The sequence below is a fragment of the Apium graveolens genome, chromosome 9, assembly GCF_009905375.1.
Source record: "Apium graveolens cultivar Ventura chromosome 9, ASM990537v1, whole genome shotgun sequence".
Lineage (NCBI taxonomy): Eukaryota > Viridiplantae > Streptophyta > Magnoliopsida > Apiales > Apiaceae > Apium > Apium graveolens.
Genome location: NC_133655.1, coordinates 168312697 through 168456875, shown reverse-complemented (window position 1 = coordinate 168456875; position 144179 = coordinate 168312697).

Genomic DNA, 144179 nt, shown 5'->3' with positions numbered 1-144179 from the left:
GGTAAGAATTTTAGATCGGTGAGAGAAAGTGTTGAGAAATAAGTCTGTATATTTAGTGCGAGTGTTGTGGAGAAACCCAGTGGCTGAAGAATCAACCTGGGAGCTCGAAAGTGAAATGTTAGAGAAATACCCTCATTTGTTTTCGTAGAAGATTCTGAGGACAGAATCCTATTAAGGGGGGGAGAATGTAACGACCGGGAAATTTACGTTGTATTATATCATATTTATAATAAAATATGTATATTAATATGTCATTTATATGTGATTAAATATGTTGAGTCATTAAACCCTAATTGCTGTGTGTTACGTGATATCTGCTTTGATCCAAACGTGTTTTGGATATTTATTGAGTGTTTTATTATAAGTCAGATATCTTATATCAAAACCCGTACAGCTCAAAACCATGTTTTAAAAGCCCGTATTTTAAACAAAATCATTGGCCCTATTTTGCCAAAAATGCCCTATACCATATCGCTATTCTGAACCCCTAGACGTTTTACAAATTGACCTTTTTCGCGAAAAATGACTTTTCCGGGCCCCTTCGGGCACCAAAAACCCCACAAAAAATCACATTTTTATTTTTATATGATCATGAAATTATCATATATCATTTTTCTTTGCATTTTTGTAATATTCACAATTTTTGGGAATTTTTAGCATTAATTTTGTATTTATTGGATATTTAAAAATTCAATATTAATACCCAAAAATTATAAAAATTGGGGCCAAATATTTTTATTAGGGGTGTAATTAGACCCTTAATTTTATTTAGGGGTATTATTTTACATAGTATAAATAATTGATTTTTCAGTAATTAATTATTAATTAAATATAAAAAAATCAGAAATTAAGCTGAAAATTCAGAAAGGGGGATTAGGGTTCTTGGAGTTCTTGGAATCAAAGCTAATTTTGATCGTGATTCTGTTAACCAAATCGTTCATGTAAGTATTCGTTTTGAAGCCCAAGAATCGTAGTTTATGATTATATAACTGTTTTTGCTGTTTGATTAATCGATTTTAAAGTTGTTATTTCGGATTATCTTTTGATTTCGGGTTTGTAGTTCTAGTTGTTGTTTGATGTTCTGATGATTACGATTGAGTAGATCGTTGAATTTGGCATCGAACGGCATAGGTTTCGTGTTCTTTGGTTCCGGGTTTGTGTTCGCCGGAAAACCGCCGTCGATGGCGGCTGTTCTTCGTGGTTGCAGCGTCGGGGAAGGAAACCACGACGGGGACATTCCAGTAGGCTCGTAATTGAATTGTTGTTCGATTTTCATGTGTTTCGGCTGTAGAATCGGGTTCAGCGGTGTAGTAATCGGGCTCAACGATGCTGGCCGGAGTTCGTGGCTTCGCCGGAATCTGCAGAAAAATCCGGCTCTGTTCTTGACCCGTTTCGGCGACCCGTTTGACCCGTTTCACTGACCCATTGACCCGGGTTTGATCCCCCAAAACCCAAAACCAATTTCTGTTTCCTGTTTCTGAAATATTAATTATTTATTTATATTTTGTAAAATTAAAAATTGGTTTTGATTAATTCTATAAATGAATTAAAAATCTGTTTTGAATTCTGAAAAATAATATTATTAATTTCTGAATTATTTTATTAATTTATAAATTCGAATTTAATTATTTAATTATTTATTAGTTATCTAATTAATTAATAATTAGGTAATTAATTAGTAATTAGGTAATTAATTAAAGATTAAATAATACGATTAATGATCCGATAATTAGTAAATATTTTGAGTAACTCGTATCTATACATGTAGTGATTCGATAATGAGAATTATTATTCGAGCGTTAGTTATTCGAATAATATTGCAGTAATTGTTTGTATCATATAATTAAATATCGATAATTAATTGATTAACGAATCGTTTAAATTCCAATAATAATATATTAATTCGGTAGTATTCGAGAATAATGCGTAGCTCGTACTTATACGAGTGTTTAATCGTTGAGTTGGTTAATAATTTGAGTAATTCGTAGTTATTCGATAAATAGCATATCAGTTAATTAAATCGATTGATTATTTGTAAATAATCGATCTTATCAAATAAATAATGATGAGTCGTAAATATTTGCAATAAATTGTGATTAATCCTAATAATTAGGGATTAATTATTTTAAATTAGTAAATAATTATCTATTAATTATTTATTAGTTATTTTATTATTAAATATTTAAAAAGTGATTAATTATTTCGATAATTGGTCACATAATTTTCGATAAATCATAACTTCTTCATTTTAACGCCAAAAATTATAGAAAAATTATTTTTGACTTTGATTTTTCTTAAATAATTATTTAAAAATTATTTTGGGATTTAAAAATTAGCAATAATTATTTATATTGAATAATAAATTGAATTATCAGTGTTTAATTGATAATAATTCAACCGTTAGTCTGAATTGAGCGAAACGAAAGCCTGTTGACTCAGAAAAATGAATTCTTTTCACTAAATAACCCCAATAAATTCTTTTACTTCTATACGATGGATCAAGCTTTCGAAGATATTGGCAGCTAGAGAGGAAGTGGTACCAAGTATGGTGGTATTCCCATTCTAACGCGTTCGTGATACTAAGGTTGACGCGATTATTAAAAGGTTATAGAATGCTAACGAGCAAAGGTGTAACCAGTATAATATTAGGAACGGAAGATTGTAAGGACTACGAACTGGCAAAGAATGGGTATTGAGAAGCAAAAGTTATAATGCTAGAAGCTATGATGAGAGTCGGTTCAATAGACTTGAAAGAATTTGGAATGATCACTTAACGCGGATGAGTTTTCTCACGATAATAGATCGTATGTCAGGTATCGAGATGTCATCTTATGAGATCTTTGAGGGAAGATAATGTCGATCTCCCTTATGTTAGGATGAAGTTGTAGAGCACAAGATGCTCGGACCAGCAGTGGTCCAAAGGACCAAGAATATAATAGATCTAATCAGAGGACGACTGGGAGTAGCCCAAGATGGGCATAAGAAGTATGCTGTAATAACCCCAATTTTTGGAAATTTTTGAAACTCTTATGAATAGAGAAAACTTTTCATGCCCCACTATGTAGGGATTCTGTTATGGATATTCTGAGATTTTATTAGTACTCTATATGGTATATAAGTGTATGTAAAGATCGTCAGAATCCAATTCCGAATACTTTGATTTTTCCCAGGAATCCACTAGATACGGAAATAATTGAGTATAAGGTAACAGGATAAAAAGGATTTAAATAAAAGGATTATAAGAAAGGATCATAAAAGGATTATAATGTATTGAGAAAGGTTAAGGAAACCCAAGTAATAAGATCTCGGGTATGATCCCTCAAACGAGAAACGAGAACGAAAGTTAAGCGAACCGTATAACAGATCAGCGGTCATTAGGCAAACAATTAGAAGCTAATCAAAGAGATTAGAGGGGATGATGTCATCCAACCAATGAGAAGAGGGCAAGAAAGGGATGATGACATAGCAATGTGATGTAAGCATGGCATAGGAGGGAATGAAGTTTGGTTGAATGATAATCACACAAAGTCAAGGTTAATTAGGTAATTAACCTAAAACAAATCAAAATTCAACCAACCAAGCAAAACATTTCATTTTTCATCAAACAAAACACAAAACCCTCCATTTCTTCATGAAGCGCTCGGCTTCTTTCTTAGCAAAATGAAGATCCAAGCTCCACCACTTACTATTTAGCAAGGTATTTATCTAAGCTTCCCCATGGATAGTTACATACTTCCTATAAGTTTAAGCTTCTAATTCCAAGCCAATATTTTTTTATAAATCAAGGAAGAAGATGGTGAATAGTAACCTTCAAGAAATAACTTTGGTTTTCTTGATTTTTTATGAAAGTTCAAAGTAGCTTAAGCATAGATCAAGGCTTCCATGGGCATTCCAAAGATCTTTCATTGATTAAGAAGCTTCAAGGAAGGTATAACATCTCCAAACCCTAGCTTTACTTTGTATATTAGAATGATTTTGGTTGATATGGTATTAGAGTAGCTTAGTGATTGTGGTTTAGAGTTGGGTTGGAATGGTGGTGAATGGATTGTTGAAATCTTATGATTTGGTTAAAGAATGTAGTATAGTTTAAATTTAAGTTTTAAGATTTAGTAAATTGATTATAATGAGTTGATTTGGGGCTGTTGTAATGTAGTTTGGATGGAGTTTTTATTGGGTTGTGAATTGGGGTTGAATTGTGGTGGATTTTGAATGGTTTAAATTTGGGAAATCGCGTAAACATAGCCGTCGTAATATCCGATTTACTTTAGACTGCTTTTGTTCATAACATTAGGACCCGAGAACTCCCTGCTAGATTTTTACCATTGACATGTTTAGATAGTTATGTGTTACGAGCTTTGTTTTGATATGTAGTTCGTTTGATTCCGATGTACGGTTTAGGAGAAACGACCGTTTTAAGTAACGGCGTTTCGTGAACGAAACTTTTCCCCTCGCCTTACTTTGAAACATAGGTTAAAGACCAAAAAGGGTTAATTAGTGTATGAAACAATTATGGTAAGAGTGTTAGGCAGTTGGTAAGACACTCGTGAAGGAATCGCCTTAAAACTCGTAATGGTTAAATTATTAAAAATGGTGGTGCCGAGGGTACTCGAGTGACTTAAGAGAATCAGTAAGGGCAAAGCGAGCGTTAGAGTCTAAGTTGGTTAATGTATAGATTTACAAGTGACTTTGGCTTAATTCCAACTTACTTGTTGTTTATAGGTTACCAGACTCGTCCCGAGCCATTCGTAACCCCCAGTCGCTCAGGCAAGTTTACTACCCGTTATACTGTTGTTGTGATGTATATATGTATATGCGTTATCTTGTGATAGATGCATGTTGATTAATTAGCAAATGTTGCGATATATTGAAGCATGCTGATATGGTATATATATGCATGCCTGTTTCGTATTCTTGCCATATATATCTGTTATTTCAGTTGATAATACCTATGCTAGAGAATAGCAGTAATTTGCATATACCCTTAGTATAGGGACCCAAAGGTGAAAACATTTTCTAAAACCGGGAGTCGAGGATCCCGAGTAGATTTTATATATATATATATTTATATATATATATGGTTATAGATTTCAAAACTATTAATCGAATAAGGTTTATTCGATAACTTTATTTTATTATTGAATATTATTTCGAATATTCATCTGAGGACTTATGACTCCTTTATTTTATTATTGAATATTATTTCGAATATTCATCCGAGGACTTATGACTCCTTTATTTTATTATTGAATATTATTTCGAATATTCATACGAGAACTTATGACTCCTTTATTTTATTATTGAATATTATTTCGAATATTCATCCGAGGACTTATGACTCCTTTATTTTATTATTGAATATTATTTCGAATATTTATTCGATGGCTTATGACTCAGCTTATTTTATTTATTGAATATTATTTGAATATTCATTTGAGGATCTATGACTCCGATTATTTGCTGAGATATATTCTTTATTTTATTAAAGAATAAGGTGTCGATAATCAAACTCACTTTTGATTATTCAAATAAAGATAGTACTTTCGTATAGGTATATCTTTGGTTATTTAATATTCATTTCAAGTATAAGTTTTAAAACTTCTACTTCAATTATTTTTATAAAGATTATTCTTTATGGGAATATTATTTAAATAATAATATTCAGATATTTTCTAATATATTGGGACTGATTTACCTTGTTAAATCAGCATCACTCCAAACATTCTTAAAAATGTTTTGCGAGTCTTCAAAATGATTTTTAAAAGTTAGAGCGGATCCCAAAACTCATTTTTATATTTAAGATCCTCCTTTCGAAGGGGGTTTAAATACTCGCTCAAAACCTGAGGGATCTGGCTCTGTGGTGTGTTTTATATTCGCAACAAGGTTGCTGTTTTGATAAATGAATTGATTACTTACCCAACACTCGGGAAGTAAAATTCTTGGAACAAGTTAATCCATTAACAAGCATCGCCTGGGAAATATCGGTGAGTTTTCCTTTCCAACCAGATACGACTTCTTGGTGGAGCCGTATCAACAAGTTTCTACTTGGGGAAAGGGGGAACGAGCTTTACGTTTCAGAGTCATGGATTTCATCTGAACTAGGAGTGGCGTAAGTGGTCGAGTGGCGCCAGCCCAGCCTTATTATATTGGCCCAAATGGCCTGGAAGTTCCGCTAAGGCGGTCCATTCCTTAGGAGTTCAGTGTTCGGTTGACAAGTAAATTGGACAGGTTCTCCTCTACATGTAGAAAATGGTGGGGTTGCACTACTACGACTGATCATCGTAAGTGGTCTTCCTGGCGCGACAAACTCCCGTAATGAGTTCATCATCCAATTGGATATTTCTGCAACACTACCCAGAGCACTTCGATAGAAAGGCTACGGTTGGGCGATTGTTGAGTGTTGGCAGGGTCAAGTTTTCAAAATGATGTTTGCATCAAATGAAGTATCTCATAACTTCATTTTATTTTGATGATATTTTAAAGATTTAATCTATTCAAATCTGGTCTTGTAGTCTCATCTATGTGATGAACGTTGGAAAGTAATTATAACTTGAATGGTGGTAGTTCAAGTAGTATTTGGAAAAGATATAAGTATATTGGAGTATCTTGTAACTTCATCTTTTAAACTTATATCTAGTAAATGATTATCTTATGCATGATAAAGATTTTCAGAAAAACGTTGAGACAAGGTTAGATATATGAGATCACCTTGCAACGATATTTTTATACAGTTATACACTGGAACTCTGTGTGTATTATGCATGGAAGAGGACTTCCAATATTTTGAAAAGTATATATGTATATATATATACTGAATGTTTTGCGACTTCATCGCATTAAGATATCAACTTGGTTCATTTCTTTTGACCAAGACTTTCATGAGTACTATGAGAAGGCTCATATATTGTTAATCATTATACATATTATTTTGGTGGGCTTGCTGCTCACCCTTGCTTTCTTCTTTCATCACACAACATCAGATAGACAAGATGAACAGGACCAAGCTCCCAATTCGCGAGCGGATAGGAAACGTTCCGCAGTTTCCTATAGGCGTTGATGTCGCTGTAGCTGAGGTAGGAGCTACCAATAGGCTAGGCTTTCAACTTTTGATGTACCAGATTTATGTATATTTATGAATTGTAATAATGGCAAAGAAATGTAAATTTATTCAGAAAACCCTTTTTAGGTGTATTGGCATATTGGTGGAATAAAATGACTTGTGATTATTTTTGGATATTCATCTCTGAGACTATAACTTGTGGTGTGTGTGTTTATTGTGGGGTCACAGTACAGAGTAGTTGATTATTTATTAAGATTGGGTGTTATTAAGGGAAATGGAACTCGTGACAACCCGGATCCCCGACCTCGGATTTGGGGGTGTTACAGAAGTGGTATCAGAGCTAAGCGTTATAAACCTCAGAGATGATGTGACGTTAAGATAATAAGTTCATTAAGATAATAAGAACTCTTGCCAAGTTCATAGTCGGGCTACCTAATGTAGCACCGACAGTTAAAACCCTTATGAGAACCCTTATAAATGTAGCGATAGAAGCGTAGTTCGTTATCGTATATGGTAGCGGGACTCCGAACCTTGAGGTTGAGGAGCAACAACGCGATGATGTTTTATTACTTATTGGAGATCAGATTGTGGATGCGATAGAGCGTCCTAACGCAGGACCAGATGATGTTCATATTGAGGATGTAGCGGTTGAGGATGCTGTCCTAGAAGGGATTGTGGTTGAGGAGGATCCCGTGGTGGATCCTGACAAGAATGAATAAAGGACCACTGTGGAATTGATAACCATGGTTAGAGCGACTACCAGAGGTAGGATTGGTCGGTCACTACCGGAGGTTCGTTCAAGTTTGTAAAGATAGTAGCCCCTTTAACGCGGTTTACTCATAAGACTGAGAAGTTCGAATAGACAGAGAAATGCGAGAACAGCTGTTAAGAACTGAAGCAAAGGTTGGTGACGGCCCCTATGTTGGCGTTGCCGGATGGAAAAAGGAGATTTTGTGATTTGTAGTGACGCTTCGCATAAGGAATTTGGGTGCTTCTTATGCAGCACAACAAGATAATCGCGTCCGTATCAAGACAATTAAGGGAATATAAAATTTGATATCCCCGCCCATGAGCTTAGGCTCATGGCAATAGTTTTGCCCTAAAGATTGGAGGCACTACTTGTATGGAGAGAAGTGCGAGATTCACAAACCATAGGAGCTCTAGTACATTTTTACGTAGAAAGAGCTCAACATACGCCAGAGGAGGCGGTTAGAGCTAATCAAGAATTATGATTGGGAGATTCTTTATCATTCGGGGAGAGCCAATATGGTGGCTGATGCCCTTAGTAAAAAGGAGAGACTCAAGATGATAATGTCTTTTGGGGAGTTTATAAGAGATTTTGAGAAAATGGAAATAGAAGTGAAGGTAACCGGAGCCGGTACCGAAAAGCTGTTTGAGATTGCAATACAGCCCGAATTATTGGAAAAGAACATATTGTGCCAGTAAAAGTGATGAATGAAGGCAGAGAGCCAACAAATAGATATGAGATTAATACCGAGAGAGATGATAAGGGAATAATGAGGTATTCCTATAGAATTTGGGTTCCAAATGTTTAAGAGCTTAAAGATGAGATCTTAGATAAAAGTCATAGTTCAAGGAATAAGATTTAGGGCAAACCCTGAATGTGATAGTCAGGGAGGACGCCATCAAGATAGAAGGAACCCATAACATAATGAAGTGGAAAATGAGGATTTTAACGTATAAGATAACCCCAAGTACGGGGAGGAGGAGGAAACGTTCAGACTAAGGAAACAGAAGTCGAGTAAGGAAAGGAGAACCGAGACGGTACTCCTATACGGTAATTCATGGACCTGTCTCAAGAGAACTTAGACTATTATCCCTAACCACCACCCTGAGGAGACAGTGCGGTGGGAAATTCTTTCAGGACCTTTAAGTCGCTAAGCTCTCAGAGTTCCAAGGAACAAGCGAACACAGTAGAGGCGAGAGCCTGGTTAAAGGAAATATAGGAATCATTTGAGATTCTAAATGATGGACGAATCACAAAAGACTGTTTTTGTCACTTACCCTTCTAAGAGAGAGGCCACCCACTGGTGAAAGACCAAGAAAGGCATGGAGCCAGAGATTATAATAAACTGATTAAAGTTCAGTCAATTGTTTTCGGGAAAGTAATTCCCAAGGTTATGGAGATAGTGTAAAAGCTTTAGAGCCAGAACAAAGGCAGAAGAGTATGACGAATTATGAATCTAAGTTGTAAAAGTTGTCAAGATTCGTTCTGAGGACACGAATCCAGAATGAAGGGATGTTTGAAATCAATGCTTATGTTGTGTTGGTTCATGAAATAATGATAAGAGAAAGGAAAATAAAAAGAAATTGAAGTGGAAAGGAATATAACGGCAATAGAGTTTGAGGAATGATAAGGGAGTTGGGTATGAGGAAACCCTAAAGACTCGTAGCAATAGAAATAGAAAAGTATGTAATCGTCAGGATGAGGGTGATTCACCATGGGTTAAAATTGATGGTTGAGGGCATAAGAGATACATATATTTTATCCCCTGTAAGTTGGGAAGATTCGAGGAAACTTTGAGATAATTCGAAGGATAAATAATGAGACGCGGATAGACTGAGGAGACAAGAAAGTAAGAAATTAAGAAAATTGGATGAAGGAAGTGACCTTCAAGAAGGTGAAGTGTAAGACCGGTGGCATGATACCCAGAAAGGGAGATGCCAGATATGAAAGATATCCCAACATTGAGGTGACTGTTGAGATAAACAACAAAAGTAAATAAGGAATTATTAAGTAGAGGTTCACGTTGAACACGACCAATATCTTCCAGAACATCCTTGTTATCATTACCAAATTAGGCAAGAAAAGCGGATAACCGTTGTTATCTTTTGGAGGCCATATTGATTGACCTCATTTTGAATGCAGATATTATTGTGAAACTAGGCATATACTACCGAGGTGGGAATGATTGAATAAGACACCCTTATCAGGGATATATGACTTGATTTATCCATGGAAGGATGCATGTACCTTTTTAAAGATAGAATTAAGGATAGAACATCGGTAACTTAAAATGAATCCTAGGGGAATGCATAAAGGTTGGCATTTCACCCTTAATAGGGACAGTATGAGTTTTGACAGTATGATTTGGAAAGGGTTAAGGTAACAACAACCTTTAAGAATCAGTGGAGAAATTTTTCAGAAGTATATAGACAATGGTTCTAGTATTAGTAAATGGTATTTTGATATGCCCTGTATATAGGGAATACAGGAGGAACGATTGAAGGATAACCTTAGAGGTTTTACAAGGAGAAAGGAAATATTCGAAATTCTCAAGAATAAAAATGTTGATAAAGGAAATATGACATAATTATAATGATGCCAACTGGGGCACGTGTTAAACCACGAGAAAGTAGGGATCGAACCAGTAAAGGTCGAAATTGTTCAGGGCAATTAGGACCTAAGATAAAAGATGTTCTAAGTATGATTGAGAGTCAGTCGTGACAGTGATTAACCTCTAAAGACTGAGGCAATAACATATGGAAAAATGGTGATATTTTTTTTTACTCATCAGATATTAAAGAAAAGCATTTTCACATAAGCAGTAATTGAAATGAGGTAGAAAATTTATTTGGAGATGGTTAAAATGACATTGACTGTAAGGAAATTTTACTATCAGGAAAGGCCAAAGAGGTGGCCGACACTTTAAGTCTAAGAGGACAATTACAGGCGCTCATGCCAGAGGAATACAGTGATAATGGTTGAAGCCGTAAAGGTTGTATTATGGTTTGAAAGATTGACATTCCTTCTGATGACTGTGCAATACCCAACCGTAATAATAGTTGGTAAAGGTTTAATTCGTGTAATCGCCATGAGCGGGCTATCTATCTTAAAAGGTCCTATCCTGAGGATAATCCAGGACCATGTTTCAAAAAGTACTAAACAAACCTTCGAGTTAAGTCTTCTAATTAAAGCATATGATTAAGAATGGTATTAACCTTCTATTGTTGCTTTGATTGAAACTCTTCTGCAATTTTATCTGCTTCATGTCATGTATGTATGTCAGGATCAGGAGTGTTCTTCATGAATCAGGAATGGTGATTATGTTACCTCCTTAGAAGGATTTGATACGACATATATGGACTCCGTATGGTTAGATATTAAGATTTCATGGAAAATAAATGACGACAATAGGTCAGTAGTGGACCATAGTAATGCAGCAATGATTCTGCGAGTAATGAGCTGGTTACAACCGTGAGAGTTGTATTGGAATGGATGTTGAGATTGGGTACCACTAATCGGGTCGTGGTAGTGTATATGTTATCACTGATAGACTAATTAAGTAGAGTATCTACCTATTGAATATTTATTCCCTCTTATGAAAGAGAGTCATATTACTATATGAGGAAGGTTGCGGTACAAGCATAGAATTCTAGTAACGATGATGTCTAGAATGAGATCCCAGATTCGATTTTCGATATCGAGGGAGTTTCAAAGGTGATTGTGTATAAGCTCGAGGAAGTGCCTGGGTCCATAGAATGATGGACGGAATAGCGAAAATATTTAGGCATGTGAAATACGATGCTATAACACTTGATGTTGATATAAATATATATGTTTTGTTCTCCTATGACAGACCTCTATAGTTCAGAGGTAGATTCCAAGCCAGATATTTTATGGCAATAAAATTTTTACGAATACACAATTCTCTTCAGTTCGTTCTTTTCTCTTCTTTTCATTTCATGTAAGCTGAGAAGAACAACCCTTCCAGAAGGGGAGGTATTGCCGAATGACTATCTATCTGTGTGATAGAAGCATAGTAGGATACCATCTATTGTTTAATTGCTTTTCAAGTACTAAAGACTGGCCACCTTCTGTACTAACTATGCGATATAACAAGTGTTCATGATCATAGTGATCTCTCAACAAATTCATTTACTTCTATATGATTGATCAAACTTTGGGAAATAGAAACAACTGAAAAAGGAGTAATAAAGTTGTGGTAGTATTCGGAATGGAAACACATTCGTGATACTAAGGTTGACGTGGTTATTAAAAGGTTATAGAACGCTAACGAGCAAAAGTATAACCAGTATAATATTAGGAACGGAAGGTAGTAGCGATTACGAACTGGAAAAGAATGGGTATTGAGACGCCAAAGCTATAGTGCTAGAAGCTGTGATAAAAATTCCATGCAATAGACTTGAAAGAATTTGGAATGATCACTTAACGCGGATTGAGTTATCTTACGACAATAGATCATATGTCATTATCGAGATATCGCCTTATGAGATCCTTGAGGGAAGACAATATCGATCTCCCTTATGTTGATGAAGTTGTAGAGCGCAAGATACTCGGACCAGCAGTGGTCCAAAGGACCAAGGATTCAATAGATTTAATCAGAGGATGGCTGGTAGTAGCCCAAGATGGACATAAGAAGTATGTTGATTTGACACGAAAGGACAAGGAATGGGAAGTAGGGGACCCAGTGTTGTTATAGGTATTCCCTTGGAAGGGGTTAATGAGATTCGGAAAGAAAGGAAAGCTAAGTCCACCAATTGTTGGACCCTTGGATATATTAAGAAGTATTGGGAAGTTAGCATATGAGCTAGCCTTATCCCAGAACATGTAGCAAGTCATAACGTGTTCCACGTATTAATGTTAAGGAAGTGTAATTCGGATGCCAGACAAATAGGGGCATATGAGCGCATAGACATGCAACCCGACGTAACCTATATGGAGCAACCAGGAAGGGTTATAGAGTGAAAAGGAACAAGTGCTTAGGAGAAGGGTTATCAAACTATTCAGAGTTTGATGGAAGAACCACAATGTGGGAAAATTTACTCGAGAGTTAGAAAGTGCAATGCTAAGAGAGTATCCCTATTCATTTTCTATCTGATTCCGGGACGGAATCCTTTTAAGGAGGGGAGACTGTAATAACCCCAATTTTTGGAAATTTTTGAAACTCTTATGAATAGTGTTTTTGCTGAATGAGAAAACTTTTCATGCCCCACTATGTAGGGATTCTGTTATGGATATTCTGAGATTTTATTAGTACTCTATATGGTATATAAGTATATGTAAAGATCGTCAGAATCCAATTCCGAATACTTTGATTTTTCCCAGGAATCCACTAGATATGGAAAGAATTGAGTATAAGGTAACAGGATAAAAAGGATTTAAATAAAAGGATTATAAGAAAGGATCAGAAAAGGATTATAATGTATTGAGAAAGGTTAAGGAAACCCAAGTAATAAGATCCCGGGTATGATCCCTCAAACGAGAACGAAAGTTAAGCGAACCGTATAACAGATCAGCGGTCATTAGGCAAACAATTAGAAGCTAATCAAAGAGATTAGAGGGGATGATGTCATCCAACCAATGAGAAGAGGGCAAGAAAGGGATGATGACATAGCAATGTGATGTAAGCATGACATAGGAGGGAAGGAAGTGTGGTTGAATGATAACCACACAAAGTCAAGGTTAATTAGGTAATTAACCTAAAAAAATCAAAATTCAACCAACCAAGCAAAAAAATTCATTTTTCATCAAACAAAACACAAAACCCTCCATTTCTTCATGAAGCTCTCGGCTTCTTTCTTAGCAAAATGAAGATCCAAGCTCCACCACTTACTATTTAGCAAGGTATTTATCTAAGCTTCCCCATGGATAGTTACATACTTCCTATAAGTTTAAGCTTCTAATTCCAAGCCAATCTTTTTTTATAAATCAAGGAAGAAGATGGTGAATAGTAACCTTCAAGAAATAACTTTGGTTTTCTTGATTTTTTATGAAAGTTCAAAGTAGCTTAAGCATAGATCAAGGCTTCCATGGGCATTCCAAGGATCTTTCATTGATTAAGAAGCTTCAAGGAAGGTATAACATCTCCAAACCCTACCTTTACTTTGTATATTAGAATGATTTTGGTTGATATGGTATTAGAGTAGCTTAGTGATTGTGGTTTAGAGTTGGGTTGGAATGGTGGTGAATGGATTGTTGAAATCTTATGATTTGGTTAAAGAATGTAGTATAGTTTAAATTCAAGTTTTAAGATTTAGTAAATTGATTATAATGAGTTGATTTGGGGCTGTTGTAATGTAGTTTGGATGGAGTTTTGATTGGGTTGTGAATTGGGGTTGAATTGTGGTGGATTTGGAATGGTTTAAATTTGGGAAATCGCGTAAACATAGCCGTCGTAATGTCCGATTTACTTTAGACTGCTTTTGTTCATAACATTAGGACCCGAGAACTCCCTGCTAGATTTTTACCATTTCCATGTTTAGATAGTTCATGTTACGAGCTTCGTTTTGATATATAGTTCGTTTGATTCCGATGTACGGTTTAGGAGAAACGACCGTTTTAAGTAACGACATTTCGCGAACGAAACTTTTCCCCTCGCCTTACTTTGAAACATAGGTTAAAGACCAAAAAAGGTTAATTAGTGTATGAAACAATTATGGTAAGAGTGTTAGGCAGTTGGTAAGACACTCGCGAAGGAATCGCCTTAAAACTCGTAATGGTTAAATTATTAAAAATGGTGGAGCCGAGGGTACTCGAGTGACTTAAGAGAATCAGTAAGCGCAAAGCGAGCGTTAGAGTCTAAGTTGGTTAATGTATAGATTTACAAGTGACTTTGGCTTAATTCCAACTTACTTGTTGTTTATAGGTTACCAGACTCGTCCCGAGCCATTCGTAACCCCCAGTCGCTCAGGCAAGTTTTCTACCCGTTATACTGTTGTTGTGATGTATATATGTATATGCATTATCTTGTGATAGATGCATGTAGGTTAATTAGCAAATGTTGCGATATATTGAAGCATGCTGATATGGTATATATATGCATGCCTGTTTCGCATTCTTGCCATATATATCTGTTGGTTCAGTTGATAATACCTATGCTAGAGAATAGCAGTAATTTGCATATACCCTTAGTATAGGGACCCAAAGGTGAAAACATTTTCTAAAACCGGGAGTCGAGGATCCCGAGTAGATTTTATATATATATATTTATATATATATATGGTTATAGTTTTCAAAACTATTAATCGAATAAGGTTTATTCGATAACTTTATTTTATTATTGAATATTATTTCGAATATTCATCTGAGGACTTATGACTCCTTTATTTTATTATTGAATATTATTTCGAATATTCATCCGAGGACTTATGACTCCTTTAATTTATTATTGAATATTATTTCGAATATTCATCCGAGGACTTATGACTCCTTTATTTTATTATTGAATATTATTTCGAATATTCATCCTAGGACTTATGACTCCTTTATTTTATTATTGAATATTATTTCGAATATTCATTCGAGGGCTTATGACTCAGCTTATTTTATTTATTGAATATTATTTGAATATTCATTTGAGGATCTATGACTCCGATTATTTGCTGAGATATATTCTTTATTTTATTAAAGAATAAGGTGTCGATAATCAAACTCACTTTTGATTATTCAAATAAAGATAGTACTTTCGTATAGGTATATCTTTGGTTATTTAATATTCATTTCAAGTATAAGTTTTAAAACTTCTACTTCAATTATTTTTTTAAAGATTATTCTTTATGGGAATATTATTTAAATAATAATATTAAGATATTTTCTAATATATTGGGACTGATTTACCTTGTTAAATTAGCATCACTCCAAACATTCTTAAAAATTTTTTGCGAGTCTTCAAAATGATTTTTAAAAGTTAGAGCGGATCCCAAAACTCATTTTTATATTTAAGATTCTCCTTTCGAAGGGGATTTAAATACTCGCTCAAAACCTGAGGGATCCGGCTCTGTGGTGTGTTTTATATTCGCAACAAGGTTGCTGTTTTGATAAATGAATTGATTACTTACCCAACTCTCGGGAAGTAAAATTCTTGGAACAAGTTAATCCATTAACAGGCATCGCCTGGGAAATATCGGTGAGTTTTCCTTTCCAACTAGATACGACTTCTTGGTGGAGCCGTATCAACAAGTTTCTACTTGGGGAAAGGGGGAACGAGCTTTACGTTTCAGAGTCATGGATTTCATCTGAACTAGGAGTGGCGTAAGTGGTCGAGTGGCGCCGGCCCAGCCTTATTATATTGGCCCAAATGGCCTGAAAGTTCCGCTAAGGCGGTCCATTCCTTAGGAGTTCAGTGTTCGGTTGACAAGTAAATCCGACAGGTTCTCCTCTACATGTAGAAAATGGTGGGGTTGCACTACTACGACTGATCATCGTAAGTGGTCTTCCTGGCGCGGCAAACTCCCGTAATGAGTTCATCATCCAATTGGATATTTCTGCAACACTACCCAGAGCACTTCGATAGAAAGGCTACGGTTGGGCGATTGTTGAGTGTTGGCAGGGTCAAGTTTTCAAAATGATGTTTGCATCAAATGAAGTATCTCGTAACTTCATTTTATTTTGATGATATTTTAAAGATTTAATCTATTCAAATCTGGTCTTATAGTCTCATCTATGTGATGAACTTTGGAAAGTAATTATAACTTGAATGGTGGTAGTTCAAGTAGTATTTGGAAAAGATATAAGTATATTGGAGTATCTTGTAACTTCATCTTTTAAACTTATATCTAGTAAATGATTATCTTATGCATGACAAAGATTTTCAGAAAAACGTTGAGACAAGGTTAGATATATGAGATCACCTTGCAATGATATTTTTATACAGTTATACACTGGAACTCTGTGTGTATTATGCATGGAAGAGGACTTCCAATATTTTGAAAAGTATATATGTATATATATATACTGAATGTTTTGCGACTTCATCGCATTAAGATATCAACTTGGTTCATTTCTTTTGACCAAGACTTTCATGAGTACTATGAGAAGGCTCATATATTGTTAATCATTATACATATTATTTTGGTGGGCTTGCTGCTCACCCTTGCTTTCTTCTTTCATCACACAACATCAGATAGACAAGATGAACAGGACCAAGCTCCCAATTTGCGAGAGGATAGGAAACATTCCGCAGTTTCTTATAGGCGTTGATGTCGCTGTAGCTGAGGTAGGAGCTACCAATAGGCTAGGCTTTCAACTTTTGATGTACCAGATTTATGTATATTTATGAATTGTAATAATGGCAAAGAAATGTAAATTTATTCAGAAAACCCTTTTTAGGTGTATTGGCATATTGGTGGAATAAAATGACTTGTGATTATTTTTGGATATTCATCTCTGAGACTATAACTTGTGGTGTGTGTGTTTATTGTGGGGTCACAGTACAGAGTAGTTGATTATTTATTAAGATTGGGTGTTATTAAGGGAAATGTAACTCGTGACAACCCGGATCCCCGACCTCGGATTTGGGGGTGTTACTTATGCTGATTTGACAATGAAAGGACAAAGAGTATGAAGGAGGGAACCTTGTATTGTTAAAAGCATTCCCTTAAAAAGGAATTGATGAGGGTTGGAAAGAAAGGAAAGTTTAAGTCCATGAATTGTTGGACCCTTGGATATATTAAGACGTATTGGGAAGATAGCATATGAGCAAGCTCTACCCCCGATCATGTAGCAAGTCATAACGTGTTTCACGTGTCAATGTTAAGGAAGTGCAATTCGGATGCCAGATAAATAGGGGCATATGAGCGCATAGACATGCAACCAGACGTAACCTATATGGAGCAACCAGAAAGGGTTATAGACTGAAAAAGGGACAAGTGCTTAGGAGAAGGGTTATCAAACTATTTAGAGTTTGATGCAAGAACCACAATGTGGGAAAATTTACTTGAGAGTTAGAAAGTGCAATGCTAAGAAAGTATCCCTATTCATTTTCTATCTGATTCCGGGACAGAATCCTTTTAAGGAGGGGAGACTGTAATAACCCCAAATTTTGGAATTTTTGAAACCCTTATGAATAGTGCTTTTTGCTGATTATGCTGAATAAGAAAACTTTTCATGCCACACTATGTAGGGGTTCTTTTATTGTTATTCTGAGATCGTATTAGTACTCTATATGATAAATAAGTGTATGAAAAGATCGTCAGAATCCAAATCCGAACACTTTGATTTTTCCCGAAAATCCACCAGATACCGAAAGAATTGAGTATAAGGTAACAGGATAAAAAGGATTTAAATTCAAGGATTTTAAGAGAGGATCATAAAAGGAATATAATGTATTGAGAAGGGTTAAGGAAACCCAAGTAATAAGATCCCGGGTATGATCCCTCAAACGATAAACGAAAACGAAAGTTAAGCGAACCGTATAACAGATCAGCGGTCATTAGCCAAGTAATTAGAAGCTAATCAAAGAGGTTAGTGAGGATGATGTCATCAAAACAATAAGAGGAGGACAAGTGGGGGAGGATGACATAACAAGGTGACATAAGCATGACAAAGAAAGGTGTGTTGTTGGTTGATTAAGAACCACACAAAAGTTACCATGGTAAAAAGTAATAAATCAAAACAAAAACACCAAAAACAACCAACCAACCATTCATTTCACCAAAAACACAACTTGACTTCTTTTTCTCCATTGAAGCTCTCGGCCTCTTTCTTAAGAAAAGGGAAGTCCAAGCTCCTCCACTTGCTAATTTACAAGGTAATTATCTTAGCTTCTCCTAGTTAAGTTACATACTTCCTAGGAATCTTAGCTTCAAAATCCTTTCCAAGCATTTCCTATTAATCATTCAAGAAGATGGTGAATAGTACTTTCTTGAAATTAATTTTTGTGTTCTTGATTTCTTTGAAAGATCAAGCTTGTAGGAGGTTAGATTAAGGCTTCCATGGGCATTCCAAGGATCTTTCATGGATTACAAGCTTCAAGGAAGGTATAACTCTTCATGATCTTAGTCTTAAGTTTTGTTGTTTAGATTTCCTAATGTTTAGATGATGGGTTAGTGTAATGGGTGTGTAATCATGTTTAGAGCTTGTTATGAGTAGTTTAGTTGATGAGAGGCATGATTATTGTGTGTTTAGAGATTGGTTGGTTTTGTGATGTTTTTGGAGTTGGAAATCTTGGTTATTAGTTAATAAACTTAAGTAAACTCTTAGTTCATGATTGAGAAATAAGTATGAATTGGTAATATTGAGTTGTTGGGGCTGTTGTAAGTATGGAGTTTGGTTGTATGGTTGAATTGTGGTTGATTGGTGGTTGATTTGGAGTAGAATAAAAATTGGTAATCGCGTAAATATAGTCGTCGTAATGTCCGATTTACTTTAGACTGTTTTTGTTCATAACATCAGGACCCGAGAACTCACTATTAGGTTTTGACCATTGCCATGGCTAGATATTTCATGTTACGAGCTTCGTTTTGATATGTGGTTCGTTTGAATCCGATGTACGGTTTAGGAGAAATGACCGTTTTAAGTAACGGCGTTTCGTGACCGAACCATTACCCCTCGCCTTACTTTGAAACCTTGGTTAAGGACTTTAAATGACTAATTGGGGTATGAAACAATTATGTTAAGTGGATTAGGCAGTTGGTAAGGTACTCGCGAAAGAATCTCCTTAAAACTCTTAATGGTTAATTTATTAAAAATGGTGGAGCGAAGGGTACTCGAACGACTTAGGTGATTCGTTAAGCGTAGGAGTGACCATAAGCAAACGTTAGTGTTCAATTGGTTAAAGTCTAGTTTCTTAATTGACTGGGGTGTAATTCCAACTTATGTTGTTTTTCATAGGTTATCGGACCCACTCTAAACTTAAGTCTATCCGGGAGCACTCAGGCAAGTTTTCTACCCGTTATACTATTGTTGTGATGTATGCATATGTATATGCATTATCTTGTGATAGATGCATGATGGTTAATTAGCAAATTCTTGCGCTATATTGTAGCATGTGATATGGTATATATGCATGCCTGTTTCGTAATCTTGATACATATATCTGTTGATTCAGTTGATAATACATATGCTAGAGATAAGCAGTATTTACATATACCCTTAGTACAGGGGACCCAAAGGTGAACATTTTTCTAAAACCGGGAGTCGATGCTCTCGAGTATATTATATATTTATGTATATATATATATAGATATAGTTTTCAAAACGATGAATCGAATAAGGTTTATTCGATAACTTTATTTTATTAATAAATATTATTTTGAATATTCATTCGAGGACATATGACTCTGTTTATTTTATTAATGAATATTATTTTAAATATTCATTCGAGGACTTATGACTCCGCTTAATTTATTAATGAATATTATTATTTGTATATTCATTCGAGGACTTATGACTCCGATTATTTACTAATTATTATTCTTAATTTTATTAAAGAATAATGTGTCGATAATCAAACTCACTTTTGATTATTCAAATAAAGATAGTACTTTCGTATAAATATATCTTTGGTTATTTAATATACATTGCAAGTATAAGTTTTAAAACTTCTACTTCAATTATTTTTACAAAGTTTATTCTTTATGAGAATATTATTTAAATAATAATATTCGGATATTTTCTAATAAATTGGGACTGATTTATTTCATTAAATCAGCATTACTCCAAACATTCTTAAGAATGTTTGCGAGTCTTCAAAATGATTTTAAAAGTTAGAGCGGACCCCAAAGCTCATTTTTTTTATCTATTTAAGATCTTCCTTTCAAAGGGGATTTAAATATTCGCTCAAAACCTGAGGGATCCGGCTCTGTGGTGTATTTTATATTCGCAACAAGGTTGCTATTTTGATAAAAGAGTTTTTGATTACTTACCCAATACTCGGGAAGTAAAATTCTTGGAACAAGTTAATCCATTAACAGGCATCGCCTGGGAAATATCGGTGAGTTTTCCTTTCCAACTAGATACGACTTCTTGGTGGAGCCGTATCAACAAGTTTCTACTTGGGGAAAGTGGGGACGAGCTTTACGTTTCAGAGTCATGGATTTCATCTGAACTAGGAGTGGCGTAAGTGGTCGAGTGGCGCCAGCCCAACCTTATCATATTGGCCTAAATGGCCTGGAAGTTCCTCTAAGTCGGTCCATTCCTTAGGAGTCTAGTGTTCGGTTGACAAGTAAATCCGACAGGTTCTCCTCTACATGTAGAAAATGGTGGGGTTGCACTACTACGATTGATCATCGTAAGTGGTCTTCCTGGCGTGACAAACTCCGTAATGAGTTCATCATCCAATTGGATATTTCTGCAACACTACCCAGAGAACTTCGATAGAAAGGCTACGGTTGGGCGATTGTTGAATGTTGGCAGGGTCAAGTTTTGAAAATGATGTTTGCATCTAATGAAGTATCTCGTAACTTCATTTTATTTTGATGATATTTTAAAGATTGATTCTATACAAGTTTTGTCTTGTAGATTAATCTATGGGATGAACTATTTATACATTGAACGGTGGTAGTTCAAGTAGTATTTGGAAAAGATATAAGTATATTGGAGTATCTTGTAACTTCATCTTTTAAACTTATATCTAGTTCATGAATGTCTTATGAATGACAAAGGTTTCAGAAAAACGTTGAGACAAGGTTAGATATATTAGATCACCTTGCAACGATATTTTTATACAGTTATAAACTAGAACTCTGTGTATATTATACATGTCAGATGATTTCTAAGATTGTGAAAAGTATATATGTATATATATACTGAATATTTTACGACTTGGTCGCGTTAAGATATCAGCTTGGTTCATTTCTTCTTGACCAAGACTTTCATGAGTACTATGAGAATGCTCATATATTGTTAATTATTATACATATTATTTCGGTGGGCTTGTTGCTCACCCTTGCTTTCTTGTTTCATCACACAACATCAGATATACAAGATGAACAGGACCAAGCTCCCAATTCGCGAGCGGATAGGAAATGTTCCGCAGTTTCCTATAGGCGTTGATGTCGCTATAGCTGAGGTAGGAACTACCAATAGGCTAGGCTTTCAACTTTTGATGTACCAGACTTATGTATCTTTATCAATTGTAATAATGGCAAAGAAATGTAAATTTATTCAGAAACCCTTTTAAGGTGTATTGGAATGTAATTTTGGAATAAAATGACTCGTGTTATTCTTGGATATTTATCTCTGAGACTATAACTTGTGGTGTGTGTGTTTATTGTGGGGTCGCAGTACATAGTAGTTGATTGTTTATTAAAATTGGGTGTTATTAAGGGAAATGGAACTCGTGACAACCCGGATCCCCGACCCCGGATTTGGGGGTGTTACAGAAATGGTATCAGAGCGAAGCGTTATAGACCTCAGAGATGATGTGACGTTAAGATAATTAGTTCACTAAGATAATAAGAACTCTTGCCAAGTTCATAGGGACTACCTAACGTATACTGACAGTTAAAACCCATATGGGGACCCTTATAAATATCTTGATAGAAGTATAGTTCGTTATCGTATATGGTAGCGGGACTCCGAACCTTGAGGTTGAGGAGCAACAACGCGATGATGTTTTATTAGTTATTGGAGATCAGATTGTGGATCCGATAGATCGTCCTAACACGGGACCGGATGATGTTCATATTGAGGATGTAGCGGTTGAGGATGTTGTCCTAGAAGGGATTATCACTGAGAAAGATCCTGTGAAGGATCCTGACAAGAATGAATAAAGGACCACTGAGTAATTGATAACCATGGTTAGGGAAACTGCCAGAGATAGGATTGGCCGGTCACTACCAGAGGTTTGTTCAAGTTTGTAAAGATAGTAGCCCCTTTAACGCGGCTTACTCATAAGACTGAGAAGTTCGAATGGACAGAGAAATGCGAGAACATCTTTCAAGAACTAAAGGAAAGGTTGGTGACGACTCCTATGTTGGCGTTGCCGGATGGAAAAGGAGATTTTGTGATTTGTAGTGACGCTTCGCATAAGGAATTAGGGTGCTTCTTATACAGCACAACAAGGTAATCGCGTACGCGTCAAGACAATTAAGGGAATATAAAATTCGATATCCCCACCCATGAGCTTGGGCTCGTGGCAATAGTTCTGCCCTAAAGATTGGAGGCATTACTTGTATGGAGAGAAGTGCGAGATTTACACAAGCCATAAGTGCTTTAGTGCATTTTCACGCAGAAAGAGCTCAACATGCGCAAGAGGAGGTGGGTAGAGCTAATCAAGGATTACGATTATGAGATTCTTTATCATCCAGGGAAAGCCAAAATGGTGGCTAATGCCCTTAGTATAAAGGAGAGACTCAAGATGAAAATGTCTTTGGGAGAGTTGATAAGAGATTTTGAGAAAATGGAAATAGAAGTGAAGGTAACCGGAGCCGGTACCGAAAAGCTGTTTGAGATTGCAATACAGCCCGAATTATCGAAAAAGAACATATTACGCCGGAAAAAGTGATGAATGAAGGCAGAGAGCCAACAAATAGATAAGAGATTAATACTGAGAAAGATGATAAGGGAATAATGAGGTATTCCTACATAATTTGGGTTCCAAATATTCAAGAGCTTAAAGATGAAATCTTAGATAAAAGCTAGTTTGAGGAATAAGATTTAGAGCAAACCCTGCACGTGATAGTCAGGGAGGTCGCCATCAAGATAGAAGGAACCCATAACATAATGGAGTGGAAAATGAGGATTTTATCGTATGAGATAACCCCAAGTATGGGAGAAGGATGAAACATTTCATACTAAGGAAACAGAAAGTCGAGTAAGGAAAGGAGACCCGAGACGGTACTCATATACCGCAATTCATGGACCTGTCTAAAAAGAACTTAGACTATTATCCCCAACCACGACCTTGAGGAAACAATGCGGTAGGAAATTCTTTCATGACCTTTAAGTTGCTAAGCTCTCAGAGTTCCAAGGAACAGGTTGACCCAGTCGAGGCAAGAGCCTGGCTAAAGGAAATATAGGAATCATTTGAGATTCTAAATGATTGACAAATCACAAAAGACTGTTTTTATCACTTACCCTCCTAAGAGAGAGGCCACCCGCTGGTGAAAGGCCAAGGAAGGCACGGAGCAAGAGATTATAATAAACTGATTAAAGTTCAGTCAATTGTTTTCGGGAAAGTAATTCCCAAGGTTAGAGAGATAGTGTAAAAGCTTTAGATCCAGAACAAAGGCGGGCGAGTATGATGAATTATGAATCTAAGTTGTAAAAGTTGTCAAGATTCGTTCTGAGGACACGAATCCCAGAATGACGTGATGTTTGAAGTAAATGATTAGTGGGTTCATGAAATAATGATAAGAGAAAGGAAAATAAAAAGAAACTGAAGTGGAAAGGAATATAAAGGCAATAGAGTTTGAGGAATGATAAGGGAGTTGGGTATGAGGAAACCCTAAAGAATCATAGTAATAGAAATAGAAAAGTATGTGATCGTCAGGATGAGGATGATTCACTATGAGCTAAAGTTGATGGTTAAAGGCATAAGAGATGTACATATTTTATCCCCTGTAAGTTGGGAGAATTCAAGGAAACCTTGAGATAGTTCGAAGGATAAATAATGAGTCGTGGATAGACTGAGGAGGCAAGGAAGTAAGAAATTAGGAAAATTGGATGAAGGAAGTGTAAGACCGGTGGCTTGATACCCAGAAAGGGAGACGCCAGGTATGAAAGATATCCCAACATTGAGGTGACTGTTGAGATAAACAACAAAAGTAAATAAGGAATTATTAAGAAGAAGTTCACATTGAACATGACCAATATCTTTCAGAACATCCCTGTTGTCATTACCAAATTAGGCAAGCAAAGCAGAAAAAAACCGTTGTTATCTTTTGGAGGCCATATGGATTGACCTCAGTTTGAATAAGGATGCTATCGTGAAATTAAGGATAAAACATCGGTAACTTAAAATGAATCCTAGGGGAATGCATAAAGGTGGGCATTTCACCCTTAATAGGGATAGTATGAGTTTTGACAATATGAATAAGAAAGGATTAAGGTAATAACAACCTTTAAGAATCAGTGGAGAAATTTTTCAGAAGTATATAGACAATGATTCTGGTATTAATAAATGGTATCTTGATATGCCCTGTATCTAGGGAATACAGGAGGAACGATTCAAGGATAACCCTAGAGGTTTTACAAGGAGAAAGGTAATATTCAAAATTCTCAAGAATAGAAATGTTGTAAAGGAAATATGACGTAATTATAATGATGCCAAGCGGGGCACGTGTTAAACCACGAGAAAGTATGGATCGAACCAGTAAAGGTCGAAATTGTTCAGGGCAATTAGGACCTAAGATAAAAGATGTCCTAAGTATGATCGAGAGTCAGTCGTGAAAATGATTAACCTCTAAAGACTGAGGCAATAACTTATGGAAAAATGGTGATAATTTTTTTTACTCATCAGATTTTAAGGAAAACATCTTCACTCAAGCAGTGATTGGAAATGAGGTAGAAAATTTAGTTGGAGATCGTTCAAACGACATTGATTGTAAGGAAATTTTACTATCAGGAAAGGCCAAAGAGGTGGTCGACACTTTAAGTGTAAGAGAGCAATTATAGGCGCTCGTGCAAGAGGAATATAGTGATAATGGTTGAAGCCGTAAAGGTTGTATTATGGGTTGGAAGATTGACATTCCTTCTGATGACTGTGCAATACCCAACTGTAATAGTAGTTTGGTAAAGGTTTAATTCGTATAATCGCCATGAGCGGGCTATCTATCTTAGAAGGTACTATCTTGAGAATAATCCAGGACCATGTTTCAAAAAGGACTAAACGAACCTTTGAGTTAAGTCTTCTATTGAAGGAAAATGATTAAGAATGGTATTAAGCTACTATTGTTGCTTTAATTGAAACTCTTCTGCAATTTTATCTGCTTCATGTCATGAAAGTACGTCAGAATTTGGAGTGTTCTTCATGAATTATGAATGGTGATTATGTTAACTCCTTAGAAGAATTCTATACGACATGTATGGACTCCGTATGGTTAGATATTAAGATTTCATGGAAAGTGAATGACGACAGTAGGTCAGTGGTGGACCATAGTAATGCAGCATTGATTCTGCGATTAATGAGCTGATTACAACCGTGAGAGTTGTATTGGAATGGATGTTGAGGTTGAGTACCACTAATCGGGTCGTGTTGACGTATAAGTTATCTTTGATAGAAAAACTAGGTCGATTATTTACCTATTGAATATTTATTCCTTCTTATCAATAGAGAGTCATATTACTATACGAGGAAGGTTGCAGTGCAAACATAGAATTCTAGTAACGATGATGTCTAAAATGGGATCCCAGATTTGATTTTTGATATCGAGGGAGTTTCAAAGGTGATTGTGTATAAGCTCGAGGAAGAGCATGGGTCCATAGAATGATGGACGGAATAGAGAAAATATTTAGGCATGTGAAATACGATGCTTTAATACTTGATGTTGATATAAATACCTATATGTTTTATTCTCCTATGACAAACCTCTATAATTCAGAGGTAGATTCCAAGCCAGATATTTTATGGCAATAAAATTTTTTTACGTATATGCAATTCCCTTCAGTTCGTTCTTTTCTCTTCTTTTCATTTCATATAAGCTGAGAAGAACAACCCTTCCAGAAGGGGAGGTATTGCCGAATGACTATCTATCTGTGTGATAGAAGCCTAGTAGGATACCACATGTTGTTTAATTGCTTGTCAAGTACTAAAGGCTGGCCACCTTCTGTACCAACTATGCAGTAGAACAAGTGTTCATGATCATAGTGATCTCTCAATAAATTCTTTTACTTCTATACGATGGATCAAGCTTTCGAAGATGGAGGCAGCTAGAGAGGAAGTGGTACCAAGTATGGTGGTATTCCGATTCTAACGCGTTCGTGATACTAAGGTTGACGCGATTATTAAAAGGTTATAGAATGCTAACGAGCAAAGGTGTAACCAGTATAATATTAGGAACGGAAGATAGTAAGGACTACGAACTGGCAAAGAATGGGTATTGAGAAGCAAAAGCTATAATGCTAGAAGCTATGATGAGAGTCGGTTCAATAGACTTGAAAGAATTTGGAATGATCACTTAACGCGGATGAGTTTTCTCACGATAATAGATCGTATGTCAGGTATCGAGATGTCGTCTTATGAGATCTTTGAGGGAAGACAATGTCGATCTCCCTTATGTTAGGATGAAGTTGTAGAGCGCAAGATGCTCGGACCAGCAGTGGTCCAAAGGACCAAGAATATAATAGATCTAATCAGAGGACGGCTGGGAGTAGCCCAAGATGGGCATAAGAAGTATGCTGATTTGACAATGAAAGGACAAAGAGTATGAAGGAGGGAACCTTGTATTGTTAAAAGTATTCCCTTAAAAAGGAATTGATGAGGGTTGGAAAGAAAGGAAAGTTTAAGTCCATGAATTGTTGGACCCTTGGATATATTAAGACGTATTGGGAAGATAGCATATGAGCTAGCCCTACCCCCGAGCATGTAGCAAGTCATAACGTGTTTCACGTGTCAATGTTAAGGAAGTGTAATTCGGATGCCAGATAAATAGGGGCATATGAGCGCATAGACATGCAACCAGACGTAACCTATATGGAGCAACCAGAAAGGGTTATAGACTGAAAAAAGGACAAGTGCTTAGGAGAAGGGTTATCAAACTATTCAGAGTTTAATGGAAGAACCACAATGTGGGAAAATTTACTTGAGAGTTAGAAAGTGCAATGCTAAGAGAGTATCCCTATTCATTTTCTATCTGATTCCGGGACGGAATCCTTTTAAGGAGGGGAGACTGTAATAACCCCAAATTTTGGAATTTTTGAAACCCTTATGAATAGTGCTTTTTGCTGATTATGTTGAATAAGAAAACTTTTCATGCCACACTATGTAGGGGTTCTTTTATTGTTATTCTGAGATCGTATTAGTACTCTATATGATAAATAAGTGTATGAAAAGATCGTCAGAATCCAAATCCGAACACTTTGATTTTTCCCGAAAATCCACCAGATACCGAAAGAATTGAGTATAAGGTATGAAAAGATCCCGAGTATGATCCCTCAAACGATAAACGAAAACGAAAGTTAAGCGAACCGTTTAACAGATCAGCGGTCATTAGCCAAGTAATTAGAAGCTAATCAAAGAGGTTAGTGAGGATGATGTCATCAAACCAATAAGAGGAGGACAAGTGGGGGAGGATGACATAACAAGGTGACATGAGCATGACAAAGAAAGGTGTGTTGTTGGTTGATTAAGAACCACACAAAAGTTACCATGGTAAAAAGTAATAAATCAAAACAAAAACACCAAAAACAACCAACCAACCATTCATTTCACCAAAAACACAACTTGACTTCTTTTTCTCCATTGAAGCTCTCGGCCTCTTTCTTAAGAAAAGGGAAGTCCAAGCTCCTCCACTTGCTAATTTACAAGGTAATTATCCTAGCTTCTCCTAGTTAAGTTACATACTTCCTAGGAATCTTAGCTTCAAAATCCTTTCCTAGCATTTCCTATAAATCATTCAAGAAGATGGTGAATAGTACTTTCTTGAAATTAATTTTTGTGTTCTTGATTTCTTTGAAAGATCAAGCTTGTAGGAGGTTAGATTAAGGCTTCCATGGGCATTCCAAGGATCTTTCATGGATTACAAGCTTCAAGGAAGGTATAACTCTTCATGATCTTAGTCTTAAGTTTTGTTATTTAGATTTCCTAATGTTTAGATGATGGGTTAGTGTAATGGGTGTGTAATCATGTTTAGAGCTTGTTATGAGTAGTTTAGTTGATGAGAGGCATGATTATTGCGTGTTTAGAGATTGGTTGGTTTTGTGATGTTTTTGGAGTTGGAAATCTTGGTTATTAGTTAATGAACTTAAGTAAACTCTTAGTTCATGATTGAGAAATAAGTATGAATTGGTAATATTGAGTTGTTGGGGCTGTTGTAAGTATGGAGTTTGGTTGTATGGTTGAATTGTGGTTGATTGGTGGTTGATTTGGAGTAGAATAAAAATTGGTAATCGCGTAAACATAGCCGTCGTAATGTCCGATTTACTTTAGACTGTTTTTGTTCATAACATCAGGACCCGAGAACTCACTGTTAGGTTTTGACCATTGCCATGATTAGATAGTTCATGTTATGAACTTCATTTTGATATGTGGTTCATTTGAATCCGATGTACGGTTTAGGAGAAATGACCGTTTTAAGCAACGGCGTTTCGCGACCGAACCATTACCCCTCGCCTTACTTTGAAACCTTGGTTAAGGACTTTAAATGACTAATTGGGGTATGAAACAATTATTTTAAGTGGATTAGGAAGTTGGTAAGGTACTCGCGAAAGAATCGCCTTAAAACTCTTTATGGTTAATTTATTAAAAATTGTAGAGCCGAGGGTACTCGAACGACTTAGGTGATTCGTTAAGCGTAGGAGTGACCATAAGCAAACGTTAGGGTTCAATTGGTTAAAGTCTAGTTTCTTAAGCGACTGGGGTGTAATTCCAACTTATGTTGTTTTTCATAGGTTATCGGACCCACTCTAAGCTTAAGTCTATCCGGGAGCACTCAAGCAAGTTTTCTACCCGTTGTACTGTTGTTGTGATGTATGCATATGTATATGCATTATCTTGTGATAGATGCATGATGGTTAATTAGCAAATTCTTGCGATATATTGTAGAATGTGATATGGTATATATGCATACCTGTTTCGTAATCTTGATACATATATTTGTTGATTCAGTCGATAATATCTATGCTAGAGATAAGTAGTAATTACATATACCCTTAGTACAGGGGACCCAAAGGTGAACATTTTTCTAAAACCGGGAGTCGATGCTCCCGAGTATATTATATATTTATGTATATATATATAGATATTGTTTTCAAAACGATGAATCGAATAAGTTTTATTCGATAACTTTATTTTATTAATGAATATTATTTTGAATATTTATTCGAGGACATATGACTCCGTTTATTTTATTAATGAATATTATTTTAAATATTCATTCGAGGACTTATGACTCCGCTTAATTTATTAATGAATATTATTATTTGAATATTCATTCGAGGACTTATGACTCCGATTATTTACTAATTATTATTCTTAATTTTATTAAAGAATAATGTGTCGATAATCAAACTCACTTTTGATTATTCAAATAAAGATAGTACTTTCATATAAGTATATCTTTGGTTATTTAATATACATTGCAAGTATAAGTTTTAAAACTTCTACTTCAATTATTTTTATAAAGATTATTCTTTATGAGAATATTATTTAAATAATAATATTCGGATATTTTCTAATAAATTGGGACTGATTTATTTCATTAAATCAGCATTACTCCAAACATTCTTAAAAATGTTTGCGAGTCTTCAAAATGATTTTGAAAGTTAGAGCGGACCCCAAAACTCATTTTTTAATATATTTAAGATCTTTCTTTCAAAGGGGATTTAAATATTCGCTCAAAACCTGAGGGATCCGGCTCTGTGGTGTGTTTTATATTCGCAACAAGGTTGCTATTTTGATAAAAGAGTTTTTTATTACTTACCCAATACTCGGGAAGTAAAATTCTTGGAACAAGTTAATCCATTAACAGGCATCGCCTGGGAAATATCGGTGAGTTTTCCTTTCCAACTAGATACGACTTCTTGGTGGAGCTGTATCAACAAGTTTCTACTTGGGGAAAGTGGGGACGAGCTTTACATTTCAGAGTCATGGATTTCATCTGAACTAGGAGTGGCGTAAGTGGTCGAGTGGCGCCTAACCAGCCTTATCATATTGGCCCAAATGGCCTGGAAGTTCCGCTAAGTCGGTCCATTCCTTAGGAGTCCAGTGTTCGGTTGACAAGTAAATCCGACAGGTTCTCCTCTACATGTAGAAAATGGTGGGGTTGCACTACTACGACTGATCATCGTAAGTGGTCTTTCTGGCGCGGAAAACTCCTGTAATGAGTTCATCATCCAATTGGATATTTCTGCAACACTACCCAGAGCACTTTGATAGAAAGGCTACGGTTGGGCGATTGTTGAGTGTTGGCAGGGTCAAGTTTTCAAAATGATGTTTGCATCAAATGAAGTATCTCGTAACTTCATTTTATTTTGATGATATTTTAAAGATTGATTCTATACAAGTTTTGTCTTGTAGCTTAATCTATGGGATAAACTATTTATACATTGAACGGTGGTAGTTCAAGTAGTATTTGGAAAAGATATAAGTATATTGGAGTATCTTGTAACTTCATCTTTTAAACTTATATCTAGTTCATGACTGTCTTATGAATGACAAAGGTTTCAGAAAAACGTTGAGACAAGGTTAGATATATTAGATCACCTTGCAACGATATTTTTATATAGTTATAAACTGGAACTCTGTGTATATTATACATGTCAGAGGATTTCAAAGATTGTGAAAAGTATATATGTATATATATACTGAATATTTTGCGACTTGGTTGCGTTAAGATATCAGCTTGGTTCGTTTTTTATTGACCAAGACTTTCATGAGTACTATGAGAATGCTCATATATTGTTAATTATTATACATATTATTTCGGTGGGCTTGTTGCTCACCCTTGCTTTCTTCTTTCGTCACACAACATCAGATAGACAAGATGAACAGGACCAAGCTCCCAATTCACGAGCGGATAGGAAACGTTCCGCAGTTTCCTATAGGCGTTGATGTCGCTGTAGCTGAGGTAGGAACTACCAATAGGCTAGGCTTTCAACTTTTGATGTACCAGACTTATGTATCTTTATCAATTGTAATAATGGCAAAGAAATGTAAATTTATTCAGAATCCCTTTTAAGGTGTAATGACATATAATTTTGGAATAAAATGACTCGTGTTATTCTTGGATATTCATCTCTGAGACTATAACTTGTGGTGTGTGTGTTTATTGTGGGGTCACAGTACAGAGTAGTTGATTGTTTATTAAGATTGGGTGTTATTAAGGGAAATGGAACTCGTGACAACCCGGATCCCCGACCCCGGATTTGGGGGTGTTACAAGCATTATACTTCTTTAGAAGAAATACATGAAATACATTGTGAAGATGTTGCATTTGCAGAGGTAGCGCTAATTCATAAGCCACCTTTCCAACTTGTCACAGTACTTCGAATGGTCCAATATACCTAGGACTCAACTTCCCTTTCTTTCAAAATCTGGTTAAACCTTTCCAAGGAGATATCTTTAACAATATATTGTCTCCAGGTTCGAATTGCACATCTTTTCGTTCTCGATTCGCATACTTCGTTTGTCGATCTTGAGCATCAATTAATCTTTTTCAAATCATCTTCACCTTTTCTTTCATTTGTTGAACTAACTCTGGGCCAATTAACCTGCGCTCACCAATGTCATCCCAAAATGTAGGGGATCTACACTTTCTTCCATACAACGCTTCATAAGGCGGTATGCCAATACTTGCGTGATAACTGTTATTGTAGGAAAACTCAATCAATGGCAAACGATCGTCCCAATTTCCTTTGAAATCTATTACACAGGTTCGCAACATACCCTCGATCGTTTGAATTATCCTTTCACTTTGTCCATCAGTTTGCGGATGATATGCCGTACTCATTTTCAGCTTAGTTCCCAAATGATCATGAAATTGTCGCCAAAATCTCGAGTTAAACCTTGGGTCTCTATCAGATACGATAGATACTGGAACTCCGTGATGCATCACAATCTCATCCAAATACAATTTGACCAATTATTCTAATGAAAACCTTTCGTTTATCGGCAAGAAATGCGCTGATTTCATCAATCGATCGATTACTACCCAAATTGCATCATGATTAAACTTGGTCTTGGGTAATCCTACCACGAAATCCATTGCGATATGTTCCCATTTTTATTCTGGTATATCCAGTGGTTGCAACAACCCACTTGGTCTCTGATGTTCTGCTTTTACTCTTTAACACTTATAACACTTACTTATCCATTCTGCAATTTCCTTTTTCATGTTTGGCCACCAATAACTTTCTTTTAAATCTTTGTACATTTTCATACTTCTAGGGTGAATTAAAAATCTCGAGTTATGCACCTCTTGCAAAATTTCATGCTTTAGCTCCACAACATTAGGTATCCAAATACGTGAGTTAACACGATATATTCCTCTTTCATCCTTTTGAGCTTTGATTTCTTCTCCTGACAACTTATCCTTTTCGCGATTCATCACTTGCTCTTGACAACATCTAATCTTTTCCAAAATTTCAGGTTGAAATGACATAACATATATTGCTTCACCTCCGAATTATGGAGTTTGCACATCTATTTCCATCTTTTGAAAATCCTTGATCAATTCCTCCGACAAAGTTAACATATTCAATCTTTCCTTGCGACTTAAAGCGTCTGCTACTACATTCGCCTTTCCAGGGTGATAATTTATTGTACAGTCGTAATCTTTGATCAACTCTAACCATCTTCTTTGTCTTATATTCAACTCCTTCTGAGTGAAAATATATTTTAAACTCTTATGATCTATGTAGATCTCACACTTTTCCCCGTACAAATAACGCCTCCAAATCTTAAGGGCAAACACAATTGCTGTCAATTCTAAATCATGCGTGGGATACTTCTATTTATGCGGCTTTAGTTGCCTTGACGTATATGCTATTACCTTCCCCTGTTGCATTAACACACATTTGAGCCCTTTATACGAAGCATTGCTGAAAATCACGAATTCTCCTTCCTCATCTGGTAATACCAACATTGGGGCGGTTACCAATCTCTTCTTTAATTCTTGAAAGCTTTCTTCTCACTTATCCGTCCACACATATTTCTCGTTCTTCCTTGTCAACTTAGTCAATGGAACAACAATCTTAGAGAAATCTTGCACAAACCTTCTATAGTATCCGGCTAGTCTTAGAAAACTTCTGACCTCCGTAGGAGTCTTGGGTCTCTCTCAATTCATCACAGCTTCTATCTTAGCTGGGTCTACTTTGATTCCTTCTTTATTAACTATATGACCAAGAAATTGCACTTCCTTTAGCCAAAACTCACAGTTCGAAAACTTGGCGTATAGCTTTTCTTTTCTCAAAATTTCCAAGGAAATCCTCAAATGCTCCTTGTGATCTTCTTCCATCTTGGAATATATCAATATATCATCAATTAGCACTATAACGAACTTATCCAAATATTGCTTGAACACTCTGTTCATAAGATCCATAAATACGGCTGGCGCGTTCGTCAAACCAAACGCCCAAAAACTCGTAGTGTCCATATCTCGTTTAAAATGCCGTTTTGGGTATATCTTCCACTTTAATCTTTAGCTGATGATACCCAGATCTCAAATCAATCATGGAGAAACAAGTAGCTCCTTTTACTTATCAAACAAGTCGTCGATCGTGGTAAAGGGTACTTATTCTTAATCGTCAATTTATTCAATTCACGATAGTCAATACACAACCTCATACTTCCATACTTCTTCTTTACAAACAACACCGGTGCACCCCACGGGGATACACTCAGGCGAATCACTCTTTTATCCAATAATTCTTGCAAATACGCTGCCAATTCCTTTATCTCGACTGGAGCCATACAATAGGGAGCTTTCGATACCGGTTCCGTTCCAGGAGCCAAATCAATCGTAAACTCGATCTCTCTATCTGGAGGTAGTCCAGGTAATTCATCTGGAAACACATCAGGAAAATCTCTTACTACCGGAATATCTTCAATCCTCATGGATTCTTTCTCCACGTCCTTAACATGAGCCAAATAAACTTCGCATCCTTGACGTAATAATCTCCTCATCTCGATAGCCGTTATAAATTTCTTCTCTTGTCTTCTCCCTTTGAATATCACTTCATCACCATCCTTGGTCCTTAACTTCACCTTCTTACTTTTACACTCTATTTGTGCCTCGTGGTTTGACAGCCAATCCATTCCTAATATAACATCGAATTCTCCTAACTTAAAAGGAATTAAGTCAGCAGAAAAGTGACGACCTTCTATAACCACAACACAATTGGGACAAACTTTATTAACAATGACTTTATCTTGATTTGCTACCTCTATTATCAAGTTTGGTTCCAGAGGGTACGCAACGTATTTAAGTCTATCAAGAATACTTTCAGAAATAAAAGATCTAGTTGCTCCAGAATCCATCAATACTTTTACTTCTACTGAGTTTATAACAAGCATACCTGCCACCACATCCGCATCTTGCACAACATCTTTCATTGTCATATTAAAGGTCCTAGCTCTAGATTGAGCTATTGGTGCTGGGAGGGGCGGTGGTCCAGCAAATCTAAGAACATTGGCCTTTTGAACAGGCTCCTTGCAGCTTCTGGCCATATGGCCCACCTTTCCATATTTGAAACAGGCTAATTCAGGCTTCTTTTCTCCACTCGGGCACTCCGACGAATAATGCCCTTTCTGGTTACACTTGAAACAGGTCACATCCAACTTATTACACCTTCCTAGGTGTCTCTTCCCACAAATTTTGCAATCTTGAACTTGAGGTCTATTATCCTTCCTTGGTTGTCCTGCTTTCTGGAAATGGTTCTTCTGGGCTCCATTGCCGGGTCTAAACTTTTGAAACTTTTGGTTCTGACCTCCACCATTCTTTCCAAACTTCCCTCTAAACTTTGAACTTCCTTGTTCTTGCTCCGAGCTCTCAAACTTCCTTTTCCTACCTTCATTTTTTCCTTTTGTAGCTTCACGCTCTCCTTCCACTATCTTTGCTTTCTGCACTAAAGCGGCATAAGTCTTGATATCCAACAACGCCACTTGACCTCTAATCCACGGCCTAAGTCCCTGTTGGAACCTTTTGGCCTTCTTCGCCTCCGTATTCACATACTCAGGTACGAATCTAGACAATTCCGAAAATTTTACCTCATATTCTGCTAACGACATATCTTCTTGCCTAAGGTCCAAAAATTTCATCTCCAACTGATCTTGCATATAACTTGGCAAATACTTCTCCTGAAACATCTCAGTAAACTTCTCCATGATAAGTCCTTTCCTTCCAGCAACGCCTTTGAAGATTCCCACCAAAAACTCGCTTCATCTTTAAGGTAATAACTCGCATACTGAGCTTTCTTTTCATCCTTAACTTCTGCTCACACAAACGCTTTCTCCATTTCTCTTAACCACGACTGAGCTCTTATCGGGTCTGGCAAACCTAAAAACTCTGGGGGATGGACGGATTGAAAATGTTTGAAGTTTCCAACTTTAGGGGCTACAGATTGTTGCAAAAGCTGAGTAAGTCTGCTCATGGTGGTTTCTGGATTCACTTCTGGGTCTTGGGTTTGGATTTCTTCTTCTTGGTGATGTGGTGAGTTGACCATTTCTTACAAACCTGATTGAGCAATTATTTAGCAATACGATAACATGGCATATATATATAACAACATTTATTACGAAATCTCTTTTGCGAGTTTTAAGCTTTACCCAATTTTGCACATGCAATCCTTTTACTATATAATTCTCATCTCAGTGTTATTTTCTCATGGCACAGGGTATAATTTTTTTTTTACGAAATTTTAAACACGGTTGTATGAAACATGATACACAAAACAGTTTATAAAGGTTTCCAGGGTGCACAATAAGAAAACAAGATATATATTTGATTCATTAATCCAAGGGTACATAAACAAAGTCTGATTATCACAAGTTCTGGAAATAGGTACGATAATATAACAGGGTTTAACAGAGGAAAAACTGGAAAACATCCCCCTATCTACCCCTAACTTCTAACAACTACTACCACAAGGTTCCGAGATACAATACAACAAATGAAAACGGGATCCCGACATCTGACCAAGTATCCCAAAGCCTACCAGCACTGAAAAAACAACAACTACGGGCTCCACCAAAAGTCCTACCTGACCAACACTGACATCTAATCATCCAAAATCTCTCTCAACACAACCAACATCCAGCGAATGATCTTATGCAGCCTCTGGGCCTCAGCATCAGAATCACTAGTGGATGGTCCCTCATCCAATTTCCTCTGGGAAACCTGCTCCACCATCTTAACCAGAACTCTCCACTCATCATCCATAACTTAAGAACTCTTCCTAGACTCTCGAGCTAGCCTATCCACCAAAGCTCCCAACTTAGGAATACGGGAGTAAACAAAATCTCGATCCTGGGCTAACTTGCCACCAACACTGACAGGCACAATCTTAGGCATCTCAGACTCTGGCTCAGGGGCAGAGGTCTCTGACTCTGGCCTCAAGGGTGATATCTGTATAGGGATCTCATTACTCTCAGATGGTTCTTCCTCTGGATCTGAACTAACATACACAGGCTCCTCTGAAGAGAGTGGAATGGGGTCCACTGGGGTACCGGTCAAACTAACCTCTGAATCGGAATCACTACCACTACTGGGATCCTGAGAGAAAAGACAAAGCAGCAACCACGAAACATCGTTAGGGTTAAATAAAGCTTCCATCTAACTCACACCCTAACTCTAGTCACCACTTTAGCTCATATACACTTTCCTTAGACTATACCTAATAGTCTAACTCAACTCTATATGAGTCGAACTCTCTCGCGATATAGATATATACCCAAAATACCCTTTTTATTCCTAACTTGTCTCAGGGACTAGATCCTGTAGCTATGATACCAACTTGTGACGCCCTCATTCTCGGGGTTAGGAAATGAGGACCCACACACCTCTAAACTATGAATTAGATAAGCATAAACCCCGATTATCTACTAACATGATCAAACAGGATAAAGTATGAGACAAGATTACAACTACCAACCATATAATACAATTTACAACCCAAAATAAAATCAAATATACATAGTCGATATAACTTGGAACCGACAGATAACCCATTGTATCTTAATAACTTTTTGGCTAAGCGCTTGCTCACTCAAAACCTGTACTACCTGCTCTGGAAATCGGAAGCCCTCCACACGGTAGGGACCACCAGGTATGCTCTTACGAGCAGTTCACCTAAGCCTGGCCATCCTCTTGCTTAACTTCCATGGTGAGATTAAAATAAAACATATGAGTATAAAACTCAGCAAGTAACTAAAAAAGAACAGTTCTACGATACAAAATCCACATTATACCATTACTGATCTCAAGGCATTCTACTTTATCATTTCTAGGTGGCATATTTCTATCTTTTGGGCTATGAAAGGGTTATGAAGAAAACTTTGGGCTTTCAAGGAATAAGGCTCAAGATATGGTGAAAGCCGACATTCATCACAAAACATTAATAGGATCATAAATGATCTTTCAAATGGAAAGCGATAATCTTTTTATCATTGAGAATCAACTTAGATGATTGATAATATCAACAGAATCAAAATCAGGGTTCACAAGCTTTAAGCTTCACAATATCACAATCAATTCTTTCAAAATAATAAAAACCTTTTCATTTTCAAGGAATCAATTGTTGAATAGGAAATTCAATTCCTCTCTTCTTTTTAAATAGTTATGGAACCTTTGATTGGACTACTTTATCTTTCATTTCATAATAATACGGGTGATCAACCCGTATCGACCTCCATCTGGTCTTTAAAGTACCAATGTCAATGACATAATTTCAGCCTTAAACTGGACTAGCCCCGCTTGCCTCTTAACATGACCGGACTAGTCCCACTTAGAGCTGTTCACGAACCGAGCCGAGCCGAGTTTTCATCGAACTGAGCCGAGCTTTAATTTTTTTTCTGACGAGCCGAGCCGAGCTTTTTTAACGAACAAAAACCTGTGTTCGAGCTCGAGCTCGTTAACGAACGAGCTGAACACGAGCTTTTATTGAACAAAATCGAGTCGAGTCGAACCGAGCTGAACACGAGCCGAACACAAGCTTTCTCCATCAAAACGAGCCGAGTCGAGCCGAGCCGAGCCGAGCCGAGCCGAGCTGAATTAAAAAATTCTGGTCAAAACACCAGTTGATTGTTAAAATAACAAACCAAATACTTTTATTTTTTTTCTAAAAATTTTGTCATATCACTAAAATATATTGATCTTAACATCCGCACGGTTGGATCATTCATAAATATTTTAAAAAAAATCGAAACATTAATACGATACTAAACACTAATTACAAGTACAAGTCAAAACACCGGTTGACTATTAAAATAACAAATCAAATACATTTATTTTTTTCTAATTTTTTTGTCATATCACTAAAATATATAGATCTTAACATCCGTATGGTTGGATCATTTATAAATATTTTTAAAAAAATCAAAACATTAATACGAGACTAAACACTAGTTACAAGTACTGTTCAAACAAGTGGTTGATTGTCAAAATAACAAACAAAATAAATTTATTTTTTTCTAAACTTTTTATCATGTTACTAAAATATATAGATATTAACATCCGTACGGTTGGATCATCTATAAATATTTTTTAAAAAATCAAAACATTAATACGAGACTAAACACTAGTTACAAGTAAAGGTCAAAACACCGGCTAACTGTTAAAATAACAAACCAAATACATTTATTTTTTTTAAAACTTTTGTCATGTCATTAAAATATATAGATCTTAACATCCATACGGTTGGATCATTCATAAATATTTTTAAAAAAAATGAAACATTAATATGAGACTAAACACTAGTTGTAAATATTGTTCAAACAAGTGGTTGATTGTCAAAATAACAAACAAAATAAATTTATTTTTTTCTAAAATTTTTATCATGTCACTAAAATATATAGATATTAACATCCATACGGTTGGATAATCTATAAATATTTTTAAAAAAATCAAAACATTAATACGAGACTAAACACTAGTTACACGTAAAGGTCAAAACACCGGTTGACTATTGAAATAACAAACCAAATACATTTATTTTTTTCTAAAATTTTTGTCATGTCACTGAAATATATAGATCTTAATATCCGTACGGTTGGATCATTCATAAATATTTTTAAAAAAATTGAAACATTAATATGAGACTAAACACTAGTTCTAAGTACTGTTCAAACAATTGGTTGATTGTCAAAATAATAAACAAAATAAATTTATTTTTTATAAAAATTTTATCATGTCATCAAAATATATAGATATTAATATCCGTACAGTAAAATCATTCATAAATATTTTTTAAAAATTGAAACATTAATACGAGACTAAACACTAGTTACAAGTAAAGTTCAAAACATCTGTTGACTGTTAAAATAACAAATCAAATACATTTATTTTTTTCCAAAATTTTTGTCATATTACTATAATATATAGATATTAACATCTGTACGGTTAGATCATTATTAAATATTTTTTAAAAAATCGAAACATTAATATGGGAGAAGTACTAATCAAACTACTAGTTAACTATTAAAATAGCAAACCAAATATATTTATTTTTTCTAAATTTTTTATTATAACACTTAAATATATAGATCTTGACATCCGTACGGTTGGATCATTTATAAATAATTTCAAAAAATTGAAACACCGATCAGGAAATAAATACTAGTTACAAGTAGTAGTCAAATTACTTGTTAATTATTAAAATATCAAATTAAAAAATTAATTTTTAATATCTGAATTTTTTCAAATTACTAAAATATATATTTCGACATTCGTATAGTTCAATAATTTAAAAATATTTATAAAAAATCTGAATAAAATTCATAATAATTAAATATATAAAAAATATTTTTTTTAAATATTTTTTCGAGCCGAACCGAGCCGAGACGAGCTCGAGCCGAACATGCCAAAAGCTCGGCTCGAGCTCATTTTCTTAACGAACACATTTTTGTGTTCGAGCTCGAGCTCGAGCCATTAACGAACCGAGCCGAACCGAGCCCTTAACGAGCCGAGCTCGAGCTTGTTCGCGAACGGCTCAGTTCACGAACAGCTCTAGTCCCACTAGTCTCTTACGTCTCAATCCAATCCATCAGGAATTTGTTTGTAAAACCGTGTGTTGGAAACCGAGGGGTTTTACTAAATTCATTTTATCATTACCAATAATATGAAATCATTCAGACTCTTTCAAGTCGAAACTCATTCTTAAGTTCAATTTCAAGAAATCAAAGTTAAGGAAACGAATCAAGGATAAGCAAGGTTCAATTCTAGGGATCTTGATCAAATGATAACAAGGTACTCAATTTAGGGAAATCAAAATTGTTTCAAGGATCAATGGGGTATAAGGTAAACAAAGGAATGAAGGATCATTACACAAGGGGTTCATAAAGGTACTTATAGGGTTTACAACTGTTGGATTTTAAACGCAGCGGGGGCATGGCAAAACACTTTTACACATACAAAATCCAAATAAAAGCATACAGATCATGAATAAAAATTTCGAGGGATCAAATCTAACCTTTAAAATTAATTCGGAGACAACGATCAGAGATCCTTAGCAGTTGCTCCTCAAGTGTGAAGCACTCCACCGGTATCCACCAAGAAAACGATGTTAAGGAGGAGGAAGGAGGTGGAGAGAATTGGGTTTTCCAAACTTTTTGGGTTTTGGGGTTCGATGTGGGTTGGAATAAATTGGGTCTATAATAGTGTATTTATAGGCAAAATTTTCAGCTGAAATTTTCCCATAAATAATATTATTATTATCCCATTTATTATTCTCATTAATAATTAAAACACCTTTTAATTATTAATCCTTTTTCTAAACACTTTAGAAATAATTCTCTCTCTTGATTTAATTTCCAAAAATTAAATCCTTAGTTAATAATATTAAGAACTTTTCTTAATTAATTTATAATCAATTAAATCTCATTTAATCAATTATTAAATTTGCCAATTAATTATTTATTTCACAAATAAATAATTATTTAGCCATTATTAATTAATTCCTCCACCATTAAATCATTCTCTTTTTATGGTGTGACCCTGTAGGTTCAATATTAAGCCGGTAGTAGAAATAAATAATAATAAAACTATTTTATCATTATTTATATAAATTCTCTAATTTATTAAATATGATTAATTAATTAATCACATTTATTCTACATCGTGAGGGATACTTCTCGGCATATCGCGACTATCCGGATAATATGAATTCACTGCTTAGAATACCAAGAACCTATTCAGTGAATAGTTACCATACAATAAACTCCTTCTACCCTACAATGTCCCGATTAAATACAAGGCATGGATCTCGTGTCAAGTCTATCTAATTCAATCACTTGCTTACCATTTACTATGCGTAGTTCTATGCAAATTAGAAACTCCTTTCTAATTTTATTCACTCTGGCCAGAGATTCCTGAACTAGCATAAGTGGATCAGCCTTGAACATTCGCTTCCTTCACTGGAAGGGGAAGATCCTTTATTGATCATACACTATCTTCGTGTACAAATTCCTATACCCAGAAGAGCCCTAATAATTGTCCCTGGAGACTAAGAACTAAACCAAAGCATAGTTCAGTGTACACAAGATGACTATGATGACCTCAAGTCTAAGGATACTTGTACAACTATCACTATGTGAACAACTGCTGACACGTGAGTGAACTCCATCAGTTGTTCAGCTGTGCGAGTCATGTTCAGTGAACGTATTCTATAATAAGCACCTACATACTAGCTATAGTGTCACCACACAAATGTCTATGAGAACAGACATCCTTCATAATGAAGCAAGCATAGTATGTACCGATCTTTGCGGATTATTAATTACCAGTTAGTAATCCTATGACCATGAACTATTTAAGTTTAGAGTTATCATCTTTTTAGGTCTCACTATTATGATCTCATCATAATCCATAAAAAGCTTTACTCTAAACTATGGTATATCTTATTTAAACACTTAAATAGATAGAGCCCGTAATAAAAACAAAACAAGTCTTTTATTAATATCAATGAAATCAAAACAGATTACATAAAAGTTATTCCTAAATCCTCATACATGATTGGACTTAGGACATATTCCTTTCAATCTCCCACTTGTACTAAAGCCAATCACTCTGATATCTAATACCCATCTTGTCTTTATGACGATCAAAGTGACTTTCAGAAAGTAGCTTTGTGAGTGGGTCTGCTATGTTGTTATGTGTGTCAACTCTAATTCAATACAATACAAGAAATGTTACCGCGCTCCCACTAACCCTTTTATAAACGCATGGTTCATCTACGTTTTTGATAAAACCAAACTCTTTGATTGTCTCATCAAAACGAATGTTCCATCTTTCGAGAAGCTTGCTTTAAACCACATATGGTTCGCAGCAGCTTACACACTAGGTTTTCATTTCTCTCAGAAAGAAAACCATCTGGCTAATTTCCAGATCTCATAGTCGTAGTAAGCAGCAATCGCAAGCAAAATCCGAACTGATTTTAACAGGGCTACAGGTAAAAAGTTTCATCAAAGTCAATCCATTGCCTTTGTTTGAATCCTTTTGCCATAAGCCTGGCCTTATAGGTCTCCACCTAGCCATCTGCTATAATCTATCTTTTATATACCGTATACATAGATTCCATTCTGGATTTCATGGCACTATGCCATTTCTCTGAGTCAACACTACTCATAGCCTCCTTTTAGGTTACAGGGTCGTCATCATCAATGATCGACAACTCATTGTCATTCTCAATGACAAGGCCATAATACCTCTCAGGTTAGCGAGACACTCTCCCTGATCTATGAATGGGCTGTTCCACAAAAGGTTGTTCAGTCAGAACAGGTGTTTCCACTCAATCCGTAGTAGTTTGTGCTTCTTGAACTTCATCAAGTTCAATTTTGCTCCCACTGTTTCCTTCAAGGATAAACTCCTTTTCCAAGAAGGTAGCATGTCTGGAGACAAACACCCGATGATCGGAGTAAAAGTAATACCCTAAAGTCTCTTTAGGATATCCCACAAAACCACATTTTACGGATCGATATTACAGCTTATCTGGGTCAACTTTCTTGACATAAGCTGGATATCCCCAAATCTTAACGTGTTTAAGACTCAGTTTCCTTTCTTTCCATATCTCATACGAAGTTTGAGGAACAGATTTTGGAAGGCACCATATTCAGTAAATATGATGAGGTTTCCAATGCATAACCCCATAGGAATACTGGAAGATTTGCATAGCTCATCATGGACCGAACTATGTCTAACAAAGTTCGATTTCTCCTTTCAGATACCAATCTGGAGGAGTCCACTGGGAGACTATACCATTTACTTTGAGATAATCTAGAAACACTCCATTAAAGTATTCACCACCTCGATCTGATCGAAGAGCTATAATACTATGTTTGGTTGTTTCTCCACTTCATACTTATATTCTTTGAACTTTTCAAAGGCCTCAGACTTGTGTTTCATCAAACACATATCCGAATCTAGATCTATAATCTATGAAAGTAATGAAGTATGAAAATCCACCCATAGCTTGCTTAGACATTGGTCCACATACATCTGTGTGTACCATTCCTAGCAAATTTGCAGTCCTCTCTCCATTTCTACTAAATGGAGACTGTAGTGCCACTATAAAGTGAGATTTTCATCATCCCTTTTCTTTTATTAGTTTGTTCAATCTGAAGTAAATTATGTCACATATAAACAGACCATTATTTAAAGTACCAAGTCCATAAAGAATATTATCTCTAAGAATAGAACATTCATTATTCTCAATAATAAATGAAAATTCAGCCAAGTCTAACATGGGAATAATATTCCTCACAATCGAGGGAACAAAATAACAATTAATTCAAACAATAGTCTTGCCCGTAGGCCTATGTAAATGAAATGATTCTACATCTTCAGCAGCAACTCTTGCTCCATTTCCATCAGTAGAATCACCTCATCTTCCTCAAGAGTCCTACTTCTCCTTGGTCCCTGTAACAAATTGCAGATATGAGAACCACAGGCGGTATCTAATACCCAAGTAGAAATTTGATTTAATGACATATTCACTTCTATCATGAACATACCTGAATCAGAAGTGGTAGTCTCACTACCCTTCTTCTTCTTCAATTCTGCAAGGTAAACCTTGCAGTTACTCTTCCAGTGCCCCACCTTGTTACAGTGAAAGCAAACAACTTTGCTCTTGGGGTCTTCAGCTTTTGGTGGAACCGGCTTTTCTTCACCTACTTTCTTCTTCTTGGAAGAGTTCCTCTTCCTTTTCTTAGGATTGGAACCTTCACCAATTAGAAGAACAGAACTCTTCTTAGGGGGAAAATTTGATTCCGCAGTCTTCAACATGTTGTGGAGTTCAGGCAGGCTGACATCCAACTTATTCATGTGAAAGTTCATAACAAACTGCGAGAACGAACTCGGAAGCGATTGCAAGACCAAGTCTTGGCTCAGCTCCCCATCCATGGCAAAACCAAGTTGTCCAAGACGTTCAATCAAATTGATCATCTTAAGTACATGATCATTCACAGATGATCCCTCAGACATCCTACAACCGAACAGCTCCTTCGATATCTCATATCGAGCTGTCCTCCCTGCCACATCATACAACTCTTGTAGATTGTTAGGTCCCAATTTGTTTGTAGAAGGGGGGGTTGAATGCAAACAATACCGTTTAATCGAATAAAATGCGGAATAAAATTGTGAAACAAAATTCAAGTTAAATAAAACTTTTATTAAACTTGAAAGGTGTTACAACTACGGTATCGGTTACAAGGGATTAATCTCAAATCAATTATTACAAATTTAGAATAAATTCGACATGAACTTTTTCTATTTTTGTAATTAAAAGATCAAATGCTAAATGCGATTTGAGATTAAGTTCTAGGGATTTTAATCCGCTAGATTGATACACAAGAACAAGATAAGTATTTCTAGTTGATTGGATTTAACTTTACAATCTAGAAATTGATCTTGAAGTTGCAGATGAGATGTAATATTTTTCTGCTCCTTTTTCTTTTTGTTCTTGAGTATGTATTCTGTTTGATTGCCTACTACTTTTTTATGAACTGGTCTTCTGCTTCTTTTAAACAACACAGCCGAGTAGATTGAATTGGAATGACAATCCTTTAAGCTTGTGAGACTTTCGGTAGGACAATGTTTACAACTAGCAAGACAATTAAAAATGAGCTAGCAAGACTTTCGGTATGACTATAGATTGTCATACCGATTGTCATATTAGTTCAAATAAATTGTCTTGCTGAATTAATAACTGATTTTAATCTAAACAGAAATTCTAATAAGACAATTAAATGTATTGGCATGACTTTCGGTATGACTATCAATTGTCATACCGATTGTCATACTAGTTCAAATGAATTGTCTTGCTGAATTTAAGCAGATTTTAAACCAATTAAAATCTTGTAAATCCTTAATATTAATTCTAAATTAATTAATCAATAAATTAATCTTTGCAGATATAATTTATTTTCTTAATTAAATTATATGACTTAATTAATTAATAGAGAATTAATACTAACCCTAAGCAGCATCCATTCTTCTGACAATCTTCTGAAAGTTACTGAGACTTATGAATCAATTCCGCCACTTCAATGCTGACACTCGATGTACTGTCTGGTTCATGAGTGACTAACTTTCATGACGTTTCTTCATGTCTTGACTTTTATATTCTGATTGAATCCTTGTAATAAATGATACCTTGACGAGATCTCTGTCACTTGATTAAATCCACGATCTTGATTTATATCACTGAGGCATGATCAAATTCTTGAACTTCTTCCAGTGAATCTTCAAGTCTGCAGATGAACAATGTTTCTTTATTCTTTGACAGATGTTACATTGTGAGATCTCTCTGATGATTAATCCACTATTTACTTATTAAATTCTTATTTGAGTTGAGTTAAATACTCGAATAAACGAGTAGGCTATGACATATGCCTTTCAATCTCCCCCTATTTGCTTGTTAGACAATAACAACAAATACCTAGAGGATAACTCAACTAACAAATAAGAAAAAGATATAAACAGTAATGTAAAGTAAATAGCAGAAAAGTTCTGGATTATATTTAACATTTTCCAGATTCCAAATGAAATTTACAAGTGAATACAAGATAGATGTTCCTCTAGCCTGAACATATAACTACATTAGACTATCTTGATTCATAAAGCTCTAATCATATTACATTGAGTTTTGAGCTAATTGACTTCAGTTGTCTTCTCTTCTGACTTCACCTTCTTCTAAATCTTGAAGCAATTCCTTGTCAAAGACACGATCCTTTTCTGAAGTGAAGCTTGCTGGTCTGACTGGTTGAACTCCAACTGACTTCAGCTTATTCTTGAGTTGATTGTACCTTTTAACATTCTTTTCACAATAAGCTTGAATCAAGTCAGCAGCTTGAGTCTTCAACATGGATGAATATCCAGCAGTTCTCAAATGATGTTCCATCCAGACCAGATGCTTAGCTGAGTAGTCTTTAAGAGATTGTACATCTAGCTGACAGATTTGAAGACAATCAGACTTAAAGAATCTCACCTGATGAGGATTGTTGACCACTTGAGGACTAGCCCTGCTGGCAAACTCTTTAAGCCTTTCTCGAAGAACTTCATTCAATTCTGAGCTTCTTTTGACTTTGTTTAAAAGAACCCAAATCTCTGACAAAGAACGATTCTCAAATAGATGAAGTGACACCTTGAATGATCCTTCACTCTGACAATATACAAAAATGCTCATCTCATTTAGGGATCTATCAAAAGCAGCTGTGATCCTTGAGACTTCAGTCTTGATAGCATTCATGTACATGTCATTGTTAGGATTTGAGATTTCCAGCTTGTCAAGAAGATGTAAAAACTGCCTATCATTGTTAGTGCTCAGCTGAGGCATATCAAGTACTCTCCTAGCTTCATCCCATTTTTCACCAATCTTTAGTCTGACATCTCTTCTCCTTTCTTGAGCCTTAATGTCATGAAGACGTTGCTTTTGAAGAGTTTCTGTTCTTTGAATGTCTTTTCTCATGTCAATGATCTGAGAGACCTTCTTGAGTTCAGCTTCTTTTCTTTTCATCTCTGATTGCTCCTTCTGAAATTCTTTCTCAAACATAGGATCCACTGTATCTTCTTCTTCCCAATCTTCAAAATCACTTTCCTCTTCAGCTTCAAATAACCCATCTTTATCTTCCTGAACTGGTTCAGTGGGAATGTCAAAAATATCAAAGTCATCCTGTTCTCCACTGTAGTAGACATCATCAGCCTTTCCTTTGTTTCCAGCAGACGTATCTTTTTCTTTCCCTTTGGCACTACTTCCTTTCTTCTCCCCCTTAGTTGAGGGATCCTCTTCTGATCTTCCTTTGGAACCTCCATCACCTCCAGAGCCTGATCCTCCACCAGACGGTCCTTCAAAATAAGTTCTTTGTTCTTCATTAGGGCAATGAGAATTCTTGATCATGTAATATAGGTGCTTCATCCCTTCATTGAGATGTTCCATGCCCGTCTCTATCTTTAGAAATCTTGAGGAGTCCAGTGAATGATTCATCTCAACGAGGTCTTCAAGAGAAGTCATTCTTGTGTGTAGAGAGCAGAAGTTGGATATGTCATCAGCTGATAAAGTTGGAGTGTCCTGAATAGAATTGAGCTTTGGTATTACAGTAGTCTTTAGATCTGAGATGTCATTCCTTATGATCGCAAGCTGATTGTTGACAGAGGTGGAAGAAGAAGACCGTTCAACCACTTGTGCTTTGAATGCTTGAGCTTCAGCTTGGCTTTTAGCAAGTTCTTCTTTTAGGGCAGCAATCTGAGCTAACAGATTTACAGTATCAGTGTCTGTGTGTGCTCTCACCTGAATTTCACTCGTGTTTGGTTCACTCACCTCACGTGCATGTGTTTCTCTCAATATAATTGCTCGTGAGGAGTCTTCCTGTTGCTGTTCTTCTGTACCTGCATTAAAAATCACCCTAGCCTCTTCAAGAGAGGTCAGTGGTGGTGCAATGGGAATTCGCGAGTCCCAATCCTCAGTCAATACTATCAAATCTTTTGGAATAGATGTCTGAATTGCTTCAGGGATAGATTGACCGAGTTGCCCTCCACTTTCTCCAGATAAATCTGCGAGTGGAGAATCCCATAAGGGAGCCAGAGGTGTTTGATCTGGGAGGGGAGAAAATGACTCTATTAAGGATGGCGGAGAGTCAGATTTTCCCTCTGAAGCATGTAACTGCTCTTCTGCCGTAACTATGGCAGGCACTGTAACCGACTCTACGTGCACTCCTCGCTGTGTGTCCTGAGTATGATCTGGGGAAGTGTATGGTTCCATTGTGAGTAATGGAATTGTGCCTGACTCAGTACAAGATGCCATGGCCCTATGGCGAATTTTAATAGATGCATCCTGTTGAGAGAATGCCTCTAGTAACTGTTCATTGGCCATTTCAAAGTCCATGTCCTGTTGGGAGGACAAGGATGGGCTTTCAGATGCCTCAGAATATGTTCTTCTTTTCTTAGGAGGAGGTAGAGCTGAGGGTTCACTCATATTTAACAATGTACTACTTCCTAGTAATCTTCTGGGTAACATTTTAGACAGTGGGGGAGAGGTTGAGATAGAATGTGACTCTGTGTTTGGCTCTATGACCTGGGATTGAAGCTGTGGTTCTACAACTTCATGGTCAGCCCTATCAACCACTGGGGGTCTTTCAACAGAAGTAGGAAGGGAGTGAGAGTGAGGAATTACTACCTGTAATGGAAGAGCATCTGATGTTGGAGGAGCCTGGGTGGCTTGAACCACTGGAGGTTGATGTTGCTGTTCATGGCCGGGAAGATTGAAAATAGGTAAGGGAATATAATTGGCCATGAAAGCAGATACAAGTACTGGAACTTGCATGAATTTGAAGGTTGTGTCTTGGCGAGTGTAAATCTTTTTGCTAACTGGAGGGGGTTCGGTTACTGCAGAGTTAGCAAAAAGGGCTTTGTGTTCAGGTGTGAGAAGATGATCTGCTATAAGCATGAGAAAACGAGCATAGTAACATGATACCCTACGATTTGTAGAATGATCACGTAAAGCAGAAGTTAGACGTCTCAAGAGAATGGGAAAAAGTAGTTTGCCAAAATTGATCCTTTGATTGAAAACAACCGCAAGACCAATATACTGCAGAGTGGAAGTGATGTTATGAAAATTGGATTTTGTGCAGTTAGCAAACACTTTGGAAAGTGTATCGAAGAAAATATCCCATTCAGACACCAAATTTGATTTAGAAAGTTTGGTTAAATTGATCACCCCCTGATAGTGAATAGCATTGAAAAAATTTGTGATATCATTTTCAGAGGGTAAATTACAGAAATTGTCTAGTGGAAAATTTAACGCAAGATTGACGACTGTTTCATCAACTACATACTGTGTGTTTGCGACGGTGAATGAAAAAGATTTTGAATCATCGGCCACAGTAGAGGTTGTGCAAATCAGTCTAAGTAGATCGACATTTAAAATCACATTTGATTTAATAGCAGAGCTAACAATCGAATGGTCATTTAAAAATCTAATCCATGGCTTAAATTTTTCAACATCACATTTTTCCGGATTAAAATAACCAACCTGATTATGCGCGACAATTTGGAAATTGAGAGCCATTTAAAATAATAATAAGACACACGCTTTCAGAATTTTAAGAATAATATTAAGAAAATTCGAATTAATTAAATTTATTTAATAATTCGAATTAAATTAATTATAATCGAAAAATTTAGACAGAAATGTATCTCGTTAAAATTCCTAACTCACAAACACAGTTTTGAAAGACCAAACGACACAAATCAGAAATTAAAATAAGAAATAAAAATGCTCAAAATCAACAAACACAAATCGAAATAAAATATAGATTTAACAAAAATTCAACAGCACCTTTGTATGTATATACTTGTATGTATATACCACAAAGTGATGAATTAGTAAGCTGAGTAAAAACTCGAGCAAAGGAGAATCAAAACAGATTTGAAGATGTTTCTGATCGAAGAGAGAGAAGAGAGAGAATGAGGAAACTGTTCGAATTTTTGAAAGAAAAGAAAACTGTTGTGATGGTTAAAAAAAACAACAAACGCCTTTATATAACAGCTGGTATGACAATCCTAGATTGTCATACCGATTGTCATACCAGGCAAAAGAAAGAAAATAACCGAAAAGAATAAGAATAAAACAAGTGATAATATATAACTGGTATGACAATCTGATAGTCATACCGATTGTCATACCAGTATAAAATAAAATAAAATATATATATATATAATGTTTATAACTGGCAAGACAATCAATAGTCATACCGATTGTCTTGCCAGTATAAAACTATACTGAAAAACACTGAAATGACAATTATATTCGCAAATGACTTTCAGCAAGACAATTTCAATTGTCTTGCCGATTGTCATTCTGGAAATAAAAGGATTTCACACAGAATTAATATGAAAATAAGTATATATATATATAAGTACTGAAATGATTTTCAGCAAGACAATTTCAATTGTCTTGCCGATTGTCATTTCAGTAGAAAGACACTCAAATATGTACAGAAATTATATAACAAAATAGCAAAACTGAAATACAGACCTATAATATTTACAGAACCAAAGACAATATATCAGAATTTATTATTTTTATTCCAAAAATAGATTTCTGTTGAATTTTAGCAAATAAAATTCATAGAAAAATATTTTTTGAGAGAATAAAATATTCTGAGATATTTTAAATTAACAAGAAGGGAAAATAAAAATAGATAAGATAATATATATTACATAGAAATAAGCAAGAAATATGATAAAATGATAACATAAATTTGCAAATGAATTTTTCATTTATGAAAAATTCATTTGTAAATTCATTCAAGAACAGATCTCAGATATTAACTAAATTAATCACTAAAACTATTCAACATGCCCAATTTACCAACTAATCTGGTAAATGTGGATTCGTCAAGTGGTTTAGTGAAAATATCTGCTATTTGTTCTTCTGTTGGAACAAAAAATAGTTCAACAGTACCATTCATGACGTGCTCTCTAATAAAATGATACCTGATGTCAATGTGCTTTGTCCTCGAGTGCTGCACAGGGTTGTTGGTGATGGCTATTGCACTTGTGTTGTCACATAAAATAGGAATCTTGTTCAATACAGAGCCATAGTCTCGTAGTTGGTTCCTAATCCACAAGATCTGAGCACAGCAGCTTCCAGCAGCAATATATTCAGCCTCGGCCGTTGAGTTGGAAACTGTTTGCTGTTTCTTGCTGTACCAAGAGACTAGCCTGCTTCCTAGGAATTGACAACTTCCTGAGGTGCTTTTCCTATCAACAACACTTCCTGCATAATCTGAATCTGTATATCCGACAAGGTTAAAACCAGATTCTTTAGGGTACCAAATACCTAGATTTGGGGTTCCCTTAAGATATCTTAAGATTCGTTTAACAGCAACGAGATGAATATCTCTAGGATCCGCTTGGAACCTTGCACATAAACATGTAGCATACATAATATCTGGTCTACTTGCAGTAAGATAGAGTAACGAGCCAATCATACCTCTGTAGCTTGTGACATCTACCTTAATGGAGTTTTCACATGGTCCAAGCTTGACAGCTGTAGTTGATGGAGTCCTTGCTGATGCAGAATCCTCTAGATTGTACTTTTTGAGGAGTTCCTTGAGATACTTGGATTGATAAATAAATGTTCTATCTAATCTTTGATTTACTTGTAATCCAAGAAAGAACTTCAGCTCTCCCATCATGCTCATTTCAAACTTGCTGTGCATTAACTTAGCAAATCTCTTACAGAGATTATCATTAGTAGACCCAAATATTATATCATCCACATAGACTTGGACTAATATAGTATCCTTCTTATGTGTTTTAGAAAAGAGAGTTTTGTCTATGACACCTCTAATAAAGCTATTTTCAATAAGAAATTCAGAGAGAGTGTCATACCATTTTCTTGGAGACTGTTTTAGCCCATAGATAGCTGTTAGGTCCCAATGTGTTTGTAGAAGGGGGGTTGAATACAAACGTTACCAAATAATCGAATAAAATGCGGAATAAAAAATGTGAAACAAAATTCAAGTTAAATAAAAATATTATTAAACTTGAAATGTGTTACAACAACTGTATCGATTACAAGGTATTAATCTCAAATCAATTATCACAAATCTAGAATAAATTCGACATGAACTTTTTCTATTTTTGCAATAATTAGAATCAAATGCTAAACGCGATTTGAGATTAAGTTCTAGGGATTTTGATCCGCTAGATTGTTACACAAGAACAAGATAAATAATTCTAGTGATTTGGATTTAACATTAACAAACTAGAAATTGATCTTGAATTTCTGCAGAGAAGAATGTTATATTTCAAAGGCGGCTGCTTTCTTTTGTTCTTGACTTGTGTGTATTTTTAATTGAGTTAAAAATGATATGCTGCTTCTCTGCTTCTATTTAATCAATCAGCTGATTCAATTGAATTGGAATGACAATCCTTTAAGCTTGCAAGACTTTCGGTAGGACAATTGAATGAACTAGCAAGACAATCTGAATGAACTAGCATGACAATCAGAATGAACTAGCAAGACAATCATCCTCCTGATGTAACTTTCGGTGTAACAATTGAATATGGCCTAGCATGACAATCGGTATGACAATCCTGATTGTCATGCTAGTTCATTTTCAATTGTCTTGCTGATTTAATGCTTGAATTTAATCCAATTAAACTTCTGAAAATTCCTAAAATTCCTAGAATTAATTCAGAATTAATTAATCAATTAATTCAATTAATAAATAAATTATTCTTCACAGATATAATTTATTTTCTTAATTAAATTAGATGACTTAATTAATTAATAGAGAATTAATTCTAGTCTTGAGCAGCAACCATTCTTCTGCAAATCTTCTGAAAATCACTGAAAATTATGAATCAATTCCATCACTTCAACGTTGACACTTGATGTACTGTCTGGTTCATGAGTGACTAACTTCCGTGACGTTTCTTCATGTCTTGACTTTGACGCTTTGATTTTCTTCAGATTAAATCCTTGTAATTTATTGATACCCTGACGAGATCTCTGTCACTTGATTAAATCCACGATCTTGATTTATATCACTGAGGCATGATCAACTTCTTGAACTTCTTCCAGTGAATTAACTCCTCAAGTCTGTAGATGAACATTGTCTCTGAATCCTTTGACAGATATTACTTTGCGAGATCTCTCTGACGGTCGATCCACTATTTACTTATTATATTCTTATTTGAGTTGAGTTGAATCCTCGAATATACAAATAGGCTATGACATATGACTTACAATCTCCCCCTATTTGTTTGTTAGACAATAACACACAAATACCTAGAGGATAACTCAACTAACAAATAAGAAAAAGATATAAACATACATGCAAAGTAAATAGCAGAAAAGTTCTGGACGAGATTTAACATTTTCCAGATTCCAAGTAGATGTTCCTCTAGACTGAACATATCTTCAAGTAGTTTCATCTTCATTTGTACAACCACATTTCCTGTTGAGAAGCACATATCTCTCTTGCTTCTCCCCCTATGAGAATCAACTGATTAAAGAAGATCACCTTCGTTTTACCACCTCTCCCGTACAATAGGATCCGCAGATAAAAACCAATGGTACTCCCCTAACAGCTTCTTCCCTTACTAGGAAATCACCTTGTGTTTACCACCTCTCCCGTACAATAGGATCCGTAGTTACAAACAACAATGGTGTGGTGTAGTGTACATGTAGGATCTTTTTCTTCCTCCCTGCTATTTCTCCCCCTTAGTTGAGGAATCCTCCAAACTATTACTTAAGCTTTTATCTCCCCCTTAAAGAAGGAATGTATGCCGTCGTCTGAAGGAGTTCTCATATTTCACTTGGTTGGAAAAGAAATAACAAGTAGTTTCTCTTTCTTCCTCACTGTGAGTGTGTGATCCTGTTTTAGTGTACCTCACATGTGTTTCACTCTTCTCTCCACTCGTGTTTACACTCATTCTCACAAGTGTATCACTCCTCTCATAGCTCCAAAAATCAGCTGTACCTGCAAGGAAAATCACCTTAGCCATCCTTAAGGGAGGTCACAGGTGGTGCAATGGGAGTTCACAAATCCCCATCCCTGTTAAACTCGTCAGATGAATCTGAGTCATAATTTACAAGTTGCTAGTTTCCCTTTTAGGGTTCCAGATTTGAATTCTGGGAAGGTAAACAATGATCCAAAGAATTTAGCATAAAGATCACAGTTCCCTTCTAATGCCTGTGAAGACATTTCCTTGTGACTCATCAGGTAATATCTGAATCATTGTCAACAAGTTGCCGATCTGCGCCTATGTCAGATCCACTATCCGCAGATGCATCCAGGGGATTTAAGCCTGGGGAGGTAGACACTGACCACTGACATATGGCTTTTGGATCAGTATCCTCTCCTAACACCTGTAAAGGCAATTGGTCCACTAACGAACCTTGAACAATCGAATCTGACCTTAAAATGGTCGAAACTCTTGTTTCCGTCAACTCATCCTTTGTGTGTGTAACCTCTCCTTGTGCATCAAGAATTGATCACGTTGAAGTGGTGACACTACATCGGATACCTTGGCCGACAGGCAAAATTCAATAGACTCACCCTGTTGAGAGAATGAATCTAGTAACTGTTTTTATGCCTTTTCAGCCATTACATCTTTTTGAGAAGATGTATGGGGGCTAGCAGTTGTCTCGGTTTAAATACTACTCATCTATGTATGAGACAGAGCCACTGGGTTGACTACAGAACCTTCCTTATGTGGTGCACTAAGGCACTATCTCCCTCACGCTCATTCATACTACTTTTAGTGGTAAAAGAGTGTTGGTTGGTTCTGTTTTTGTGTTTGTCTTTACAGTCTGGGATAGACGTTGTGGGTTTTCAACCTCATGACTGTCAATGAAAGAAAGTCATTGGAGACTGAACCTGTATCATAGAACATATGGTAATAGAGAGAAAATGATTTACAATAGTGATTTCAAAAGATTTTACATGAAATAAGAAATCACTAATGTAGAAAGAAGTTTGATTTTGTTTTTCAATATGAATGAGTTTTTTTTTGATAAAACATTGATCACTTAGGGTAAAGTCTAAGTAATTCTCATTCATGTCAAAAGCTTACAAATATCTGCAACATAATGTTAACAACATATCATTGACCGATACTTGTCAAGTACTTTAGATACTAATTGTTATGTTGCATAATCAATATACCACTGCACATATAAAACAATATGATTGTGCTTAGTGATAAGAGAGTTATAAATATGACGACTCTACTTATTCATATAAAATTGTAACTGCAGTTAGAGTGCCATACCATGTCCTTGACGATTGCTTGAGCAGTATACTAGTTCATACCAACCTGAAGTGAGATTGTGAAGAAGAGATTGCATAGTCCAATAGATCTGCAGCTGCAAAGTCCATGAACTGTGGTGCACTGACTTCCTCTTTTAACTCACCAACCAGGAGTACACTTGTACACATCTTACTAGAGTACAATTCCAAGTGTAATGTGCAGCAAGTGCCTGATATGTCGTAATATTCTCAAGTCTCGTCACTGGTGCTATTTGTTAGATACTGCTTCCTGATAATAACCTAGCACAATATACAAAATTACAATGATAACATTCCCAGCTTGCAAACAGCCATATCCCTCAGATAAACCTTTGCTGTTATCTCCAAAGGTAACCATGGGGCCAGCTTTCTCAATCCACATTTGATAGCAGGGCTCTATCTCCGGTCATATGTCTTGATGATCCACTGTCAAGAATCCACACTACCGGTTACACCTGTTTAATGCCCTGCACTACAAATGGATTAGACCTTCTTCGGAACCCAAACTTGGTTGGGCCCGGCATACTTGTAGAACTGTCCTTTGTCAGGCAAAACAACATTTTTAATTTTAATTGCCTCAACTTTCTCAATGACTGAACATTTGACCTTGTAAACAGCGTTAACAAATTTCTGTTTAAGCTTAGGCACAAATGTCTCCTTTCTAGCCTTAGAAGGACTAGCAGTCTTAGACCTATCATGCTTCTTGTTATTCACATGCTGACGAGGAGTAGTCTTATCATTAGACACATGCTTACCATTAAAATAAGCATACATCATATTAAAAGCACAAGACATACAATTAGCAACACCACATGCTTTATGAGAGTGATTAATAGCAGGCAATTTATGCAAGGTAGACATGGCATTATTGTTATCCAACTCATGTGTGTCTGAGTTAGTCTCAGTTGCTTTCACAACTTTGACTGGAACTTTCGACTCACTTGACTTGGAAACAATCTTCTCATTAGCATGATCCTCAGCACGTATTTCTTCTTGAATAACAGAAGAGGTCGCATCAAATGGTTCAGTAATTGATGCTTTATAGAGGGGTTCATCAACACCCTTAAGCACATGTGGTACTTCCCTCCCTTTAGCACAGACATGAGGAGGGGAGTTTATGCCTAATTCTCCAATAGCAGCATTGTAATCATAACCTATTCCAGATGTTTGATTAACAGCTTGCTTACTGTAGAACTCTTTAGCCTTCGAACAAGAATTGAAGTAGGCTCTAACCTTAGTCTCAAGACCGGTGATCTTGTCTTTGAGAATAATTTCGAGTTTTCTATAACAGTCAACTCTATTCTCTAGAAAAGATACCTGTTCTTTTAATTTGTCTTGATTAATGTGCACAAGTCTTAATTCATTGACCTCTTTCTCAAGGTCTGTGATCTGTAAACTTAACAGTTCATTATCACGACGTGCACAATCTAAGTTACCTCTTAGATGATAAACCATTTCAGCATCAGAAAGTTTTACCTCTATTCTTGACGATGAAGCTTTTCCATCAATAGCCATAAGAGCAAGATTTCCTTCATCTTCATCTTCACTGTCAGTATCATCCCAGCTTCTTCCCTTTGCCAGATAAGCCCTTTCAGAGTTCTTTCTTACTTGCTTTGGCTTCCTACATTCTGTGGCAAAGTGTCCCAACTCATTGCAGTTATAGCATCTAATGGTGCTTCGATCAACCATCCCTGTTTTGTACCCACCACTGCTGGTGTTAGAGGATGAAGATCCACCTTTCTGGAATTTGTTGTAGTTGGACTTGTACTTAAGCTTGGGATTCCTCCTGAATCTGACATGGGAGAATCTCTTGACAATTTGGGCCATTGATTCATCTTCCAATTGCTCCAGCTCTTCCAAGGAATAAAAATCATCACTTGATTGATTTGTAGTAGGAGGATCATATTCTGCTACTAACTCATTTTCCTCACCCTTGGAAAACTGTACCATTCTTTCTAACTGTTGAGATTGTTGTTGTTGTTGACCTTCAGCTACAAGTGCAGTAGATGTGCTGACCATTCTATCCTTCCCGTAGACTTCCTTCTGTTGAATCTGCTCCAACTCATAGGTTTTTAACACTCCATAGAGCCTGTCCAAAGAAATCTCACTCAGATCTCTAGCTTGTCTAATGGCAGTGATTCTATGTTCAAGATGAGCTGGCAGTGTTAAAAGGAACTTTTTGTTGACCTCCCTGATTGAATAATACTTTCCATTGATGTTCAGGTTGTTGATCAACGCATTGTACCTCTCAAACACTTCAGTAATTCCTTCTCCTGGATTTGATTTGAAATGTTCATATTCAGAGGTTAGGATTTCCAACTTGTTCTCCCTAACTTCCTCTGTGCCTTCATTAATCACCTCAATAGTTTCCCACATGTGTTTGGAATTTTTACAGTTCATCACATGTTTGTTCATCAAGGGATCAAGGGAATCAATTAATATTAATTGAAGGCTGGCATCCAAGGAGGCTTCTTCCTTCTCAGCAGGAGTAAAATCTTCAGGCTCTTTTGGATAGGTTCTAGCTTCAGTAGTCACCACACCATCTATTATTACCTCCGGTTCAATAACCATCGGAGTTTTTATACCCTTCTTTAACAAGTTTGAATATTTGGGATTTGCAACTTGTAAAAATAATAGCATCTTCTTCTTCCACATGATATAATTCTCTTTATCAAATTGTGGAATTTTAACGGTTCCAACTTTATGTGAAGTCATTATGAATTTTTGAATAAATAAAAATTCAAGGAGTTGAAAAATCACAAAAGTCTAGGATCTTGATTTGTTCGTTAATCAGAAGGCTCTGATACCAATTGTTAGGTCCCAATGTGTTTGTAGAAGGGGGGTTGAATACAAACGTTACCAAATAATCGAATAAAATGCGGAATAAAAAATGTGAAACAAAATTCAAGTTAAATAAAAATATTATTAAACTTGAAATGTGTTACAACAACTGTATCGATTACAAGGTATTAATCTCAAATCAATTATCACAAATCTAGAATAAATTCGACATGAACTTTTTCTATTTTTGCAATAATTAGAATCAAATGCTAAACGCGATTTGAGATTAAGTTCTAGGGATTTTGATCCGCTAGATTGTTACACAAGAACAAGATAAATAATTCTAGTGGTTTGGATTTAACATTAACAAACTAGAAATTGATCTTGAATTTCTGCAGAGAAGAATGTTATATTTCAAAGGCGGCTGCTTTCTTTTGTTCTTGACTTGTGTGTATTTTTAATTGAGTTAAAAATGATATGCTGCTTCTCTGCTTCTATTTAATCAATCAGCTGATTCAATTGAATTGGAATGACAATCCTTTAAGCTTGCAAGACTTTCGGTAGGACAATTGAATGAACTAGCAAGACAATCTGAATGAACTAGCATGACAATCAGAATGAACTAGCAAGACAATCATCCTCCTGATGTAACTTTCGGTGTAACAATTGAATATGGCCTAGCATGACAATCGGTATGACAATCCTGATTGTCATGCTAGTTCATTTTCAATTGTCTTGCTGATTTAATGCTTGAATTTAATCCAATTAAACTTCTGAAAATTCCTAAAATTCCTAGAATTAATTCAGAATTAATTAATCAATTAATTCAATTAATAAATAAATTATTCTTCACAGATATAATTTATTTTCTTAATTAAATTAGATGACTTAATTAATTAATAGAGAATTAATTCTAGTCTTGAGCAGCAACCATTCTTCTGCAAATCTTCTGAAAATCACTGAAAATTATGAATCAATTCCATCACTTCAACGTTGACACTCGATGTACTGTCTGGTTCATGAGTGACTAACTTCCGTGACGTTTCTTCATGTCTTGACTTTGACGCTTTGATTTTCTTCAGATTAAATCCTTGTAATTTATTGATACCCTGACGAGATCTCTGTCACTTGATTAAATCCACGATCTTGATTTATATCACTGAGGCATGATCAACTTCTTGAACTTCTTCCAGTGAATTAACTCCTCAAGTCTGTAGATGAACATTGTCTCTGAATCCTTTGACAGATATTACTTTGCGAGATCTCTCTAACGGTCGATCCACTATTTACTTATTATATTCTTATTTGAGTTGAGTTGAATCCTCGAATATACAAATAGGCTATGACATATGACTTACAATAGCCTTGAAAAGAAAGAAGACAAAATCCAAATGATCTGGATCTTCAAAACCAGGAGGTTGCTCTACATATACCTCTTCATCCAGCTTTCCATTCAGAAAGGCGCTCTTGACATCCATTTGATAAACTTTAAAGTTTGAAAATGCTGCGAATGCTAGAAATATCCTGATGGCCTCAAGTCTAGCCACTGGAGCATAGGTTTCATCATAATCAATGCCTTCAGCTTGAGAATACCCTTTAGCTACCAGTCTTGCCTTGTTTCTTGTAACCACACCATCTTTATCTAGTTTATTCCTGAATACCCACCTAGTACCAACAGCTTTCTTGTGTACAGGCCTAGGTACCAGTTTCCAGACTTGTTGACTTTCAAACTGATTGAGTTCATCTTGCATAGCAATCACCCAATCTGGATCAGTCAGTGCTTCTTCAATTTTCTTAGGTTCCATTTCAGAAAGAAATCCTGAGAACAGACACTCATTTTGAGTAGCACGTCTAGTTCTGACTCCAACATCTGGATCACCAATAATCAACTCAAAAAGGTGAGCTTTATTCCATACAGTCTGTCTTGGAAGATTTGATCTTGATGATTCGCCTTGAAATTCATTGTGATGTTGTGTCCTACTAGATGATCCTTCAGCATCTCCCCCTGAGTTGTTGCCATGTTGACTTGAAGATTCTCCGTCAGTAGCAGTGGTATCTCCATTGTTGCCAAAGTTTCCATCACTATTACCTTGAGTATCATCAGGATTAACAGGTTCTTCACCAGCAACAACCTCAGGTTCTTGACCATGTTCTGATTCTGAATCTGACGTATCATCAAACTTCAGTTTCTCAGAAGGATCTTCAGTTTGGATACTAGGGAGTTTAGTGTCATCAAATGTAACATTGACACTTTCAGTTACTTTGTGTTGATCAATGATATACACTCTATATGATCTTCTTCCATATCCAACAAAAATACCCTCATATGCCTTTGCCTCGAACTTACCACGACGATCATCTCCATCCTTGAGCACGAAGCATCTGGCCCCAAATACATGAAAGTATTTGATAGAAGGTTTCTGTTCATTCAAAATCTCATACGGAGTTTTCATGAAGTCTTTATTGATTAGAGTTCGATTCTGAGTATAACATGCAGTATTGACAGCTTCAGCCCAAAAGTACATTGGAAGACCTGATTCACTTAACATCGTTCTTGCAGCTTCAATCAATGTATGATTCTTCCTTTCTACCACTCCATTTTGGTGAGGGGTTCTAGGAGCTGAAAATTGTCTGGTAATCCCTTTGTCTGTACAGAATCCATTGAGAAGTGCATTCTTGAATTCTGTCCCATTATCTGACCTTATTGCTCTAACAGGGACGTTAGAATCTAACTCAATCATCTTGATATGATCAATCACAACTTGTGGTGTTTCATCCTTAGAGTGAAGAAATAAAACCCACGTATACTTGGAATAGTCATCAACTATCACAAGACAGTAACACTTCTTTGACATAGAAAGGATATTAACTGGACCAAATAAATCCATGTGCAATAATTGCAGAACACCAGCTATGGAAGATGTGTCAGTGCCTTTGTGACTTGCTTTCTTTGACTTTCCTTTCTGGCAAGCCTTACATAGTCCTTCTGGAGAGAATTCCAGCTGAAGCAGACCTCTTACCAATTCTCTTTTGACAAGAGAATTCATTGTTTTGAAATTGAGATGGGAAAGTCTCTTGTGCCATAGCCAACTCTCATCTGACGATGCCTTTGCATAGAAACAATTGACTTCAAGATTGCTTCCAGAGTTCATGTCAGCTACGAACAGATTTCCTTTCCGGATTCCCATTAAGGAGGGTTTTTCACTTTTCTTGTGCAGAATCTGACACTTCAGCTTGTCGAATAAAACATTGTAGCCGTTGTCACAGAACTGACTAATGCTAAGCAGATTGTGTTCAAGTCCTTGCACAACATATACATTTTCAATGATAACATTTCCAGCTAGCAAACAGCCATATCCCTCCGTTAAACCTTTGCTGTTATCTCCAAAGGTAACCACTGGGCCAGCTTTCTCAACCACATTTGATAGCAGGGCTCTATCTCTGGTCATATGTCTTGACGATCCGCTGTCAAGAATCCACACTACCGGTTGTACCTGTTTAATGCCCTGCAATACAAATGGATTAGAACTTCTTCGGAACCCATGCTTGGCTGGGTCCGGCATACTTGTAAAATTGGCCTTTATCAGGCAAAACAATATTCTTAATTTCACTATTCTCAACGTTCTCAATGACTGAACATTTGACCTTTAAAACAGCCTTATCAAATTTCTGTTTAGGCTTAGGCACAAATATCTCCTTTCTAGCTTTAGGAGGACTAGCAGTCTTAGACCTATCATGCTTTCTATTATTCACATGCTGACGAGGAGTAGTCTTATCATTAGAAACATGCTTACCATTAAAATAAGCAAACAACAGATTAAAAGCACAAGACATACAATCAGGAACACCACATGCTTTATGAGAAGGATTAACAATAGGCAACTTATGCATGGTAGACATGGCATTTGTGTTATCCAACTCATGTGTGTCTGAGTTAGTCTCAGTTGCTTTCACAACCTTGACTAGAACTTTTGACACACTTGACTTGGAGACAGCTTTCCCATTAGCATTATCTTCAGCACGGATTTCTTCTTGAATAATAAAAGAGGTCTCATCAAATGGTTCAGCAATTGATTCTTTATAGAGGGGTTCATCAACACCCTTAAGCACATGTGGTACTTCCCTGCCTTTAGCACATACATGAGGAGGGGAGTTTATGCCTAATTTTCCAATAGCAGCATTGTAATCATAACCTATTCCATGTGTTTGATTAACAGCCTGCTTATTGTAAAACTCTTTGGACTTCGAACAAGAATTAAAGTAAGCTTTAACCTTAGCCTCAAGACCGGTGATCTTGTCTTTGAGAATAGTTTCGAGTTGTCTATAACAGTCAACTCTATTCTCTAGAAAAGATACTTGTTCTTTTAGTTTATCTTGATTAATGTGCACAAGTCTTAATTCATTGACCTCTTTCTCAAGGTCTTTGATTTGTTGATTTAACAATTCATTATCACGACGAGCACAATCTAAGGAACCTCCTAGATGATAAACTAATTCAGCATCAGTAAATTTTACCTCTTTTCTTGACGATGAGGTGCTTGCATTACTAGCCATGAGAGCCAGATTCCCAACTTCTTCATCTTCACTGTCAGTATCATCCCAGCTTCTTCCCTTTGCCAGGTACGCCCTTTCAGATTTACTCTTTTGATTAGAATCGTAAGAGTTCTTCCTAGCTTGTTTTGGCTTCCTGCATTCTGTGGCAAAGTGTCCCAACTCATTACAGTTGAAGCATCGAATGGTGCTTCGATCAACCATCCCTGTTTTATACCCACCACTGCTGGTGTTAGAGGATGAAGATCCACCTTTCTGGAATCTGTTGTAGTTGGACTTGTACTTGAACTTGGGATTCCTTTTGAATCTGACATTTGAGAATCTCTTGACAATCAGGGCCATTGACTCATCCTCCAATTGCTCCAGTTCTTCCAAGGAATAATAATCATCTCCTGATTGATTTGTAGTAGGAGAATCAAATTCTGCTACTATCACATTATCTTCAACCTTGGAAGACTGTACCATTCTTTCTGACTGTTGAGATTGATGTTGATATTGTGGTTGTTGTTGTTGTTCATCAGCTACTAGAGCAGTAGACGTGCTGACCACTCTTCCTTTCCCGTAAACTTCCTTCTGCTGAATCTGCTCCAACTCATAAGTCTTTAACACACCATAGAGCCTTTCCAAAGAAATCTCACTCAGATCTCTTGCTTCTCTTATGGCAGTGATTCTATGTTCGAGATGAGTTGGCAGTGTTAAAAGGAACTTTTTGTTGACCTCCCTGATGGAATAGTATTTACCATTAATGTTCAGGTTGTTGATCAATGCATTGTACCTCTCAAACACTTCAGTGATTCCTTCTCCTGGATTAGATTTAAAGTATTCATACTCAGAGGTTAGGATTTCTAGTTTGTTCTCCCTAACTTCCTCTGTGCCTTCATTAATAATCTCAATAGTTTCCCAGATATGTTTGGAATCTTTACAATTCATCACATGTCTATTCATCAGGGGATTAAGGGAATCTACTAAGATTAATTGAAGGCTAGCATCCAGGGAAGCTTTTTCTATTTCAGCAGGAGAGAAGTCCTCAGGATCCTTCACATAAGTTCTCGCTTTGGTGATCACCACATCATTTTCTATTACCTCTGGTTCCATAACCATAGGAATTTTTGGACCCTTCTTCAACACTTGCAAATATTTGGGATTAGCGACCTGTAAAAACAGTATCATCTTCTTCTTCCACATAACATAATTTTCTTTATCAAAAAGTGGAATTTTAACGGTTCCAACTTTTTGTGTAGTCATTATGAATTTTTTGAGTGAATAAAAAATTCAAGAAGTGAAAGAAACACAAAAGTCTAGGATCTAGATTTGTACGTTAATCAGAAGGCTCTGATACCAATTGTTAGGTCCCAATTTGTTTGTAGAAGGGGGGGTTGAATGCAAACAATACCGTTTAATCGAATAAAATACGGAATAAAATTGTGAAACAAAATTCAAGTTAAATAAAACTTTTATTAAACTTGAAAGGTGTTACAACTACGGTATCGGTTACAAGGGATTAATCTCAAATCAATTATTACAAATTTAGAATAAATTCGACATGAACTTTTTCTATTTTTGTAATTAAAAGATCAAATGCTAAATGCGATTTGAGATTAAGTTCTAGGGATTTTAATCCGCTAGATTGATACACAAGAACAAGATAAGTATTTCTAGTTGATTGGATTTAACTTTACAATCTAGAAATTGATCTTGAAGTTGCAGATAAGATGTAATATTTTTCTGCTCCTTTTTCTTTTTGTTCTTGAGTATGTATTATGTTTGATTGCCTACTACTTTTTTATGAACTGGTCTTCTGCTTCTTTTAAACAACACAGCCGAGTAGATTGAATTGGAATGACAATCCTTTAAGCTTGTGAGACTTTCGGTAGGACAATGTTTACAACTAGCAAGACAATTAAAAATGAGCTAGCAAGACTTTCGGTATGACTATAGATTGTCATACCGATTGTCATATTAGTTCAAATAAATTGTCTTGCTGAATTAATAACTGATTTTAATCTAAACAGAAATTCTAATAAGACAATTAAATGTATTGGCATGACTTTCGGTATGACTATCAATTGTCATACCGATTGTCATACTAGTTCAAATGAATTGTCTTGCTGAATTTAAGCAGATTTTAAACCAATTAAAATCTTGTAAATCCTTAATATTAATTCTAAATTAATTAATCAATTTAATTCAATTAATCAATAAATTAATCTTTGCAGATATAATTTATTTTCTTAATTAAATTATATGACTTAATTAATTAATAGAGAATTAATACTAACCCTAAGCAGCATCCATTCTTCTGACAATCTTCTGAAAGTCACTGAGACTTATGAATCAATTCCGCCACTTCAATGCTGACACTCGATGTACTGTCTGGTTCATGAGTGACTAACTTTCGTGACGTTTCTTCATGTCTTGACTTTTATATTCTGATTGAATCCTTGTAATAAATGATACCTTGACGAGATCTCTGTCACTTGATTAAATCCACGATCTTGATTTATATCAATGAGGCATGATCAAATTCTTGAACTTCTTCCAGTGAATCTTCAAGTCTGCAGATGAACAATGTTTCTTTATTCTTTGACAGATGTTACATTGTGAGATCTCTCTGATGATTAATCCACTATTTACTTATTAAATTCTTATTTGAGTTGAGTTAAATACTCGAATAAACGAGTAGGCTATGACATATGCCTTTCATAGATGCATGAGGATAGTGTGAGCATCCATATGCTCATGTTGCTTCTGTAGCTCAATATTCATGGAAGCTAGCATGATGCATTGAGCAACATTTGCATCATCTATCCACTTATGATACACAACATGTTCATCATTATGTGCATCACTAGTAGGTTCAGTAGGCTTAGGTGAGTCAATCACGTATTCCAGCTTCTCAATCCTGAGAACAATTCTCAAGTTTCGAAGCCAGTCAGCATTATTAGGACCAGTCAATTTGTGAGCATCTAGTATGCTCCTGAGTGATAGTGCAGAAGACATAACGTACAAAGTAAATCTGTAAATGATAAACACATAACAACACTTAGCAAATATTCGATTTCATTTCAAAACACTATATGAATCGGGTCTTTATTCATAAGTGGCTCCCACTAGTTTTCCTAATTTATTCAACCCCCTACGTGAAAAATTAAGCATTCATAATGCTAGTGGGAATAGGGATCCTACATTCCATTACACAACCCCGGCTATAGCACGAACCGCCATGCAATGTTCAATAGGCAGACAACTCTTATCAATTACATCTCATGTTATTCCCTAATCAAACTTTAGCCTCTTGAATAATTGAGTCTCGGCTGTAGCACGACAAACTCAATATTCTAAGTCAAGTCTAACCCAACATTCCGTACAGTTGAATCAGTCCCCAAAGGCCCACGGCTGTAGCACGTACCGACCTTTAGATTCTTATTCAATGTACACATCTCTATGTAATAGACAAGTATTTCTTATTTTGAAATCAAAGCCCTCGGCTGTAGCACGAACCGACAATGATTCAAAAATAAGAACTACTTTTCTATCATGTTGGAAGGCTATGACCGACACAAGCCCGTTGTATCATTGGCCAATTACTACTTGATATTATTTAATTTTAGAGGGATTGTATTACGTTACAATCATAATCATATTATAAAGAGATTCTTCCTTTTAAATTAAATATTTCAAATCAATAATCAATAATCAGATGATTCCCAGATCGGGTGGAGCATTGTCAAGAGGCGTCACTTAATAACCCTTTCTTACAGATAGAAATCTGTTGTTGACAGAATCATCCTTTCTCTCATATCGAAAATTCATATTCAATTACATGTTTCACAAACACAAGAATCTCATGATTGTATTCATAATATTGTTATTAAGGTTATGAAACAATTTCACTATACTAGGTTATCTAACAAACGCCTTATGTTCATTTAAGTTCACCTAAATCTATCATCGCATGATAAACTAAGCATATATCACATATATAAACATGAATAAACATCAAGGTAGGCATGTTACACCATCTAGCACATTAGTCTAAGCATTATACATCTTTATGTATCACATGAAGCAATTAAAAGCAATTAAAACAGTCAAAAACATCTTTAAAACACTTCATGGAAATATAAACAGTTCAAAACTTTTATATAAACTAAAACTGATCACTCCATTAGATCCGTCTCGGAAAAACGAATCCAACGGTATATTGCACGCCCAAAACGGAGTTACGAAACTCCCGGAAAATCAATTTTAAAATCAACAGACGGGCTGTAACGCATTACAGGAACGCGTTACAAGCCCTGTAACGCATTCCGGTGATGCGTTACACCCCTTTTAAGCCATTAAAGGGTGTAACGCATTCCGTGAATGCGCCACAGGTGTGTAACGCATTCCCGGAATGCGTTACACCCCTATTTTTTTTTTTCAGCAGCCGCCGCCTTTTCTCGGTTGTTGTGCCTGTCAGTCTCTGTACCTTTTTCCGTGCATCACAGTTTCAACAGCAGACAAACACACAGATGTAGTACAGCAGCAGAAGTATAATATATACAATTCATATATATATATATAAGATTTATTTAATTACGAATTTTAATTGCAACAACTTCAAAAATTCATAATAAAAAATCTATACATCCTAAAATTATGAAAAAAATACCCAGACGATCTACAACACTTGTAGAACCCAGATCAATATTCAAAATTATTATGAGAAATGATTTCTCATCAGACAAAATTAATCCATGATATAACTTGTAAAATTCATAATTAATTCATACAAGCACATAAAAATCTGAAATTTTTATCACAGATCTATATGCATACAACCTATGCTCTAATACCATTGTTGGATTTTAAACACAGCGGGAGCTTGACAAAACACTTTTACACATACAAAATCCAAATAAAAGCATACAGATCATGAATAAAAATTTCGAGGGATCGAATCTAACCTTTAAAATTAATTCGGAGACAACGATCAGAGATCCTTAGCAGTTGCTCCTCAAGTGTGAAGTACTCCACCGGTATCCACCAAGAAAACGATGTTAAGGAGGAGGAAGGAGGTGGAGAGAATTGGATTTTCCAAACTTTTTGGGTTTTGGGGTTCGATGTTGGTTGGAATAAAATAGGGTCTATAATAGTGTATTTATAGGCAAAATTTTCAGCTGAAATTTTCCCATAAATAATATTATTATTATCCCATTTATTATTCTCATTAATAATTAAAACACCTTTTAATTATTAATCCTTTTTCTAAACACTTTGGAAATAATTCTCTCTCTTGATTTAATTTCCAAAAATTAAATCCTTAATTAATAATATTAAGAACTTTTCTTAATTAATTTATAATCAATTAAATCTCATTTAATCAATTATTAAATTTGCCAATTAATTATTTATTTCACAAATAAATAATTATTTAGCCATTATTAATTAATTCCTCCACCATTAAATCATTCTCTTTTTATGGTGTGACCCTGTAGATTCAATATTAAGTCGGTAGTAGAAATAAATAATAATAAAACTATTTTATCATTATTTATATAAATTCTCTAATTTATTAAATATGATTAATTAATTAATCACATTTATTCTACATCGTGAGGGATACTTCTCAGCATATCGCGACTATCCGGATAATATGAATTCACTGCTTAGAATACCAAGAACCTATTCAGTGAATAGTTACCGTATAATAAACTCCTTCTACCCTACAATGTCTCGATTAAATACAAGGCATGGATCTCGTGTCAAGCCTATCTAATTCAATCACTTGCTTACCATTTACTATGCGTAGTTCTATACAAATTAGAAACTCCTTTCTAATTTTATTCACTCTGGCCAGAGATTCCTGAACTAGCATAAATGGATCAGCCTTGAACATTCGCTTTCTTCACTGGAAGGGGTAGATCCTTTATTGATCATACACTATCTTCGTGTACAAATTCCTATACCCAGAAGAGCCCTAATAATTGTCCCTAGAGACTAAGAACTAAACCAAAGCATAGTTCAGTGTACATAAGATGACTATGATGACCTCAAGTCTAAGGATACTTGTACAACTATCACTATATGAACAACTGCTGACATGTGAGTGAACTCCATCAGTTGTTCAGCTGTGCGAGTCATGTTCAGTGAACTTATTCTATAATAAGCACCTACATACTAACTATAGTGTCACCACACAAATGTCTATGAGAACAGACATCCTTCATAATGAAGCAAGCATAGTATGTACCGATCTTTGCAGATTATTAATTACCAGTAAGTAATCCTATGACCAGGAACTATTTAAGTTTAGAGTTATCATCTTTTTAGGTCTCACTATTATGATCTCATCATAATCCATAAAAAGCTTTACTCTAAACTATGGTATATCTTATTTAAACACTTAAATAGATAGAGCCCGTAATAAAAACAAAACAAGTCTTTTATTAATATCAATGAAATCAAAACAGATTACATAAAAGTTATTCCTAAATCCTCATACATGATTGGACTTAGGACATATTCCTTTCAACAACAGTTCATGGTATAACAAGTGATAAGAATAAGAAAAGTTTACAAAAGGGCTGGATCAATAAACTATCAATGACAAGTTCACAAGATCAATGACAAGGTATCTCAAGAATCAATAATAGGGGTACTTTACTATAAAAGTTCAATACTCTACATGGCATGAACAATATCCTCTTTATAACCATTTACACAAGTATATAGAGTTACTTGCCTGAATTCGCTTTCCGGTTTCACAAGGGTTGAACTACTTCCACCTAGTATACCGTTCCCTTTCCTAGCCTGAATGCCATCACGCTACGAATCTACAATCAAAACCAAAACTTTAATTAGATTCCCACTTGACGTTCCCAGAACGCTTAATATTTTCCTTAATCGTAGTACCCTAAGGGTATATATACTCAAATATATTCACACAACATGTCTATACCATAACTCGAATACTTTAACCATATAGACTTCGAATCACGCATTACGATGCGAATACGACATATATAATTTAATCCTTGCACTTTCACTCTTTACTTAAGTTATTATATCACTTATATAGCCTTATATCATGACTATTCAATTCTTCCCTTTTCATCATCCAATTCGAACCAAAACTCGAACATAAATCACATAATTTCTAAAAATCACACATGCATTCACTTAGCATCAAATCAATCCCTTTTTATGCCTATTTTTCATTCGGCTATAACCACAAATCACAATCCAAGAATCACACATTGACATGCATATATCAAAATTGCATAAAAACTTAAGATCAATCCAACTCTTATTCTCTTTAACTCATTTTTAACTTGAACGCTTACATGCAAAGCTATATCTTAACATGCACCCAAATTCTCATGTCGATCCTCGAAAGTAACTAATGCAATTAGCATATAGACTCACAAAAATCAACTTAACCTTCTTTTAACCATAAGATCCATTCAGATTTTTCAAAAGAAACACACATGCATAGAGAAATTTTAGGCAATCACCACATGCAAATACCAAAATTAAGTTTTGTAACTATTGGAGCTCAGTAATAACATCATCACTCACCACCGGTTCACCGGAGTTCATCACCGGTGGCGGTGGCTTCACGGTGGTGCCCTCATTCGAGGGTGTCCAACCATAAAACCCCCGATTTTCCATCAATTTCTCAAAATAACTAACATGCACTTCTTAGATATCATTTATTTTCTAGAAATCATGCTTAAACAAGGTAACAACAACAAGAACAACAAGAACCGAGAGGTTCTCGGTGAATATACACACATCGAACACACACAATACATATACACCTACATGCAAGTGTATTCTTGCATCTTTAGAGTATAAGAAGCTTAAATCTTGATTCAAGATTGAATTTTAATGGAGGTTATGGAAGGAACAAGAAGAGAGAGAGATTATACCAAGAGAGAGAGAGAGAAAAGAGAAAGCCGAGAGAGAGATGAGAGAAAAAGAGAGTGAACCGGGTGAGGAAAAAGAAAGAGGGGAGGGGAGTGAGGTTATATAGTGAGTAGCCAAGGGTATAAATGTCTTTTACCCATTAGCTTTTTGGATTTTCCCTTTATTCCTTAATTCCAATTTCAAAAAAATAATTTTGATAAATGAACAACCCTCTCAGAAAAGATGGGAATGCAAAGAATAAAATTTTAAAAAGTAGATCTCGAAATTAGCTTTCCAGCCATATCTTCAGAATAATTTTTGAGCGAACGGTCGATTAGTTACGGATTTTATAAAATTACGCTGGAAATAGCATTTTAACTCCATAAAATCATTTTAAAATACAACGATCACGAAATAAATATGCCAATCATTTTTAGAAAGTCTCTAGGACTATTTTGAAGATGACAAAACAAATTTCATTCCTTGACCATTCTCGAATAATTTTATAAAAATTTATAAAGGTTCAATAAACCTTATTTTAAATCGAATAATTCTCTTAGATCCATTTGAAAAATTAACAGATCACGTAATCGTGCTTACAGACAAGCAAGCACATATATTTGCACATCACAACTCATGTCTGATCATAAATTTCCCTATTTATCATTATTTCTCTTTTCGCGTACCGGGTCACGTTCTGCTTGACGGCCCGACGCTCAGCATTTTAATTACGCTTCACAATTACCTTTACCAACCGACACATCACTAGAATGCAATACTTACTTAAACATTCCATTTCACATAAACACACACATTTAACATTTAAACATTTTAATCCCTTTTTAAGACGGGTTCCGTTCTACCTGACGGCCCGTAACACAGCTTAACCCCTAAGCTGACTCTTTAAATTGGAACGCATCTATCTACGCTCTCAGATACTAATATACAATAAAGACAATTAACCATCACTTAATCACATAATTTATCATTATACCATAAAATCATACTTTATTCACTTAATTACGTCACGAAATTCCCATTCGTTACATTTAGGTTAACTTTAATCAATGTATCCATACAACAATGGTATGGTTATTATCCAATACTAAGATGAATCACAAAGTGAGGTTGTTAATAACTAATATTAATAAGAGGTTATACTAAAGAAAATTAACTAGGAGAGTAAAGAGAGTTGAATACTATATGACATAGACATGGGATTCTAACTTAATTAAATACTTCATTCAACAGCCTTTTTGTTCTAAACCTTAGTAAGTAATGGTGATGACACTAATCAGATAACACGAAACTGATAAACGCCAACTTTCGTTGTACGAATACCATACTACCAGACATCCACAAAAGAGATAGAAGCTGAATAGACACTAATTATATTGAGACCCTATATGTCTATAGAATTTGATAACATAACGGTGTAATGCACAAGTTATCTATCATGATTACATAAGGCAAGTAAGATGGTTAAAATTACCTATAAATCATGCATAACAAATACATGAACCTATGTTATCTTGGCAAGTTCTAAACCCTTAATTTCACTTTTGCTTCATTAAAGATTAACATGCTATCTTATAAGTTCGCGACCCTCATAAGACGAATAAGCACAACCAATACTAGGTTATCATAAAATCACCACACACTAAGGCATCGAAATAAATTAACTAAATAAATCCATAAATAAATCCGTTAGAACCCCACGATAATGATTATCCCATAATCGGACTCATCATCAATGTGGGTTCCGATGAAAGTATGGTATAATAAACGTACTCTTTATAAAAATATATAATAAAACAAGTACGAAACAAGAGTACAGGTTCACGAATAAGAAAACTAGCATCCAAAGATACAACGTAAAACAAAGAATCACAAGTATAAACTAGTTCTTCTTCGCCTTGGTTGAATTATGCTCTACGGTCTTCTTAAGCCTTCTCCTTAAGCTCTGGTACGTCTTTTTTTTAAAAATGAGCATAAGTTATGTTTATATAGCAGCCCATGCAAATTAGAAGTCTTCTGGATCAAAATCAGAGTTGAAACAAAATTCTTTTATCTCGGCCTGGCGCGGGCGCACACTTGACCAGCGCGGGCGCGCTGAGTTTCTGTTATTTGGGCGCGGGCGCACTCTATCACAGCGCGGGCGCGCTGACTCCCTGGAGAATTTTCTGAATTCTTCTTTTCTTTCTGATTTGAGTTGGTCTTTTCACGAGCTTTTAATCCAGACACCTTCCTAACATCAAATTAGCATAAAAACAATGCCAATTCACCTGGATTCCTGATAAATGCCTGAAATGCAAAAACACTATAAAAACACGTTAAAAACACTAACAACTTGAGTACAAACACCAATTCAAAGGTTTATGGAGTGTTATAAAGTGTCATAAATGCCACTCAACAAAGCAGAAGTGGAAAATCGTATAATCCTAGATGGTCTAAAGAAGAGGATCAGGAAATCAAAGAATAATTGGGTGGATGAAATACTCCCCATACATTGGGCTTATCGGACTACTTGTAGAGTCACAACCGGAGCAACACCATTTATATTGGCGTATGGAGCAGAGGTGGTTTTTCCTATGGAGATATCACACGGAGATATCACACTCGTCTCCAAGGATTCAAGCATACAATGCTAAAGAAAATGAAGAAGGAAATAGGTTAGCCCTGGATCTAATTGATGAAGTACGGGGTGAGGCACATGCCAGGATAGTGGAATATCAGAAGAAGTCTTCTTACTACTATAACTTAAGGGTGACAGAAAGGTTCTTCAAGCAAGGAGACTTGGTTCTGAGGAAGGTGGAAGCTTCTAGTGTAGGGCAGAAGGGAAAAGTCACCCCAAATTGGGAAGGGCCATAAAAGGTGAAAAGTGTTCAAGGATGAGGACCCTAAAAGCTAGAGACTATGGATGGTTTTGAAGTCCCAAGAATCCGGCACGCACGGAACCTGAAAATTTACTATGTGTAATATGGATGAGCATGTTTCTCACTTGTCAAAATGACAAGTAGGTTGAAAAGCACCTTGAAGCTTTGCTTGTTTAGGATTTCATGTTTTAGTTTTATAAGACTACTTTGTCAAGTTTGAGGTTTATTAAGACTTGTGTAAGGGATGAATCCCAAAAATTTATGAAATTTATGAAGTTTCCAGAATATGATATTAAGTCCCTATGGGATGACAAATGAACTAAATGCGTGAATTCCAATAAGAGCATAAAGTTTGATAAATAAACCAAGTTCGAATAAGAGATACAAAGTTCAATAAACAAGATAATCTCAAGGATAAAATAAGATAAATAATCCACACAGGGCTAGTAAAACTCTAAGGAGCAGAGGTGCCCTCAGCATCCATGTCATCATCCACTCCGCTCTCGCTAGATGTCACAGCAATCCCGGTCTCGGAGGAAAAAGAGCTGTGATCAGCTGTTGTAGGCCTAGAAGATGACTCGGGAGGAGGGAGAAGTGGATCCTGAGGGATGTCATCTGATACAACTACACAAATACGAAACCTCTGCAGTAGAGTCTCAACATCGAGACATATGTAGTCCGCCGGGTTAATGTTGAGACAAGCCTCGTTCACGGTCCCAAGGGCCGTGTCCCAGCCAGTCCTAAAAATCCAGGGAACACCGTGTCATCCCTGATCCTCATAGACTGAGTAAACTCCTCCGAGTCCAAGTAAGAATCAATCGCTCTATCTTTCTCGGCCCTCAGAGTAACCAGCTCAGCGTTTGCTTCTCCTAGCTCTTCCTCTGTGTACATCATCTTTCTCTATAACGAAGCGTACTTCCTCTACTGCCTCTTGAGGGCGTTGTCCACATTATCCGAGGCCTTCTTCCATGACTCGGCTTGCCTTACAGCCACTTGGAAATAAGCGTTGGACTGAAACAAAATGATAAACAAAGAGCATAAGGCAATAGAAAGCTACGAGTATATAAAGGAAAAAGGAGTTTAAAGGAGATACCATACCGAGGCCAAGGAATGAGCGCCCATAAGCTTTATTTTCTCCAAATCCGCACCCGCTATGATATTGGTGAAGTCCTTAGGGGTCACTGAGTAGTAGGACCAATCCCATGCGTGTTTCGTGGATCTAACCATGGTATCCCCTCTATGGAACCATCAGAATGGCTGGAAAGCACCGGTAGCAGAAATAGCAGGAACAACAGCAGAAGTAGGAGCAGTTAGGGTTTCAGTCCCCCCTGAAGAAGCCTCCACCATAGGCTCCTTATACTTCCCCAAAAAGCTAGGCTCCAAAGCCTTTCCCCAGGTATCCAACCCTGCGAGCCAGGCCTTTTTCATCCTCGCTGTTTCCTCAACGACAGGCAGGTTATCTTCATTGATTTCCTTAGTAGCCGCAAAAATGAAGGAAAACAAGAATATGTGGTGTCAATAATGCATGAAAGGAAATGAAAATAAGAAGGGAAGAAAAATACCCTGCACAGAAACTGAGGGAAGCCTCACATGGATCAGGGAAAACTCCTCTAATAAAGTCCAGCTGGGAGTTACGCCATTATCCTTGGTGAGCTTATCATAAATGATAGTCTCTTCGGGAGTAAGGTAAATGGATTTGAGGCTACTTTAATATCCGGGATATTGCGTGTAATTATTTTTATCAATAAATGATTTTTATGTGATTATTATATGATTTTTGGTAAATTATCTAATGATTGGTGTGGATATGTGGATGCTTATATGTGGTAAAGTATAAGTATGTTAATTTTATTATGACCAGAATAAAATATAGATAATTACGGTATTTTTCTAGTAATTTCTGGACTGTTATATAATTTTATTTTGATTTATAAAATTATTAATTATTACAAAATTATGTTATAAAGCCGAGAATCGTCCAACTTCAACAATTTTTACGTTTTTACAACCCGAAGCTCTCCCGAAAACTCATTCCTAACCTAATCTGGTAATTCCGGACATTTTCCGTGTTTTGACTTTTTCAATCCGGATTACGGTTTGACCTGTGTGCTGCCCGTCGCAAGATTTTCGATACGATAATCATTTCGGTGAATCAACAAAACCCGTATTCTCGAAAGATGGGATATTATTACATTATTTTCATATAAAGTGTTTTATAAAAAGCCTGGTTTGGATAATTATTCAATACAGGTACCAAATCATATCGTTTTTGCAGTTACTTAGCGGCTAAGCAACTAGTTTATCGATCCAAAACGATCCAACACGATCCAATATTCCATAAATATATATAGCCCTTTTATTATTTCATTTTATTCGTATAATCATAATCAGTCAGTAAAATCCCGTAAAATACAGAGAAAACATCGAATTAATACTGCGTTCTTGAAAATCAATCGCACAAACGGAGACGTTATCGAATTCCGATTCGGGCGTGCAATATATCAAAACAAAACTCTCGAAAACCTCTTTCTGAATCCACCATCTATTTTGATGCAGAAATCAAGGTATTTTACTTACTGAATTGTTTTATTTCAAATTTATTAAAGATTAAATTATGAAAAATTATTCTTGATGTTGTTGATATGATTTGATGATTCCATTGTGTAGATAATATTTTTCTGGTCAATTTGGTATATTATATGTTAAAAAATGATTTTAATAACATATAGAAATTTGGTATATTATATAGAAATTTTGTAGCTGGTGAGTTATGTGGATCAAGTAAGTCAGAAATACGCATATGGCATCTGGGTGTTTGAGAAGTACGTATTCTTCACTTGGGTATTCTTCATGATACCCCATGTCTATTTGCGTATTAGGTGAATTTTTTTTAAACAATACCCTAATTATAAATGAATAACAAACTATACGCCGGACACAAATGTGTATTATGTAGTACCCCAATGATGAATGTGTCTTCCATCCAGTATTTACAACCATGTCATTCAGAAATCGTTATTTTTCTACAATCCTTTCGAAAAGTCGGTACTTTTAACCATCACCCTCATGTATTTACCGGGTAGGATTGATTAATTGATTTACCTGCGGTTAATATTTTATTGATACCATTAAAATATCTATTTTATGAGTATTGAGATCGTAGTGTGTTAAAAACCGGACACTTCCCTTGTGTATTCTAGGAATCTGGGTTCACCCAGTTTCACATACTTCTCCAATGATTTTCTTTAGTAAACAGGCGAGGACATCCGATCTTAGCTAATTAATTCTCCTATTTTCCGCGTTGTTGATTTTTTTATGATTAAATTTGTTGAATTATTAATTATTTGACCATCTGTTACTCATATAATTTGGAAATTAGGAGTTTCTTTGTTAGGGGTTATTAGATGAAATAGATTGCATGATTGTGTAGATCGTGGAAAAACCAATCAAATGATGTATAGCTAGCTAACAGACGGTTCCTGAGTTGTCCTAATTGAGTCTCGCCGGAAAATACAGAACGGCGGCATCGGGAACTTTGACTGAATTTTCTGGATAATTTAACAACGTTTTGATCGAATAATCTGCATGAATGAGTTGCTGGGAACGAGGGTAACAAAACCCTGTTGATTTAATGTAAAACTGGGCAGAAAACCAGGTCGCCGGAAAAACTTCAGGCCGACGACCATGGCGTCTCCGGCAACCGGGGAAGATAACTGTAGAAATTACAGTTTAGTACCCAGGTTTTGCAAGCCTTGTATTTTTAATACTTCTGTTTTAAAAACTTTTAAAAATTTGATTTCAGTTTTAAAAATTTTAAAAATCGGATTTCTGTTTTATTATTTTCGGAAAATGTATTTTTTTAAAATTATTTTCAGAAATTTTTTTTAGTTATTTAAATTCAAAAAAAATGTATTATTTAATTTCTGAAAATTATTTTTAATTTACAAATAAATCTTAATTATTTAATTATTTAATTAATTAATTTTAGTTGATAATTAATTATTTAATTAGTCAATTAATTTAAAAATTAATTGATTAATTAATTTAATTAGTTATGAATTAATTTTAATTGATTCAATAATTTTATTTAATTATTTAAAATTGATTTAAAAAAATCCTGAAAAATAGTTTGAAATTTAAAATATTATTTTAAATTATTTTCAAGGCTCGATAATTATTATAAAATTATTTTAAAGTCAGATTCGGGTGTTCGAACCCTATTATTTAATTATAAAATTATTCGGAGTCCCGTTTAAATTCCGAAAAATATTCAAAAATTCATATTAAATACCTGGAAAATCATTTTGACCCCGAATCTTCTTTGAAAAATTATTTTGATCGAATATCTTGCGTGCTATGTGCTATCTGATTAATGTGTTATATGCCTATGTGGTTATTATTGACTGTTTTAGTCATAACATTTAATCCGTATATCGGATTTGGGTGAAACGAAGGGTAGATAAAAGCTTATGATGTCTATGTGACGATTTGAATAATATGAGATTGAGTATTGATAGATACTTATGATGTCTAACAGAGTAAGCGAGGCATAGAAAAGAAAGACAGTGATCAGTAAATAGAACTGAAGTGTAGAAAAAGATAAGAAAATGATCGATGAAAAGAAGCAAGGCATAGAAAAAGAAGGAAAGTGATGGAAAAGTAAAACTGTTAGATGGGTACAAGTAAAGTTGGAAATCATCGGTGATAAGGCAAGTACTTCTGAACCTTTCTTCAAGATATATTGCAAATATTTTTGAACTTTCTCATAACATGTTGCTATTATTCAAAATAACTCTTGTTTTATATTGCAAGCGCTTTAAACTATTCAACCTTGAACCCTGATTCTTATTGATCTTGAGTCGTAAGCCTTATTCTTCATAAACCATTGATTATTGAATTCTCAGATATGAGCCAAACACATACGATACTACTCCACAAATACATATCTACCACATACTGATTTTTAATATTGAATTGCTTGACATACCAACTCTTATTCCTTGTTTAACAGAAGACCAATTCTTGTAACCCTTGAACCTTTGGTCTTCTACTTTCTGATTCTTTCCTTAATTGAAAGCCAATCTTTTTGAATTCCTTGTTATACCTTCATGGCATTATGAATTACCCCATGCTTTAAGATAAATGTTGTTTATTATTCAGCTTATTGAATTACATTGGTTATCATATTGAATTGTTTTAGAATTAGATGATTTTATAAATGTGGACCAGATTCGTGGTCGGAATAATAGGCCAATGAGTGCCTTGGATCCAGTATATAGAGCAAAGCTGGGAGCCTTGCTCGGGGTTAGTGTGTGACTGATCAGCAGCCTAACCTTGGTTTTTAAAATGAAAAGTGAATATCCAATTCTAATCATTGCGTATTTAGAAACTTGATTCTTCTGAACCATTTCAATTGATTATTGTTTAACCTCTTTAATGGCTATTATGACTTGCTGAGCTAGTTAGCTCACTCTTGCAAACCTTTTTATGTTTCAACAGTTGAAAAGGAAAATTTTTGGTAACGAGAATTCCCAGTCCAGTGTGCGAGCTAGGATTCCAGGGTAAGTTGGATCGCTAACAGGAGCCTTATATGGTAGATGAGTTATGCAAGATTGTAAGTACGATATCATTAGCCATTGTAAATTGAATTAGTTGGGATTTGGTATGATGTAATAAAAGTTAAGATTGTGGCTTGTTTTTATACTTTAACTTGTTGCGATCCGTGTTTGTGTAAAGAAGGGTCAATGCATATAATATTTTATATACAAGTTTATATATTGTGGTGTGTGTGTTGTGAGCCCCAAACTTCTGACCCGGGTTTAGAGGGCGTCATAGCTACCATCGATGACCTTCCTGAACGAAGATCTAAAGAGGGTGCCCCAGTCTCCATTCTCCCACTTAAGCCCGACAAAGCTATCCCTCCAATGTTGGTTATTATCAAGGATCGATGCACTGTTAAAAATCTTTTTGCATTTGGGCCTCTATCTAATATAGACCAAGCCACAGGAATTTTGTGAACTATTGTAACACTGGAAAATTTTCCTAAAAACAGCTACTGACAAAGGGAAATCGCTTCTAAGACACAAGACCATGAAACATAAAATGTTTCTCCAAGCATTAGGAGGAAGCTGACAAGGATTAATTTGTAAGTATACTAATAAAATAGGAATGAACTCATTAAATGAAAACCTAACCCCAGCATTAAGGGCATCTGCATAGATGAAAATAGTTTTGGGCTTTCAGTGGCATGTACGATCACCACCTTCAGCAGAAACTATCCTACGTGCGGGACGAACATTGTATATTGTGTTAAGCTTGTTAATGGCATCTACGTTGTAGCACTTATTATAGTAATCAAATGAATCTAAATGGGCATTAGACGGGTATTCATCCCCTAGTGTTACTCATGTCTAGCAATGATATATAAGAAGAGCGGATTTCGATTTCATTACCTCATTTGGAAGCATAAGCGATCTTATTTGCCCTCTCAAAACTTTTATTCGCCATTAGTGAAGGAAGAAGAAGAACTTGAGGCTGAGGAAGAAGAGAGAGGAAACCGGGAAAGGGCTGTTTTCTTACCGGAAAATTCTTGGAGGCTGGAAGAGAAGGGAGAGAGGGGGAGAGCTTTGGAGAAGTGAATTGAGAAATGAGAAATGAATTATGGAATGAGAAGTGTGAAAGAAATCACACTCCCCTCCTACATATATATACAACTCCCATCCGGTCATTGGGCCGGTAGAAGGGGGAGTTTAACCGGCTATAGCCGGTCAAAAGCCCATTTGGGCCTAAACCTGGACATCTCTAGAAGGATCTAGAGAATTCTGAAATAAAATATTGATAAATAATTTAAAGGATGCTGCGAGATTCCAGAACATTCTGGATATTGGGCTAGAAAGCCCAGAAAAAATTGGGCCCATAAAAATGAAAGCCCAGAAAAAATTGGGTCCATCAAAATGAAAGCCCAGAAAAAATCGGAGCCATAAAAATAAAAACTCGGAAAAATAATGGGCCAAAAGAATTGTTTATCAAAATTCCTGACCTAAAATAGGTCAGGATTTCTAATCGAATAGTCCTAATCGAAATCACCTTCGATCAAAAATTATTGGTCGTTATTCGTTCAAAACTGAGGTCAACAGGACAATTCCTGATCGAATTTAGGTCAGGAATTTTGGTCGAATACTCCTGATCGAAGCACAACACGAGCAGAAATTAAGGGACCTTTATTCGGTTAGAAAAATCATAATCAACGTCAAAAATCCTGACCGAATTTCAGTTAGGAATCCTGATCGAATAGCCCTAGTCGAAATAGGCCACGACCAGGAAAAACAGGATGATAATTCGGTCAGAACTAAAATACCATGTCATACCCCCAACTTAACAATACATAATATATAACTATTACAATAATTAAAAGAAAGTAAATACAACTGAATCCAAGATCTTACAGTTTAGGGTTTGGAACAACCCAACACTAGTAACTATTACAACTGGTTTTAATATCGAGTCCTCACACAAAACTATCTCTTATTCTACCTCAGCTCGGACATACGCATCGGCATCACAAGTCTTATATGTTGTCTGCTTAAATCTAACCATAACTGCTAGCTGTAATATCAGGGTTAAAGCAAGTAGTGAGCCAAATGCTCAACAAGTGCTAAACAATACGATACAAAACATAAATCGAGATATATATTAAAGAATGACAATGTGAAGATATAATTAAAAATAACAAGAGATGAACTTTTGGGTGATGGCATCATTTGCTTGAATCAAAAACTTTTTCAAAATCATATCTTAATCAAAAACCATTTTATGACGCTACAGATTACAGCCGGTCGCGAAGTAATCCCGAACCTCGCTGGGTTCTAAAACATTAATGGGATCCCTAGGCAACTTTTAAGCCTACAATATCAGTGTGGAAAGGACTTGCGTCTCAGTCCAGATCCACTATTTAAAGAAAACATTTATCCCCCTTTGGGAATGAAAATCCAAATTTTAATCATTTCAAAAACTGATGCCGATTGATAATAAAATTTCTTAAACAGTAAACATTTTTATCAAGGGATTGTATATTGACTTGAAATACTGGAATTATGTTCACTAAATCTTAGGGCCATGATCCACTAGACTTTACTCTATCAGGGTAATTGAAAGGTTTCCAATTACAAGAATTTTGACAAGGAGATTTAGTAGGGTTATTGGATAATATGAAAGAGTAATGCCAACCTAGGCTTAAAACAATGGTTTTAGACAAAGTATAGGTATTAGAACATCAAAAAGATAAGCATTACTGGTTACAAGTATGATAGAGGTCTTAAGATATAAAGAAAGTGACCATTAGCTCAAGGTATATAAGGATGTCAAACTTTAGGGTAAGGATAGGGTTATCAAACAATCGTGAACGACTTTAAAGAATATCTGGCTTTTAGGTATCAAGATAAAGTTTCTATCGGGGTTCTTACAAGAGTTAAATCAAGCATCAGGGTGTAAAATCAAGATTTCTCAGTAATCAATAGCATGTTAATCAAAAGGATCAATCAGGTATTATAATAATTCTCTATTATATCATGGCATCCCGATTACTTTGGTATACTAGCATGGTATGATTTTTGATCTAATTGCAATAAGTACTTGAGGGTTCACGACATTTCTATATAATACGAAGATAGATTTGAGAATCACTTGGTCCGGGTACAACAAGGTAAATCAGGATACTCGCATCATATATATAAGAACTAGTTATCACACATTCGCAGTGTAAACTAAAAAGTAGGTTGAATCACTTGCGTTGAGAAGGCTGGACCGGACTGGACTGGAAAGTAGGAGCAACTGGAAGCTTTACTCGACCTTTATGGCAAGTTTACCCTCGTCTCAAGATCCTACAAAATTAATAATAACCTCATTATAATATATTCTCACCAACGCAACCTACTTACAACCCGAAATTAAACACAAATGGAACTTAGGCCTATATGCATGCAATTTATAATCACCTTATAAACATAATAGTACACATAGCCACATATACTGTCACACCCCCAACTTAAATAGCAAAATAATTATAGCTATTACATCATTTTATTGAGTACTACACAACCAAAATCCAAGATCTTACAGTTTAGGGTTTGGAACAGCCCAACACTACCAACTATTACATCTGATTACAAATACCGAGTCCTCACACAACTATTATTACTTATTCTACCTGGGCTCGAACATAAGCATCCGCATCACAGGTCTTACGGGCAGTCTGCTTGAATCTAACCATGGCTGTTAGCTGTAATATCAGGGTAAAGCAAGAAGTGAGCCAAAAGCTCAACAAGTGCTAACAATACAATGCAAAGCATAAATCGAGATATACCTTTAGGAATGACAATGGAATGACATAATCAATGATAATCGAGAGATAAAACTTATGTGAGTTGGCATCATTTTGCTTGCATCAAAACAAATTTTAAAACCATTCTTAATCAAAATCATTTTATGACGCTACGGATTACAGCCGGTGATCAGCCGCGAAGTAACCCCGAACCTCGCTGGGTTCTAAAACATTATTGGGAATCCCTAGGCAACTTTTAAGCCTAATATAAGTGTGGAAAGGACTCGCGTCTCAGTCCAGATCCACCATTCAAGAAAACATTTGTCCCCCTTTGGGACTGAAAAATCCACGTTTTAATCATTTTAAAAACTGATGCCGATTTATGACAAAATCTCTTTCGACTGTAATTATTTTTATCAAGGGATTATAGATCAATTTGAAACACTGGAAATATGACACTAAATCTCAGGGCCATGATCTACTAGACTTTACTATATTAGGGTAATTGAGAGGTTTCCATAAACAAGAACTTAGACAAGGAAATTAAGCCAGGCTATTGGATAAGATGAAAGAGTAATGCCAAACTAGGCTTAAAGCAACGGTTGTAGACAAGATATAGGTATTAGAACATCAAAAGATAGGCATCACTGGTTCCAATAGGATAAAGGTGTTAAAATATAAAGAAAGCGATCATCAGCTCAGTATATAACAGGGTATCAAGCTTTAGGGTAAGGATAGGGTTATCAAACAATCATGAATGTATTTAAGAAATGATTGGCTTTTAGGTATCAAGATAAAGTTTCTATCGAGGTTATTTCAAGAGTTGAATCAAAGCATCAGGGTGCAACATCAAGATTTCTCAGGGATCAATAGCATGATAAACAAAAGGATCAATAAGATATTATAACGCATCTCTAATTTATCATGGCATTAAACTATCATGAAAGACTTTTGAACTACTTGCAATATGTACTCGAGGGTTCATGGCATCTCTATGTAACTCAAAGATAAACAAAAGGTACGCTTGATTTAAATACACCAAAATGACTCAGGATAATTGCATCGATATATATATATGAACTGTTTACAGCAAATACGAAGGTCAAGTTGAATCACTTGCCTTGAGATAGACTGGTCTGGTCTGACTGGTAGGAGCAACAACTGGAGCTTCACTCGACTTTTAAGGCAAGTTTTCCCTCGTCTCGAGATCCTACATAAATAATAATAATCCTCATTATAATATATTCTTTCCATCTTAACCTATTTACAACCCGAAATTAAACATGGATGGCACTTAGGCCTATACACACTTAATTCATATCCAACATTTATATTTTTAAATATACACACGTAGCCACATAATCACATATCGTATATTAATACCAAATAACATCACATACACCATAACGCCACACTAGGCTTGGATGATCTCGACTCACCACTTAAATTACTTGGTCGCTAACTAAGCGAAGTCTTCGAATTTGGGCTTCCTAACTCAATGTGCCTTTCCTAAATTATCCAAAACCTATTGACCCTCACTTGTGCCTTTTGTTCTACTGACCTTATACGATCTTACAACTACGGTGGTCGACCTAATACTTACTTCTAAGTGTCCTAAAACTATGTGATAAGTGAAAGTGCTCACTGGTGTAAATTTCAGAATGGTAACTAAGGTTTCTTGAGTGCATTAGACACTCTTAAACTACAAGTTTTTCTTCAAAATTTTTACACAAGATTCTCCTGACCTAAGGGCATCTCATAAGCTTGATGTGGCTCAAAGGCCTGGCTTGGGCCTTCTTGGGCCTAAGCTAAAAGTCCAAGGTTCCCCTGTTTTTCTGGGCAGAAAATGCCCTGACTTGAATTAACTTGTGGCACATGGTTCTAGCTCATATCCTATGAACTATGGTTGGAAAAACTTCTCTGACATACCCTCTAACTAAGGCCCAATTGGGCCTAATGAGGGCCTACCCATGACATGGCCAAATCTCCCTATTTCTAAGTTGCAACAAAACTGTCCCCTGCTGGACAGATTTTGTTATTCTACTTGTGCACCTAACCAAATGACATGCAAACCTCCAACCAACTCCTAAAACCTATTATATACTCCCCATACTAACTTCTGGTGGCTTGGGCCTCAAAGTGCACATCAATGACATGGTCAAAACTCACTCTAAACCTCAGGGTACTAAACTGATTTTTCTGCAGAAACTATAACTTCTCATTTTCCAAGATTTTAACTTGACAAACCCAACTAACAACAACTAAATACTTAAACCAAGACCTATACTTGGTATTCTACTGAACTAACTCCCTTTTTCTTAAAATACCCTTGGTGAGATCATCCTTACCTAAGGTGCAACTATGGCAAAACAAAAGAGACTACTCTTAACAAATCGCAAATCTTCATGCCTTTGAAACAACAAGATATATATTTTTATAAAAGATAACCACAAATTATTACCATGCAACAAGAAGCATAAATCAATATTATCACATTATTCCTACTGAAATTAAGGCTCACTAACAAAATCTTTCCAAATAATCAAAATTTCACAACAAACTAAGAGAATTCCACATGCATGCATGCCTTCGGGTTTTTCAAACCAAAACAACATGATTTCCAAATAAATTTTTATCATAATTCAACATGCAAGCCTAACATGGATTACAACTAAATGATCAACTAGCATGCAAAAGGATTTTATCAAGACTTTACTACAAAATTCATGTTATCATCACAAAATACACAAAAATGTTAACAAGGCAACAAAACACCATCCATTCGGCTCCTATCAAGTCATGGCCGAATGGATTAGGGTAAAAACAGCATTCGCATAGGTGTAACACTCTTATGTCTAGCCATTCTTGACCCTATGATACTATAACTCATGGTGAAAGCCTTAGATTCACAAGAATCAAGGAGGTTCACTTTGAGTTTAACAAAAACATCACCATGCAAGGTCAAAACATAGGTTTTTCACTCTTATACTTTTGAAATATATAAGAATAACATATAGGGAGTAAAATTACTTGAATATAAGATGATTGTTTGGGTGAAAGAATGAAGAAATGAAGGGGATGGAGGGCCTCGGCTATGGGATGGCCGAGAGTGAGGGTTGAGCCGAGAGGGAGGGAGGAGAAAAGGGGAGGGTGGAGTGAAAAATGGAGTGATCATCACTTTAGTTTTGTTTTTATGTCTTTGACTAGACTAAATGTGAGTGGATTTAGGAAATGACAAGAGTAACCCTCTAGCTAAAGTTAGGCAAGTTTGCATGCAAGGTCAAGGAGGTAATTTGGCTAGCAAAATGTGAGTTAGTGGGGTGGAGAATGTCTTCTTTGCCCTTTGGTTAAATAGAAGAGAGTTTGCATGCAAGGTTATTCATGTAATTTGATAATTATTAAGCAACTAATTTCCAAAGATTTATTTTTATATAATAAAGTACAAGTTCAAAAATTATAAAATTTATACCATAAAATAACTTGGATTTTTAGAGACTTTATAAAAATCATTTTCAAAATTTGTGTACAAAATGTCTTTTAAAAGAAAATTTTTCCAAAGCTTAGAATATTCCTTATAAATCAAAAATAAAGAAATTAAATAAATTCTTGCTTTGAAAAATCATATACTACCCAAAGCAAATTTATAATGCAGAAATTTTCACTCACACAAACGTACAAGCATTGAATATATTTTTATTTAACTTAATATTATTCACAAATAATATTACATAAAATGCCGGTCGTAACATCCTCTCCCCCTTAAGGGATTCTGTCCCCAGAATCTAAGAGAACAGATGAGGATACCGGGAACGCATATCAGACTCTAACTCCCAAGTCGACTCTTCGACCTTAGGGTTCCTCCAAAGTACTTTCACTAACTTTACTGATTTATTTCTAAGACTCTTTACTTGCCAGTCGAGTACTTTAACCGGTTGCTCCACAAATGACAGGTCTGCCTGAATTTCTACAGGTTCATATTCTATCACATGGCTAGCGTCAGGATTGTACTTCTTAAGCAACGACACATGGAACACATTATGCACATGCTGATACTGAGGTGGTAAGGCCAACTCGTAGGCCACCTTTCCTACTTGACTCAAAATCTCAAAAGGACCTACGTATCTAGGTGCTAACTTTCCTTTCTTGCCAAATCTTATCAACCCTTTCCTAGGTGACACTTTTAGCAACACAGCTTCGCCAATTTGGAATTGAACATCCTTACGCGCTGGATCCGCATACTTCCTCTGTCTATCTTGAGCAGCAAGCAACCTTTTCTGAATTAACTTGACTGAGTCATGCAACTGTTGTACCAATTCTGAGCCGAGAATTCTTCCTTCTCCTACTTCATCCCAACTTGTTGGTGATCTACATTTTCGCCCGTACAAAGCTTCATATGGTGGCATGCCGATACTGGAATGATAGCTGTTGTTATATGAAAATTCAATTAATGGCAGGTGGTCGTCCCAACTTCCAGCAAAATCGATTGCACAACTGCGCAACATGTCTTCAATTGTTTGAATTGTTCTTTCACTCTGGCCATCAGTCTGCGGGTGATACGCCGTGCTCATATTCAACTTCGTGCCAAGACATTCCTGGAATTGCTTCCAGAATCTTGAGTTAAATCGGGGATCTCTGTCTGAAACTATTGATACAGGTACTCCATGCCTTAATACGATTTCGTGCACATACAGATGAACCAACTTGTCCAGTGACGACTTCTCATTTATTGGAAGGAAATGCGCCGACTTCGTAAGACGATCAATTATAACCCATATTGCGTCATGTCCGGACTTTGTTCGTGGTAGTCCTACTATAAAGTCCATAGCGATGTTTTCCCATTTCCATTCTGGAATCTTCAGGGGCTGAATTAATCCGCTTGGTCGTTGATGTTCTGCCTTTACTTTCTGACAGGTATAGCACTTCGCAACCCATTCTGCCACGTCTCTTTTCATATTTGGCCACCAAAAGTTCTTCTTTAAGTCTTGATACATCTTGGTGCTTCCCGGGTGGATTGAAAATTTCGAATGGTGGGCTTCATGGAGGATCTCATTCTTTAATTCAGATACATGGGGAATCCATATTCTGGATGAAAACCTTAGTATTCCTTGCTCATCCCTTTTAGTATTAATCTCTTCTCCAGATAACTGATTTTTCTCTTTTTCCATTACTTCCTCTTGATACTTCTTTATCTTTTCCAGTAGTGTTGGCTGAAAGGTCATTGCATGACAAACTTCTTTGACTTTCCCATAAGCACAAAGTTCCAATTCAAATTTTCCGATTTCTTCAGATAACTCTTTTGATGTTATCATTGCATTCAATCTTTCCTTCCGACTCAGCGCATCGGCCACTACGTTCGCCTTTCCAGGATGGTAATTTATCGAACAGTCATAGTCCTTAATCAATTCCAGCCATCTCCTCTGCCTCATATTGAGCTCTTTCTGAGTAAAAATGTACTTTAAGCTCTTGTGATCCGTGTAGATTTCACACTTTTCTCCATAGAGATAGTGTCTCCAAATCTTGAGTGCGAACACTATGGCGGCTAGTTCCAAGTCATGCGTCGGATACTTTAGCTCGTGCGGCTTCAACTGTCTTGACGCATATGCTATTACCTTACTGTGTTGCATCAACACACAACCCAAACCCTTATGTGAAGCGTCGCTGAATATTACAAAATTCCCTTGATCATCTGGAAGTACTAACACCGGAGCTGTTACCAACTTCTGTTTTAACTCTTGAAAGCTATTTTCACATTCTGCACTCCATTCAAACTTTTGATTCTTTCTGGTTAACTTGGTCAATGGTGTGGCGATCTTCGAGAAATCCTTGACGAATCTTCTATAGTATCCGGCCAATCCTAGAAAACTTCGCACTTCCGTAGGAGTCCTTGGCCTCTCCCAACTCATAACTGCATCAATCTTCGCCGGATCCACTTTAATTCCATCATTTCCAATAACATGCCCCAAAAATTGAACTTCCTTTAACCAAAACTCACATTTGGTAAACTTGGCATACAACTTCTCTTGTCGGAGTATCTCCAATGCTATCCAGAGATGCTGCATATGTTCTTCTTCCGATTTAGAATAAATAAGGATGTCATCAATAAATACCACGACAAATTTATCCAAATATTTCTTAAATACTCGATTCATCAGATCCATGAATGCGGCCGGAGCGTTGGTCAATCCAAACGGCATTACTAGGAATTCATAATGCCCATATCTGGTCCTAAATGCGGTCTTGGGAATATCTTCTTCCTTGATCTTTAATTGATGGTATCCCGATCTCAAGTCAATCTTCGAAAAACATTTTGCTCCCTTTAACTGATCAAAAAGGTCATCTATCCTTGGTAGCGGGTAGCGGTTCTTGATCGTTACTTTATTCAACTCCCGGTAATCTATGCATAGACGCATACTCCCATCTTTCTTCTTCACAAAGAGAACAGGTGCTCCCCATGGCGACGTACTTGGTCGTATCACTCCCTTATCCAATAATTCTTGTAGCTGGCTCGCCAACTCTTTCATTTCTGCTGGTGCCATCCTATACGGAGCCTTTGAAACTGGTTCCGTGCCTGGAGCAAGGTTGATCTCGAACTCAATTTGTCGATCTGGTGGTAAGCCTGGTAGTTCGTCGGGAAACACATCGGGGAACTCATTAACTACAGGAATATCTTCCATGCTGGGGCTGCCTCTCTCTGAATCCACTACATATGCTAGGAACGACTCACAACCTTTTCTAAGTAACTTCTTAGCCTGAATAATTGTAAGAAATAGTCGCTCTTGCCTCTGTCCCTTAAATACTACCTTCTCTCCACTCTTCGTCTTTAAATTCACTCTCTTGGTCTTACAATTTATCTGCGCGCTATTCTCTCCTAACCAATCCATTCCTAAGATTATATCAAACTCTCCCAGCTTGAAGAGTATCAAGTCGGCCGAGAACTTATATCCCGAAATATCAATCTCACATTTTGGACAAAATTGATTCACAGGAATCTTCTCTTGGTTCGCAATTACCACATTTACTACCTCACTCATAACCGTTTTATCACATTGGATCTTATCAACAAAAGATTCTGATATGAAAGATCTTGTGGCTCCCGAATCAATCAATACTTTGGCTTTGACATTATTGAGTAAAAGTGTACCTGCTATCACCTCAGAATTCTGAACAGCATCTTTCATCTTTAGATCAAATGTCCTTGCTGTTGCTTGCGGGGTTGGTGCGGGTGGTGGAGGTAATGCCAATACCTCAGCTGGCACGCTTGCACTGGTACTTGCCACGTTCATCAGAGCTCTGACTGGTCCTGTTGCCTTACACTCCCTAGCCATGTGTCCAGTCTTCCCACATTTGTAGCACGTAACTCCTGGCCTCGGCATCTTGCACTCATTTGCCAAATGTCCCTTCTGATTGCACCTATAACAGGTCATACTCAGCTTATTGCATACTCCGGGGTGCCTTCTTCCACAGTGCTTGCATTCTGGCCTCTGGAACCTGTTTTCTCCAACTTGCCCTTGGCTTGCCTGATTGTTCCCTTTTGATTCTTGCCTTTTGCCCAAATTTCCTTTCCTTTGAAAATTTCCGCCCTTCTGGAAACCAATCCTCTTTACATTCCGATCTTGCGAATTTCCAGCTTCAGACTTTTCTCCATAAAATGGAACCTTCCTCTTCTTGTTATCCCTCTCTTTCCTTGACTGCATCCCATTATTCTCAATCAGAGCAGCTTTCTGTACTACTCCCGCATAAGTCTCAAGTTCAAACATAGCCACCCTATCTCTGATCCAAGGCTCCAATCCTTGCTGAAATTTCTTTGCTTTTTCTTCCTCAGTGCTGGTATATTTTGTCACAAACCTTGACAACTCAGTGAACTTCTTCTCATATTCCAGTACAGTCATGTTCCCTTGCTTTAACTCAAGAAATTTTAGCTCCATCTGATTCTGCATGTACTTAGGGTAATACTTGTCCAGAAATAACTTCTTAAATCTCTCCCAAGAAATCTGCTGAGTGACTTCCATAGCTTTTACTGATTCCCACCAATAAATGACTTCTCCCTTCAAGAAGTAAGTGGCATACAGCGTCTTCTGATCGTCCCCTAACTGTACCAACTCAAAAGCCCTTTCTATCTCCTTGATCCATGTGTTTGCTATCACTGGATCAGTGGTATCATGAAATACAGGTGGATTCACACTCTGAAAAACCTTGAAAGTGACAATTTGTCTTGGTGGTACTGGTGGTTCAGGTGGTTGATATGGCTCACGGTTATCTTGGTTTTCAATTCGTTGTTGAAGAGTTAGTTGTTGTTGAGCTATAGCATTGGTTTGCTGTTGCAAGGTTTCCAGTAGTTGAAGAATGTTTGGGTCTGTGGTGGAGGTGGTTGTTGGGTTCTTCTTTTTGGGAGGCATGATCCTGAAATAAGAGTTGTGTTATAACAAATATAATTGATAAAATGATTCGAGGGTATCGCATGGCATTCTTGTTTACATATGGGGTCACGTTTCCAAATTAAGCAGATAGGATGATAAAAACATAAAATAACAGTTGAGAGCAAATGGAACAATAGCACATAATTATTGAAATTTTAAAGGTCACAGTACATAGGATTGGGATATAGTCTGATTCTAGAAATAACAGGCTTATTTAAAGGAAAGACGGAAACAACTGGGGATTCCATAGAGTCTAATAGTACAACAACATGAAAGGTAAATGGAAAGAACTAAGGCTCCACTCCATCTGAACGGGGCTTGGTAGACTTTTCCTCTCGAAGTGTCTTCACAATGCTCTGGAGCTCATCCGCCACCATCTGAATGACATACTGGCTGGTACGGTCCCGGTGTGCTGGCATCTCCTCAAGCTTAGTGTTAACGTACCGAACCAAGGTCTCAAGTCTCGCAATCATCTGCTCCTTGGGCTTCCCTTCGTAGTTTCGGCTGTCCGGATACACGTTCTTCAGTCGGTCTATCAGTCGGTCGTACTTGCCCTGAAGCATGTCGAACTCGCGCCTCAACTCAGCATACACGGAGAAAGCAATAGTGTCGTCCGACCCAGAGGATGACGAGGAATGCGCCCTTTGCTGACAACCAATAAGAGGAGTATTAATAATAATTTACTTTACCTACTCTCTCGCATAATATCTATAACCTACTCACAAGTCCTATAACCTATTTGGGCTGCTCAGGGACTCTAAACCGTAGCTCTGATACCAAAACCTGTCACACCCCCAACTTAAATAGCAAAATAATTATAGCTATTACATCATTTTATTGAGTACTACACAACCAAAATCCAAGATCTTACAGTTTAGGGTTTGGAACAGCCCAACACTACCAACTATTACATCTGATTACAAATACCGAGTCCTCACACAACTATTATTACTTATTCTACCTGGGCTCGAACATAAGCATCCGCATCACAGGTCTTACGGGCAGTCTGCTTGAATCTAACCATGGCTGTTAGCTGTAATATCAGGGTAAAGCAAGAAGTGAGCCAAAAGCTCAACAAGTGCTAACAATACAACGCAAAGCATAAATCGAGATATACCTTTAGGAATGACAATGGAATGACATAATCAATGATAATCGAGAGATAAAACTTATGTGAGTTGGCATCATTTTGCTTGCATCAAAACAAATTTTAAAACCATTCTTAATCAAAATCATTTTATGACGCTACGGATTACAGCCGGTGATCAGCCGCGAAGTAACCCCGAACCTCGCTGGGTTCTAAAACATTATTGGGAATCCCTAGGCAACTTTTAAGCCTAATATAAGTGTGGAAAGGACTCGCGTCTCAGTCCAGATCCACCATTCAAGAAAACATTTGTCCCCCTTTGGGACTGAAAAATCCACATTTTAATCATTTTAAAAACTGATGCCGATTTATGACAAAATCTCTTTCGACTGTAATTATTTTTATCAAGGGATTATAGATCAACTTGAAACACTGGAAATATGACACTAAATCTCAGGGCCATGATCTACTAGACTTTACTATATTAGGGTAATTGAGAGGTTTCCATAAACAAGAACTTAGACAAGGAAATTAAGCCAGGCTATTGGATAAGATGAAAGAGTAATGCCAAACTAGGCTTAAAGCAACGGTTGTAGACAAGATATAGGTATTAGAACATCAAAAGATAGGCATCACTGGTTCCAATAGGATAAAGGTGTTAAAATATAAAGAAAGCGATCATCAGCTCAGTATATAACAGGGTATCAAGCTTTAGGGTAAGGATAGGGTTATCAAACAATCATGAATGTATTTAAGAAATGATTGGCTTTTAGGTATCAAGATAAAGTTTCTATCGAGGTTATTTCAAGAGTTGAATCAAAGCATCAGGGTGCAACATCAAGATTTCTCAGGGATCAATAGCATGATAAACAAAAGGATCAATAAGATATTATAACGCATCTCTAATTTATCATGGCATTAAACTATCATGAAAGACTTTTGAACTACTTGCAATATGTACTCGAGGGTTCATGGCATCTCTATGTAACTCAAAGATAAACAAAAGGTACGCTTGATTTAAATACACCAAAATGACTCAGGATAATTGCATCGATATATATATATGAACTGTTTACAGCAAATACGAAGGTCAAGTTGAATCACTTGCCTTGAGATAGACTGGTCTGGTCTGACTGGTAGGAGCAACAACTGGAGCTTCACTCGACTTTTAAGGCAAGTTTTCCCTCGTCTCGAGATCCTACATAAATAATAATAATCCTCATTATAATATATTCTTTCCATCTTAACCTATTTACAACCCGAAATTAAACATGGATGGCACTTAGGCCTATACACACTTAATTCATATCCAACATTTATATTTTTAAATATACACACGTAGCCACATAATCACATATCGTATATTAATACCAAATAACATCACATACACCATAACGCCACACTAGGCTTGGATGATCTCGACTCACCACTTAAATTACTTGGTCGCTAACTAAGCGAAGTCTTCGAATTTGGGCTTCCTAACTCAATGTGCCTTTCCTAAATTATCCAAAACCTATTGACCCTCACTTGTGCCTTTTGTTCTACTGACCTTATACGATCTTACAACTACGGTGGTCGACCTAATACTTACTTCTAAGTGTCCTAAAACTATGTGATAAGTGAAAGTGCTCACTGGTGTAAATTTCAGAATGGTAACTAAGGTTTCTTGAGTGCATTAGACACTCTTAAACTACAAGTTTTTCTTCAAAATTTTTACACAAGATTCTCCTGACCTAAGGGCATCTCATAAGCTTGATGTGGCTCAAAGGCCTGGCTTGGGCCTTCTTGGGCCTAAGCTAAAAGTCCAAGGTTCCCCTGTTTTTCTGGGCAGAAAATGCTCTGACTTGAATTAACTTGTGGCACATGGTTCTAGCTCATATCCTATGAACTATGGTTGGAAAAACTTCTCTGACATACCCTCTAACTAAGGCCCAATTGGGCCTAATGAGGGCCTACCCATGACATGGCCAAATCTCCCTATTTCTAAGTTGCAACAAAACTGTCCCCTGCTGGACAGATTTTGTTATTCTACTTGTGCACCTAACCAAATGACATGCAAACCTCCAACCAACTCCTAAAACCTATTATATACTCCCCATACTAACTTCTGGTGGCTTGGGCCTCAAAGTGCACATCAATGACATGGTCAAAACTCACTCTAAACCTCAGGGTACTAAACTGATTTTTCTGCAGAAACTATAACTTCTCATTTTCCAAGATTTTAACTTGACAAACCCAACTAACAACAACTAAATACTTAAACCAAGACCTATACTTGGTATTCTACTGAACTAACTCCCTTTTTCTTAAAATACCCTTGGTGAGATCATCCTTACCTAAGGTGCAACTATGGCAAAACAAAAGAGACTACTCTTAACAAATCGCAAATCTTCATGCCTTTGAAACAACAAGATATATATTTTTATAAAAGATAACCACAAATTATTACCATGCAACAAGAAGCATAAATCAATATTATCACATTATTCCTACTGAAATTAAGGCTCACTAACAAAATCTTTCCAAATAATCAAAATTTCACAACAAACTAAGAGAATTCCACATGCATGCATGCCTTCGGGTTTTTCAAACCAAAACAACATGATTTCCAAATAAATTTTTATCATAATTCAACATGCAAGCCTAACATGGATTACAACTAAATGATCAACTAGCATGCAAAAGGATTTTATCAAGACTTTACTACAAAATTCATGTTATCATCACAAAATACACAAAAATGTTAACAAGGCAACAAAACACCATCCATTCGGCTCCTATCAAGTCATGGCCGAATGGATTAGGGTAAAAACAGCATTCGCATAGGTGTAACACTCTTATGTCTAGCCATTCTTGACCCTATGATACTATAACTCATGGTGAAAGCCTTAGATTCACAAGAATCAAGGAGGTTCACTTTGAGTTTAACAAAAACATCACCATGCAAGGTCAAAACATAGGTTTTTCACTCTTATACTTTTGAAATATATAAGAATAACATATAGGGAGTAAAATTACTTGAATATAAGATGATTGTTTGGGTGAAAGAATGAAGAAATGAAGGGGATGGAGGGCCTCGGCTATGGGATGGCCGAGAGTGAGGGTTGAGCCGAGAGGGAGGGAGGAGAAAAGGGGAGGGTGGAGTGAAAAATGGAGTGATCATCACTTTAGTTTTGTTTTTATGTCTTTGACTAGACTAAATGTGAGTGGATTTAGGAAATGACAAGAGTAACCCTCTAGCTAAAGTTAGGCAAGTTTGCATGCAAGGTCAAGGAGGTAATTTGGCTAGCAAAATGTGAGTTAGTGGGGTGGAGAATGTCTTCTTTGCCCTTTGGTTAAATAGAAGAGAGTTTGCATGCAAGGTTATTCATGTAATTTGATAATTATTAAGCAACTAATTTCCAAAGATTTATTTTTATATAATAAAGTACAAGTTCAAAAATTATAAAATTTATACCATAAAATAACTTGGATTTTTAGAGACTTTATAAAAATCATTTTCAAAATTTGTGTACAAAATGTCTTTTAAAAGAAAATTTTTCCAAAGCTTAGAATATTCCTTATAAATCAAAAATAAAGAAATTAAATAAATTCTTGCTTTGAAAAATCATATACTACCCAAAGCAAATTTATAATGCAGAAATTTTCACTCACACAAACGTACAAGCATTGAATATATTTTTATTTAACTTAATATTATTCACAAATAATATTACATAAAATGCCGGTCGTAACATATACTCACATACTATATTTTAAATACCAAACAATATCACAAATACACCATATTGCAACACTAGGCTTGGATGATCTCGTTCCACAACTTAAGTCACTTGATCGCTAAACTAGACAAAGTCTCCAAATTTTGGCCTCTTAACTCGATGTGCCTTTACTAAACTATCCAAAACCTATTGACCCTCACTTGGGCCTTTCACTCTACTGGTTTTATTCTATCTTGCAACTATAGTTGTCAACCTAGGCCTCACTCATAAATGCTCTAAAACTATGTGGTAAATGAAGGTGCTTACTAAGGTAAATTTCAGAATGACATCTACGGTTTCTTGAGTGCATTAGACACTCTTACACTACATTTTTACCTCCAAAACTTCTACACTAGACTCTTCTAATCATTAGGCAACTCCCAAACTTGATGTGTATCAAGGGCCTTGCTTGGGCCTCCCTAGGCCTAAGCTTAAATTCCATGGTTCCCCTGTTTTTCTGGGCAGAAAAGGTCCTGACTTGAACTAACTTGTAACACATTATTCTAACTCAAATCCTATGAAATATGGCTGAAAAAACTCCTCTGACACTCCCTCTAACTAAGGCCCAACAGGGCCTAATGAGGGCCTACCTATGACATGGTCAAAACTTCCTATTTCTAAGTTACAACAAAATTGTTCCCTGCTGGACAGATTTTGTGATTCCACTCGTGCACCTAACCAAACGTCTTACAAACCTCCAAAAAACACCTAAAACCTGTTATATACTCCTAGTGATAGATTCTGGTGGCTTGGGCCTCAGAGTGCACAACAAATGCTCATTCAAAACTTCCCCAAAAACTAGTGCATCAAATCTAGAAAAATGCAAACACTAACTAATCCCTTTCCACCTTGACTCCCTTTTATTAACCAAACATCCACCCTTTACCAAAGCAAACCTAGTGCATCAACATCCTAAAATAGTTCCTCAATAGGAGTGGAGATCATCCATGCCCTAGAACACCAACATGCAAATAAAAATATAACATGCAACTCATGGAAAACACTTAACAAGATTTCGGCTAAAACATAGAGTTTAAATTCTTGTAAATTCGACTTGTACCTATTACTCAACCTTAATAATCATGAAATATATCTTCTCTTAACTATTAATAAGAAATATATCATGGAAACAATCTATTTCAAGCACAAATAATTTGAATTTATAGATTTTTAAACATTAAAACATGATTTCGAGAAGAGTAGCATACACAACATGGTTGATCATCATATTAACATCTTAAAACTAGCATGCATGGATAAACATGATTATATAGTAAAATTTCAGTATCATGCAAAGGTTTTTAAATCATGATTTTTAAGGGTTTTTAGCACATAAACGCAACGAAAACGTAAATTTAAATCTTAAAATAACCGAAACCCTCCGCAGGATCCATGCGAAAAATAATATTTAATTCGTAGTTCAGTATGTTTATCTTAAGAAGCTTTACATTAATGGAAAGATGAAGGTCTTTAATAGCGATCCAAGAATGATGAACGGAAATCCCTAGCAGCTGCTCCTCAAGTGTGAAGCACTCCACCGGTATCCACCAAGAGTACAATGTGATGGAGGAGGAAGAGGTTGAGAGAATTAGTTGCCTCCCTCTTGTTCTACTTTAGGATTAGGGGTAATTATTTGGGTTGAGACAAATATGGTTTATAATAGTATATTTATAGGCAAAATTTTCAGCTGAAAAGTTTTCATAAAATATTATAATTATTAACCCTTTAATTGATTATTCTTATTAACCAATTAACTAATAATTAAAACACCTTTTAATCATTAATTCCTATTCTAAACACTTTAGAAAAATAATTCTCTCACTTGATTTAATTTCCAAATTAAATTCTTAATTAATAATATTAAGAATTAATTAAATCTCATTTAATTAATTATTAAATCTGCTAATTAATTATTTATTTCATAAATAAATAATTACCAGCCATTATTAATTAATTCCTCCACCATTAAATCATTCTCTTTTATGGTGTGACCCTGTAGGTTCAATATTAAGCCGGTAGTAGAAATAAATAATAATAAAACTATTTTATCATTATTTATATAAATTCTCTAATTCATTAAATATGATTAATTAATAAATTAATCATATTTATTCTACATCGTGAGGGATACTTCTCAGCATATCGCGACTATCCGGATAATATGAATTCATTGCTTAGAATACCAAGAACCTATTCAGTGAGTAGATACAGTATTAATTAGCATAAGTGGATCAACATTGAACATTCTCTTCCTTCGTATACACTATCTTCGTGTACAAATTCGTATACCCAGTAGAGCCCTTATAATTGTCCCTGGAGACCAAGAACTAAACCAAAACATAGTTCAGTGTACACAAGATGACTATGATGACCTCAAGTCTAAGGATACTTGTACAACTATCACTATGTGAACAATTGCTGACACGTGAGTGAACTCCATCAGTTGTTCAGCTGTGTGAGTCATGTTCAGTGAACTTATTCTATAATAAGCACCTACATACTAGCTATAGTGTCACCACATAAATGTTTATGAGAACATACATCCTTCATAATGAAGCAAACATAGTATGTACCGATCTTTTTGGATTACTAATTACCAGTTAGTAATCCCACGACCAGGAAATATTTAAGTTTATAGTTATCATCTTTTAGGTCTCATTATTATTATCTCATCATAATCCATAAAAAGCTTTACTCTAAACTATGGTATATCTTATTTAAAGACTTAAATAGATAAAGCCGGCAATAAAACCAAAATAAATCTTTTATTAATATCAATGAAATCAGAACATATTACATAAAAGTTATTCCTAAATCATCACACATGATTGGACTTAGGACACATCTCTTTCAATCTCCCACTTGTACTAAAGCCAATCACTCTGGTATCTAATACCCATTTTGTCTTTATGACGATCAAAGTGACTTTGAGAAAGTGGCTTTGTGAGTGGGTCTGCTACGTTGTTATGTGTGTCAACTCTCTTGACGTCTCCTCTTTCATTACAATACAAGAAATGTTACCGCGCTCCCACTAACCTTTTTGTAGACACATGGTTCATCTATGTTTTTGATAAAACCAAACTCTTTGATTGTCTCATCAAAACGGATGTTCCATCTACAAGAAGCTTGCTTTAAACCATATATGGTTCGCAGCAGCTTACACACTAGGTGTTCATTTCCCTTGGAAAGAAAACCCTCTGGCTGTGTCATATACACTTCCTCTTCAAGTTTCCCATTGAGGAAGACCGTTTTCACGTCCATTTGCCAGATCTCATAGTCGTAGTAAGCAGCAATCGCAAGCAAAATCCGAATTGATTTTAACAGGGCTACAGGCAAAAAAGTTTCATCAAAGTCAATCCCTTGCCTTTGTCTGAATCCTTTTGCCACGAGCCTGGCCTTATAGGTCTCCACCTGCCCATCTGCTCCAATCTTTCTTTTATATACCCAGTTGCACCCAATAGGCTTAACACCTTCAGGCGCCTCAACCAGAGTCCATACTTGGTTGGTATACATAGATTCCATTTCAGATTTCATGGCACTATGCCATTTCTCTGAGTCAACACTACTCATAGCCTCATTATAGGTCACAGGGTCGTCATCATCAATGATTGACAACTCATTGTCATTCTCAATGACAAGGCCATAATACCTCTCAGGTTGGCAAGACACTCTTTCTGACCTACAAATGGGCTGTTCCACAGAAGGTTGTTCAGTCTGAACAGGTGTTTCCACTTGATCCGTAGTAGTTTGTGCTTCTTGAACTTCATCAAGTTCAATTTTGCTCCCACTATTTCCTTCAAGGATAAATTGCTTTTCTAAGAAGGTAGCATGTCTGGAGATAAACACCCGATGATCAGTGTAAAAGTAATACCCTAAAGTCTCTTTAGGATATCCCACAAAATTACATTTTACAAATCGAGATTCCAGCTTATCTGGGTCAACTTTCTTGACATAAGCTGGACATCCCCAAATCTTAACGTGTTTAAGACTCAGTTTCCTTTCTTTCCATATCTCATATGGAGTTTGGAGAACAGATTTGGAAGGAACCTTATTCAATAAATATGCTGAGGTTTCCAATGCATAACCCCACAAGAATACTGGAAGATTCGCATAGCTCATCATGGACCGAACCATGTCTAACAAAGTTCGATTTCTCCTTTCAGATACCCCATTCAACTGTGGAGTATATGGAAGAGTCCACTGGGAGACTGTACCATTTTCTTTGAGATAAGCTAGAAACTCTCCATTCAAGTATTCACCACCTCGATCTTATCGAAGAGTTATAATACTATGTTTGGTTTGTTTCTCCACTTCATACTTATATTCTTTGAACTTTTCAAAGGCTTCAGACTTGTGTTTCATCAAATACACATATCTGAATCTAGATCGATCTTCTATGAAAGCAATGAAGTATGAAAATCCACCCATGGCTTGTGTAGACATTGGTCCACATACATCTGTGTGTACCAATCCTAGCAAATCTGCAGCCCTCTCTCCATGTCCACTAAATGGAGATTTGGTCATTTTACCCAATAGACAAGACTCACATGTAGGATATGATTCAAAATCAAAGGGGTCAAGTAACCCTTCCTTATGCAATGTCCGCAGTCTATTTTCACTAATATGACCAAGTCCGCAGTGCCACAAGAAAGTGAGATTTTCATCATCCCTTTTTTTTATTAGTATGTTCAATTTATAGTAAATTATGCTCTACGTCACATACATACAGACCATTGTTTAAAATACCACTTCCATAAAGAACGTTATCTCTAAGAATTGAACATTTATTATTCTGAATAACAAATGAAAATCCTGCCAAGTCTAACATGGAATAGAAATAATATTCCTCACAATCGAGGAACAAAATAACAATTATTTAGAACAATAGTCTTGCCCGTAGGCATATGTAAATGAAATGATCATACAGCTTCAGCAGCAACTCTTGCTCTATTTCCCATCCGTAGAATCACCTCTTCTTCTTCAAGAGTCCTATTTCTCCTTAGTCCCTGCAACGAATTGCAAATATGAGAACCACAGGCGGTATCTAATACCCAAGTAGAAATTTGACTTAGTGACATATTAACTTCGATCATGAACATACCTGAATCAGAAGCGGTAGTCTCACTACCCTTCTTCTTCTTCAATTCTACAAGGTAAACCTTGCACTTCCTCTTCCAGTGCCCCACCTTGTTACAGTGAAAGCAAACAACTTTGCTCTTTGGGTCTTCAGCTTTTGGTGGAACTGGCTTTTTCTCACCTACTTTCTTCTTCTTGGAAGGGTTCTTCTTCCTTTTCTTAGGATTGAAACCTTCACCAATTAGAAGAACAGAATTCTTCTTAGGGGGAAAATTCGATTCCGCAGTCTTCAACATGTTGTGGAGCTCAGGCAGGCTGACATCCAGCTTATTCATGTGAAAGTTCACAACAAACTGCGAGAATGAACTCAGAAGTGATTGCAAGACCAAGTCTTGGCTCAGCTCCCTATCCATGGCAAAACCAAGTTGTCTAAGACGTTCAATTAAATTGATCATCTTAAGTACATGGTCATTCACAGATGATCCCTCAGACATCCTACAACCGAACAGTTCCTTCGATATCTCATATCGAGCTGTCCTCCCTGCCACATTATACAACTCTTGTAGATGCATAAGGATAGTGTGAGCATCCATATGCTCATGTTGCTTCCGTAGCTCAATGTTCATGGAAGCTAGCATGATGCACTGAGCAACATTTGCATCATCTATCCACTTACGATACATAACATGTTCATCATTATGTGCATCGCTAGCAGGTTCAGTAGGCTTAGGTGAGTCAAGCACATATTCCAGCTTCTCAACCCTGAGAACAATTCTCAAGTTTCGAAGCCAGTCAGCAAAATTAGGACCAGTCAACTTGTGAGCATCTAGTATACTCCAGAGTGATAGTACAGAAGACATAACGAATATAGTAAATCTGTAAATGATGAACACCTAACAACACTTAGCAAATATTCAATTTCATTTCAAGACACTATATGAATCGGGTCTTTATTTATAAGTGGCTCCCACTAGTTTATCTAATTTATACAACCCCTAAGTAAAAATTAAGCATTCATAATGCTAGTGGGAATAGGGATCCTACATTCCATCACACAACCTCGGCTGTAGCACGAAACGTCATGTGATGTTCAATAGGCAGACAACTCTTGTCAATTACATCTTATGTTATTCCCTAATAAAACTTTAGCTTCTTGAATAATTGAGTCACGGCTGTAGCACGACAAACTCAATATTCTAAGTCAAGTCTAACCCAACATTTCGTACAATTGAATCAGTCTCCAACGGCCCACGGTTGTAGCACATAACGACCTTTAGATTCTAATTCAATGTACACATCTCTATGTAATAGACAAGTATTTCTTATTTCGAAATCAAAGCCCTCGGCTATAGCATGAAACGACAATGATTTAAAAATAAGAACCACTTTCTACCATGTTGGAAGGCTATGACCGACACAAGCCCGTTGTGTCATTGGCCAATTACTACTTGATATTATTTAATTTTAGAGGGATTATATTATGTTACAATCATAATCATATTATAAAGAGATTCTTCCTTTTAAATTAAATATTTCAAATCAATAATCGATAATCAGATGATTCCCATATCGGGGGGAGCATTGTCAAGAGGCGTCACTTAATACCCCTTTCTTACAGATAGAAATCTGCTTTTGACAGAATCATCCTTTCTCTCAATACTGAAAATTCATATTTAATTACGTATTTCATAAACACAAGAATCTTATGATTGGATTCATAATATTATTGTTAAGGCAAGAAATGATTCCTATTCTAGATTTTCTAGAGCACGCCTTATATTGATTTAAGTTCACCTAAATCTATCATCGGATGGTAAACATAGGCATATATCTCATATATAAAATTAAATAAACGAGTAAATGTAAAGTGCAATAAAGTAAATGTGTTTGGTTATGGCCCCATCCTATGTGATCTTTATCAAGCTCGTGATAAAGATCAATGTCAATCTAATATGGTGATGGAAATAAATACAACTACTTATTACATGAGTCTTCTTCTTTGTTTAGAGTTCTTGTATGCCTCATCTTCTTCTTTGTATCACCTCCATTGGATAGCCTTCTTGAGTCTTCAATTACATTACATGATTGAAATTAAAACTAATCTAATAAACTTACAAGAATAACTCGAGTTACATTCGAGATTTATGATTACAAAGATTGACGACATGCAAGTCGTATTTAAAACCAAAACCATTACAGTAAGGTCGAAAGGACATAACCATCCACCATGATCATACAACAAATAAAAGCATGTTAAAACACATAATCTGATCTTAACATATCATATTATCCATGATCTAATCATAAAAAAATATGACAAAAATCAGAAAAATCAAAATCAAATCAGAAAAAGAAGAATCACTGTTTATGGGCAGTAAACGACGTCAAACGCCTTACAGACGAGTCGTTGATAGCTATAGCTATCAGTTTTGTTAAGACGCTCGTTTACCTATGGAATAGGGTATTCGTTTGTGTAAATCAGACACCAGATCCAGATTTCAGCAAATCTGCAGCAGCAAATTCAGAATCCGTATCTAATGTGATTCTCATAATTAGAACAAACATAAATCATGTATATATCAGTATATATACAGATTACATAATCATCTTATGATTATACAACTCACATGAATATCATATATTCAAAACCATACATATATAAGCATATTATATCAACATCAAATCATGGTGAATCACGTACATGCTCATATATCGAAAATAGTTGAACACATAAACGAATTAAAAACTTTTCGCAAGTAGTTCTGATGCCATTGAAGGGTTTTTAGCACATAAACGCAACGAAAACGTAAATTTAAATCTTAAAATAACCGAAACCCTCCGCAGGATCCATGCGAAAAATAATATTTAATTCGCAGTTCAGTATGTTTACCTTAAGAAGGTTTACATTAATGGAAAGATGGAGGTCTTTAATAGAGATCCAAGAACGATGAACGGAAATCCCTAGCAGCTGCTCCTCAAGTGTGAAGCACTCCACCGGTATCCACCAAGAGTACAATGTGATGGAGGAGGAAGAGGTTAAGAGAATTAGTTGCCTCCACTCTTGTTCTACTTTAGAATAAGGGTTAATTATTTGGGTTGAGGCAAAAGGGTTTATAATAGTATATTTATAGGCAAAATTTTCAGCTGAAAATTTTCCATAAAATATTATTATTATTAACCCTTTAATTGATTATTCTTATTAACCAATTAACTAATAATTAAAACACCTTTTAATCATTAATCCATATTCTAAACACTTTAGAAAAATAATTCTCTCACTTGATTTAATTTCCAAAATTAAATTCTTAATTGATAATATTAAGAATTAATTAAATATCATTTAATCAATTATTAAATCTGCTAATTAATTATTTATTTCACAAATAAATAATTACCAGCCATTATTAATTAATTCCTCCACCATTAAATCATTCTCTTTTATGGTGTGACCCTGTAGGTTCAATATTAAGTTGGTAGTAGAAATAAATAATAATAAAACTATTTTATCAGTATTTATATAAATTCTCTAATTCATTAAATATGATTAATTAATAAGTTAATCATATTTATTCTACATCGTGAGGGATACTTCTCAGCATATCGCGATTATCCGGATAATACGAATTCACTGCTTAGAATACCAAGAACCTATTCAGTGAGTAGTTACAGTACAATCAATTCCTTCTACCCTACAATGTCACGATTAAATACAAGGTATGGAACTTGTGTCAAGCCTATCTTATTTAATTATTTCCTTTCCCATTCACTATACTTAGTTCTATTTAATGTAAATTAGAAACTCCTTTCTAATTTCATTCACTCTGGCCAGAGATTCCTGAACTAGCATAAGTGGATCAGCATTGAACATTCTCTTTCTTCACTAGAAGGGGTAGATCCTTTATTGATCATACACCATCTTCGTGTACAAATTCCTATACCCAGTAGAGCCCTTATAATTGTCCCTGAAGACCAAGAACTAAACCAAAGCATAGTTCAGTATACACAAGATGACTATGATGACCTCAAGTCTAAGGATACTTGTACAACTATCACTATGTGAACAATTGCTGACACGTGAGTGAACTCCATCAGTTGTTCAGCTGTGTGAGTCATGTTCAGTGAACTTATTCTATAATAAGCACCTACATACTAGCTATAGTGTCACTACACAAATGTCTATGAGAACAGACATCCTTCATAATGAAGCAAGCATAGTATGTACCGATCTTTGCGGATTACTAATTACCAGTTAGTAATCCTACGACCAGGAAATATTGAAGTTTAGAGTTATCATCTTTTAGGTCTCATTATTATGATCTCATCATAATCCATAAAAAGCTTTACTGTAAACTATGGTATATCTTATTTAAACACTTAAATAGATAAAGCCCGCAATAAAACCAAAATAAGTCTTTTATTAATATCAATGAAATCAAAACAGATTACATAAAAGTTATTCCTAAATCATCCTACATGATTGGACTTAGGACACATCTCTTTCAGGTTTTTCCATAAAACACTTATTTAAAACATATATAAAATGTATCTCATAGAGAGCTCTTGAATTCACAAGAATCAAGAGTTTCTCTTTGGAGATCACACAAAAGCTACACATGCAACCATGAAACTTCATCTCCCAAATCACAAAACTCTTGGGAAGTATATAAAATAAATGTAGATGGAAGAATTACACTGGGGAAGATGAGAAATGGGATGGAAAAATGGAAGGGAGTGGGGGAGGGGGTTCTCGGTCGAGAGCAAGGAGAGGGAGGGGGAGGAGAGAAAAAGAGAGGTGAGTTGGAGTGTGGAGTGAGTGAAATGATTTCTCATATTTTGTTTTTGGTTATTCCTTTGATTGACTAAAAGAAATGAGTGGAAATGAGAATGTACGAGAATACCCTCTAGCTAAAGTTAGGCCATTTTGCATGCAAGGTTAATGTGGTAATTTGGTTAACAACAAGTGAGTTGGTGGGGTTGGAAAGGTCTCCTTTGTCCTTTAATAGAATGGAAGAGTGATTTGCATGCAAGGGTTTCCATGTAATTTTCTAATTATAACAAATAAATTTTTAAAGATTTATTTTTATAAAATAAAATACAAGTTCAAAAATTATAAAATTTATACCATAAAATAATTTGGATTTTTAGAAATTTTATAAGATCACTTTTGAAATTTGTGAATGAAATAACTTTTAAAAGAAAATTTTTCCAAGGTTTAGAATATTCCTTATAAATCAAAAATAAGGGAAATAAATAAACTTTTGCTTTGAAAAATCATATTCTACATAAAGCAATTTATAATGCAGAAATTTTCATTCACACAACTTGCAATCATTAAGTATATTTACATTCGGCTCTAATATTATACAAAGTTCACAAATAATATTACACAAAATGTTGGTTGTAACATTTTCTCCCCCTTAAGGGATTTTGTCCCCAGAATCTAAGAGAACAGATGAGGATACCGGGAACGCATATCAGACTCTAACTCCCAAGTTGATTCTTCAACCTTGGGGTATCTCCAAAGTACTTTCACTAACTTTACCAACTTATTCCTAAGACTCTTTACTTGCCAGTCGAGTAATTTGACAGGTTGCTCCACAAATGACAGGTCTGCCTGAATTTCTACAGGTTCATATTCTACTACATGGTTGACATCAGGATTGTACTTCTTAAGCAATGACACATGGAACGCATTATGCACATGCTGATACTGAGGTGGTAAGGCTAACCCGTAGGCCACATTCCCCACTTGACTCAAAATTTTAAAAGGACCTATACATCTAGGTGTTAACTTCCCTTTCTTGCCAAATCTAGACAACCCTTTCCTTGGTGACACCTTCAGCAAAAATGGCTTCGCCTACTTGGAATCTAACATCCTTATGCGCTGGATCCGCATACTTTCTCTGTCTATCTTGAGCAGCAAGCAACCTTTTCTGAATTAACTTGACTGTCTCATGCAACTGTTGTACCAATTCCGAGCCTAGAGTCTTTCCTTCTCCTACTTCATCCTAACTTGTTGGTGATCTAAATTTCCGTCCGTACAAAGCTTCGTATGGTGGCATGCCAATACTGGAGTGATAGCTGTTATTATAGGAGAATTCTACTAATGGCAAGTGGTCGTCCCAACTTCCTGTAAAATCGATTGCACAACTGCGCAACATGTCTTTGATTGTTTGAATTGTCCTTTCGCTTTGACCATCAGTCTGCGGGTGATATGTCGTACTCATGTTCAACTTCGTGCCAAGACTCACTTGAAATTACTTCGAGAATCTCAAGTTAAATCGGGGATCTCTATCTGAAACTATCGATACGGGTACTCCATGTCTTAGTACGATTTCACGCACATACAGATGAACCAATCTGTCCAATGACGACTTCTCATTAATTATAAGAAAATGCGCCGACTTCGTAAGGCGATCAACTATAACCCATATAGCGTCATATTCGGATTTCGTCCGCGGTAGTCCCACCATAAAGTCCATAGCAATATTTTCCCATTTTTATTCTGGAATCTTTAGGGGCTGAATTAATCCTCTTGGTCGTTGATGTTCTGCCTTCACTTTCTGACAAGTATAACACTTCACAACCCATTCTGCCACCTCTCGCTTCATATTTGGCCACCAAAAGTTCTGCTTCAATTCCCGATACATCTTGGTGCTTCCTGGATGGATTGAAAATCTTGAATTGTGGGCTTCTTGCAAAATCTCATTCTTTAATTCAGGTACATGAGGAATCCAAATTTTTGAAGAAAACCTTAGTATACCTTGCTCATCCTTTTGAGTACCAATCTCTTCTTCAGTTAGCTGATTCTTCTCTTTCTCCATTACTTCTTCCTGACATTTCCTTATCTTTTCCACTAGTGTTGGCTGAAAAGTCATTGCACGACAAACTTCTTCAACTATTCTACAATCACAAAATTCCAATCCAAATCTCTTAATCTCTTCAGACAATTCTTTTGGTGTTGCTATCATATTCAATCTTTCCTTCCTACTCAAAGCATCGGCTACAACGTTCGCCTTTCCAGGATGATAATTTATCGAGCAATCATAGTCCTTAATCAATTCCAACAATCTCATTTACCTCATATTGAGCTCCTTCTGAGTGAAAATGTACTTTAAACTCTTGTGATCCGTGTAGATTTCACACTTTTCTCTGTAGAGGTAATGTCTCCAAATCTTAAGTGCGAACACTATGGCGGCTAGTTCCAAGTCATGCGTCGGGTACTTCAATTCATGCGGTTTTAACTGTCTTGACGCATACGCGATCACCTTATTGTGTTGCATTAGCACACATCCAAATCCATTATGTGCTGCATCGCTGAAAATTATAAAGTTTCCTTGGTCGTCTGGTAGTACTAACACCGGAGCTGTTACGAATCTCTGTTTCAACTCTTGAAAACTATCCTCACATTCTGCATTCCATTCAAACTTCTGATTCTTCCTGGTTAACTTAGTCAATGGCGTGGCGATTTTCGAAAAATCCTTGACAAATCTTCTATAATACCCTGCCAATCCTAGAAAACTTCGCACTTCCGTAGGTGTCTTTGGCCTCTCCCAACTCATAATCGCCTCAATCTTTGCCGGATCTACTTTAACTCCTTCATCTCCAATGACGTGCCCCAAAAATTGAACTTCCTTTAACCAAAACTCACATTTAGAAAACTTGGCATACAACTTCTCTTGTCGGAGTATCTCCAATGCTATCCACATATGCTGCTTATGTTCTTCTTCCGACTTTGAATAAATAAGGATGTCATCAATGAATACCACTATGAACTTGTCCAAATACTTTTTAAATACCCGATTCATCAGATCCATAAATGCTGCCGGGGCGTTAGTCAATCCAAAAGGCATTACTAAGAATTCATAATGTCCGTATCTTGTCCTTAATGCTGTCTTTGGAATATCTTCTTTTTTGATCTTTAATTGATGGTATCTTGATCTTAAGTCAATCTTTGAAAAGCACTTTGCTCCTTTCAGCTGATCAAATAGGTCATCTATTCTTGGTAGCGGGTATCGGTTCTTAATCGTCACATTATTCAACTCCCGATAATCTATACATAACCGCATACTTCCATCTTTCTTCTTTACGAACAAGACAGGTGCTCCCCATGGCGACGTACTTAGCCGTATCACTCCTTTGTCCAATAATTCATGTAGCTGGCTCGCCAACTCTTTCATTTCTGCTGGTGCCATCCTATATGGGGCCTTCGAAACTGCTTCTGTGCCCGGAGCAAGGTTGATCTCGAACTCGATTTGTCGATCTGGCGGTAAGGCTGGTAGTTGTTAGGAATATGTGTATTAGTTTGATGATAAGTTAAGCAAAATACTTAAGTAGAAATCTAGTGTTTGTAGCCTCAACGGATAAGACCATCTTGGCTATCCGTTGAAGGAGTAGCTTTACTTAGCAATAAGTTTAGTATTGTAGCACATTTCACTCTCTGGTTTCAAGCTGTAATTCTTAGATGTTGTTAGGAAATAATCAGTCATGTTGACTACTAATGGATGTACAAATAGGAGGGCTAATTGTAAATATTTCATGCCTTGTAATTTTGTATAAGTGAAGAAGTGTCAACGGATATTGAAGACCTTCAACGGATAAGAAACAAAGCTTCAACGGATGTCACTAATGCTTCAACGGATAATATCCATCAACGGATAAGTACTTCAACGGATAAAGACTTCAACTGATAATGCATCAACGGATAAAGCTTCAACGGATAAAGCCTCAACGGATAAGGCATCAACGGATGAAAGCTTCAACTGATGCTTAGTTCATTAGCAGTTGATAGTGACAATTCACAAGCTGACATAGGCACATGGGTTGACAGAGACATACTGGAATGTGGAAGCCTCTAGGAGGAATCAAGAAAATGAAGCATTTCCATTCTGATGCAAACAAGGAAGTATTCAAAGATTTACAGATTATCCTAGATTGCATTGGATAGAGAAATGAAGAAGAAACATGTGAATAATCTTTTCAATTGTATTTTACAGTTTGTCTTCACTTGTAAACTTGGTGATATATAAACCAAGTAGCAGCTAGTAATTAGACATGAATTTTCCTTGAGCTGTTTAGAAATATCAAAAGAGAAAATCATCTAGTTTGTACTAGGAAACAGCTGTGATTTAATTTTTTGAATCACAGATTTTCTGAAATAACACATCTCTGGTGGAACAACAAATCCACCAGAAAAGTTTTTAAGTTCTTTGTGCTCATTACATTTGTGTTTGAATATATATCTGTCTGCATCAGCTTCAAGCAATTCACATACATTTGATCACTCAAACACTTAGCCTTAGAAACTGCTCAAAACTTGAAAAAGTTTTGAGATTTACATTCAACCCCCTTCTGTAAATCTCATTGTTAGTCCACTGGGAATAACAATTGGTATCAGAGCGAGCTCTTAACATACAAAGAGTTTAAAGATCTATTCTGCTAACATCATGAGTGCACAGAAGAATCGTCCTGCTAACATCATGAGTAGGAAGGATAATGGTGTAAAGATCTCAGTCCTGGAAAAAGATAATTATCATCACTGGAAAGTGAAGATGCATTTACATCTTCTTTCTTAAGATGAAAGCTACATCAACTGTATTGAAAATGGTCCTCACATCCCTCACAAAGTAGCCACAGCTGCTACTGCAACAGTTGCTGTTGGACAGTCCATTCCCAAGCCAAAAGCAGAATGGACTATTGAAGACATGGAAGAAATCCGCAAGGATAAGAGAGCCATGAACATTTTGTTTAATGGCTTAGATCAAGATATGTTTGACAATGTCATCAATAGCCAAACTGTAAAGGAAGTTTGGGATACTGTACAAATCATCTGTGAAGGTACTGAGCAGGTCAGAGAGAACAAGATGCAGCTTCTTATTCAACAGTATGAATATTTTCACTTTGAAGAAGGTGAATCATTAAATGATACCTTCAACAGGTTTTAGAAACTGTTGAATGGATTGAAGCTGTATGGTAGAGTGTACCAAGTCAAGGATTCCAACTTAAAATTTCTTAGGTCTCTGCCAAAGGAATGGAAGCCCATGACTGTCTCTTTGAGAAATTCTCAAGATTATAATAACTTCACACTTGAAAGACTATATGGAATTCTGAAGACTTATGAACTTGAAATGGAGCAGGATGAGCTGTTGGAAAAGGGAAAGAGAAAAGGAGGAACAGTTGCTCTTGTAGCTAACAGTGAGAAGATGGAAGCCAGGAATAAGGAGAAGACAATGCCAAGTCTCAAAATTGGCACAAGGAAATCAGAATCAAGCAAGGGTAAAGAGCAAGTTGCTGAGGATGAAGACAATTCCAGTCAGGATGAATCTGATGATATTGAAGAACATTTGGCCTTTCTCTCCAGGAGGTTTGCAAAAATGAAGTTCAGGAAAAACACAAAGTTCACTAAGCCAAACAAAAACATGGTGGATAAATCAAAGTTCAAATGTTACAACTGTGGCATTAGTGGACACTTTGCAAGTGAGTGTAGGAAGCTAAATTCTGAGAAAAAGAAATTTGAGCAAGTTGATTATAAAAAGAAGTATTTTGATTTGCTCAAACAAAAGGAAAGAGCTTTTCTCACTCAAGATGATTGGGCAGCAGATGGGGTAAATGAAGATGATGATGTGGAATATGTCAACCTAGCCCTGATGGCTAATTCTGATGAAAATGAAACTAGTTCATCAAGCAACCAGGTAATTACTACTGATCTCTCTTAGCTTTCTAAACATGAATGCAATGAAGCCATAAATGATATGACCAATGAATTATATCATTTGCGTGTTCCCTTAAATCACTAGCAAAAGAAAACACTAGGATCAAGGAGGAAAATTGTGTTTTTAAGTGATAGGAATGCTGTGTTAGAGGATCAGGTAATTGAGCTTGAAAAGATAAAACTTAAATGCTTGACTGTTGAGAGTGAACTAGCAGAAGCTGTTAAGAAAGTAAAAATTCTTTCTACACAGTTAGAAAGTGAGCAAGAGGTAATCAAGGCCTGGAAAACATCTAGGGATGTTAGTGTTCAGATTGCAAAGGTTCAGGGCATTGAATCATTCTGTGAGGATGCCTGGAAGAAAAACAAAAAGGAGTTAGAATTAATTGATGGATTGTCAACGGATGTGGAATCAACGGATGATGAAAGTTATCCGTTGAAGGAAGAAAAGGAGCATCCGTTGAAGGCTCATCAATTAAAACAGGCAAGTTCTTTTAAAAATAAAAGTCTCAATAAAAAGAATGATTCAACTCTCAAGAACTTTGTCAAAGAAGGAGCTAGCACATCCAGAGATGTCAGTAAGGTGAATATAGGACACATGACTTTAGATCAGCTAAAAGATAGGCTTAAGTTGGTTGAGGATAAGAAGGAAACTAAAAGGAAATCTAAAAGAAATGGGAAGGTAGGGATTAATAAACATAACAATTACACACCTGATAGGTATGCTCCTAGAAAAAGTTGTGTGCATTGTAAAAGTGTTAATCACCTATCTGATAATTGCAAATCTGTTAAAAATGCTCCCATGCCTTCAAATCCCTCCATACCTAACATGTCTATGTCACCTCTGCATGCTATGCCTGTTATGTCTCACCAGAATCCCCATGCACATTTTGCAAACATGCCATATATTAACAATCCTTATTTTACTGCATTTAATATGCCTATGTGGAATAACATGTTTGCACAACCTATGCCTTATCAAATTCAAACAAATGTGTTAAATGATTCTGTGACTAACCCTACACTTCAACCAACCACATCTGAGACCAAGGTTGACCCAAAGTTACCTAAGTCAAAAGATGCAGGAGGAATGAAGTCTAGGAAAAAGACTAACAAGGCTGGACCCAAGGAAACTTGGGTACCAAAATCAACTTGATTGATTTTATTGTGTGCAGGGACAAAGAAGGAATCTATGGTACTTGGACAGTGGTTGTTCAAGACACATGACAGGAGATTTCACCCTGCTCACAGAGTTTAAGGAGAGAGCTGGCCCTAGCATAACCTTTGGAGATGACAGCAAAGGATTCACTATGGGATATGGCTTGATTTCAAAAGAAAATATCATCATTGATGAAGTTGTATTGGTTGATGGTCTCAAACACAATTTATTGAGCATCAGTCAACTATGTGACAGAGGGAATACTGTTTCCTTCAATTCTGAAGCCTGTATTGTCACAAGTAAAAAGGACAATAAAGTGGTTCTAACTGGAGTTAGAAAAGGGAATGTGTACTTAGATGATTTCAACTCTACAGATGCGGAATCCATTACTTGTCTTCTCAGCAAAGCAAGTACAGTTGAAAGTTGGCTATGGCACAAGAAGTTGTCCCATTTGAATTTCAAGACAATGAATGATCTAGTCAAAAAGGACTTAGTTAGAGGAATGCCTCTAGTGGAATTCACAAGGGATGGACTGTGTGATGCTTGTCAGAAAGGAAAGTAAAAGAAAGTATCATTCAGTAAGAAGCTTGAATCTGTAATTGATGAACCACTACAACTTCTACATATGGATCTTTTTGGACCAGTCAATGTATTGTCAATTTCAAGGAAAAGATACTGCCTAGTGATTGTAGATGATTTCTCAAAGTTTTCATGGGTTTATTTTCTTAGATCAAAGGATGAAGCTAGTGAAATCATCATCAATCATATCAAGCAAGTCAACAATCATCCTGATTTCAAAGTAAGGAATATTAAGAGTGACAATGGAACTGAGTTCAAGAATTCAACCATGAAGTTGTTCTGTGAAGAAAGTGGGATCATGCATGAGTTCTCAGCTCCAAGAACTCCACAACAAAATGGTGTGGTGAAAAGGAAGAACAGATCACTAATTGAAGCTGCAAGGACAATGCTTGAAGAGTCAAAACTCCCAACTTATTTTTGGGCTGAGGCTGTTAACTGTGCATGTTACACTCAGAATATTTCTCTAATCAATCAGGCAAAATGCATGACTCCCTATCAATTATTCAAGAGAAGAAAACCAACTTTAAACTTTCTACATGTCTTTGGTTGCAAATGCTACATCTTAAGGAATCAATCTGATCACAAAGGGAAGTTTGATGCAAAGGTTGATGAAGGAATATTTGTTGGTTATTCTGCTGGAAAATCATATAGGGTCTACAATCTAAGAACCAACATTGTCATGGAATCTGTACATGTTGTGTTTGATGATAAAAAGATTGATGGACTAACAGATGAGGGACATCATGAAGAACTCAAATTTGACAACATTGAGATATACTGTGATGATAGTGAAGATGAGAATGATGAAGAAGGCATCTCAAGAAGAATTCAGAATCTGCCTTTGGATAATGCACATAATGCTGCATCCGTTGAAAGTCATAATTCAGCTTCCGTTGAAAGAAGTGATGCAGCATCTGTTGAAAGACAAAGTGCATCATCCGTTGAAGTTCATAATGAAGCATCCGTTGATCACAGTTTGTCAACGGATAATCAATTCACTTCATCAGTTGATAGAGCTCCCAATTCCTTTCAAAGGATCAGTAACTCAGGGGGAGTTTCAACAAATCAATATTCTATCTCACATCATGACAATACTGAGGCAACCTCATCTAGGGCTAATCTACCACCTCAAAGGAAATGGACCAAGAATCACCCTTTTGAACTGATCATTGGTGATGCTACATCAAAAGTACAAACTAGAAGGGCTACTCAAGATGAATGTCTGTATAGTAGCTTTCTATCATAGGAGGAACCTAAGAGAGTGGAAGAAGATCTATTGGATCCAGATTGGATTTTAGCAATGCAAGAGGAGCTAAACCAATTTGAGAGGAACAAAGTATGGAAGCTGGTACACAAGCCAAAGAACAAGAGTTCTATTGACACAAAATGGGTATTCAGAAACAAGATGGATGAAAATGGCATTGTCATAAGGAATAAAGCCAGATTGGTTGCTAAAGGCTATTCTCAACAAGAGGGAATAGATTTTGATGAAACATTTGCTCCAGTTGCCAGACTTGAAGCCATCAGAATCTTTCTAGCCTATGCAGCTAATGCCAATTTCAAAGTCTATCAAATGGATGTCAAGTGTGCATTTCTAAATGGGGAATTGGAGGAAGAAGTTTATGTAAGCCAACCTCCAGGTTTTGAAGATCCAAATTTTCCAAACTATGTGTATTATCTGTTGAAAGCACTCTATGGACTAAAGCAAGCACCTAGAGCCTGGTATGAGACTTTGTCAAAGTTCCTTCTAGATAATCACTTTCCAAGAGGTACTGTTGGCAAAACTCTCTTCTTTAGAAATGTTAATGGCTCTAAGATACTTGTACAAATTTATGTAGATGATATTATATTTGGATCTACAGATGATAAGCTTTGTAAAAAGTTTGCTAAATTAATGCAAAGTAAATATGAAATGAGCATGATGGGAGAGCTAACTTACTTTCTTGGTTTACAAGTTAAACAAGTTAGTGGTGGAATTTTCATTAGTCAAACTAAATATATTTATGATCTTTTAAAGAAGTTTGACTTAATGGATTGTTCACCTGCAAAAACTCCCATGGCCACTGCCACTAAGCTTGAATTAAACAAGGCTGAAAAGTCTGTGGATATTACAAGTTATAGAGGCATGGTTGGCTCACTTTTATATTTAACTGCTAGTAGACCTGATATAATGTTTTCTACATGTCTCTGTGCTAGATTTCAAGCTGACCCTAAAGAATCTCACTTAGTGGCTATTAAAAGAATTTTCAGATATCTCAAGGGGACTCCAAATCTAGGAATTTGGTACCCTAGAGAGTCTGGTTTTGATCTAATTGGCTACTCAGATGCAGATTATGCAGGTTGCAAAATAGACAGGAAAAGCACAACAGGCACCTGTCAATTTCTAGGGAACAAGCTTGTATCATGGTTCAGCAAGAAGTAGAATTATGTTTCCACATCAACAGCTGAAGCTGAGTACATTGCTGCTGGTAGTTGCTGTGCACAGATACTATGGATGAGGAATCAACTATTTGACTATGGTCTGACTGTTGACAAAATTCCAATATTCTGTGACAACACAAGTGCCATTGCCATTACTGAAAATCCAGTGCAGCACTCAAGAACCAAGCACATTGATATCAAGTACCACTTCATTAGGGAACATGTGATGAAAGGTACAGTGGAACTTCATTTTGTTCCAAGTGAAAAGCATATTGCAGACATATTTACCAAGCCACTTGATGAATCAACATTCACAAGATTAGTAAGTGAGTTAGGTATGCTTAATTATTCATAATCTATGTCATCTATATAATCTGTCTTGAAGCCTGAAATGAAATTTGCTGCAAGAACAAAGTTGGCTTTAATTAAGACTAATCCTATCAACAGATATTCTCAATCCATTGAAAGCCAAAATTGTTCCATCAATGGATGTTCATTATCCGTTGAAAGACAAATACATTTCTTGTAATTTTATCCTTCAACGGATAAAATGGTGTTGTTCATCAACGGATAACTATTTTCCTTATCCGTTGAAGTATCACGTCAGTTACTATAAGTGAGTCACAGCCGTTGATTCTTTTACTCAACCGTTGATACAGATATACAGTGTTGTATGTATTTGTATTTAAGGTAGTTTTCAGAATTTCTACAGTTTTATTTATTCTTGAACGGCTGTAACTTACTTAAAATTACCATTCAATCATTTTATTTACGTTTTAATTCAAGAAAGTATAAAAGCCCAATTGAACTCTTATTCTCACTTTACGCTTTCTTGCATTTCTTATTCTCTTTCTCTCTAAATTCTCAAGTTTTTCTCTGCAACCTCTACTCACAACAATGGCACCAGTAGTCAAAATTATGTCTCAAACAGGATTTGTTTATGAAAAGAATAATTTCATAGCCTTGGTTGAAAAGAATGAAGCACATTCTGATTATCACAAGATGATGGACTTCATCAAAAACTGCAAACTAAGCTATGCAATGCTGGAAGCCCCAACCATTTACTGTGAGGTGATTGAGGAGATTTGGACAACTACAGAGTTCAACTCCACAGATATGAAAATTGCCTTCTCTCTCAAAGGTAAGGACTATTGCATTAATTGTGATGATATACAATCTTGCTTTAAGTTGCCTAAGAATAATGCCATGACACCACACACTGATAAAGATGTCTCTGCTATGCTAGATTCCATAGGCTATGCTTTTGATTCTGCTAGTTTAGGTAGTATTAGAAGGAAAGGCCTTAGGAAAGAATGGAGTTTTCTTGGAGATGCCTTTATTAAGGTTTTCTCTGGGAAGATTAGCAATTTTGATGCTATCACTTCATCTCTTGTTAATATGCTCTATATGCTAGTTTCTGATAGGTACTTTAATTTTAGCAACTGTGTTATGCTAGAATTAGGTTCCAGATTAGGTAACAAAGCTAATAGACCACATAACATCTACTATGCTAGATTCTTTATGTTATTGGCTAACCATGTTGCTGAAGGTTTGGTTATATCCAATGAGAATAATAAACTCAAATGCTGGGCACAAGAGAAAAGGGTCCTTGCAGACCTTTTGAGAATGAACCTCAACAGCCAAGTGCCATTGGTATACTTGCCAATCATGAATGCACCACAGGTAAGTGAGGTAAATATTTCTATAACTCCTACTATTTCCAACCCCAATATTTCTTTGCCTTCTAGTGTGGCTATGGAACCTGTGTCTTTGTCCAAACAGGCTCCTACCAAAGCCACCAAATCTAAAGTTTCCAAAGTCAAGTCAAAGAAACCTACCTCTGTTGTTTCTCAAAAGACAACAGTTGTAACAACTACCATAAACCCTGAAGGGAGTGAACAGGGTGTGAGTGGTGAGGGGAGGGGTGAACATCAAAAAGCCCCCCAGGATAAGGTGGGAGAGGTGAGTGGTACCCAAACCAGCCAAGCCACAGTCTCTCAAAAGACTGTGGTGGTTCAAAAGGAGTCCATCACATCCCTAGTTGCATCCTCCCAAAAGGATGTAACTATTGAAAATAGTCCCCAACCAGGGACACAGAACAAAAGAGGGAGGGACACTGAAGCCACACATTCACCATTTAAAGCCTTTTTAAGGAAGAAGAAGGCCAAAACCCTAGCTTCCACACAAGGGACACATACAGCACAGATACATCCACCAGTATCTATGCCTTCTCAAATTCAGCTTGATGTGATTCCAGCAAATGTGGAATCACAGCCCCATTCTCTCAATATAGAAACACACCATTCATCAAACTCTCCAACACCCTCTCTGGATGTGGATATGATATTCACATCAATTCCTGATTCTCCCTCATTAAAACTCAGGAAGGAGCCCCACTCAAAACCTGATGATCATCATCTTTTAGATGATTTGTTGGATCATCAGCCAATTCTTTCAGATGTAGTTGAAGAATCTGTGTTACCTCACTTAAAATCAATCCACACAGATTCAACAATTATGTCACTTTCTATATCTACATCTTTTCCTTCTTCAACGGATATCTCTCATCCGTTGACAAGTGGTTGTTCTTCAACGGATAATCTTAACATCAGTTATCCGTTGATACCATCAGTTTCTACCTCAACGGATACTCCCTATCCGTTGATGGTCTCTACACACTTAACAGAAACAATTCCAACTATAGAGGACATGGCAACTGTACAATCACTTTTAGGTTTGAGGGAAGGGAGTGATCTGTTGAGTGAGAGGCTGGGTTGCTCCCAGGCAAAAGGAGAGGTTGAGAGTCACCATATGCATGCTATTTCTTACAGCATGGCAAAAGTGAGTGAGAGGAGTGCCACCTTAGAAGGTGAGGGTGAGGGTGTGAGTGAGCCAGGGGGAGCCCCTGATGCAAGAACAGAGAGAAATTGAGAGAAAGGCAGGTACAGAAGCTATAAGGGTGGATCCAGCCATTGCTAGTGAGTTAATGAAAGTGGATGATGCAGACAAGGGAAGACAATTTCAGCAACATTACAAAGCTGTCATTGATAACATTTCCTTGGATGCTGACACTTTTACTCACCCTGTTTCAGCCTATCAATTATTGGCTGCACAGGGCAATGTGGAGGCAGAACAGACACTACATATTGTACACACTTCAGAATCTCTTCTCAGAGACAAAGCTGTTGTCAACAGGCTGCCTTCTCAAGCTGGTGAGCCATCTGAAGAATTTGGAGTAAATTCTAATGATGATGACTCTAATTCTTTGAATGAGAGCATGAACTTAGGGGGAGTAGCAGGCCCAAGTTCTGTTCCTGATCTTCCTGCATGGGCATGGGCAAAACCATCAACACCAGGAGAGTTTGGTGTCACTTTGGTCAGACAAGTCATGACAATTCAGCAGGCCCTTCAGGAGACTCAGGATGCTGGTACCAAGGCAATTCTTCAAGCTCATCTGGAATCTCTGCATCTCTTGCAGTTGCAGCATTACCAGCAAAATCTAAGTGTGAATGAGCTCAAGCTGGACATTGCTGATATGAAATCCTACAATGCTGAGAAATTGGATTCACTTATACCCTATGGTACTATGCAAGATTTGTTGGGGAGACTGAGGAAAGCATCTGATGCTGACAAGAGGCTGGCCAGATTGGAAGATAGGGTTCAAATCATTGAAGACTCTATGGTCACCATTCTTCAGAATCAACAAACTCAAACAAATCTACTCATGCAGCTGGCACAAGCACAAGGATTGACCCCTACCCTTGATGATAACAAAAAGGGGGAGAATAAAAGGGAAGGGGAAGGAGAGCCATCTACAACAATTCAGATTTCTCAAGTGCTAGTTCCTGTCATCACAACTTCTCCAACTATTCAAGTCAAAGGAAAGCTATATGGAATTGATCTAATCCAGATAGCAGCAGCTGAATTGCAAGTCAAAGAGCAAAGGAAGAAGATTGATGAAAAGATGCAACTAATATTTGGTTCTACAACTTCTCAATCACAATCTGTGAAGCATAGCACAAAAGTGGAATCAATTATTATGGAACTCAAGCCAGTAGGGAGGCATAAGGATGGAGAAACTTCTTCCAAAGATCTGCAACCTATGGTTCTCAAGCCCAACAACAGATCCAATAAGGACTCTACAAAGAATCCTCTAAAAGAGGTGGATTTTCCTCTTCCAAAAGCTGATGAGGACAAGCTTTTAGGTAGAAGTATTGCATATCTCAAAGAGACCATGGATGAGGCTGTAAGGAGAAACATGGCTATTATCTTTAGAGAGGGAAAGAGCATATGTGTGATGCAAGGACATCCCAAATTCTCAATAGCCAAGAGGGAAGAAACCAAAAGGTTGAAGGAAGAAGCCAAACAGCTAAAGGCTAACAAAAGAGCACAAGCAAAGCTTGAAAAAATAGCTAAAGTCAAGTCAGGCTGAAGAACAGAAAGAAATTGAAGACAAAGGTGAAGATGAAGCTATGGGGGACATGGTTGGCACTGAGATGGAGGAAAGAAGTAAGGAAGAATGGCAGAAAGGGAAAAGAAAGAAGGTCAATGCAAAGAGAAAGAAGGTAGATAAGACTGAAGAAACCCAATCAATATCCAAACCACTACCCTCTATTCCTGAACCAATTGTACCTGACCCCTTCATGAACATTCATGGTGAAACAATCATTCCCAAGGAGGAACCAATTGATTGGGACACCATCAAATTGCCCACCTTCCTAACCTCTTCTCCACCATCAAAGAAGTAGAAAAGAAGAATCAAATCAACACCCTCTAAAGCCTCAATCAAATTCACACAGAAGCCTAAGCCTAAGCCTAAACCTCAAACCTCTAAAGATGATTATGTTCACATCTGTGACATAAAAGAATTTTCAGACATTGAACTCTATCTGGATGAGCTGGAGGATGTAAGGGGAATAGCTGCCTACAGACAGCTACCAGAAAGACTAGTGTTCAAATACAAACGAGCTGGGGAAAGAACATGGCCTCTTCACAGAATTCTGAATGAAGGCTACTCTACCTTGATTAGAGTCTACTCAGCCATACAAAAGGATTCTGGCTTTACCAGGACTGCCAAGACTGAGATTCTCAACAAGATTGCCAACATAAGGAAAACTTGGAGGGAGCCTAATGCCTTGCCTAGAACTTTACTCATTCAAGAAAGAGGAATTACAATTCACAAATCACCTCATTGGTTGATGGTGTTCAGAGACAACAAAGGAGTCAGAAGATTTTTTAGAATTGAAGATCAGCTAAAGATAGCCAGTAATGAAACTCTCAAGGATATGCAATCTAAGTTAGATATCAATGAAGAAGATGAAGCTGAATTCTACAGACAACTTCAACTTCAAATAGAGGAGAATGACAGGAGGCTAGGAAAGAAAACCAGGGATCAAAGGAAAAGAAAGTAATTTGCTCAGGATAAAGGAGCACCCTTGGAAATAATGTAATTCTTCAATTCCATCTCAGCATATACATTTTTGTAGCACTTTTGAATTTCTGCTTTGTTACAGTTTATATATTTGTTAAGTGTTTTGTTATCATCAAGCTAAACCCAAATTTATGCCTACAGTTCTAGTAGACATAAATAGGGGGAGATTGTTAGGAATATGTGTATTAGTTTGATGATAAGTTAAGCAAAACACTTAAGTAGAAATCTAGTGTTTGTAGCCTCAACGGATAAGACCATCTTGGCTATCCGTTGAAGGAGTAGCTTTACTTAGTAATAAGTTTAGTATTGTAGCACATTTCACTCTCTGGTTTCAAGCTGTAATTCTTAGATGTTGTTAGGAAATAATCAGTCATGTTGACTACTAATGGATGTACAAATAGGAGGGCTAATTGTAAATATTTCATGCCTTGTAATTTTGTATAAGTGAAGAAGTGTCAACGGATATTGAAGACCTTCAACGGATAAGAAACAAAGCTTCAACGGATGTCACTAATGCTTCAACGGATAATATCCATCAACGGATAAGTACTTCAACGGATAAAGACTTCAAATGATAATGCATCAACGGATAAAACTTCAACGGATAAAGCCTCAACGGATAAGGCATCAACGGATGAAAGCTTCAACGGATGCTTAGTTCATTAGCAGTTGATAGTGACAATTCACAAGCTGACAGAGGCACATGGGTTGACAGAGACATACTGGAATGTGGAATCCTCTAGGAGGAATCAAGAAAATGCAGCATTTCCATTCTGATGCAAACAAGGAAGTATTCAAAGATTTACAGATTATCCTAGATTGCATTGGATAGAGAAATGAAGAAGAAACATGTGAAGAATCTTTTCAATTGTATTTTATAGTTTGTCTTCACTTGTAAACTTGGTGATATATAAACCAAGTAGCAGCTAGTAATTAGACATGAATTTTCCTTTAGCTGTTTAGAAATATCAAAAGAGAAAATCATCTAGTTTGTACTAGGAAGCAGCTGTGATTTAATTTTTTGAATCACAGATTTTCTGAAATAACACATCTCTGGTGGAATAACAAATCCACCAGAAAAGTTTTTAAGTTCTTTATGCTCATTACATTTGTGTTTGAATATATATCTGTCTGCATCAGCTTCAAGCAATTCACACACATTTGATCACTCAAACACTTAGCCTTAGAAACTGCTCAAAACTTGAAAAAGTTTTGAGATTTACATTCAACCCCCTTCTGTAAATCTCATTGTTAGTCCACTGGGAATAACAGTAGTTCATCTGGAAACTCATCTGGAAATTCGTTAACTACGGGAATACCTTCTATGTTGGGGTTGCCCTTTTCTGAATCCACTACATAAGCTAGGAACGACTCACAACCTTTTCTAAGTAACTTCTTAGCCTGAACGATTGTAAGAAATAGTTGCTCTTGCCTCTGTCCCTTAAATACTACTTTCTCTCCACTCTTTTTCTTTAAATACACTTTCTTGGACTTACAATTAATCTGGGCGTTATTCTTCCCTAACCAATCCATACCTAAAATTATATCGAACTCTCCCAACTTGAAGAGTATCAAGTCGGCTGAAAACTTATACCCTGAAATATCAATCTCACACTTCAGACAGAGTTGACTCACAGGAATCTTCTCTTGGTTCGCAATTACCATATTTACTACCTCGTTCATAACCATTTTATCACATTAAAGTTTATCGACAAAAGTTTCTAATATGAAAGATCTCGTTGCTCCCGAATCAATCAATATTTTAGCTTCGACATTATTTAGTAAAAGTGTACCTGCTATCACCTCAGAGTTCTGAACAACATCCTTCATTTTCAAATCGAATGTCCTTGCTGTTGCTTGCGGAGTTGTTGTAGGTGGCGGAGGTAATGCCAATACCTCAGCTGGCAAGTTTACACTGGTACTTGCCACATTCATCAGAGCTTTAACTGGTCCGGTTGTCTTGCACTCCCTAGCTATGTGTCCAGTCTTTCCACACTTGTAACATGTAACTCATGGCTTCGGCATCTTACACTCGTTTGCCAAATGTCCCTTCTGGTTGCACCTATATCATGTCATGCTCAGCTTATTACACACTCCGGGGTGCCTTCTTCCACAATGCTTGCATTCCGGTCTCTGAAATCTGTTTTCTCCAACTTGTCCTTGGCTTTCCTGGTTGTTCCCCTTTGATTCTTGTCTTTTGCTCAAATTTCCCTTCTTTTGAAAATTTCCGCCCTTATGGAATCCAATCCTCTTTACATTTCGATCTTGTGAATTTTCGGCTTCAGACTTTTCTCAATAAAATGGAACCATTCTCTTCTTGTTATCCCTTTCCTTTCTTGACTGCATCTCATTATTCTCAATCAGAGCAGCTTTCTGTACTACGCCTGCATAAGTATCAAGCTCAAACATAGCCACTCTATCTCTGATCCAAGGCTCTAATCCTTGTTGAAATCTCTTTGCTTTTTCCTCCTCACTGCTGGTATACTTTGTCACAAACCTTGACAATTCTGTGAACTTCTTCTCATACTCCAGTACAGACATATTCCCTTGCTTCAATTCAAGAAATTTAAGCTCCATCTGATTCTGCATGTACTTAGGGTAATACTTTTCCCGAAATAACTTCTTAAATCTTTCCCAAGAAACTTGCTGATTTGCTTCCATAGCTTTTACTGATTCCCACCAATAGATGACTTCGCCCTTCAAGAAGTAAGTAGCATATGGTGTCTTTTGATCATCCCCTAACTGTACCAACTCAAAAGCCCTTTCCATTTCCTTAATCCATATGTTAGCTATTATTGGATCAGTGGTATCATGAAATGCAGGTGGGTTCACATTCTGAAAGGCCTTGAAAGTAACAACTTGTCGAGGTGGTACTGGTGGATCAGGTGGTTGGTGTGGTTCACGGTTATCTTGGTTTTCAAATTGTTGTTGAAGAGTTAGTTTTTGTTGAGCTATAGCGTTTGTTTGTTGTTGTAAGGTTTCCAGTAATCGAAGAATATTTGGATCTGTGGTAGATGTGGTTGTTGGGTTCTTCTTTTTGGGTGGCATGATCCTGAAATAAGGGTTACGTCAAAACATGTATGAATAATGAAATAATTTGAGGGTGTCGCATGGCATTCTTATTTACATATGAGGTCAAGTTTCAAATTAAATAAATATGGTGATGCATATAAAGGCGTAAGATAACAGTTGAAAGCAAATGGAATGATAGTGCATAATAATTGAAATTTAAAGGTCACAATTCATCAAGATTAGTATAAAGTCTGATTCTAGGAATAACATGCTTATTTAAAGGAAACAACTGGGAATTTTACAAAGTCCGCTAATACAACAACATGAAAGGTAGATAATGGAAAGAACTAAGGCTCCACTCCATCGGAACGGGGCTTGGTAGTCTTCTCCTCTCGAAGCGTCTTCACAATGCTCTAGAGCTCATCCGCCACCATCTGGATGATATACTGACTGGTACGGTCTCGGTGTGATGGCATTTCCTCAAGCTTAGTGTTGACGTACTGAACCAAAGTCTCAAGTCTCACAGTCATCTGCTCCTTAGGCTTCCCTTCATAGTTTTGGCTGTTCGGATACACGTTCTTCAATCGGTCTATCAGTCGGTCGTACTTGCCCTGAAGCATGTCAAACTCGCGCCTTAACTCAGCATACACGAAGAAAGCGATAGTGTCGTCCGACCCAGAGGATGACGAGGAGTGTGCCCTTTGCTGACAAACCAATAAGAGGAGTATTAATAATAAATTTACTTAACCTACTCTCTCGCATATTATCTATAACCTATACATATATCCTATAACCTATTTGGGCTGTCCAGGGACTCTAAACCATAGCTCTGATACCAAAACCTGTCACACCCCCCAACTTAACATTACATAATATATAACTATTACAATATTTAAAAGAAAGTAAATACAACTGAATCCAAGATCTTATAGTTTAGGGTTTGGAACAGCCCAACACTACTAACTATTACAACTAGTTTTAATATCGAGTCCTCACACAAAACTATCTCTTATTCTACCTGAGCTCGTACATACGCATCGGCATCATAATTCTTATGTGTTATTTGCTTGAATCTAACCATAGCTGCTAGCTGTAATATCAGGGTTAAAGCAAGTAGTGAGCCAAATGCTCAACAAGTGCTAAACAATACGATACAAAACATAAATCGAGATATATATTAAAGAATGACAATGTGAAGATATAACTAATAATAACAAGTGATGAACTTTTGGGTGACGACATCATTTGCTTGAATCAAAAACTTTTTCAAAATCATATCTTAATCAAAAACCATTTTATGATGCTACGAATTACAGCCGGTCGCGAAGTAATCCCGAACCTCGCTGGGTTCTAAAACATTAATGGGATCCCTAGGCAACTTTTAAGCCTACAATATCAGTGTGGAAAGGATTTGCATCTCAGTCCAGATCCACTATTTAAAGAAAACATTTATCCCCCTTTGGGAATGAAAATCCAAATTTTAATCATTTCAAAAACTGATGCCGATTGATAATAAAATTTCTTAAACAGTAAACATTTTTATCAAGGGATTGTATATTGACTTGAAACACTGGAATTATGTTCACTAAATCTTAGGGCCATGATCCACTAGACTTTACTCTATCAGGGTAATTGAAAGGTTTCCAATTACAAGAATTTTGACAAGGAGATTTAGTAGTGTTATCGGATAATATGAAAGAGTAATGCCAAAATAGGCTTAAAGCAATGGTTTTAGACAAGGTATAGGTATTAGAACATCAAGAAGATAAACATTACTGGTTACAAGTATGATAGAGGTGTTAAGATATAAAGAAAGTGATCATTAGCTCAAGGTATATCAGGATGTCAAGCTTTAGGGTAAGGATGGGGTTATCAAATAATCGTGAACGACTTTAAAGAATATTTGGCTTTTAGGTATCAAGATAAAGTTTCTATCGGGGTTCTTACAAGAGTTAAATCAAGCATCAGGGTGTAAAATCAAGATTTCTCAGTAATCAATAGCATGTTAATCAAAAGGATCAATCAGGTATTATAACAATTCTCTATTTTATCATGGCATCACGATTACTTTGGTATACTAGCATGGTATGATTTTTGATCTACTTGCAATAAGTACTTGAGGGTTCACGGCATTTCTATATAATACGAAGATAGATTGGAGAATCACTTGGTCCGGGTATAACAAGGTAAATCAGGATACTCGTATCATATATATAAGAACTAGTTATCACACATTCGCAGTGTAAACTAAAAAGTAGGTTGAATCACTTGCCTTGAGAAGGCTGGACTGGAAAGTAGGAGCAACTGGAAGCTTTACTTGACCTTTATGTCAAGTTTACCCTCGTCTCGAGATCCTACACAATTAATAATAACCTCATTATAATATATTCTCACCAACGCAACCTACTTACAACCCGAAATTAAACACAAATGGCACTTAGGCCTATATGCACGCAATTTATAATAACCTTATAAACATAATAGTACACATAGCCACATATACTCACATACCATATTTTAAATACCAAAAAATATCACACATACACACCATATTGCAACACTAGGCTTGGATGATCTTGTTCCACAACTTAAGTCACTTGATCGCTAAACTACACAAAGTCTCCAAATTTTGGCCTCCTAACTCGATGTGCCTTTACTAAAATATCCAAAAACTATTGACCCTCACTTGGGCCTTTCACTCTACTGGCTTTATGCTATCTTGCAACTATAGTGGTCAACCTAGGCCTCACTCATAAATGCTCTAAAACTATATGGTAAGTGAAGGTGCTTACTAAGGTAAATTTCAGAATGACATCTATGGTTCCTTGAGTGCATTAGACACTCTTACACTACAAATTTACCTACAAAACTTCTACACTAGACTCTTCTGATCATAAGGCAACTCTCAAACTTGATTTGGCTCAAGGGCCTAGCTTGGGCCTCCCTAGGCCTAAGCTTATAGTCCGTGGTTCCCCTATTTTTCTGGGCAGAAAAGGTCCTGACTTGAACTAACTTGTGACACATTATTCTAACTCAAATCCTATGAACTATGGCTGGAAAAACTCCTCTGACACTCCCTCTATCTAAGGCCCAACAGGTCCTAATGAGGGCCTACCTATGACATGGTCAAAACTTCCTATTTCTAAGTTGAACAAAACTGTCCCCTGCTGGACAGATTTTGTGATTCCATTCGTGCACCTAACCAAACGTCTTACAAACCTCCAACAAACACCTAAACCTATTATATAATCCTAGTGATAGATTCTGGAGGCTTGGGCCTCAGAGTGCACAACAAATGCTCATTCAAAACTTTCCCATAAACTAGTGCATCAAATCTGGAAAAATGCAAACACTAACTAATCCCTTTCCACCTTGACTCCCACTTATTAACCAAACATCCAACCTTTACCATAGCAAACCTAGTGCATCAACATCCTAAAATAGTGCCGCAACAGGAGTGGATATCATCCATGCCCTAGAACACCAACATGCAAATAAAAATATAACCTACAACTCATGAAAAACACTTAACAAGATTTCGGCTAAAATATAGAGTTTAAATTTTTGTAAATTCGACTTGTACCTATTACTCAACCTTAATAATCATGAAATATATCTTCTCTTAATTATTATTGAAAAATATATCATGGAAACAATCTATTTCAAGCACAAATAATTCGAATTTATAGATTTTTAAACATGAAAACATGATTTCGAGAAGAGTAGCATACACAACATGGTTGATCATCATATTAACATCTTAAAACTAGCATGCATGGCTAAACATGATTATATAGTGAAATTTCAGTAGCATGCAAAGGTTTTTAAAGCATGGTTTCTCCATAAAACACTTAGTTAAAATATATATAAAATGTATCTCATAAAGAGCTCTTGAATTCACAAGAATCAACAGTTTCTCTTTGGAGATCACACAAAAGCTACACATGCAACCATGAAACTTCATCTCCCAAATCACAAAACTCTTGGGAAGTATATAAAATAAATATAGGTGGAAGAATTACACTAGGGAAGATGAGAAATGGGATGGAAAAATGGAAGGGAGTGGGGGAGGGGGTTCTCGGCCGAGAGCAAGGAGAGGGAGGGGGAGGAGAGAAAAAGAGAGGTGAGTTGGAGTGTGGAGTGAGTGAAATGATTTCTCACATTTTGTTTCTGGTTTTATGCCTTTGATTGACTAAAAGAAATGAGTGGAAATGAGAATGTATGAGAATACCCTCTAGCTAAAGTTAGGCCATTTTGCATGCAAGGTTAATGTGGTAATTTGGTTAACAACAAGTGAGTTAGTAGGGTTGGAAAGGTCTCCTTTGCCCTTTAATAGAATGGAAGAGTGATTTGCATGCAAGGGTTTCCATGTAATTTGCTAATTATAACAAGTAAATTTTTAAAGATTTATTTTTATAAAATAAAATACAAGTTCAAAAATTATAAAATTTATACCATAAAATAACTTGGATTTTTAGAAATTTTATAAGATCACTTTTGAAATTTGTGAATGAAATAACTTTTAAAAGAAAATTTTTCCAAGGTTTAGAATATTCCTTATAAATCAAAAATAAGGGAAATAAATAAACTTTTGCTTTGAAAAATCATATTCTACATAAAGCAATTTATAATGCAGAAATTTTCATTCACACAATGTACAATCATTAAGTATATTTACATTCGGCTCTAATATTATACAAAGTTCACAAATAATATTATATAAAATGCTGGTCGTAACATACCAGGGTTAAAATCCTGACTGAAATAGGTCAGGACTCCTGGTCGAACAGTCCTGACCGAAGTGACTGTCGGCCATAACAAACAGAAGCATTATTCGACCAGGATCATGGTCGAAAGGATTCCTGGTCGAAATTACATTAAAAGAAAGGAGAAAAAGAAAAGAAAAAGAAGGAAAAATTCCAGGAAAAATTGCATAATATAAGGAAATTCCTTAAAAAATTCCAGAAAATTATGAATGTTTTCTGGAAATTAAGAATAAATCCTGTAAATTAGAGAAATTCTTCAAAAAGTTCCTGAAAATTATGAATATTTTCTAGAAATTAGGAATAAATCCTGTAAATTAAGGAAATTCCTCAAAAATTATTAGAACAATTATGAATATTTTCTGAAAATTAAGGGAAAATTCATGTAAATCCCAGAAATTAAGGGAAAATTCCTGTAAATCCCAGAAATTAAAGGAAAAATCCCAAAATAAAGGGAAAATTCGTGAAAATTAAGGAAAAATACCAGAAAATTCCTAAATAATAGGAATAAGATAAAGAAAGCAATGAGAAGGTTCCAAAATAACCCTAAAGCCACGTACAAGGTAAATCATTGTAAATGTGTAGGTCACTCCATACTTTACGCAAAAACGATACTCTGTAAGGGAACAAATGAATTTAACTTCTGCGAAATCTTTTACGGTTTCCCAGAAGTTGGGGGGCAAATGATAGGGTGTAAAACAAACCCTGATTGCATTATTAATATCACATTAATTATACCCGAATTGGGCTGACAGTTAAGCCCATTAGAAAGGGCCCAAAACCATGAATATTAATTAATTTTGTAATTAATTAATAAGGGATAAATCAGCTGATGATAAAGTCCAAATAAGGACACAATTCCTTGGAGATTAGCCTCCAAGAAATCCCATAGGATAAGGAATCGGTTTCCTACTTCCTAGGACTCCAAAGTCCATTCTAATTCAGAGAGTTGTCCACCAAGTCTCCCAACCCTAGTCCAATTCATGGACTCCCAACATCTATATAAGGGGCATCATCCCACAAATCAGAACTATATTTTTGACTTGTGTGAGTCGCTAAGCACGCGCTAATAATTCATGCAAGTATACGCGATCGCAAGTAATATAGATTTATTCTTAGTTCGTTCCCACATAGACTGGTTTAGGTTAACTATGTGATTTATGCACTTATACAACAATGATATGGCTATTATTTAATGCTAAGACGAATAACAAATTGGGTTTTAATTATACTAAGATTAACTATTAAGAATTATACTAGAGAACATTAACTAAGAGATTAAAGAGAATGGAATAATATATGACACAAATATGGGATTCTAACTTCATTAAGTATTCCATTCAATAGCCTTTTCGTTCTTAACCTTAGCATATAATGGTGATGACACTAATAAGATAACACGAAACTGATAAACGCCAACTTTCGTTACACGAATACCATACTACCAGACATCCACAAAAGAGATAGAAGCTGAATAGACACCAATTATATTCAGACCCTATATGTCTATAGAATTTGACAACATAACAGTTTAATGCACAGGTTATCTATCATGATTACATAGGGCAAATAAGATGGTTAAAATTACCTACGAATTATGCATAACAATAACACATGAACCTATGCTAACATGGTAAGTTCTAAACCCTTAAATTCACTTTCGCTTCATTAAAGATTAACACGCTATCTTATAAGTTCGTGACGCTCATAAGACGAATAAGCACAACCAATACTAGGTTATCTTACAATCACCACACACTAAGGTATCAAAATAAATTAACTAAAGAAATCCATAAATAAATCCGCTAGAACCCCACGATAACGATTTGCCCATAATCGGACTCATCAACGTGGACTCCGATGAAATCATGGTATAATAAACGTAGTCTTTATAAAACAAATAATAAACAAAGTACGTAATCCAGAGTATAAGGTTCAACAAAACAAGAAATGAGCATCCAAGATTATAACTTAGAACAAAGATTTACAAGTATAAAACTAGATTGTCTTCACCTTCATTGAATTGTGCTATAGGTCTTCTTGTCATCTTCTCCTTGAGCTCCCTCATTAAAAACGTCTTTTTGTTGTCTTTAAATAGCAACCCAATTAATCCAAAAGCCCAGAAAAACAGTCTTCTAATTGAAATAGGAATCTGAAATTCTGACCTGGTGCGGCCGCGCGCTTCACCAGCGGGGGCGCGCTGACATTCTGCTTCTCTGGCGCGGCCGCGCGCCAACACAGTGTGGGCACGCTGGTTTTCTGGAAAAACTGAAATTTCCTTCTTTTCTTGTTGCAAGGAGTTGGTCTTCACGAGCCTTTATTCCTTGGACACAATCCTAACACCATATTAGCATAAATTCAATGCTAATTCACCTGAATCCTGGATTAATGCCTGAAATGCAAAAACACTAGAAAACACATTAAAATACCAACAACTCGAGTACAAATACACCAATTTAGAGCTTTACAGAGCGTTATAAAGTGTCATAAATGCCACTCAACATACCCCCAAACTTGAATCGATGCTTGTCCTCAAGCATAAACATACTCAAAGAACAAGAATAAAAAATGCATGAATGCAACTATATGAATGCAATGTTCCCCATAGAATAACTAAATCAATCACAAGCAACATCTCAACAAATACAATTATTCGCATAAAGATCAATCAAAACCCACAAATCAACCTACAAACCAGAGACGTGCGTGTGCGCAAATGCTTATAGACATACCATCGCAACTAGATCAATAATCATGACTCACTACTCATCAAAGCAATCCCAAGGTTATAGATAAAATAAAAGCTAGACTCAAAATAACTTATAACACTTCAATTCTTATATTGAAGTTTTATATGGATTCACACTTTTTTCATAATAAATATGCTTATTTGACCGTGCAATGAGTGAGGTCCACAAAAGACTTATACAATAGTACATATGTAGCGAGCGTTAGGTTAGCGGATCCCAGACTATAAAAGCCTTAGGTCACTAGGCACAAAGTCCCTTAAGAACTTAATAACTCGAGTACTAAAGAGCCACTCGTGATCAATTATACATAACACTTATTTTTTTTCTTTTTCTCTTTCTTTTTCTCTTCTTTTCTTTCTTTTTTTCACAAATTTCTGAACGAGTGCGTTTCGCTCCATCTCGCTCAACCCTAGACTACTCATATAAAATGAGCTGGCTACTAGCCATTTGACACCTAGCCACAACAACTAGCAATGAAATCCAATTTTCTCCAATTTTTAAATATCCATGCTAATTTATTATTAAGATAATATCCTAAATTCTAAATATAAACAAGCGATTAAAGCTCGACAAACAAATAAACTATGACCATGATCTAGCCCTCAAGCAACCTATAAGACTTAGTGAAATACAATTGTCTCTAGCATGCAAATCAATTTGATAAGATTAACATCACTAAATACGACATCACTACACTAGCATCAATATCACAAATCAATCGGAAAATCATCTAAGGGATCATTTATTATGCAAATGCATGAAACTATATGAACAAACTATCATAAAAAACTACAAAAATAAAAAAAACTACTACATGGAAAATATGCAACTATATGTGCTAAACTATCATGAATATGCAAACTATATGTGACTCACATAAAACATATTCCTTCAACTACTACCCCCAAACTTAAAATTTTCACTGTCCTTTGTGAAGGTAATAGTAAGGAATCAGACATACCTACTCGGAATCAGGATCCTCACCCCTAACGTGTGGAGTGTCAAGCGTGTCTAGAGGTTGATACACGGAGTCCTCACCAAATACTGGCCACCGGATGTCAACACCAGTGGCTCTGGAAGCAGTCCCTAGTGCCTGGGTGAGATCACGTGTAAACCGACTATGAATGTCATGCATCACATCCATCCTCCTCGCTAGACGCCTATACTGCGCCATGCTCATACCAACTCCAACATCTGCTCCGGCTTCCTGCTCCTGTTGTGATGGACCAGCCTCTTCACCTAACTGAGATCTCCAATCTGTTCTGCTCGTCTGAGCTGCCCCAGCAACTGGCCTCCACTAGACGGATGGTCAAAAGAATACCCAAGTCCCTTCAAATCAGGCTTGCCTCTATCCCACTCTTGCATCGTCAACAAAGTGGTGCTGTCAATCGGAGTACTTGAAATATGGAGCTGCTCATGTGCTGGCCAATGAACACCACCTGCCACACACAGCCTCGTCACAATGGACGCATAAGGTATAGAACCCGTAGTAATCCCTCACAAAAATCTCAAAATCCCTTGGTGAATAACCATACCAAGATCCACATAGTCCCCTACAGAATACCCCACAACAAGCGTGCACGCTCCACATTAATCTCATGCACATGAGAAGATGGCATGATGTTAGAACAAATAAAAGAATTCCATGCACGTGCAAACCTGTTCATGCAAGAAGTATGGAACGTGGAATAATCAGTTGTGCCCCTCTTGAACTTCCAGTGAGTCTCAGGCACACACAGAGTGGTAACTATCAAATCCAAATTAAACTCCTCTGGAGTCTTCTCGTTCCAAATATCCTGACCAGGCTTCCTCACGGGCTGATCAATAACCCTTCTTATTGCCTGAACACTATACTCCACCATCATCCCCCTAACCACAGTGAAACCATTCTTCTCCACCTTTGCATTAGCATAAAACTCACGAACCACACTCATGGGCACAGCAGCGGGTGCCTCGCAAAAAGCAACCCAGCCCATCTCTAAAATCATCTCCAACAACTTACCATCTTTCCCTGATGGAAGAAAACCACGCTCCTTGGCTATAGGCTTCGAGAGATGCCTCGTATACTCCGCTTCAGCCTCGGGAGTTGAGAACCTTGGCCTCACATCACTTGTACTCGAAGAATCAGTGCTGCTGCTTACTTGAGTTCACTGTCTTTTGGGTGCCATTGAGATTGAATAAGAGAGAATGAAAGATAAGTGTTTGAGAGAGAATCATGTTTGAGAATTTGAGAAGTGATGGGGAAGTTTGTGTATAAGTGTGTGTATATATAGGAGGTTGGAAGAGAATTAGATATGGAATAGAAGTGGGAATTGATTATGGGAATAGTGGGAATAATGGGTTTGATTTGGAGAGGGAAATTTGGGTGTGGACGAATAAAAATCGGGTAGAATTTGATTTTGTAGTAAAGTCCCCTATTTTCTCTTCTTTTTCTGATTTTTATATTTTTCGGATTCAGGGGGCAGCGTGGCCGGGCGCTACCTGAGCGCGGGCGCACCGTACTTCTGCCTTTTCAGCGCGGCCGCCCCACTAAGCAGCGCGGGTGCGCTCTATTTCTGGAAAAGTGGCATGGCCGCTCCGCTTCCTCAGCGCGGGCGCGCCGTGCTACTGTAGTTGGCCCCAAATTTTTTTGTTTCTTTGATTTTTTGTGCTTTTCTCCTTTCTTGCTTATTCCTCTAACTACTAATGTACAACAAACTTGGGTTGCCTCCCAAGAAGTGCTTGCTTTACGTCGTTAACTTGGTGTAGAAATGCGAGATCAAACGGACAATAAAACAGTACTAACCACCTCGTGGTTTGCCATGTCACCATAGTAATGCTTCAAACTCTAACCATTTTCCTTGAATGCTTGGCCCGAATCATTCTCAAAAATCTCCACCGCTCCATGTGGAAACATATTTTTGACAACAAACGACCCTGACCACCTTGACTTCAACTTTCCAGGAAAAAGACGGAGACGAGATTTAAACAAAAGAAATTGTTGCCCCAAAACAAATGACTTGAGCACCAGACCCCTATCGTGCCACTTCTTGACTTTCTCCTTATACAATTTGTTGTTTTCATACGCTTGAAGCCAAAATTTGTCGAGCTCATTCAATTGAAGCATCCTCCTCTTTCCAGCTACATCCAATTCAAGATTCAACTTCTTCAAAGCCCAATACGCTTTATGCTCGAGCTCCACCAGAAAGTGATACCCCTTACAATAAACCAACTGAAATGGAGACATTTCCAATGGTGTCTTGTATGTTGTTCTGTGTAACACCCCCAAATCGGGGGTCGGGGATCCGGGTTGTCACGAGTTCCATTTCCCTTAATAACACCCAATCTTAATAAATAATCAACTATTTTGTACTGTGACCCCACCATAAACACACACACCATAAGTTATAGTCTCAGAGATGAATATCCAAAAATAATCACAAGTCGTTTTATTCCACAATTATATGCCAATACACCTTAAAAGGGTTTCTGAATAAATTTACATTTCTTTGCCATTATTATAATTCATAAATATACATAAATCTGGTTCATCAATAGTTGAAAACCTAGCCTATTGGTAGCTCCTACCTCAGCTACGGCGGCATCAACGCTTCCAGAAAACTGCGGAACATTTTCTAACCGCTTGCGAATTGGAAGCTTGGTCCTGTTCATCTTGTCTAGCTGATGTTGTGTGATGAAAAAAGAAAGCAAGGGTGAGCAACAAGCCCACCAAAATAATATGTATAATGATTTACAATATATGAGCATTCTCATAGTACTCATGAAAGTCTTGGTCAAGAAGAAATAAACCAAGTTGATATCTTAACGCGACCAAGTCGTAAAATATTCAGTATATATACATATATACTTTTCACAATCTTTGAAATCCTCTGACATGTATAATATACACAGAGTTCCAGTTTATAACTGTATAAAAATATCATTGCAAGGTGATCTCATATATCCAACCTTGTCTCAACGTTTTTCTGAAAATCTTTGTCATGCATAAGATAATCATTAACTAGATATAAGTTTAAAAGATGAAGTTACAAGATACTCCAATATACTTATATCTTTTCCGAATACTACTTGAACTACCACCGTTCAAGTTATAATTAGTTTCAAAAGTTCATCACACTGATGAGACTACAAGATAAGACTTGAATAGATTCAATCTTTGAAATATCATTAAATGAAATGAAGTTATGATATACTTCATTAAGTCTCGATATATATATCCACATATATATCTCTTTATACATTTCTTGAAAACCTCTATCATGTAAGGTATGAACAGAGTTTGTAACATCCAATGAATTTTTGGAAAGGAAAAGAATTGTGGCATAAACCCGGTATCTTGCTGATCAGGCAAAGATACCAATAAGTAACCTTTTCTACTAGTAGATGGACGAATTCCCCACTGGTCATCACCCTGGTCGTAATAGGACCTTATGCTGGACTGCCACTCAGCCACTTATGCATTTGAGGGACTCCCACTGAGCCACTTACACTATCATGGACGCCCACTGAGCCCATGTTGCTCATGCCGACTCGATAGATGGACTTACTTCCCGAACGTTGGGTAAGTAATCAATTCATTTACCAAAACCGCAACCTTGTTGCGAATATAAAATACACCACAGAGCCGGATCCCTCTGGTTTTGAGCGAGTATTTAAATCCCCTTTAAAAAGGAAGATCTTAAATATATAAAAATGAGTTTTGGGATCCGCTCTAACTTTTAAAAAAAAAATCATTTTAAAGACTCGAAAACACTTTAAAGAGTTTTTGGAGAAATGCTGATTTAATAAAGCAAATCAGTCCCAATATATTAGAAAATATCTGAATATTATTATTTAAATAATATTCCCATAAAGAATAATCTTTATACAAATAATTGAGGTAGAAGTTGTAAAACTTATACTTGAAATGGGTATTAAATAACCAAAGATATATTTATACGAAAGTACTCTCTTTATTTGAATAAATAAAGATAAGTTTGATTATCGACACCTTATTCTTTAATAAAATAAAGTATATATCTCAGCAAATAGTCGGAGTCATAGGTCCTCAAATGAATATTCAAATAATATTCATTAAATAATATAAACCGAGTCATAAGCCCTCGAATGAATAATCAAATAATATTTAATTAATAAAATAAAAGGAGTCATAAGTCCTCGAATGAATATTCAAGTAATATTCATTAAATAATATAAACTTATCGAATAAACCTTATTCGATTAATAGTTTTAAAAACTATTCATATATATATATATATATTATACTCGGGAGACTCACCTCCCGGTTTTAGAAAAAATTTCACCTTTTGCTCCCCTATACTAAGGGTATACGCAAATACCGCTTATCTCTAGCATAGGTATTATGCAACTAATAAGCATTTGAACCAACAGATATATAAATCAAGAATATGAAACAGGCATGCATATATACCATATCACATGCTACCATATATCGCAAGAATTGGCTAATAACAAATATGCATTTATCACAAGATCATGCATATACACATATACATCACAACAACAGTTATACGGGTAGAAAACTTGCCTGAGCGACTGGGGGTTATAAATGGCTTGGGGCGAGTCTGGTAACCTATAAACAACATATAATTTGGAATTAAACCAAAGTCACTTGTAAATCTATACTTTAACCAAATTAGACTCTAACGCTCGCTTTGCGCTTACTGATTCTCTTAAGTCGCTCGAGTACCCTCGGCTCCACCATTTTTAATAAATGAACCATTAAGGGTTTTAAGGCGATTCTTTCGCGAGTACCTTACCAACTGCCTAATCCACTTTAAATAAATGTTTCATACCCCAATTTGTCCTTTAAGGTCTTTAACCTATGTTTCAAAGTAAGGCGAGGGGTAATGGTTCGTTCGCGAAACGTCGTTACTTAAAACGACCGTTTCTCCTAAACCGTACATCAGAATCAAACGAACCACATATCAAAACGAAGCTCGTAACATGAAATATCTAATCATGGCAATGGTCAAAACCTAGAAGGGATTTCTCGGGTCCTAATGTTAAGAACAAAACAGCCTAAAGTCAATCGGACATTACGACGGCTATGTTTACGCGATTTCCCAAATTTAAAACACTCCAATTCAACCCACAATCAATCCACAATCACAACCCAATCAAAACTCCATCCATACTACATCGTAACAGCCCCAACAACTCAACATTAACAATTTTTACTTATTCTTAAACTTGAATTTAAAACTATACTTAAGTCCTTTAACTAATCAACAAGATTTCAACATCCAATTCACTACAACTCCCTCCCAAACTCTAAACATACAAGCATCAAGCTTCTCTTTTACCATAACAATCAAAACCATCCTAATATACAAAGCAAAGTTAGGGTTTGGAGATGATATACCTTCCTTGAAGTGATTTGAGTAGCTAGGAAGCCTTAAGAAGCCTTGAGATATCTTAGGGATGCTTGGATCTTAAAGGAAAAACAAAGAAAATCATGTTAAAAATCTTGAAATCACTATTCATTATCTTCTTCATTGATTTCTTGGAAGAGATTGAGAATTAATTGGAGGCTTAAACTTATAGGATAGCCATATCTATGCATAAGGAGTATTAGATAATTACCTTACTAATTAAGGAAGCTTGGAACTTGAATTTGAATTTTCCTCCTTGAAATGAAGAGAAAAGCCGAGAGCTTCTTGATGAAGAAGTGAAGTGATTTTTGTGTTTGTGAGTTGTTTTGCCTAGCTTGGTTGCTTTTGATTTATTTTTGGTTAATTACCTTTTTAACCTTGAACTTTGTGTGGTTTTAAATCAACCACACCTCCTTCCCCTTATGTTATGCTTATGTCACCTTGTGATGTCATCCTCCCTCACTTGCCCTCTTCTTATTGGTTGGATGACCTCATCATCCCTAACCTCCTTGATTAACTCCTAATTGTTTGCCTAATGACCGCTGATCTGTTATACGGTTCGCTTAACTTTCGTTCTCATTTCTCATTTGAGGGATCATACCTGGGATCTTATTACTTGGGTTTCCTTAACCTTTCTCAATACATTATATTCCTTTTATGATCCTCTCTTATAATCCTTTAATTTAAATCCTTTTTATTCTATTACCTTATACTCAATTCTTTCTGTACCTGGTAGATTTCTGGGAAAAATCAAAGTGTTCGGATTTGGATTCTGACGATCTTTACATACACTTATATACCACATAGAGTACTAATAATATCCCAGAAGATCAATAAAAGAACCCCTACATAGTGTGGCATGAAAAGTTTTCTTATTCAGCAAAACACTATTGATAAGGGTTTCAAAAATTCCAAAAATTGGGGTTATTACAGTCTCCCCTCCTTAAAAGGATTCCGTCCTGGAATTAGATAGAAAATGAGTAGGGATACTTTCTTAGCATTGCACTTTCTAACTCTTACGTAATTTTCTCACATTGTGGTTCTACCATCAAACTCTGACTAGTTTGATAACTCTTCTCCTAAGCATTTGTCCATTTTTGATCTATAACCCTTTCTGGTTGCTCCATGTAGGTTACGTCTGGTTGCATGTCTATGCACTCATATGCCCCTATTTGTCTGGCATCCGAATTACACTTCCTTAACATTAATATGTGGAACACGTTATAAACTTACTACATGTTCGGGGGTAGGGCTAGCTCATATGCTAACTTCCCAATACGTCTTAATACCTCAAAGGGTCCAACCATTCGTAGGCTTAGCTTTCCTTTCTTTTTGAACCTCATCAATCCTTTCCAAGGGATACCTTTAACATTACTAGGTCCCCTATTTCCTATTCTTTGTCCTTTCGTGTCAAATTAACATATTTCTCATGTCCATCTTGGGCTACTACCAGCCGTCCTCTGATTAGATCTATCATATCCTTGGTCCTTTGGACCACTGCTGGTCCGAGCATCTTGCGCTCTACAACTTCAACCTAACATAAGGGAGATCGACATTGTCTTCCCTCAAGGATCTCATAAGGCGACATCTCGATGCCTGACATAAGATCTATTATCGTGAGAAAACTCAATCCGCGTTAAGTGATCATTCCAAATTCTCTCAAGTCTATTGCACAGACTCTCATTATAGCTTTTAGCATTAGAGCTTTTGCTTTTCAATACCCATTCTTTTCCAGTTCGTAATCGCTACTACCTTCCGTTCCTAATATTATACTGGTTATACTTTTGCTCGTTAGCGTTTTATAACCTTTTAATAACCACGTCAACCTTAGTATCACTAACGCGTTAGAATCGGAATACCATCGTACTGATACTACTTCCTTTAGCTGCTTCCATCTTCGAAAGCTTGATCCATCATACAGAAGTAAAGGAATTTGTTGAGAGATCACTATGATCATGAACACTTGTTCTATTGCATAGTTAGTGCAGAAGGTGGCCAGCCTTTAGCACTTGAAAAGCAATTAAACGACATGTGGTATCCTACTAGGCTTCTATCACACAGATAGATAGTCATTTGGCAATACCTCCCCTTCTGGAAGGGTTGTTCTTCTCAGCTTACATGAAATGAAAAGAAGAGAAAAGAACGAACTGAAGAGAATTGTATATATGTAAAAAAATATTGCCATAAAATATCTGGCTTGGAATCTACCTCTGAACTATAGAGGTTTGTCATAGGAGAACAAAACATATATGTATCTATATCAACATCAAGTATTATAGCATCGTATTTCACATGCCTAAATATTTTTACTATTCCGTCCATCATTCTATGGACCCATGCTCTTCCTTGAGCTTATACATAATCACCTTTGAAACTCCCTCGACATCAAAAATCGAATCTGGGATCTTATTCTAGACACCATCGTTACTAGAATTCGATGCTTGCATCGCAACCTTCCTCGTATAGTAATACGACTCTCTATTGATAAAAAGGAATAAATATTCAATAGGTAGATAATTTACTTAACCAGTATATTAAACGATAACTTATACATCACGACAACCCGATTAGGGGTACCCAATCTCAACATCCATTACACTACAACTCTCACTGTTGTAATCGGCTCATTATTCAAAGAATCGTTGCTGCATTACTATGGTCCACCACTGACCTACTGTCGTCATTCATTTTCCTTGGAATCTTAATAGCTAACCATACGGAGTCCATACCTGTCGTATCAAATTCTTCTAAGGAGTTAACATAGTTACCATTCATAATCAATGAAGAACACTCCAGATCCTGACATACTATCATGACAAGAAGCAGATAAAATTGCAGAAGAGTTTCAATCAAAGCAACGATAGCAGGTTAATACCATTCTTAATCATATGCCTTCAATAGAAGACTTAACTCAAAGGTTCGTCTAGTCCTTTTTGAAACATGGTCCTGGCTCATCTCAAGATAGTACCTTCTGAGATAGATAGCCCGCTCATGGCGATTACACGAATTAAACCTTTACCAACTACTATTACGGTTGGGTATTGCACAGTCATCAGAAGGAATGTCAATCTTCCAAACCATAATACAACCTTCACAACTTTAACCATCATCACTGTATTCCTTTGGCACAAGCGCCTATAATTATCCTCTTACCTTTAAAGTATCGGCCACCTCTTTGGCCTTTCCTGATAGTAAAATTTCCTTACAGTCAATGTCATTTTAACCACCTCCAAATAAATTTTCTACCTCATTTCAATCACTGCTTATGTGAAGATGTTTTCCTTAAAATCTGATGAGTAAAAAAAAATATCACCATTTTTCCATAAGTTATTGCCTCAATCTTTAGAGGTTAATCACTGTCATGACTGACTCTCAATCATACTTAGAACATCTTTTATCTTAGGTCCTAATTTCCCTGAACAATTTCGACCTTTACTGGTTCGATCCATACTTTCTCGTGGTTTAACACGTGCCCCACTTGGCATCATTTATAATTACGTCATATTTCCTTTATCAATATTTCTATTCTTGAGAATTTTGAATATTACCTTTCTCCTTGTAAAACCTCTAAGGTTATCCTTGAATCATTCCTCCTGTATTCCCTAGATACAGGCATATCAAAATACCATTTACTAATACTAGAACCATTGTCTATGTACTTCTGAAAAATTTCTTTACTGATCTTTAAAGGTTGTTGTTACCTTGATCTTTTCCAATTCATACTTGTCAAAACTCATGTTGTCCCTATTAAGGGTGAAATGCCAACCTTTATGCATTCCCCTAGGATTCGTTTTAAGTTACCGATGTTATATCCTTAATTCCACCTTTAAAAAGGTACATGCATCCTTCCATGGATAAATCAAGTCATATATCCCTGATGAGGGTGTCTTTATTCAATCATTCCCACCTCGATAGTATATGACTAATTTCATAATAATATCCTTATCCAAAATGAGGTCAATCCTTATGGCCTCCAAAAGACAATAACGGTTATCCACTTTTCTTGCCTGATTCGGTAATGATAACAAGGATGTTCTGGAAGATATTGGTCGTGTTCAACGTGAACTTCTTCTTAATAATTCCGTATTTACTTTTGTTGTCTATCTCAACAGTCATCTTAATGTTGGGATATCTCTCATTCCTGGCATCTTCCTTCCTGGGTATCAAGCCACCGGTCTCACACTCCACATTCTTGAAGGTCACTTCCTTCATCCAATTTTCCTAATTTCTTACTTTCTTGTCTCCTCGGTCTATCTGCGTCTCATTATTTATCCTTCGAACTATCTCAAGGTTTCCCGAATCCTTCCAACTTGAAGGGGGTATAACATATATGTATCTCTTATGCCTTCAACCATCAATTTAACTCATGGTGAATCACCCTCATCCTGACGATTACTTACTTTTCTATTTCTATTGCTACGAGTCTTTAGGGTTTCCTCATACCCAAATTCCTTATTATTCCTCAAACTCTATTGCCTTTATATTCATTTCCACTTCAGTTTCTTTTTATTTTCCTTTCTCTTATCATTATTTCCTGAACTAACACAACATAAGCATTGATTTCAAACATCCCGTCATTCTGGATTCGTGTCCTCAGAACGAATCTTGACAACTTTTACAACTTAGATTCATAATTCATCATACTCGTCCGCCTTGTTCTGGCTCTAAAGCTTTTACACTATCTCCATAACCTTGGGAAGTACTTTCCTGAAAACAATTGACTGAACTGTAATCAGTTTATCATAACCTCTTGCTCCGTGCCTTTCTTGGTCTTTCACCAGTGGGTGGTCTCTCTCTTAGGAGGGTAAGTGACAAAAACACTATTTTCTGATTCGTCAATCATTTAGAATCTCAAATGATTCCTGTATTTCCTTTAGCCAGGCTCTTGCCTCGGCTGGGTCAGCTATTCCCTTGGAACTCTGAGAGCTTAGCGACTTAAAGGTCCTGAAGAATTTCACACCACATTGTTTCCTCAAGGTGGTGGTTAGGGTAAAAGTATAAGTTTTGTTTTAGGCAGGTCCATGGATTGCCCAATAGGAGTACCATCCTGGTTCTTCCTATCTTGCTCGACTTCTCTTTTCTCAGTCTAAATATTTCTTTCCACTCCCCATAATTGGGGTCATCTTTAATTTAAAATCTTCATTTTCCACTTCATTATATTCTGGGTTCCTTATATCTTAATTACGACCTCCCTAATTATCACATTCAAGGTTTGCCCCTAATCTTATTCCTCATGGGGGCATAATGCTCGGAAAAATTTTAAGAATCTCTGGATATTTATTTTACTTACTTTGCTTAAGTCTTTCCCTCGTTCTGTTCTTGCATGAT